This window comes from Pseudophryne corroboree, chromosome 3 (assembly GCF_028390025.1).
Source record: "Pseudophryne corroboree isolate aPseCor3 chromosome 3, aPseCor3.hap2, whole genome shotgun sequence".
Taxonomy (NCBI): Eukaryota; Metazoa; Chordata; class Amphibia; order Anura; family Myobatrachidae; genus Pseudophryne; species Pseudophryne corroboree.
In genome coordinates this window covers 753,625,666-753,769,844 of record NC_086446.1, presented here as the reverse complement: position 1 = coordinate 753,769,844, position 144,179 = coordinate 753,625,666, and the positions used below count along the sequence as shown (strand labels likewise).

Below are 144,179 nucleotides of genomic sequence, written 5' to 3'. Positions count from 1 at the left end.
CTGAAAGACCGACCCCAAATAACTCCTCCCTTAATAAAGCAATACTTCCAAATGCCGTTTGGAATACGCATCACCTGACCACTGACGTGTCCATAACCCTCTACTGGTAGAAATGGACAACGCGCTTAGACTTGATGCCAGTCGGCAAATATTCCGCTGTGCATCACGCATATATAAAAATGCATCTTTTAAATGCTCTATAGGCAAAAATATACTGTCCCTATCTAGGGTATCAATATTTTCAGTCAGGGAATCCGACCACGCCAACCCAGCACTGCACATCCAGGCTGAGGCGATTGCTGGTCGCAGTATAACACCAGTATGTGTATAAATACCTTTTAGGATACCCTCCTGCTTTCTATCAGCAGGATCCTTAAGGGCGGCCATCTCAGGCGAAGGTAGAGCCCTTACAAGCGTGTGAGCGCTTTATCCCCCCTAGGGGGTGTTTCCCAACGCACCCTAACCTCTGGCGGGAAAGGATATAATGCCAATAACATTTTAGAAATGATCCGTTGTTATCGGGGGAAACCCACGCATCATCACACACCTCATTTAATTTCTCAGATTCAGGAAAACTACAGGTAGTTTTTCCTCACCGAACATAATACCCCTTTTTTGGTGGTACTCGTATTATCAGAAATGTGTAAAACATTTTTCATTGCCTCAATCATGTAACGTGTGGCCCTACTGGAAGTCACATTCGTCTCTTCACCGTCGACACTGGAGTCAGTATCCGTGTCGGCGTCTATATCTGCCATCTGAGGTAACGGGCGCTTTAGAGCCCCTGACGGCCTATGAGACGTCTGGACAGGCACAAGCTGAGTAGCCGGCTGTCTCATGTCAACCACTGTCTTTTATACAGAGCTGACACTGTCACGTAATTCCTTCCAACAGTTCATCCACTCAGGTGTCGACCCCCTAGGGGGTGACATCACTATTACAGGCAATCTGCTCCGTCTCCACATCATTTTTCTCCTCATACATGTCGACACAAAAGTACCGACATACAGCACACACAGGGAATGCTCCGATAGAGGACAGGACCCCACTAGCCCTTTGGGGAGACAGAGGGAGAGTTTGCCAGCACACACCAGAGCGCTATATATATATATATATATACAGGGATAACCTTATATAAGTGTTTTTCCCCTTATAGCTGCTGTATAGTTAATACTGCGCCTAATTAGTGCCCCCCTCTCTTTTTTTTAACCCTTTCTGTAGTGTAGTGACTGCAGGGGAGAGACAGGGAGCTTCCCTCCAACGGAGCTGTGAGGGAAAATGGCGCCAGTGTGCTGAGGAGATAGGCTCCGCCCCTTTTTCGCTGACTTTTCTCCTGCTTTTTTATGGATTCTGGCAGGTGTTAAATGCATCCATATAGCCCAGGAGCTATATGTGATGCATTTTTTTTGCCATCCAAGGTGTTTTTATTGCGTCTCAGGGCGCCCCCCCCCCAGCGCCCTGCACCCTCAGTGACCGAAGTGTGAAGAGAGCAATGGCGCACAGCTGCAGTGCTGTGCGCTACCTTGTTGAAGACAGGACGTCTTCTGCCGCCGATTTTCCGGACCTCTTCTGCCTTCTGGCTCTGTAAGGGGGCCGGCGGCGCGGCTCTGGGACCCATCCAAGCTGGGCCTGTGATCGTCCCTCTGGAGCTAATGTCCAGTAGCCTAAGAAGCCCAATCCACTCTGCACGCAGGTGAGTTCGCTTCTTCTCCCCTTAGTCCCTCGATGCAGTGAGCCTGTTGCCAGCAGGTCTCACTGAAAATAAAAAACCTAATCTAAAACTTTCACTAAGAAGCTCAGGAGAGCCCCTAGTGTGCACCCTTCTCGTTCGGGCACAGAGATCTAACTGAGGCTTGGAGGAGGGTCATAGGGGGAGGAGCCAGTGCACACCAGATAGTCCTAAAGCTTTCTTTAGATGTGCCCAGTCTCCTGCAGAGCCGCTATTCCCCATGGTCCTTACGGAGTCCCCAGCATCCACTTAGGACGTTAGAGAAAATTACTTTACTGTAATCCAGTCTCTGTACCATTTGCAGAATATCAGCCTGTCCCTTGTGTTTTTCCTGGAAAGAAGTGGCTTCTTTGCTGCCCTTCTTGACACCAGGCCATTATCCAAAAGTCTTTGCCTCACTGTGCGTGCAGATGCATTTACACCTGCCTGCTGCCATTCATGATAAAGCTCTGCACTGGTGGTGCCCTAATCCCGCAGTTTAGTTAACTTTAGGATACGGTCCTGGCAGTTGCTGGAAATTTATGGGCGCCCTGAAGCCTTCTACATAACTATTGAACCTCTCTCCTTGTTCTTGATGATCCTATATATGGTTGATTTAGGTGCAAATTTACTAGCAGCAATATCATTGCCTATGAAGCCCTTTTTGTGCAAAGTAGTGATGACTGCATGTGCTTCATTGCAGGTAACCATGGTTAACAGTGGAAGAACAATGATTTCAAGCACCACCAACCTTTTAAAACGTCCAGTCTGTTATTCTAACTTTATCAGCATGACAGAGTGATCTCCAGCCTTGTCCTCATCAACAAACTCACCTGAGTTAACAAGAGAATCACTGATATGATGTCAGCTGGTCCTTTTGAGCAGGGTTGAAAGGGATGTAGTTATGTGACCGGCGGTTAGGAGACTACATCCCACCCACTTACAATGCTGACTAGCAGGGACTTTTCCCACTCGTGGGTGTCCATAGTGGGATTAGAACCCGCAGCGTGGTGAGCCCCCATGCCGGCATACCGCCAACGGTATGGTGACCGGTAGTCTCTCCTACCCAACCTGGTTCAAATGCAGTGAAAATGTTTTTGGGATTAGGTTCATTGTCATGGAAGAGAGGGACTTTGCACTTAATTGCAATTCATTTGATCACTCTTAATGACATTCTGGAGTACTGTATATGCAAATTCCCATCATAAAAACTGAGGCAGCAGACTTTGTGAAAATTAATAGTTACTACAGGCCAGCATTACACTGTTTCACCCATGTTTACATTTGCGGTCACCATAGGCAACATCAGTAAAAACTTCCTTTCTGTGAGTACACTTGAGCCCAGTAAGACTTCTTCCAATAAATAAGTATATATGCAATCAATATTTCAAGGCAACTGGAAGCTCTTTTGGCCTTACTGTGCAAATTGCTAAATTTAAAAGGGATCTTCCGGTGGTGCTTCCATTAGGGGTTAGCCGGCCCTCTCCTGTGGTGCTTCTATTAAGGGTTAGCCTTCTCTCTCTGGTGTTGCTTGCATTAGGGGTTAGTCGGCCCTCTCTGGTGTTGCTTCCATTAGGGGTTAGTCGGCCCTCTCTGGTGTTGTGTCACGATCCGGGTATCTGGACGCCATTACTTGCCTTTCAGATGTCTCCTGAGGCTGGCTCAGCGTTCCAAGGCCGGATCCCATCTGTCTCTACATGCTGCATATTCCTCCTGTCACGCTGAGATGCTGTCACAGCGCCGCCATGTTTGAATCCTGCATGGCGTCTCCCGTCCTCCGCCGCCGCTCCTGTGTTGTAGTTGCAGGTTGTCAGAGTGGTGCTTCATGTCTGCCGCGGCCTCCGCTGTTGTCCACGAGTCTCAGCATGCACTTGTCAATCTTGCGTCTCCTGTCATCTGCGGCCGGCGCCGCCATTACTGTTATGTTTCCACATGGTTTCCAAACTAGCTTTCCCTCCAAGTTCTAACATGGGCGCAGCCATGTTGGATCCAATCACATGTCTCAGTTCCTCCAATCCACTGCCTCTGGAAATCTGCATAATTGCCCAGCCAATGCCTGCATTGCTGCAGGTACAAGTATCCTGTGCCTGGGCCAGGAAATCGTCAGTGCTTTGTTTGTCATACCTTGTTCCAGTCTCTCTCCTGTGGTTGTGTTTCCAGGTTCCAGCTCCTGTCTCCAGCATCCACTAAAGAGACCCGCACCTGCCTACCATCCTGCGGTGCAGCCTGGCTCTGCAGTCCTCCGTGGCTGATCCAGTTTCCAGCTATTTCATCTACTTCCAGCAGTATCCACTACCACCGGTAATCATCCTTCAACTTCTCTGTTTCCACGCTCCCTAGCATCTTACTACATTCACTCCGTGTTTCATCACCTGGCTGGTTCCACCCAGCATTCATTCAGTGACTTTATCATCTGGCTGATTCCATTCCGCATCCACTCCGTGTCTTACCACCTGGCTGGTTCCATCCAGCAATTACAACAGCTGATTCAAGTTACCAGCTTCATCTGTTCCATCTACTGGCATGTTCCTTGGATATCTTCACTACTACAGCCAGGCCTGGTAAGGTTATTCCATCTAAGGACTGTAACAACTGTTCTTAACCTACCAGTGTCCTGTGTAACCATTTCATGGTCAGAGTGCTCCAGGAATCATATTATTTATCATTGCCATTATTTACCTTGAATGCTGTTTGTTTACACGGAGTCTGTTAATAAACTTTTATTTTGACTTTTACCTGGTTGTCATGGTCACACCTTCGGGTTTCCTTTTAACACTTACATGTCCAGGGGTCTGATTAAACCTCCCCGGTTTAAGTTCCTCTCAGCCCCTACAACTGAGGCTTTCTCCTGTCAGCCAAAACCCTCAGTTGTGACATGTTGCTTCCATTAGGGGTTAGTCGGCCCTCTCTGGTGTTGCTTCCATTAGGGGTTAGCCGGCCCTCTCTGGTGTTGCTTCCATTAGGGGTTAGCCGGCCGGCTCTGGTGTTGCTTCCATTAGGGGTTAGCCGGCCGGCTCTGGTGTTGCTTCCATTAGGGGTTAGCCGGCCGGCTCTGGTGAGCTGCTTTTCAAAATTAATTTCAATTAGACTGACAACGGAAGCACCTAGTATTTCTACTTTTGCTTCTAGGGACCCCAAATATACAGAGACGTCTTGATGCGGCTTTGGGGCTTATTCACACACTTGCGCAAATATGTGTAACGAAGATCTCTGAATTCTAATATTATGTGGAATTTATGTCTGGTTACTGTTCTCATTCAGGGTGCTGGGGGGAAAAATGTCTCTCTTTTTTTCTTACTTTTGCTTTGGAGGAAGAACAGCTTGGAAGTTGCCAAAAGGGGGTCGGCAGTCCCATCTGGTGACAGGATTTGCAGAGGTTAAGCAATTGTATTTATTTAAAAAAAATGTTCTAATATCTCTCTATAGATGATAAAAAAAACACTACATTTTGGCTGGCAGCTTTTCCTCAGGTAAATGCATTTTCAGAATGCTCAGCTGCTAGGAAGGAGTGGAGACCATGCTAAAATAAGAATTTACTAACCGATAATTCTATTTCTCGTAGTCCGTAGTGGATGCTGGGGACTCCGTCAGGACCATGGGGAATAGCGGCTCCGCAGGAGACAGGGCACAAAAATAAAGCTTTAGGATTAGGTGGTGTGTACTGGCTCCTCCCCCTATGACCCTCCTCCAAGCCTCAGTTAGGATACTGTGCCCGGACGAGCGTACACAATAAGGAAGGATATTGAATCCCAGGTAAGACTCATACCAGCCACACCAATCACACCGTATAACTTGTGATCTGAACCCAGTTAACAGTATGACAAACGTAGGAGCCTCTGAACAGACGGCTCACAACAATAACAACCCGAATTTGTTTGTAACCATAACTATGTACAAGTATTGCAGACAATCCGCACTTGGGATGGGCGCCCAGCATCCACTACGGACTACGAGAAATAGAATTATCGGTAAGTAAATTCTTATTTTCTCTAACGTCCTAAGTGGATGCTGGGGACTCCGTCAGGACCATGGGGATTATACCAAAGCTCCCAAACGGGCGGGAGAGTGCGGATGACTCTGCAGCACCGAATGAGAGAACTCAAGGTCCTCCTCAGCCAGGGTATCAAATTTGTAGAATTTTGCAAATGTGTTTGCCCCTGACCAAGTAGCAGCTCGGCAGAGTTGTAATGCCGAGACCCCCCGGGCAGCCGCCCAGGATGAGCCCACTTTCCTTGTGGAATGGGCCTTGACAGATTTAGGTTGTGGCAAGCCTGCCACAGAATGTGCAAGTTGAATTGTGCTACAAATCCAACGAGCAATCGTCTGCTTAGAAGCAGGAGCACCCATCTTGTTGGGTGCATACAATATAAACAGTGAGTCAGACTTTCTGACTCCCGCCGTTCTTGAAATATATATTTTCAATGCCCGGACCACGTCCAACAACTTGGAATCCTCCAAATCGTTAGTAGCCGCAGGCACCACAATAGGCTGGTTCAGGTGAAACGCTGACACCACCTTAGGCAGAAAATGAGGACGTGTCCGCAGTTCTGCCCTGTCCGTATGGAAAATCAGATATGGGCTCTTATATGATAAAGCCGCCAATTCTGATACTCTCCTGGCTGAAGCCAGGGCCAGTAGCATGGTTACTTTCCATGTAAGACACTTCAACTCCACCGATTTGAGCGGCTCAAACCAATGGGATTTGAGAAAATCCAAGACTACATTAAGATCCCACGGTGCCACTGGGGGCACAACCGGGGGCTGTATATGTAGTACTCCTTTTACAAAAGTCTGGACTTCAGGAACTGAAGCCAATTCTTTCTGGAAGAAAATCGACAGGGCCGAAATTTGAACCTTAATGGACCCCAATTTGAGGCCCATAGACAATCCTGTTTGCAGGAAATGTAGGAATCGACCCAGTTGAAATTCCTCCGTGGGGGCCTTCCTGGCCTCACACCACGCAACATATTTTCTCCAAATGCGGTGATAATGTTGTGCAGTCACCTCCTTCCTGGCTTTTACCAGTGTAGGAATGACCTCTTCCGGAATGCCTTTTTCCCTTAGAATTCGGCGTTCAACCGCCATGCCGTCAAACGCAGCCGCGGTAAGTCTTGGAATAGACACGGTCCCTGCTGAAGCAGGTCCGGTCTTAGAGGTAGAGGCCACGGATCCTCCGTGAGCATCTCTTGAAGTTCCGGGTACCAAGTTCTTCTTGGCCAATCTGGAGCCACTAGTATCGTTCTTACTCCCTTTTGCCGTATAATTCTCAGTACCTTTGGTATGAGAGGCAGAGGAGGGAACACATACACTGACTGGAACACCCACGGTGTTACCAGAGCGTCCACAGCTATTGCCTGAGGGTCTCTTGACCTGGCGCAATACCTGTCCAGTTTTTTGTTGAGGCGGGACGCCATCATATCCACCATTGGTTTTTCCCAACGGTTCACAATCATGTGGAAGACTTCTGGATGAAGTCCCCACTCTCCCGGGTGTAGATCGTGTCTGCTGAGGAAGTCTGCTTCCCAGTTGTCCACTCCCGGAATGAATACTGCTGACAGTGCTATCACATGATCTTCCGCCCAGCGAAGAATCCTTGCAGCTTCTGCCATTGCTGTCCTGCTTCTTGTGCCGCCCTGTCTGTTTACGTGGGCGACTGCCGTGATGTTGTCCGACTGGATCAACACCGGCTGACCCTGAAGCAGGGGTTTTGCCAGACTTAGAGCATTGTAAATCGCTCTTAGCTCCAGTATATTTATGTGAAGAGACATCTCCAGGCTTGACCATACTCCCTGGAAGTTTCTTCCCTGTGTGACCGCTCCCCAGCCTCTCAGACTGGCATCCGTGGTCACCAGGACCCAGTCCTGTATGCCGAATCTGCGGCCCTCTAACAGATGAGCACTCTGCAACCACCACAGAAGAGACACCCTTGTCCGTGGCGATAAGGTTATCCGCTGATGCATCTGCAGATGCGATCCGGACCATTTGTCCAGCAGATCCCACTGAAAAGTTCGTGCGTGGAATCTGCCGAATGGAATCGCTTCGTAAGAAGCCACCATCTTTCCCAGGACTCTTGTGCATTGATGCACAGACACTTTCCCTGGTTTTAGGAGGTTCCTGACAAGTTCGGATAACTCCCTGGCTTTCTCCTCCGGAAGAAACACCTTTTTCTGAACCGTGTCCAGAATCATTCCCAGGAACAGCAGACGTGTCGTCGGGGTCAACTGAGATTTTGGAAAATTCAGAATCCACCCGTGTTGTTGCAGCACTAGTTGGGTTAGTGCTACTCCGTCCTCCAGCTGTTCTCTGGACCTTGCCCTTATCAGGAGATCGTCCAAGTAAGGGATAATTAATACGCCTCTTCTTCGCAGAAGAATCATCATTTCGGCCATTACCTTGGTAAAGACCCGAGGTGCCGTGGACAATCCAAACGGCAGCGTCTGAAACGGATAATGACAGTTTTGCACCACGAACCTGAGGTACCCTTGATGTGAAGGGCAATTTGGGACATGTAGGTAAGCATCCTTTATGTCCAGGGACACCATGAAGTCCCCTTCTTCCAGATTCGCTATCACTGCTCTGAGTGACTCCATCTTGAACTTGAATTTTTGTATGTACAGGTTCAAAGATTTCAGATTTAGAATAGGTCTTACCGAGCCGTCCGGCTTCGGTACCACAAATAGCGTGGAGTAATACCCCTTTCCCTGTTGTAGGAGGGGTACCTTGACTATCACCTGCTGAGAAAACAGCTTGTGAATGGCTTCCAATACCGTCGCCCTGTCTGAGGGAGACGTTGGCAAAGCAGACTTTAGGAACCGGCGAGGGGGAGACTTCTCGAATTCCAACCTGTAACCCTGAGATACTACCTGCAGAATCCAGGGGTCCACCTGTGAGCAAGCCCACTGTGCGCTGAAATTCTTGAGTCGACCCCCCACCGCTCCTGAGTCCGCTTGTAAGGCCCCAGCGTCATGCTGAGGGCTTTGCAGAACCCTGGGAGGGCTTCTGTTCCTGGGCAGGGGCTGCTTGCTGCCCTCTCTTACCCCTTCCTCTGCCCCGAGGCAGATATGACTGTCCTTTTGTCCGCTTGTTCTTATAGGACCGAAAGGACTGCGGCTGAAAAGACGGTGTCTTTTTCTGTTGGGAGGGGGTCTGAGGTAAAAAGGTGGATTTTCCGGCAGTTGCCGTGGCCACCAGATCCGATAGACCGACGCCAAATAATTCCTCCCCTTTATACGGCAATACTTCCATATGTCGTTTGGAATCCGCATCACCCGACCACTGTCGCGTCCATAAACTCCTTCTGGCAGATATGGACATCGCATTTACTCTCGATGCCAGAGTGCAAATATCTCTCTGAGCATCTCGCATATAAAGGAAAGCATCCTTTAATTGCTCTATAGTCAATAAAATACTGTCCCTATCCAGGGTATCAATATTTTCAGTCAGGGAATCCAACCAGACGACCCCAGCACTGCACATCCAGGCTGAGGCGATGGCTGGTCGCAGTATATCACCAGTATGTGTGTATATACTTTTTAGGGTAGTTTCCATTCTCCTATCAGCTGGATCCCTGAGGGCGGCCGTATCAGGAGACGGTAACGCCACTTGTTTTGATAAGCGTGTGAGCGCCTTATCCACCCTAGGGGGTGTTTCCCAGCGCGCCCTAACCTCTGGCGGGAAAGGGTATAATGCTAATAACTTTTTTGAAATTAGCATTTTTCTATCTGGGTTAACCCACGCTTCCTCACATACATCATTTAATTCCTCTGATTCAGGAAAAACTACAGGTAGTTTTTTCACCCCCCACATAATACCCCTTTTTGTGGTACTTGCAGTATCAGAGATATGCAAAGCCTCCTTCATTGCCGTGATCATATAACGTGTGGCCCTACTTGAAAATACGTTTGTTTCATCACCGTCGACACTAGATTCAGTGTCTGGGTCTGGGTCTGTGTCGACCGACTGAGGTAAAGGGCGCTTTACAGCCCCTGACGGTGTCTGAGACGCCTGGGCAGGTACTAACTGTTTTGCCGGCCGTCTCATGTCGTCAACTGATTTTTGTAATGTGCCGACATTATCACGTAATTCCATAAACAAAGCCATCCATTCCGGTGTCGACATCACCATTATCGGCAATTGCTCTGCCTCCACACCAACATCGTCCTCATACATGTCGACACACACGTACCGACACAGCAGACACACAGGGAATGCTCTTATCGAAGACAGGACCCCACTAGCCCTTTGGGGAGACAGAGGGAGAGTTTGCCAGCACACACCCAAGCGCTATAATATATATGGGAACAACCTTATATAAGTGTTGTTCTTTATAGCAGCTTAAATATATCAAAATATCGCCAAAAAAATGCCCCCCCTCTCTGTTTTACCCTGTTTCTGTAGTGCAGTGCAGGGGAGAGTCCTGGGAGCCTTCCTCACAGCGGAGCTGAGCAGGAAAATGGCGCTGTGTGCTGAGGAGAATAAGCTCCGCCCCCTATTTCGGCGGGCTTTTCTCCCGTAGTTTTAGATAACTGGCATGGGTTAAATACATACATATAGCCTCAATGGCTATATGTGATGTATTCTTTTGCCATAAAGGTATTACATATTGCTGCCCAGGGCGCCCCCAGCAGCGCCCTGCACCCTCCGTGACCGCTTGGTGTGAAGTGTGTGACAACAATGGCGCACAGCTGCAGTGCTGTGCGCTACCTTCATGAAGACTGAAGAGCCTTCTGCCGCCTGTTTCCGGACCTTCAATCTTCAGCATCTGTAAGGGGGGTCGGCGGCGCGGCTCCGGGACGAACCCCAGGGTGAGACCTGTGTTCCGACTCCCTCTGGAGCTAATGGTGTCCAGTAGCCTAAGAATCCAATCCATCCTGCACGCAGGTGAGTTGAAATTCTCTCCCCTAAGTCCCTCGATGCAGTGAGCCTGTTGCCAGCAGGACTCACTGAAAATAAAAAACCTAAAAACTTTTTCTAAGCAGCTCTTTAGGAGAGCCACCTAGATTGCACCCTGCTCGGACGGGCACAAAAACCTAACTGAGGCTTGGAGGAGGGTCATAGGGGGAGGAGCCAGTACACCACCTAATCCTAAAGCTTTATTTTTGTGCCCTGTCTCCTGCGGAGCCGCTATTCCCCATGGTCCTGACGGAGTCCCCAGCATCCACTTAGGACGTTAGAGAAATATTATTATTATTACATTTTATTTATAAGGCGCCACATGTGTTTCGCAGCGCCGTACAAAGGACAGTACAGGGGACAAAACATTGCATTACAGTAAATAAATAACAGAAATAGAGTACAGGTAACAGAGCACCACACATTCTCAAGACATAATACAGCTAAGATGTACTGTAAGTATCGAGGGAGTGATCATCGTACTACTAGAGGCTGGTGGCCATAGATGGAGATGAGCCTTTACTAGCAGGATAAAGATGGTCGTTGAGTAGGGGAGAGCTGTGAGTGAAATGTGTTGAGACGAGGGCTTAGATAACAAGAGGAAAGAGGGCCCTGCTCTGAAGAGCTAACAATCTAATGGGGAGGGGCGACAGACAGATGACATGAGGTGCAGGCAAGTGGGAGGTAGCCTGATGGCAGTATGCAAGGCAAAGCTGAGATGTTCACGGCATGAGGCAGGGGGGTGGAGGGCGCGGCTTCAGCACTGGGTTATGCATCGGGAGGGTATGCTTTGATGAATAGGTGGGTTTTTAGTGCCCGTTTGAAGCTTTGCAAGGTTGGGGAGAGTCTAATGGAGCGGGGGAGTGCGTTCCACTGAAGGGGTGCAGCACGGGCAAAATCCTGAACTCGTGCATGGGAAGCAGTGACCAGGGCGGTGGAGAGGCGACGGTCATTAGTCGACCGTAGGGGGCGGGAGGATGAAGGGAAAGGAGGTTGGAGATGTAGGGAGCAGTGGAATTAAAGATGGCCTTGTATGTGAGGGTGAGTAGTTTGAAGAGGATTCTGTAGGGGAATGGGAACCAGTGTAGATTTTGTTGAAGGGGAGTGGCAGATGTGGTGCGGCGGGAGAGGAAGATAAGCCTAGCTGCGGAGTTCAGGACAGATTGGAGGGGAGCAAGATGGGAGCAAGCGAGGCCAGTGAGGAGGACCTTACAGTAGTCAAGTCGTGAGATGACCAGTGAGTGGATGATGAGTTTAGTTGCACTCTGGGAGAGATATGGCCTGATACAAATATGGACAGACTACCTTGTTCCTTTGGCCGGAAGCAGCTGAAAAAGCCTGTGCTATTTGTGGGACTGAAGTGGGAAGCCATGGCGTCAGAAAATCACTTGAGGAGCCGGAATCCTCACAGAGTAAGGCAGGGTGCTCTCTCTCTCACATTTGCTTATTGCTGCACACACCGTCACTTCCCTAGCCTTATGCCAAGCGAGAGACTTTCAATAGCAGTGTGGCACACAGACTCAGAGGGTTAAATGCAACAGCCTGTGGGATGCAGGAATCTGCAAGTTTGACCAGTGTTTTAAAGGGGCAATCCTTTAAAAAGCAAAACCAAGTTGAGATCTGTTCTGCAACATATTTTAGCGATTCCCCTCCCCCCATACTCACAACTGTGTGAAAATCAAAACAGTCAATATTGTTTAAATTCCCATTGCTAGTTATTACAGCCTCACAGCCACCGTGTCATAAGTTCAATTCCTTATAAAGGCAGACATGATCGGTGTAGAGTTTGTATGTTCTCCCAGTGTTTATGTGGTTTACCTATGAAGATTCCGGTTACCTCCCGCACTCTGAAAACATATCAGTAGGGTGACTGGCTTTTAACGCAAACTTATCCCAGGTGTATATTGTGTCCATGTGGTAAAGGGGACATAGGGGCCTATTTATTAACATCTTTACTACAAAAAAAAAGTGTGAAAAAGGCTGTTTTCACACCCTTTTCACATTATTTTAGTATCACTTATGTATTAAAGGGCTTTTGGAGCAGTTTTCGTGAAATGCTGGGGTCCATATTAGTACCATGGGGTATAGACGGGCCCCTTGGGAGCCATGGGCACTTTAAGAGTTTAATAGTGTGGGCTGGCACCTTCCTCTATGCCCCTCCTACCAGACTCAGTCTGTGCCCGAGGAGATGGACATACTTCGAGAGAAGGAAATACACAGATAGTGGTGAGATTCACACCAGCTTACACATACAAGGCAAACCAAGCTAACCAGCTTGAACAACGTCAGCAAGAGCTGAACAACAGTGCTTAACCAAGTAACAAGGCAGTACTGAACCAAGTAACTACTGCAGGATAACAAAGCACTGGGCTGTCGCCCAGCATCCTCTATGGACTACGAGAAAAGGATTTACCGGTAGGTAATTAAAATCCTATTTTCTCTTACGTCCTAGAGCAGGGGTGTCCAACCTTTCACCTTCCCTGGGCCACATTAGAAGATGAAAATTTGGTTTGGGCCGCACATAAAATAAAATAACAGTAACGATACCTGAATGAGAGACAGATTACTTACCTACATCCCACGCCGGTCACGTCCACTTGTCCAGTAGAATCCAAAAGGGTCGGTACCTATAAAAATGAAAATTATACTTACAAACGAATGAATGAATATTATGCCCTCACTGACGCAGGAAGACGTTCGCCCCTTGTAGTTGTGCCCCTGTAGCTGCGCCCCTTGTACTGTGCCCCTTGTACTGTGCCCCTTGTACTGTGCCCCTTGTAGCTGTGCCCCTGTAGCTGCGTCCCTTGTAGTTGTGCCCCTGTAGCTGCGCCCCTTGTAGCTGTGCCACTATAGCTGCGCCCCTGTAGCTGCGCCCCTTGTAGCTGCCCCCTTGTAGTTGTGGCCCTTGTAGTTGTGGCCCTGTAGCTGCCCCCTTGTACTGTGCCCCTTGTAGCTGCGCCCTTGTACGGTGCCCCTTGTAGCTGTAAAAAACACACACACACACACTTACCGCTCCTGCAGCGCTGCCTCCGTCTGCCGCTCCTCTCTGCTGTACTACGGGAGGGACGTCTGTACAGGACACTGTACAGCGGCGCAGGCCGCGGCCTTCAGATCTTGATTCCCCCCCCCTTCCACGGACACTGTACAGCGGCGCAGGACTTCAGATCTTGATTCCCCCCCCCCAGCGACACTGTACAGCGGCGCGGCCACGGACAGACACCCACCCCCGGCTCACTTATGTGTTCTTGTACAACCAACTTCTCCGCTGGGCTCCTCTACTCTCGCGCTGCTCAGTCACGTGTGCCGCTATGCAGCGGAGGGCGGCTACACTGTGACTGACAGCGGAGAGGGCATGAGCTGGTGCTGGTCCCAGCAGCAGCAATCCAATCAGGATGTGCTGACAGCCTGCTGGGGCCGGCTCAGCCGCACATGTGGTGTCCGTACTCGAAAAAAAAAAAAAAACCTCTGCTGCATCGCTGCTCCTGGGCTGCATTACTATCCGACTTGGGCCGCATGCGGGCCGCGGGTTGGACAAGCCTGTCCTAGAGGATGCTGGGGTCCACATTAGTACCATGGGGGGGGATGTACCAAAGCTCCCAGGACAGGAGGGAGAGCGCGGAGGCTCCTGCAGAACTGATTGGCCTCTGAGGACCTAAAGTTTGGTCAAAGTATCGAACTTGTAGAACTTAGCAAACGTGTTCGACCCTGACCAAGTAGCCGCTCGGCAAAGCTGTAAAGCCGAGACACCCCAGGCAGCCGCCCAGGAAGAACCCACCTTACAAGTAGAGTGGGCCTTAACAGATTTTGGACACGGCAATCCTGCCGTAGAATACGCATGCTGGATAGTGAACCTGATCCAACGAGAAATCATCTACTTAGAAGCAGGACATCCAACCTTGTTGGGATCATAAAGGACAGAGTGTCCGACTTTCTGTGATGAGCTGTTCTCTTTACATAGACCTACAAAACCCTCACAACATCCAAGGACTTAGACGGAATTAAAGAGTCAGTATCCACTGCCACCACAAACAGGTTGGTTGATAGGAAAAGCCGACACAACCTTTGGAAGAAACTGCTGACGCGTCCTAAGCTCAGCTCTATCTTCATGGAAAATTAAGTAGGGGCTTTTACAGGACAAAGCCCCCAATTCCAACACACGACTAGCAGATGCTAACACTAACAATGTGACAATCTTCCAAGGGAGAAACTTACCTCCTGTAAAGGCTCGAACCAGCCGATTGGAGGAACTGCAACACCACGTTAAGATCCCAGGGTGCCATAGGAGGCACAAAGGGAGGCTGGATGTGGAGAACCGCTTTCAAGAAAGTCAACCTCAGGGGAGGGCAGCCAATTGTTTCTGGAATAAAATGGATAAGGCCAAAATTTGGACCTTTATGGAGCCCAAACGCAGGCCCACATCCACACCTGCTTGCAGGGAGAGTAGAAACCGTCCAAGCTGAAACTTCACCGTAGAAAAATTCTTGGATTCACACCAAGACACATACTTTTTCCAAATGCAATGGTAATGCTTTGACGTTACTCCTTTCCTAGCCTGTATCAGGGTAGGAATAACCTGGGCCGGAATGCCTTTCCGAGCTAAGATCCGGCATTCAACCTCCATGCCCTCAAACGTAGCCGTGGTAAGTCTTGATAAGCGAATGGCCCCTGTTGCAGAAGGTCCTCTCGAAGAAGAGGCCTCTGATCTTTCAGAAGTAACGCCAGAAGATCTGCATACCAAGCCTTTCTTGGCCAGTCCGGAGCTATGAGGATCGCCTGAACTCTTGTTTTCTTTATGAGTTTTAGAATTCTTGGGATGAGTAGAAGTGGTGGGAACACGTACACTGACTTGGACACCCATGGAGTTACCAGGGCATCCGCCTCCACTGCCTGTGGGTCTCGCGACCTGGAACAGTACCTCCGAAGCTTCTTGTTGAGGCGGGAGGCTATCATGGCTATTTGAGGTACATCCCAAAGATTTGTCACCTCTGAACACCTCCGGATGGAGGCCCCACTCTCCCGGATGGAGATAGTGTCTGCTGAGGAAGTCTGCTTCCCAGTTGTCCACTCCTGGAATGAAGATTGCTGACAGTGCCACTGCGTGTCTTTCTGCCCAAAGGAGGATCCTTGTTACCGCCGACATTGCAGCCCTGCTCTTCGTTCCACCCTGCCGGTTTATGTAGGCCACCGTTGTTACATTGTCTGACTGCACCTGAATGGCCTGATCTTGCAGAAGATGTGCCGCTTGTAGAAGACCGTTGTATACGGCTCTTAGTTCCAGAATGTTTATCGGAAGAATGGATTCCAGACCTGACCACCTTCATTGGAAGGTTTCCCCTTGGGTGGCCGTGCCACAACCTCTGAGATGTGCATCCGTGGTTAGAAGGATCCAGTTCTGAATCCCAAACCTGCGGCCCTCGAGAAGGTGGGGTATTTGTAGCCACCATAGGAGTGAAATCCTGGCTTTCGGCGACAGACGTATTCTCTGGTGCATGTGCAGGTGAGATCCCGACCACTTGTCCAGGAGATCCAGTTGGAAGGACCGTGCATGAAATCTTCTGTACTGTAGAGCCTCGTAGGAGGCAACCATCTTCCCCAGAAGGCGAATGCACTGATGAACTGATACCCGGGCAGGCTTCAAGACATCCCGGACCATTGTTTGTATCACCAACGCCTTCTCCACTGGTAGAAACACCCTCTGCACTTCCATGTCGATGATCATCCCCAAGAAAGACAATATCCTTGTCAGCTCCAAATGTGACTTTGGAAGATTCAGGATCCATCCATGATCCCTGAGCAGTCGAGTCGTGAGAGCAATGGATTGTAACAACCTCTCCCTGGACGATGCCTTTATCAGCAGATCGTCCAGATGTGGAATTATGTTCATTACCCGCTTGCGTAGGAGTACTGTCACAACTGAGGGCTGAGGCTGACTTAGGGAAGCCTCAGATGTAGGGGCTGGTGCATAGGTGAACCGAGGAGGTAGGATTAGGTTCCTAGACATACAGGATGTTAGAACACCATCAACCCGAAGGCGTGACCACAACAACAAAGTAAAACATAAGTCAATTTATTGAATACACAGTATGTATCTTGGCAATGCGATATCTTCAACAATTAAGTGCAGAGAGAAATGCAGTACAGTTCCTGAGAATGCAGAAGGTATTTGTGACTGTGGCTATGCAGAACAAGATGACTAGAAGTCCTTGCCACACTCCGGAGTTGAAAAGTCCGTGGCCACAGCTAACCGATGTAATGAAGAACAAACAGGTACTGCCCAGTAGGTGGTTGACAGGAGACTGGGATAGGCACTGATACACTGAGGTTGAAGAGATGGGAGTTAGAATTGCCAGAGACTACCGGACGGAACCGGTGTGAGGAAAGATGTGCTGAACTCACCGCTGGAGCAAAAGTTCGATGGTGAGCATTGATGAATACTGTGATCCGATGTTGTGTAGAAGGATATGCAGAGCGATATAGGAATACCGATATGCTGGACTCACCGCTGCAGCAAAAGTCCAATGGTAAGCATCGATGAATACTGTGATCCATTGTTGTGTAGAAGGATGTGTGGGGCATACTGGAATATTAACAGATATTGGAAAGTTCCAAAAGTCATTTAATTCTCATCAGTGAGTGGGGGAGTTTATGGCCCCAAAACTAGTTAAACCAGTTCTCACAGACCCTGCCACATGTAGGGGGTTATGACAGGAAGTGTAGGGGGGTTTTGAGTAGAAGGAACAAAGCAAAGGCTAGAATTGAGTGTGAGATGAGGACTGAGATGGAGGGCACAGGCTAAGTGACCAGGAGAAATGCAGTCTGAGGACTGTGGAACAAGCATGGTACTCCACAGTCCCTGGCATTATGGAGAGAAGAGCAGCGTGTGGGCGTTGCTATGAAGAGAGGGAGAGCTCATATTTGCAGTTTAACAGGAGAGCCAGCAGCTTCAGTGAGGGATGGAGAGTGCAGTGTGAGAGCCACAGTATGCAGAGTACAGTGGAAGGAACCAGGAACAAAGAGGATCCCCACCTTCAGGGGTACCCAAGAAGCAGGATGGGAGGTGTAAGTCTTCGGGAGAGGACTATCTGGGTGAGTGGTAGGAAACCCCTTTTGGCGGAAGGCCCCCAGTAACGTGTCCATGAGAGATCCCGTTTAGATAGAGCCCCCAGCGAATAGGGGAGAGCACACCAAAATGAATGTTTGCGGACGCCGCACTACTGATTCCCAGAGACTGCACTGGTATGTACTGTACTGTACTGTAATGCTGTCACATCATTGTTAATGCTGTTATTGCCAGTGAAGCGAATTAAAGGAAATGTAAGCTGATGTAACCCATATGAATATTACGCTGGAGAGAGAACCAGAAATCAAATATTATTGTCGTGATAACCCTGTCTGAACTGTGAATAAACTGCTTGCTTATGTGATGAGACGGCCTGGTGTGCAATGCTTTAAAAATGACTGACGGACCTGGCCCTGCTCGGCTATCACATATGCAGAGCGATATAGGAATATCGCTGGAAATGACGTGAAGCACCGCTGTAGGCAGATGGTCAAGCACTGCTGGAAGCGATATGAATGGAACGATGGAAGCCAGTGACAACTGTACCATAGAAGCTAGGGAGCGATGCTGTAGATAATGGAAGTAGCAACGATACCAGAACACCACTGGAAGCTGGGAGCAGAGTAGGTCCATAGCTGGAAGCCGATGTCAGGATCGCAGTAGATAGCCAGGAAGCAGAGCTGGAACACTGCAGGAGTCAGGCTGCACCGCAGGGTGGTAATTGGTGCTGGTCTCTTGGAAAAGCTAAATCACAGGAGCTGGAATACCTGGAAATTCAAGCTGTAAATTCACCAAATGGGAGAGACATGAATGCAAGGATTGACAACCAAAGCACTGACGATTATCCAGCCCTGGAACAGGATATTTATACCAGTTGGTGAGCAAGGATTGGCTGGATAATTAAGGCAGAGTCCAGACTGCAGTGGATAGGCATAAAACAACATGTGATGTGAAACAAACATGGCTGCGCCCATGTTTGAAACTGGAGGGAAAGTCTGTTTGTACTTTACATGTGGGAATAGGCAGTAATGGCGGCAGAGTCTGCGGAGGGCAGGAGACGCCATACTGTAAACAAATGGATATTTTATATCATGTTGCCATGCCAGCGCTGCCGCGATCACTGAAGTGAACCATGAGACACAGACATGCAGCGTGCTGCCCGCAGACAGCGCAGGTGGAATCCAGGCCTGGAACGCCGGGCCAGTGTCAGGAGGCACTTAGCAGGTAAATAATGCGGGCTAATAACCCGGATCGTGACAGCACCATCATCTCTGCTATCACCTTGGTGAACACCCTCTGTGCCGTGGAGAGGCCGAATGGCAGTGCCTGGAACTGACAGTGACAGTACAACAGTGCAAATCTGAGATAAGCCTGGTGTGGCAGCCAAATCGGAATGTGGAGGTACGCATCCTTGATATCTAAGGATACCAGGAAATCCCCCTCCTCCAGACCTGAGATCACCGCTCTCAGAGACTCCATTTTGAACTTATATTCCCTCAAATAAGGGTTTAACGACTTCAGTTTCACAATTGGTCTGACCGAACCATCCGGTTTCGGTACCACAAATATGTTTGAATAGTAACCCTTGCTTTCCAGATGAGGCGGAACTGGAACAATGACATTTGCCTTTTCCAATTTTTGAATGGCTTCCTGTAGGATAGCCCTTTCTGTCAGCAAAGCTGGTAAGCCCGATTTGAAGAATCTGTGAGGCGGGAGCTCTTGAAAACCCCAGTCTGTACCCCTGGGACACAATATCCTGTACCCAGGGATCTAGGGCGGATGACACCCAGACGTGATTGAAAAGTCTGAGTCTCGATCCCACCTGCCCACTCTCCAGGCTGGGAAGTCCACCGACATGCTGAGGATTTTGAGGAAACAGAGCAAGGCTTCTGTTCCTGGGAACCAGCAGATGCAGGTTTTCTGGATTTTCCCCGACCACCTCTGAAAAAAGTGGTAGGGGCTTTGTACTTCTTAAACTTTGCAGTCCGAAAGGACTGCATTGTAGATGTAGAAAAGGATTTCTTCGGTGTCTGAGTGGCTGAGGGAAGAAAGGTTGACTTACCCGCGGTTGCCGTGGAGATCCACGCATCCAACGCTTCCCCAAATAGAGCCTGACCTGTGAAGGGTAGGTTCTCAACACTTCTCTTGGATTCTGCGTCTGCAGACCATTGGCGAAGCCAGAGTCCCCTGCGTGCCGAGACAGCCATGGAAGACGTCCTTGCATTCAGATGACCCAGTTCCTTCATGGCCTCCACCATGAAACCTGCAGAATCCTGTTATGTGACATAAAAACATTTCAATGTCACTTCTATCCATAGAATCCAATTCCTCTAGTAATGTGCCTGACCACTTCACTATGGCTTTAGAAATCCATGCACAGGCAATAGTGGGCCTTAGCGCCACGCCTGAAGCAGTGTATATTGATTTGAGCGTAGTCTCAATCTTGCGGTCTCCCAGTTCTTTCAAAGCAGTATACCCAGGGACCGGTGAAACCACCTTTTTAAGACAGTCTAGATACAGAGGTGTCTACTATAGGAAGGGGGGGGGGGGTCCCATTCCTATCATCCTCAGGAAAAGCCACAAGAACCCTCTTTGGGATGTGGAATGTTTTTCTCCGGGTTTTCCCAGGATTTCTCAAATAATGCATTCAATTCCTTAGATGCAGGAAAAGTCAGGGAGGCTTTCTTTTGGTCTGTAAAGTAAGCCTCCTTGACCTGCTCAGGTGCTTTGTCAGTAATGTGTAACACATCCCTAATGACATCAATCATGAGCTGCCTCACTCACCCCCACCCCCCTCCCCCACATATCCCCATCACCATCTCCCATTTCAGAGTCGGTATCCGTGTTGGCTTGCATAATTTGGGCAAGAGCATGCTTCTTTGGGTATATACCAGGGGAATTTGAGGAGGCTGTGGGAACAGAACCAGACAAAACCTCCACAGATTTTCTCAAAACCTGTGTTTCAGTCTCATTATGAATTGTCCTAGATGAAAATAAGAATTTACTCACCGGTAATTCTATTTCTCGTAGTCCGTAGTGGATGCTGGGGACTCCGTAAGGACCATGGGGAAGACGGGCTCCGCAGGAGACTGGGCACTCTATAAGAAAGATTTGGTACTATCTGGTGTGCACTGGCTCCTCCCTCTATGCCCCTCCTCCAGACCTCAGTTAGGATACTGTTCCCGGAAGAGCTGACACAATAAGGAAGGATTTTGAATCCCGGGTAAGACTCATACCAGCCACACCAATCACACCGTATAACTCGTGATATTATACCCAGTTAACAGTATGAAATATAACTGAGCCTCTCAACAGATGGCTCAACAATAACCTTTTAGTTAGGCAATAACTATATACAAGTATTGCAGACAATCCGCACTTGGGATGGGCGCCCAGCATCCACTACGGACTACGAGAAATAGAATTACCGGTGAGTAAATTCTTATTTTCTCTGACGTCCTAGTGGATGCTGGGGACTCCGTAAGGACCATGGGGATTATACCAAAGCTCCCAAACGGGCGGGAGAGTGCGGATGTCTCTGCAGCACCGAATGAGAGAACTCAAGGTCCTCCTCAGCCAGGGTATCAAATTTGTAGAATTTAGCAAACGTGTTTGCCCCTGACCAAGTTGCAGCTCGGCAAAGTTGTAAAGCCGAGACCCCTCGGGCAGCCGCCCAAGATGAGCCCACCTTCCTCGTGGAATGGGCTTTCACTGATTTAGGATGCGGCAATCCAGCCGCAGAATGCGCCAGCTGAATTGTGCTACAAATCCAGCGAGCAATAGTCTGCTTAGAAGCAGGAGCACCTATTTTGTTGGGTGCATACAGGATAAAAAGCGAGTCAGTTTTCCTGACTCCAGCCGTCCTGGAAACATAAATTTTCAAGGCCCTGACTACGTCCAGTAACTTGGAATCCTCCAAGTCCCTAGTAGCCGCAGGCACCACAATAGGTTGGTTCAAGTGAAAAGCTGATACCACCTTAGGGAGAAACTGGGGACGAGTCCTCAATTCTGTCCTATCCATATGGAAAAATCAGATAAGGGCTTTTACATGACAAAGCCGCCAATTCTGACACACGCCTGGCCGAAGCCAAGGCCAATAACATGACCACTTTCCACGTGAGATATTTCAGATCCACAGTTTTAAGTGGTTCAAACCAATGTGATTTTAGGAAACTCAACACCACATTGAGATCCCAAGGTGCCACCGGAGGCACAAAAGGGGGCTGAATATGAAGCACTCCCTTTACAAAAGTCTGAACTTCAGGCAGTGAAGCCAGTTCTTTCTGGAAGAAAATCGACAGAGCCGAAATCTGGACCTTAATGGAACCCAATTTTAGGCCCATAGTCACTCCCGACTGTAGGAAGTGCAGAAAACGACCCAGCTGAAATTCCTCTGTAGGGGCCTTCCTGGCCTCACACCACGCAACATATTTTCGCCAAATACGGTGATAATGGTTTGCGGTTACTTCTTTCCTGGCTTTTATCAGCGTAGGAATGACTTCTTCCGGAATGCCCTTTTCCTTTAGGATCCGGAATTCAACCGCCATGCCGTCAAACGCAGCAGCGGTAAGTCTTGGAACAGACAGGGCCCCTGCTGTAGCAGATCCTGTCTGAGCGGTAGAGGCCATGGGTCCTCTGATATCATTTCTTGAAGTTCTGGGTACCAAGCTCTTCTTGGCCAATCCGGAACCACGAGTATCGTTCTTACTCCTCGCCTTCTTATTATTCTCAGTACCTTTGGTATGAGAGGCAGAGGAGGGAACACATAAACCGATTGGTACACCCACGGTGTCACTAGAGCGTCCACAGCTATCGCCTGAGGGTCCCTTGACCTGGCGCAATATCTCTTTAGCTTTTTGTTGAGGCGGGACGCCATCATGTCCACCTGTGGCCTTTCCCAACGGTTTACCAACAGTAGGAAGACTTCTGGATGAAGTCCCCACTCTCCCGGGTGTAGGTCGTGTCTGCTGAGGAAGTCTGCTTCCCAGTTGTCCACTCCCGGAATGAACACTGCTGACAGTGCTAGTACGTGATTTTCCACCCATCGGAGAATCCTTGTAGGTTCTGCCATCGCCATCCTGCTTCTTGTGCCGCCCTGTCGGTTTACATGGGCGACTGCCGTGATGTTGTCTGATTGGATCAGAACCGGCTGGTTTTGAAGCAGGGGCCTTGCCTGACTTAGGGCATTGTAAATGGCCCTCAGTTCCAGAATATTTATGTGTAGGGACGACTCCTGACTTGACCAAAGTCCCTGGAAATTTCTTCCCTGTGTGACTGCGCCCCAGCCTCGAAGGCTGGCATCCGTGGTCACCAGGACCCAGTCCTGTATGCCGAATCTGCGGCCCTCTAGAAGATGAGCACTCTGCAGCCACCACAGTAGAGACACCCTGGTCCTCGGAGACAGGGTTATCAGTTGATGCATCTGAAGATGCGATCCCGACCACTTGTCCAAGAGGTCCCACTGGAAGGTCCTTGCATGGAACCTGCCGAATGGAATTGCTTCGTATGAAGCCACCATTTTTCCCAGGACTCGTGTGCAGTGATGCACCGATACCCGTTTTGGTTTTAGGAGGTCTCTGACTAGAGATGACAGCTCCTTGGCTTTCTCCTGCGGGAGAAACACTTTTTTCTGTTGTGTGTCCAGAATCATCCCCAGGAACAGTAAGCGTGTGGAAGGAACCAGTTGTGACTTTGGAATGTTTAGAATCCAGCCATGCTGTTGTAGCACTTCCCGAGATAGTGCTACTCCGACCAGTAACTGCTCCCTGGACCTCGCCTTTATAAGGAGATCGTCCAAGTACGGGATAATTAAAACTCCCTTTTTTCGAAGGAGTATCATCATTTCTGCCATTACCTTGGTAAACACCCTCGGTGCCGTGGACAGTCCAAACGGTAGTGTCTGGAATTGGTAATGGCAATCCTGTACCACAAATCTGAGGTACTCCTGGTGAGGAAGGTAAATGGGGACATGCAGGTAAGCATCCTTGATGTCCAGGGATACCATGTAATCCCCCTCGTCCAAGCTTGCAATAACCGCCCTGAGCGATTCCATCTTGAACTTGAATCTTTTTATGTATGTGTTCAAGGATTTCAAATTTAAAATGGGTCTCACCGAACCGTCCGGTTTCGGTACCACAAACAGTGTGGAATAGTAACCCCGTCCTTGTTGAAGTAGGGGTACCTTGACTATCACCTGCTGGGAATACAGCTTGTGAATTGCTTCTAGCACAGCCTCCCTGCCCGAGGGAGTTGTCGGTAAGGCCGATTTGAGGAAACGGCGGGGGGGAGGCGCCTCGAATTCCAGCTTGTACCCCTGAGATACTACTTGAAGGATCCAGGGATCCACCCGTGAGCGAACCCACTGATCGCTGAAATTTTTGAGGCGGCCCCCCACCGTACCTGGCTCCGCCTGTGGAGCCCCACCGTCATGCGGCGGATTTGGAAGAAGCGGGGGAGGACTTTTGTTCCTGGGAACCTGCTGTGTGTTGCAGCTTTTTTCCCCTTCCTCTAGACAGAAAAGACCCGCCTTTTCCCCGCCTGTTTTTCTGGGGTCGAAAGGACTGTACCTGATAATACGGCGCTTTCTTAGGCTGTGAGGGGACATGGGGCAAAAATGCTGACTTCCCAGCTGTTGCTGTGGAAACAAGGTCTGAGAGACCATCCCCGAATAACTCCTCACCCTTATAAGGCAAAACTTCCATGTGCCTTTTAGAATCTGCATCCCCTGTCCACTGCCGAGTCCATAAGCCTCTCCTAGCAGAAATGGACAATGCACTTATTCTAGATGCCAGCCGGCAGATCTCCCTCTGTGCATTTCTCATGTACAAGACTGAGTCTTTTATATGCTCTACGGTTAGCAATATAGTGTCCCTGTCTAGGGTGTCAATATTTTGACCAAGCAGCACTGCACATCCACGCTGAAGCAATAGCTGGTCTCAGTATAACACCAGTGTGTGTATATATAGACTTTAGGATAGCCTCCTGCTTTCTATCAGCAGGTTCCTTTAGGGCGGCCGTATCCGGAGACGGTAGTGCCACCTTTTTAGACAAACGTGTGAGCGCTTTATCCACCCTAGGGGGAGTTTCCCAACGTGACCTATCCTCTGGCGAGAAAGGGAACGCCATTAGTAATTTTTTTGAAATCACCAATTTTTTATCGGGGGAAGCCCACGCTTCTTCACACACTTCATTTAATTCTTCAGATGGGGGAAAAACTATTGGTAGTTTTTTCTCCCCAAGCATAATACCCTTTTTTGAGGTACCTGGGTTTATATCAGAAATGTGTAATACCTCTTTCATTGCCTCAATCATGCAACGAATGGCCCTAGTGGACATTAAATTTGACTCATCGTCGTCGACACTGGTATCAGTTTCCGTGTCGACATCTGTGTCTGCCATTTGAGGTAGTGGGCGTTTCAGAGCCCCTGATGGCCTTTGAATTGTCTGGGCAGGCACGAGCTGAGAAGCCGGCTGTCCCGCATTTGGCATGTCGTCAAATTTTTTATGTAAGGAGTCGACACTTGCACGTAATTCCTTCCATAAGTCCATCCACTCAGGTGTCTGCCCCGCAGGGGGTGACATCACATTTATAGGCATCTGCTCCGCCTCCACATAAGCCTCCTCATCAAACATGTCGACACAGCCGTACCGACACACCGCACACACACAGGGAATGCTCTTAAAGGAGACAGGACCCCACAAAAGCCCTTTGGGGAGACAGAGAGAGAGTATGCCAGCACACACCAGAGCGCTATATAATGCAGGGACTAACTGAATTATGTCCCCTTATAGCTGCTATAAATTATACTGCGCCTAAATTTAGTGCCCCCCCTCTCTTTTTTACCCTTTCTGTAGTGTAGACTGCAGGGGAGAGTCAGGGAGCTTCCTTCCAGCGGAACTGTGAGGGAGAAATGGCGCCAGTGTGCTGAGGGAGATGGCTCCGCCCATTTTTCGGCGGACTTTTCTCCCGCTTTTTTCTGGATTCTGGCAGGGGTAATTACCACATATATAGCCTCTGGGGCTATATATTGTGGTTATTTTGCCAGCCAAGGTGTTTTTATTGCTGCTCAGGGCGCCCCCCCCCAGCGCCCTGCACCCTCAGTGACCGGAGTGTGAAGTGTGTATAAGGAGCAATGGCGCACAGCTGCAGTGCTGTGCGCTACCTTGGTGAAGACTGAAGTCTTCTGCCGCCGATTTTCCGGACCATCTTCTTGCTTCTGGCTCTGTAAGGGGGACGGCGGCGCGGCTCCGGGAACGAACACCAAGGACGGGTCCTGCGGTCGATCCCTCTGGAGCTAATGGTGTCCAGTAGCCTAAGAAGCCCAAGCTAGCTGCAAGCAGGTAGGTTCGCTTCTTCTCCCCTTAGTCCCTCGTTGCAGTGAGCCTGTTGCCAGCAGGTCTCACTGTAAAATAAAAAACCTAACATATACTTTCTTTCTAGGAGCTCAGGAGAGCCCCTAGAGTGCATCCAGCTCGGCCGGGCACAAAAATCTAACTGAGGTCTGGAGGAGGGGCATAGAGGGAGGAGCCAGTGCACACCAGATAGTACCAAATCTTTCTTATAGAGTGCCCAGTCTCCTGCGGAGCCCGTCTATTCCCCATGGTCCTTACGGAGTCCCCAGCATCCACTAGGACGTCAGAGAAATCTGGGATATCATCCCCTTAATTGAAGCCACCCACAATGGTTCGGATTCAGAAGGCTGAGACATGACATTACATTCCTGATTACATGGAATGGATTCCTCTGGGGAAGATACACACTCTGCAGCACAAGATACAGAGTCCCTGGATATGGTAATGTGAGAAATATGTACACACACAAACACACAGGAAAATGTCGGACACAGTTTCCCCCAAGTACCTTCAGAGAGACACAGAGTTAATGGAGCCAGCACCCACACAGCGCGCTAGTAGGCAGTTATATCATAAAAGCCTGGTGCTGACTGTGCAACCTTAATAGGCTACACAGTGCAAAATAGTGACTAACACTCCCCCTCCCCCCCCCCCCCCCCCACCTCATATAACCACCTGGTACCGCACAGGATAGCTGGAGTTATGTGGAGGGTCAGCACTCCCTGTCAGCGTCTTCTGTGTAAGATCTGCAGGGAGAAAATGGTGCTGGTGAGCTGTTGGATCCGCTCTGAGGAGAAGCTCCGCCCCCTGACATGGCGCTTCTTCCCGCACTTTAGGATTATACAGGCCCGAGGTAAAAACAGCGCTAGCAGCAGAAACACATCGCAGATAGCCTAGATGACCAGTTATAAGGGTAATGCGCTGGCCCAGGGCACCCCTCACCTCAGAAACTCTGAGCCCTCCGGAGCGCTGCGTCAGCGCTGCTCTCCAACCCTGATGCTGCCATACTCACCGGATCCACGGTTGCCGGAAACCTACTCACCACCGACGTCTTCTGGCTCTGTTAGGGGGTGGCGGCGTGCTGCGGGAGTGAGCGGTCGCCTCGGAGGCTTGCAATCATCACCCTCAGGAGCTCAGTGTCCTGTCAGCGGAGATAGTGGCCATTAACCTCATTGGATACTACACCCCCCCTAAGTCCCACGAAGCAGGGAGCCTGTTGCCAGCAGCCTCCCTGTGCCTAACTCTATTTAAAAAAAATAAAACTTGAAAAACTCCTATGGAGCTCCCCTAGCTGTGACTGGCTCCACCGGGCACATTTTCTAGACTGAGTCTGGTAGGAGTGGCCAGCCCACAAAATTAAACTCTTAAAGTGCCTATGGCTCCCAAGGGACCCATCTATACCCCATGGTACTAATGTGGACCCCAGCATCCTCTAGGACGTAAGAGAAATTCACTTTTTTTTTTTTTTTTTTTTTTAGCAACCCACAACGCATTTCCCATGCTTATAATGAGAAGTGCAATCTGGGCCGAATTTACTAAAAAAAAATAAAAAAAAAAAATAAGAATTTACTTACCGATAATTCTATTTCTCGTAGTCCGTAGTGGATGCTGGGAACTCCGTAAGGACCATGGGGAATAGCGGCTCCGCAGGAGTCTGGGCACAAAAGTAAAGCTTTAGGACTACCTGGTGTGCACTGGCTCCTCCCCCTATGACCCTCCTCCAAGCCTCAGTTAGGATACTGTGCCCGGACGAGCGTACACAATAAGGAAGGATTTTGAATCCCGGGTAAGACTCATACCAGCCACACCAATCACACCGTACAACTTGTGATCTGAACCCAGTTAACAGCATGATAACAGAGGAGCCTCTGGAAAGATGGCTCACAACAACAATAACCCGATTTAGTTAACAATAACTATGTACAAGTATTGCAGACAATCCGCACTTGGGATGGGCGCCCAGCATCCACTACGGACTACGAGAAATAGAATTATCGGTAAGTAAATTCTTATTTTCTCTGACGTCCTAGTGGATGCTGGGAACTCCGTAAGGACCATGGGGATTATACCAAAGCTCCCAAACGGGCGGGAGAGTGCGGATGACTCTGCAGCACCGAATGAGAGAACTCCAGGTCCTCCTCAGCCAGGGTATCAAATTTGTAGAATTTAGCAAACGTGTTTGCCCCTGACCAAGTAGCTGCTCGGCAAAGTTGTAAAGCAGAGACCCCTCGGGCAGCCGCCCAAGATGAGCCCACCTTCCTTGTGGAGTGGGCTTTTACAGATTTTGGCTGTGGCAGGCCTGCCACAGAATGTGCAAGCTGAATTGTACTACAAATCCAACGAGCAATAGTCTGCTTAGAAGCAGGAGCACCCAGCTTGTTGGGTGCATACAGGATAAACAGCGAGTCAGATTTTCTGACTCCAGCCGTCCTGGAAACATATTTTCAGGGCCCTGACAACGTCCAGCAACTTGGAGTCCTCCAAGTCCCTAGTAGCCGCAGGCACCACAATAGGCTGGTTCAGGTGAAACGCTGACACCACCTTAGGGAGAAACTGAGGACGAGTCCTCAATTCCACCCTGTCCGAATGGAAAATCAGATAAGGGCTTTTACAGGATAAAGCCGCCAATTCAGACACGCGCCTGACCGAAGCCAGGGCCAACAGCATGACCACTTTCCATATGAGATGTTTTAAATCCACAGATTTAAGTGGTTCAAACCAATGTGATTTGAGGAACCCCAAAACTACATTGAGATCCCAAGGTGCCACTGGAGGCACAAAAGGAGGCTGTATATGCAGCACCCCTTTGACAAACGTCTGAACTTCAGGAACTGAAGCCAGTTCTTTCTGGAAGAAAATCGACAGGGCCGAAATTTGAACCTTAATGGACCCCAATTTTAGGCCCATAGACACTCCTGTTTGCAGGAAATGCAGGAATCGCCCCAGTTGAAATTCCTCCGTTGGGGCCTTCCTGGCCTCGCACCACGCAACATATTTCCGCCAAATGCGGTGATAATGCTTTGCGGTCACATCCTTCCTGGCCTTGATCAGGGTAGGGATGACTTCCTCCGGAATGCCTTTTTCCTTCAGGATCCGGCGTTCAACCGCCATGCCGTCAAACGCAGCCGCGGTAAGTCTTGGAACAGACAGGGTCCTTGCTGGAGCAGGTCCCTTCTTAGAGGTAGAGGCCACGGGTCCTCTGTGAGCATCTCTTGAAGTTCCGGGTACCAAGTCCTTCTTGGCCAATCCGGAGCCACGAGTATAGTTCTTACTCCTCTCAGTTTTTATAATTCTCAGTACCTTGGGTATGAGAGGCAGAGGAGGGAACACATACACTGACTGGTACACCCACGGTGTTACCAGAGCGTCCACAGCTATTGCCTGAGGGTCCCTTGACCTGGCGCAATACCTGTCCAATTTTTTGTTGAGGCGGGACGCCATCATGTCCACCTTTGGTTTTTCCCAACGGATTACAATCATGTGGAAGACTTCTGGGTGAAGTCCCCACTCTCCCGGGTGGAGGTCGTGCCTGCTGAGGAAGTCTGCTTCCCATTTGTCCCCTCCCGGAATGAACACTGCTGACAGTGCTATCACATGATTTTCCGCCCAGCGAAGAATCCTTGCAGCTTCTGCCATTGCCCTCCTGCTTCTTGTGCCGCCCTGTCTGTTTACGTGGGCGACTGCCGTGATGTTGTCTGACTGGATCAGCACCGGCTGACCTTGAAGCAGAGGTCTTGCTAGGCTTAGAGCATTGTAAATGGCCCTTAGCTCCAGGATATTTATGTGAAGTGATGTCTCCAGGCTTGACCACAAGCCCTGGAAATTTCTTCCCTGTGTGACTGCTCCCCAGCCTCGCAGGCTGGCATCCGTGGTCACCAGGACCCAGTCCTGAATGCCGAATCTGCGGCCCTCTAGAAGATGAGCACTCTGCAACCACCACAGGAGAGACACCCTTGTCTTTGGTGACAGGGTTATCCGCTGATGCATCTGAAGATGCGATCCGGACCATTTGTCCAGCAGGTCCCATTGGAAAGTTCTTGCGTGGAATCTGCCGAATGGGATTGCTTCGTAGGAAGCCACCATTTTTCCCAGGACCCTTGTGCATTGATGCACTGACACTTGGCCTGGTTTTAGGAGGTTTCTGACTAGCTCGGATAACTCCCTGGCTTTCTCCTCCGGGAGAAACACCTTTTTCTGGACTGTGTCCAGGATCATCCCTAGGAATAGAAGACGTGTCGTCGGGATCAGCTGCGATTTTGGAATATTGAGAATCCAACCGTGCTGCCGCAACACTACTTGAGAGAGTGCTACCCCGACTACCAACTGTTCCCTGGATCTTGCCCTTATCAGGAGATCGTCCAAGTAAGGGATAATTAAAATTCCCTTCCTTCGAAGGAGTATCATCATTTCGGCCATTACTTTGGTAAAGACCCGGGGTGCCGTGGACAATCCAAACGGCAGCGTCTGAAACCGATAGTGACAGTTCTGTACCACAAACCTGAGGTACCCTTGGTGAGAAGGGTAAATTGGGACATGGAGGTAAGCATCCTCTTCTTCCAGGTTCGCAATCACCGCTCTGAGTGACTCCATCTTGAATCTGAACCTCTGTATGTAAGTGTTCAAGGATTTCAGATTTAAAATAGGTCTCACCGAGCCGTCCGGCTTCGGTACCACAAACAGCGTGGAATAATACCCCTTTCCCTGTTGCAGGAGGGGTACCTTGATTATCACCTGCTGGGAATACAGCTTGTGAATGGCTTCCAATACCGCCTCCCTGTCGGAGGGAGACGTCGGTAAAGCAGACTTTAGGAAACGGCGATGGGGAAACGTCTCGAATTCCAATTTGTACCCCTGAGATACCACCTGAAGGATCCAGGGGTCCACTTGTGAGTGAGCCCACTGCGCGCTGAAATTCTTGAGACGGGCCCCCACCGTACCTGAGTCCGCTTGTAAAGCCCCAGCGTCATGCTGAGGACTTGGCAGAAGCGGGAGAGGGCTTCTGTTCCTGGGAACTGGCTGTTTGCTGCAGCCTTTTTCCTCTCTCTCTGCCACGGGGCAGAAATGAGGAGCCTTTTGCCCGCTTGCCCTTCTGGGGCCGAAAGGACTGCGCCTGATAATACGGCGTCTTCTTATGTTGAGAGGCTACCTGGGGTAAAAACGTGGATTTCCCAGCAGTTGCCGTGGCCACCAGGTCTGTTAGACCTACCCCAAATAACTCCTCCCCTTTATAAGGCAATACTTCCATATGCCTTTTGGAATCCGCATCACCTGACCACTGCCGCGTCCATAACCCTCTTCTGGCAGAGATGGACAGCGCACTTACTCTTGATGCCAGTCGGCAAATATCCCTCTGTGCATCACGCATATATAAAAATGCATCTTTTAAATGCTCTATAGTCAGTAATATACGGTCCCTATCTAGGGTATCAATAATCTCAGTCAGGGAATCCGACCAAGCCACCCCAGCACTGCACATCCAGGCTGAGGCGATTGCTGGTCGCAGTATAACACCCGTGTGAGTGTATATACATTTTAGGATATTCTCCTGCTTTCTGTCAGCAGGTTCCTTAAGGGCGGCCGTATCAGGAGACGGTAGTGCCACCTGTTAAGACAAGCGTGTGAGCGCTTTATCCACCTTAGGGGGTGTTTCCCAACGTGCCCTATCCTCTGGCGGGAAGGGGTATGATGCCAATAACCTTTTAGGAATTATCAGTTTTTTATCGGGGGAAACCCACGCTTCATCACACACTTCATTTAATTCCTCAGATGTAGGAAAAACTACAGGCAGTTTTTTCTCACCAAACATAATACCCTTTTTAGTGGTACTTGTATTATCAGAAATATGTAAAACATTTTTCATTGCCTCAATCATGTAACGTGTGGCCCTACTGGAAGTCACATTCGTCTCTTCATCGTCGACACTGGAGTCAGTATCCGTGTCGGCGTCTGTATCTGCCATCTGAGGTAACGGGCGTTTTAGAGCCCCTGATGGCCTTTGAGAAGCCTGGACAGGCACAAGCTGAGTAGCCGGCTGTCTCATGTCATCAACCGTCTTTTGTAAAGAGCTGACACTGTCACGTAATTCCTTCCATAAGCCCATCCACTCAGGTGTCGACTCCCTAGGGGGTGACATCTCTATTACAGGCAATTGCTCTGCCTCCACATCATTTTCCTCCTCATACATGTCGACACAATCGTACCGACACACTGCACACACACAGGGAATGCTCTGATAGAGGACAGGACCCCACTAGCCCTTTGGGGAGACAGAGGGAGAGTATGCCAGCACACACCAGAGCGCTATATATATACTGGGATAACCTTATAAAGAGTGTTTTTCCCTTATAGCTGCTGTTTTTATTATTACTGCGCCAAATTAGTGCCCCCCCCTCTTGTTTTACCCTTTTCTGTAGTGCAGGACTGCAGGGGAGAGTCAGGGAGACGTCCTTCCAGCGGAGCTGTGAGGGAAAATGGCGCCCGTGTGCTGAGGAGATAGGCTCCGCCCCCTTATCGGCGGACTTTTCTCCCGCGTTTTGCTGTATTCTGGCAGGGGTTAAAATACATCCATATAGCCCTGGGGGTTATATGTGGTGTATTTTCACCAGCCAAGGTGTTTTTATTGCCGCTCAGGGCGCCCCCCCCTAGCGCCCTGCACCCTCAGTGACCGGAGTGTGAAGTGTGCCTGAGGAGCAATGGCGCACAGCTGCAGTGCTGTGCGCTACCTTGTTGAAGACTGATGTCTTCTGCCGCCGATTTTCCGGACCTCTTCTTGCTTCTGGCTCTGTAAGGGGGCCGGCGGCGCGGCTCTGGGACCGGACTCCGAGGCTGGGCCTGTGTTCGGTCCCTCTGGAGCTAATGGTGTCCAGTAGCCTAAGAAGCCCAAGCTGGCTGCAAGCAGGCAGGTTCGCTTCTTCTCCCCTTAGTCCCTCGATGCAGTGAGCCTGTTGTCAGCAGGTCTCACTGAAAATAAGAAACCTAAAACTAACTTTTTCTAAGAAGCTCAGGAGAGCCCCCTAGATTGCACCCTGCTCGGTCGGGCACAAAAATCTAACTGAGGCTTGGAGGAGGGTCATAGGGGGAGGAGCCAGTGCACACCAGGTAGTCCTAAAGCTTTACTTTTGTGCCCAGACTCCTGCGGAGCCGCTATTCCCCATAGTCCTTACGGAGTTCCCAGCATCCACTAGGACGTCAGAGAAATAAAAAAAAAAAAAAATTAAAAAAAAAAAATCACAGCGAGCCCTGTGATAATTTCGCCTGGCAGAGAAAGCTGTGCAGGGACCCAGCAGTGTGATCACCTCTGTAAAAACAAAAAGTAAAACAAAAAAACAAAACCCCACAACCCCTCAAAAAGATTTATGGTTGACTTACCATGGTTAAATCTTTCTGCGAGGTACACTGGGTTCCACAGGGAATACATTGGGGTGTAGAATTGGATCTCGATCTGAGGCACTAACAGGCTAAAGCTTTGACTGTTCCCAGGATGCATTGCACTGCCTCCTCTATAACCCTGCCTCCAGGAACTGGAGCTCAGTTTTGTTAACCAGTCCAATGCAGTAGCAGGTAAAAGAGACGGCAGATGTTAGTCACATAGAACCACATTCGCACGACAGGAGAAGGGACCAGCGGCTTATGCCATACAAACCCAAAGAAGCTAAGTGCGTCAGGGTGGGCGTCCTGTGGAACCCAGTGTACCTTGCTCAAAGATTTAACAATGGTAAGTCTACCCATAAATCTCCTTTTCTGCAGCGGGGTACACTGGGATTCCACAGGGAATAACATCGGGGATGTCCTAAAGCAGTTCCTCATGGGAGGGGACGCACTGAGGCGGGCACAAGAACCTGGCGTCCAAAGGAAGCATCCTGGGAGGCAAAAGTATCAAAGGCATAGAACCTGATGAACATGTTCACAGAAGACCACGTAGGCACCTTGCACAATTGTTCTAGGGACGCGCCACGGCGGGCCGCCCAAGAATGTCCAACAGACTGAGTAGAATGGGCTGTGATAGCAGCAGGAGCTGGGAGTCCAGCCTGCGCATAGGATTGTGCAATCACCATTCTAATCCATCTGGCCCACTAGATGTTCATCGTCTGCAGACCCACTATGTCAGTTGGCTACCTGTATTCTACCGTATTTAATATAAAATACTGTTACTTACACAAGGCTATTAACCATACTACACCAACATACAGCTCTTCGCTTATCTCAAAATATCTCCCAACCCGACCCCTTCACTCTTCACAAGATCTACGTTTCTCATCCACACTCATTACTTGCTCCCATGCACGATTACAGATCTTTCTTCGGGCTGCACCCACTCTGTGTAATGCCCTACCACGTACAATAAGACTTCTCTAGTCTTCAAACCTTCAAGCGTTCGCTGAAAACCCACCTATTCAGACAGGCTTATCAAATTCCAGAACCACTCACATTACCTTCATAGTTTTCCTATCCAATTATATCCCCACAGTACAGTCCACGCATCCCCCACATTTTCTTTCTTCACTCTCCCTCCCTCCTGAGCCTGGTTCATCACTGCTGTGATGTGATATCACGCAGCCCACCAAGAACCTTTACAATCTGGTGGACAACTATGCAATAAATAGCACCTATCCATGTGTATCAATGCCTATTTTGCCATAGATTGTAAGCTTGTTAGCAGGGCCCTCCTACCTCTATGAATGTTTGTTTTTACCCAGTTTTGTCATCTAATTGTATCCAGTTGTAAAACGCAACAGAATTTGCTGCGCTATATAAGAAACTGTTAAATAAAATAAATAAAATCTGGCCAAGGTTTGCTTATTCGCAGGCCAGCCATGTTTGTGAAAACCAAAAAAGTACAAAAAGGGCATCTGACCTCCTGATAGAGGCAGTCCTTTCCACATAAATCCAGAGACCCGTTACCACATCCAAAGACCGCTCTTTGGAAGACCAACCAGAAGAGATAAAAGCCGGAACCACAATCTCTTGGTTAAGATGGAAAGATGACACCACCTTAGGGAGATAACTGGGGCAAGTTCTAAGAACTGCCCAGTCACGGTGAAAAATCAGAAAGGGTGGACGTCAGGACAAAGCGCCTAAGTCCGACACCCTCCTAGCAGAGGCAATAGCCAACAGAAAAACGACCTTAAGCGTAAGACATTTAAGGTCCACAGACACAAGAGTTTCAAATGGAGACTCTTGCAGGGCATTCAAAACAACCGACAGATCCCACGGAGCCACAGGATGGACATAGGGAGGTTGAATCCGTAAAACACCCTGAGTGAAAGGATGAACGTCAGGAAGAGACTCCATTTACCTCTGAAACCACACCGACAAGGCAGAAATGTGAACCTTGAGGGAGGCCAGACGAAGGCCTAAGTCCAGGCCTTGTTGCAGAAAAGCCAAAAGTCTGGGACGTTTTGATAGTATATACACATCATACTTCTTACCAGCACACCAGGCGAAGTTAGAATTCCAGACCCTATGATAAATGCGTGCAGAAGCCGGTTTACAGGCTTTCAACATAGTTTGAATAACAGTCTCAGAGAATCCCTTGGCCCTCAGGAGTGAAGCTTCAAGAGCCACGCCATCAAAGCCAGTCTGGCCAGGTCCGGATAGACACAAGGGCCCCGAATGAGGAGGTCTGGACGTCGAAGAAGTAGAAGAGGACTCTATGGAGAGACCCTGCAGATCTGAGAACCAATGCCGTCTGGGCCACGCTGGAGCAACTAGAAGTAGTATTCCTCTTTTTTGCTTGAACTTCCGCAGTACCCTGGGCAGGAATGATACTGGAGGGAACACGTATGGCTACCGAAAGTTCCATGGAATTGCTAGTGCGTCCATGAATGCTGCTTGAGGATCCCTTGTCCTTGATCCGAAGACCGGAATCCTGTGACTGTGTCGAGACGCCATCAGGTCTATGTCTGGTGGGCCCCACTTGTCTACTAGGAGTTCAAAGACTACCGGATGAAGAGTCCATTCTCCGGCATGAATGTCCTGATGACTGAGGAAGTCCACTTCCCAGTTGAGGACTCTGGGAATGAACACTGCCGATATCATTGGCAGATGGCGTTCCTACCAACAGAGAATTTTTTATACTTCAGTCATTGCCATGCGGCTTCGAGTGCCGCCTTGATGATTCATGTATGCCACCGTGGTGGCGTTGTCTAATTGTATCTGAACAGGCCTGTTCTGTACTAGAGACCGGGCCAGTGTCAACGCATTGAACACTGCCCGCAACTCCAGAATGTTTATCGGAAGGAGAGATTCCTCCCTGGTGCACCGACCCTGGAGAGTGTTGCTCCAACACTGTGCCCTAACCTCGCAGACTGGCATCCGTCGTTAGGAGGACCCAGTTGGAAATCCAGAAGGGACGGCCCCTGCTGAACTGTTGTTCCTGTAGCCACCAGCTCAGTGACAGACGAACCTCCAGGGTCAAGGAGATCATTTGAGACGTGATCCGATGAGGCAGGCCGTCCCACTTGGAAAGGATTAACCTCTGCAGAGGGCGGGAATGAAATTGAGCGTACTCTACCATGTCGAAAGCCGAAAACATGAGGCCTAGTACTTGCATCGCCGAGTGTATCGACACTCTTGGGCGAGAAAGGAAGTTTCTAATCCTGTCCTGAAGCTTCAGGACTTTCTCTGGAGACAAAAACAATCTTTGGTTGTGTGTGTCCAGCAGTGCCCCTAGGTGCACCATGCTCTGAGCAGGGACCAGTGAGGACTTCTTCCAGTTGATGAGCAACCCGTGGGCTTGTAGTAACTGGACCGTCAGTTCCAGAAGACTGAGAACCACTTGGGAGTTCGCCAGGATCAGCAAGTCGTCCAGATACGGCAGGATCCTGATTCCCTAAAGGCGGAGAAGGGCCGTTATTACGGCCATGACCTTGGTGAAGATCCGAGGGTCCGTGGTCAATCCAAAAGGCAAGGCCTGGAATTGATAATGTAGGTTGCCAATAGCAAACTAGATATTGCCGATGTGAGATGGCAATAGGTATGTGCAAGTGAGCATCCTGTATGTCCAGGGATACCATGTAGTCTTTGGGCTCCATGGTCAGCATAATAGAGCGCAGAGTTTCCATACGGAATTTGGATACTCTCACAAATTTGTTCAAACATTTGAGGTTGAGTATAGGCTGGATGGACCCATTTAGCTTCGGAACTAGAAACAGGGTCGAATAGTAACCCTTGCTTCTCTGAGACAGAGGTACTGGCACTACCACTCCTGTGTCCAGGAGGAATCGTACAACCTAGTGTAGAGCTTGCGCTTTTAACGGATCCAAAGGGTTAACCGTTGTGCAAAACTGGTGAGTGGGACGTCTCTTGAAAGAGATTGTGTATCCGTGGGAGACAACTTCCCGCACCCAGGCATCTGCAGAAGTCGGCCTCCCACCCTGGGGTCCCCCGGGGGAGGCACGCCCCATCATGCAGCAGGCTTGTCTTGTTTGGAAACAGGCCGACAGGCGGCCCAAGATTGTTTAGACTTGGGCTTAGTGGTCTTGGAAGCACGAGCCTGTCTCGGGTACGCCTGACCTTTTGCTTTCCCTGGAGGTTGAAAGGAACGAAAAGTGGAACTCTTAGCCTTCGGAGCAAAAGGCTTCGTACTTTGGAGAAACACAGTCTTGTCAGTCGCCAAGTCAGTCACAATCTTGTTCAGCTCCTCCCCAAATAATATGTCTCCCTTAAAAGGGAGCACCTCCAAGGTCTTTCTGGAGTGCAGGTCCACCTTCCAGGACCTCAACCACAGAATCCAGTGAGCCACGATAGAAGTAGTAGACACCTTGGCCGCCATTACGCCTGCATCAGAGGCCGCCTCCTGAACATACTGGGAGGCTGTGGTAATATAGGACAGATATTGTCTGTCAGTGTCAGAAAAATCCTGAGGCAGCTCATCATCAATTGCCTGAACCCATGCTTCAATTCCTTTTGCAGCCCAAGAGGCTGCCATAGTGGGTCTACGTACAGCACCTGTAATGGAGTAAATAGACTTCAGGCAACCATCCACAAGCTTATCCGTCGGTTCCTTCAATGAGATGACGGTGGCGACAGGCAGAGTAGAAGACACCACGAGACGTGCGACATGTTACTCAACTCAACAGGGATAGGATAATGAGCTAGCATCTTTTTAGACAGGGAAAACTTCTTTCCTGGAGATGACCAGGATTCCTTACGTATGTCAATTAAAAGGTCAGAATGTGGTAAAACTACTTTAGTAACCTTCTGACGTTTGAACTTATCAGGCTTCTTAGATGTAGCAGTAGGCTCAATCTCATCATCAATCTGGAGAATCAGCTTGATAGCCTCCAATAGGTCATGAACATCAACCTGTGTTGGAGAATCCTCGTCAGAAGCAACTGTATCAGTGTCCGACGGATCAGTATATTCCCCATCGGAAGAATTATCCGAAATATTACTGGATTGTGAGGAAGAAATGGCCCGCTTAGATGACCCCTTGGCCCCAGATGGGCGTAGGGTAGACTTGCCTAACCAAAGATTGATTTAATTGTTGTAATTGGGTAGACAGCGTATCCACCCCGGGCGGATTAACTACAGGGACAATATGTGGCTGTAATGGCACAGGAGGTCCCACAGGGGGTGTAAGATGTGTTACAAGTGTAGTCAGCATACTTTAAAACGCTGTCCAAGGTGGGTCCTTATTTGCCACAGGTGCTGCAGGTGTACAAGGAGATAACTACATATAAATAATAAGAATTTACTTACCGATAATTCTATTTCTCGGAGTCCGTAGTGGATGCTGGGGTTCCTGAAAGGACCATGGGGGATAGCGGCTCCGCAGGAGACAGGGCACAAAAAGTAAAGCTTTAGGATCAGGTGGTGTGCACTGGCTCCTCCCCCTATGACCCTCCTCCAAGCCTCAGTTAGGATACTGTGCCCGGACGAGCGTACACAATAAGGAAGGATTTTGAATCCCGGGTAAGACTCATACCAGCCACACCAATCACACTGTACAACCTGTGATCTGAACCCAGTTAACAGTATGATAACAGCGGAGCCTCTGAAAAGATGGCTCACAACAATAATAACCCGATTTTTGTAACTATGTACAAGTATTGCAGATAATCCGCACTTGGGATGGGCGCCCAGCATCCACTACGGACTCCGAGAAATAGAATTATCGGTAAGTAAATTCTTATTTTCTCTATCGTCCTAGTGGATGCTGGGGTTCCTGAAAGGACCATATGGATTATACCAAAGCTCCCAAACGGGCGGGAGAGTGCGGATGACTCTGCAGCACCGAATGAGAGAACTCCAGGTCCTCCTTAGCCAGGGTATCAAATTTGTAGGATTTTACAAACGTGTTTGCCCCTGACTAAGTAGCCGCTCGGCAAAGTTGTAAAGCCGAGACCCCTCGGGCAGCCGCCCAAGATGAGCCCACCTTCCTTGTGGAATGGGCATTTACATATTTTGGCTGTGGCAGGCCTGCCACAGAATGTGCAAGCTGAATTGTATTACACATCCAACTAGCAATAGTCTGCTTAGAAGCAAGAGCACCCAGTTTGTTGGGTGCATACAGGATAACAGCAAGTCAGTTTTCCTGACTCCAGCCGTTCTGGAACCTATATTTTCAGGGCCCTGACAACATCTAGCAACTTTGAGTCCTCCAAGTCCCTAGTAGGCGCAAGGCACCACAATAAGCTGGTTCAGGTGAAACACTGACACCACCTTAGGGAGAGAACTGGGGACGAGTCCGCAGCTCTGCCCTGTCCGAATGGACAAACAGATATGGGCTTCTTTGAGAAAAAAAAAAAAAAAAAAAAACACACCAATTTGACACTCGCCTGGCCCAGGCCAGGGCCAAGAGCATGGTCACTTTTCATGTGAGATGCTTCAAATCCACAGATTTGACTGGTTTTAAACCAATGTGATTTGAGGAATCCCAGAACTACGTTGAGATCCCACAGTGCCACTGGAGGCACAAAAGGGGGTTGTATATGCAATACTCCCTTGACAAACTTCTGGACTTCAGGAACTGAAGCCAATTCTTTCTGGAAGAAAATCGACAGGGCCGAAATTTGAACCTTAATGGACCCCAATTTGAGGCCCATAGACACTCCTGTTTGCAGGAAATGCAGGAATCGACCGAGTTGAAATTTCTTCGTGGGGCCTTCCGGGCCTCACACCACGCAACATATTTTCGCCACATGTGGTGATAATGTTGTGCGGTCACCTCCTTCCTGGCTTTGACCAGGGTAGGAATGACCTCTTCCGGAATGCCTTTTTCCCTTAGGATCCGGCGTTCCACCGCCATGCCGTCAAACGCAGCTGCGGTAAGTCTTGGAACAGACATGGTACTTGCTGAAGCAAGTCCCTTCTTAGCGGCAGAGGCCATAAGTCCTCTGTGAGCATCTCTTGAAGTTCCGGGTACCAAGTCCTTCTTGGCCAATCCGGAGCCATGAGTATAGTTCTTACTCCTCTACGTCTTATAATTCTCAGTACCTTAGGTATGAGAAGCAGAGGAGGGAACACATACACCGACTGGTACACCCACGGTGTTACCAGAACGTCCACAGCTATTGCCTGAGGGTCTCTTGACCTGGCGCAATACCTGTCCCGTTTTTTGTTCAGACGGGACGCCATCATGTCCACCTTTGGTATTTCCCAACGGTTCACAATCATGTGGAAAAACTTCCCGATGAAGTTTCCACTCTCCCGGGTGGAGGTCGTGCCTGCTGAGGAAGTCTGCTTCCCAGTTTCCATTCCCGGAATGAAACACTGCTGACAGTGCTATCACATGATTTTCCGCCCAGCGAAAAGTCCTTGCAGTTTTTGCCATTGCCCTCCTGCTTCTTGTGCCGCCCTGTCTGTTTACGTGGGCGACTGCCGTGATGTTTTTCCCACTGGATCAATACCGGCTGACCTTGAAGCAGAGGTCTTGCTAAGCTTAGAGCATTATAAAATTACCCTTAGCTCCAGTATATTTATGTGGAGAAAAGTCTCCAGACTTGATCACACTCCCTGGAAATTTTTTCCTTGTGTGACTGCTCCCCAGCCTCTCGGGCTGGCCTCCGTGGTCACCAGCATCCAATCCTGAATGCCGAATCTGCGGCCCTCTAGAAGATGAGCACTCTGTAACCACCACAGGAGAGACACCCTTGTCCTTGGATATAGGGTTATCCGCTGATGCATCTGAAGATGCGATCCGGACCATTTGTCCAGCAGATCCCACTGAAAAGTTCTTGCGTGAAATCTGCCGAATGGAATTGCTTCGTAGGAAGCCACCATTTTTACCAGGACCCTTGTGCAATGATGCACTGACACTTTTCCTGGTTTTAGGAGGTTCCTGACTAGCTCGGATAACTCCCTGGCTTTCTCTTCCGGGAGAAACACCTTTTTCTGGACTGTGTCCAGAATCATCCCTAGGCACAGCAGACGTGTCGTCGGGATCAGCTGCGATTTTGGAATATTTAGAATCCACCCGTGCTGTTGTAGCAGTATCCGAGATAGTGCTACTCCGACCTCCAACTGTTCCCTGGACTTTGCCCTTATCAGGAGATCGTCCAAGTAAGGGATAATTAAGACGCCTTTTCTTCGAAGAAGAATCATCATTTCGGCCATTACCTTGGTAAAGACCCGGGGTGCCGTGGACAATCCAAACGGCAGCGTCTGAAACGGATAGTGACAGTTCTGTACCACGAACCTGAAGTACCCTTAGTGAGAAGGGCAAATTTGGGACATGGAGGTAAGCATCCCTGATGTCCCGGGTCACTATATAGTCCCCTTCTTCCTGGTTTGTTATCACTGCTCTGAGTGACTCCATCTTGATTTGAACCTTTGTAAGTGTTCAAATTTTTTAGATTTAGAATAGGTCTCACCTAGCCTTCTGGCTTCAGTACCACAATATAGTGTGGAATAATACCCCTTTCCTTGTTGTAGGAGGGGTAATTTGATTATCACCTGCTGGGAATACAGCTTGTGAATTGTTTCCCATACTGCCTCCTTGTCGGAGGGAGACCTTGGTAAAGCAGACTTCAGGAGCCTGCGAGGGGGAAACGTCTCGACATTCCAATCTGTACCCCTGGGATACTACTTGTAGGATCCAGGGGTCCTGTACGGTCCCAGCGTCATGCTGAGAGCTAGGCTTCTGTTCCTGGGAATGGGCTGCCTGCTGCAGTCTTCTTCCCTTTCCTCTATCCCTGGGCAGATAAGACTCTTATAGGGACGAAAGGACTGAGGCTGAAAAGACGGTGTCTTTTTCTGCAGAGATGTGACTTAGGGTAAAAACGGTGGATTTTCCAGCAGTTGCCGTGGCCACCAGGTCCGATGGACCGACCCCAAATAACTCCTCTTCCTTTATACGGCAATACACCTTTGTGCCGTTTGGAATCTGCATCACCTGACCACTGTCGTGTCCATAAACATCTTCTGGCAGATATGGACATCGCACTTACTCTTGATGCCAGAGTGCAAATATCCCTCTGTGCATCTCGTATATATAGAAATGCATCCTTTAAATGCTCTATAGTCAATAAAATACTGTCCCTGTCAAGGGTATCAATATTTTTAGTCAGGGAATCCGACCAAGCCACCCCAGCTCTGCACATCCAGGCTGAGGCGATCGCTGGTCGCAGTATAACACCAGTATGTGTGTATATACTTTTTATGATATTTTCCAGCCTCCTGTCAGCTGGCTCCTTGAGGACGGCCCTATCTATAGACGGTACCGCCACTTGTTTTGATAAGCGTGAGCGCCTTATCCACCCTAAGGGGTGTTTCCCACCGCGCCCTAACTTCTGGCGGGAAAGGGTATACCGCCAATAATTTTCTATCGGGGGGAACCCACGCATCATCACACACTTCATTTAATTTATCTGATTCAGGAAAAACTACAGGTAGTTTTTTCACATCCCACATAATACCCTCTTTTGTGGTACTTGTAGTATCAGAAATATGTAACACCTCCTTCATTGCCCTTAACAAGTAACGTGTGGCCCTAAAGGGAAATACGTTTGTTTCTTCACCGTCGACACTGAAATCAGTGTCCGTGTCTGTCGACCGACTGAGGTAAAAGGACTTTTTAACGCCCCTGACGGTGTTTGAGACGCCTGGACAGGTACTAATTTGTTTGCCAGCCGTCTCATGTCGCCAACCGACCTTGCAGCGTGTTGACATTATCACGTAATTCCATAAATAAGCCATCCATTCTGGTGTCGACTCCCTAGAGAGCGACATCACCATTACAGGCAATTTGCTCCGCCTCCTCACCAACATCGTCCTCATACATGTCGACACACACGTACCGACATATAGCACACACACACAGGGAATGCTCTGATAGAGGACAGGACCCCACTAGCCCCTTGGGGAGACAGAGGGAGAGTTTGCCAGCACACACCAAAGCGCTATATTTTACAGGGATAGCCTTATAATAAGTGCTCCCTTATAGCTGCTTTTATAAAATCACAATTTCGCCAAATTTTGCCCCCCCTCTCTTGATTTAACCCTGTTTCTGTAGTGCAGTGCAGGGGAGAGCCTGGGAGCCTTCCTGACCAGCGGAACTGTGTGAGGAAATGGCGCTGTGTGCTGAGGAGATAGGCCCCGTCCCCTTTTCGGCGGGCTCGTCTCCCGCTTAAAAATGGATTCTGGCAGGGGTTAAATATCTCCATATAGCCCCGGAGGCTATATGTGAGGTATTTTTTGCCAAAAAAAGGATTTTCATTGCTGCCCAGGGCGCCCCCCCCCAGCGCCCTGCACCCTCAGTGACTGCCGTGTGAAGTGTGCTGAGAGCAATGGCGCACAGCTGCAGTGCTGTGCGCTACCTTAAGAAGACTGAGGAGTCTTCTGCCGCCGATTCTGGACCTTCTTCTCTTTTCAGCATCTGCAAGGGGGCCGGCGGCGAGGCTCCGGTGACCATCCAGGCTGTACCTGTGATCGTCCCTCTGGAGCTAATGTCCAGTAGCCAAAGAAGCCAATCCATCCTGCACGCAGGTGAGTTCACTTCTTCTCCCCTAAGTCCCTCGATGCAGTGATCCTGTTGCCAGCAGGACTCACTGTAAAATAAAAAACCTAAGCTAAACTTTTCTAAGCAGCTCTTTAGGAGAGCCACCTAGATTGCACCCTTCTCGGCCGGGCACAAAAACCTAACTGAGGCTTGGAGGAGGGTCATAGGGGGAGGAGCCAGTGCACACCACCTGATCCTAAAGCTTTACTTTTTGTGCCCTGTCTCCTGCGGAGCCGCTATCCCCCATGGTCCTTTCAGGAACCCCAGCATCCACTAGGACGATAGAGAAAATATAAATATGTTTGAATACAGCTATAACAATGCACAGTAAATACCGGATGTATATCACAGAATACTTGTGCTAAATATTCAGGTAGCAGTGCACTTGTTCTTAACTAACACTGTCTAAAATGACATGTAGAATTACTCAAGTGCCTGTAAGAGCACGGTGCTGATAAGACAAGCAGCTTTACAGAGGAGAGAGTCCTGCAGTCCCAGAGATCAGCCCAGGTAATAGTGAAGATGGCGCCAAAATCTGTCAGTGAGAGAGAGAAATGCAGCTTCAGGGCGGGAACACCAGCAGTAGATGGCGCCTGGAGCTGGGGGTGGAGCTACAGGTCAGAGCCTTATCCCCTATGCTGGACTTCACCACTGGGTACTGCGGAGCCTTTTGTAAATGGAATTTAGTAAATATGACCTGTGCTCCCTGCCCTGGTAGATATAGTGGGGTCCCTGTGCAGTAGTGTCCACGCCAGCGACACGGTCCATCTCCTGGGACCGCGACCGGACTGCAATTTACCTGCGGGTCCCACCTGGGGGACCCTCTAACCTCCTCCCTGATGTGCAGCCACGCGATCCAGGAGAGTGTGAGCAGTGTGTGCCTGAAGTCCGGTGCGCCTCCACTGTAAGTACCTTGGAATAAGGCCGCGGGAGTATGCAGCGCTGTTGAGGGAGGTGATGTAGCCACAGCACAGCATATCAGAATGACATTCAGTGCTGCAGCCTTGAAGTCTTCTTTAAAAGCTCTTTCCAGGGATGCCTAGCGCAGCCTCACCTGTTAGTGACCTGCACTGCAGGCACCAACTTACAAACTGATCTCCAATGCCTGGAGGCGGGGTTATAGAGGAGGTGGTGCAGCGCATCCTGGGAACAGTCAAAGCTTTAGCCCGTTGGTGCCTCGGATCAAGTTCCAACTCTACACCCCGATGTATTCCCTGCAGAATCCCAGTGTACCCCGCTGCAGAAACCTACTAACCTGTCCATGAGCCGGTGATCAGTGCTCCTGTGTAGGCTGCCGGGTCCAACATATGCTTCGCTGTGAACCCCGGTGCAGTAAAGTGACGCTGCAGAACGGCACCTCACTTTACGGAACCAGGGGTCACAGTAGCGCACAGGATTCAGCGCCCGGCAGGAGCAGCAATGACCGGCTCCCTGGATTGGTGAGTATATTTACGGTGCAGGGAAAGGAGAATGCGGCGCAGTGGGGTGGTTGACCCACCAGCGCATGCGCAGCAGGACATCAGGGTATTTTTCCCTGATGATGCTGCGGAGCGTCATCGCAGGGATAGCACTTGCTTGCAAGTGATAACTGATACATCCCTGCTATGTAATCAATTATCACAGTGCGGATTCGGACGATTTCATCACCTTGCATCCTTGGATGCAGATGGTGATAAATAGGCCGCATAGAGTGTAAGCTCCCCTGCACCAGCTGTGACATGCATTGCTGAAATATTCTGTGGAAAGTTCTGCAGAACGTGAGCCATCAGCCCTATATAAACAGTATATGATAAATACTGTCAGTGCTGGCAGCAGGATAACCCTCACACCTTCCTGCTGTATGTTTAAAGTTTCCAGTCCCACACAAGCATGCGGAGCGCCTGCAATGTGCTATCTGCACTCTGCCGCCTCCTCCACGTCCCGGCCGCTCACTTCCTCCTCCGCTGCCCTGATGATGACACACAATCACACACACACTCCTCCCAGGAAATCGCGGGAAAAGCCGCGTCGGGGCGTGGCCACAGAGGAGAGCAGCCAATCAGCGCTCGCTGATGTTCATTCCGGGAAAGCCTGTGAGTCAGGTTTCGCGCCATCTGAGCCGGGCAGCAGCAGCTGCAGTGAGTCAGTGGCAGGGCGTGCAGCTGGTGGATGGGTACAGCCCGGACAGTGTGCACACCACTGCCTGCAGCACAGTGTCCAGGTCACCAGATAGCAGGGACAGCTCTGTGCTGTGTAACAGCTGCACAGTTATCTCACACATGCTGCCATGTCCGCCCCTGATCACTGTGACTTGCTGTGCACTTTATCCATGATGCACCTAGCTGCCTGTATGGGGGCTCAGCAACATTCAGTGTGAAAGACATAACTCCCTGCATTATTCTGTGTTACACTCGTGTATGTTACTGGGGAGGGGGCCACAGTGCTCCTGCAATGAGAACTGCTGAATGCAGGTGCCTGTTCCATGCTGGAGACGCTGCTTACACCCACGTTTAATATATATGTATCTGCCTTTCACATCCCTTAGTACTTGGGTTGTTTGGGGCTACTTCCACCACCAAGATGGCTGCCCGGCCCGGCCTCGCTCTATTCCTGGCACTGATAGCCCCGCCCCCTCCCATGCGGCGAGCACCACGTGTGCCGGCAAAAAAAGTATCAGAGGCGAGGGCCAAGATGGCGGCGCGGTGGGGAACCGGAGAGGAGACGCTAACCATCGGGGGGATGGAGTTCTTCGCCGCCGGAGGCCGCCACCAGGTACCGCAGCAGCTGCCCCAGGCTGGCAGAGGCGGGCGAGGTCCGGGGTGGGCACCGGGGGCCCCCAGAGGCGCTGTCTGCACTAGCTGCCGGTGACACGTGGATAGCAGAGACACGCGTGTGTGCAGGAGCCGCCCGTGGGAGCGCCCGGTCACCGGCCCCGGGTCCACCCGGCTATAGTGCCTGGTGTCCTCTTTGTGCATCTGCAGTAACAGGGTGGGGGCCCCTATACAGGGAACCCCAAAATTATCTGTAACATGTGGCCCCTGAGTACCTGCCAGCTGCTGGCACACTGCCCCCACATCTCAGCTTTATATTACACTCAGCCTCTAACTTTTATATTACACTCACACTCTGTGATCTGTATTACCTCTATTATAACACCCCAGCCCCTGACTGCAATCTGTATAACATGTATTAAATCATCCACCCGGCCTCTCGCTCTAATCTGTATTCCTTCTATTATGTTACACCAAGCCCCTGACTGTACTCTGCATTACTTCTAATATATCATCCCTATTCTGCTATATCATCCCAGCCTCTGACTCTAATTACTACTATATCATTATCTGTATTACATCTACTATAACTTCCTAGCATCTGACTTCAATCTGTGTTACTTCTAATATATCATTCCAGCCTCTGGGTTTCTAATCTGCATTATAAACACTATATCGTTCCATCATTCTGACTCTCATCTGCATTCATTCTACTATATCATTCCAGCCTCTGTGCTCTCTAATCTGCATTACTTCTACTATATCATTCCAGCCTCTGTGCTCTATAATCTGCATTACTTCTACTATATCATTCCAGTCTCTGTGCTCTCTAATCTGCATTACTTCTACTAGATCATCAGTCTCTGTGCTCTCTAATCTGCATTACTTCTACTAGATCATCAGTCTCTGGCTCTCTAATCTGCATTACTTCTGCTAAATCATCTCGGCCTCTGTGCTCTCTAATCTGCATTACTTCTACTATATCATTCCAGCCTCTGGCTCTCTAATCTGCATTACTTCTACTATATCATTCCAGCCTCTGGCTCTCTAATCTGCATTACCTCTACTATATCATTCCAGCCTCTGGCTCTCTAATCTGCATTACCTCTACTATATCATTCCAGCCTCTGGCTCTCTAATCTGCATTACTTTTATATCACCCATACCAGCCTCTATTACCTGTTTTACTTCATCCCATCTTCCTTTCCTTATCTGTTTTACTTCTATAGCATTCCATCTCTAACTCTTATCTATATTACTCTCCATTCTGCTCTATGTTTTCCTGATGTGACGTCTAGCATTGTGTATCAGGTAGCAGTCAGGAGATGATGCTGTTATGGTGCAGGGTGAGATCACTGTGCTTGTATTATTGATCCCAGGACATGCCTGCTATAGATACTGTGTCCGGCTATATGTATTGCAGGACTTGTTGTTATGGCATAACTAACTCTTGTGGAATTGTGATGGAGGGAGATGAGTGCATCTGGTCACACAACTCTCTCTGTCTGGTACATTGAGGAAGCTCAGCCTATTGGCATCCAGGGAGCTCCACGTGTTTAATGCAATCTACTCTGAAAGCCCCAGACTGCTGATGTGCATGTCTTCTGTCTGTATGCAGTGCTAACGTGTATTGTGAGTGCACAGGATCCCCTATAAATGTATTGCTGGGCAGCTGCGTAATGGTGTTATTGGGGGGGGGGGTCTCTCTCTTCCTATTTACATTAGGGATATAGAGCTTTGTAGAACACATCTGAATGTGCTGCTTTGTTATGGAATTTGCTTTAATTAATGAACAGCCCATGTGATCCCTTTTTTTGTTTAAATGAACCTTAACATAGTTTCTACAAAATGCAGCCTGGCAGATGGGGGCATCCGCCTGGACCCCTAAGAAGCAACAACTGATACCCCGTTCACACTGCACAAAAAATCCAGTATCAACCCAGTATTTTGCCCGGGTCGACACGGGTCGTTGTGCAGTGTGAACGGGTCACTGCTGAATTCCCGGGTCGCATGACCCAGTTATTCAACCCGTGAATAAAGAAGGGTTATTACTGGGTCAGATGCAGTGTGAACGGGTTTCCCCGGATCGATTCGACCCGGGACCCATTCACAGTGTATAAAGAGAGGTCATCTCCAGTTTCGCCTCCACAACCGCCCCAGATGCCAGCTCTGTCCCCGCCCCCGGAAGCCACCCTGTTCACGCTGCACGGGTCCAATGCCGGATCACACCCGGGAATGACCCGTATCCAGTTCCTGGGTGCGCCCCGGATATTGCAGTATGAACAAGGTATGAGTTAGCAGGACTGTATAGCAGGCTGTTAGTGGCCATAAGGAAAGCACTGGAGGGTTGCCTGAACCAGGAGGTGGAGATATAGGGGGCTGGACCAGTGCATCCTGGGAGTCTGAAAAGCTTATCTGTTTGGTGCCCAATCTGCTGTCGCTTCATCATATCCCAAGGTAGATCCTGTGGAACACTGTGGACCCTGATAGAGAAGTGGTTCTTTTTTGCTCTTTTTACTAATGGTTGAAAATCGATAGCTAGCGAGTGTTTTTCATCATCCCCATCAATACAACACCTCCAGGTACCTGTCCCACATCATTTACCCCATTATTGAGCTTTTTAGAGAAATTTGCCTGATAACAGACATGTCTTTATCGGCCAAATTGGGCTATTTACGTCCATGGTTATTCATTGGGGGGCGGGGTGCAGCATAGGTTCTGTACAGTGGGCCTAATTCAGATGTGGTTGGACTTTCTATCGCTGCTGCTTAAATGGGGTCATGCAAGCCGGTCACTGCCGTTCCTACAAAGAGAACGGGAAGTCCCTGCCTGCCGATGGTGACCCTGGCCTCATCACTGACCCAAAACGGGGGCAACACACCTCTGTTTTTGGAAATTGCAAAATGGCAGCGGACCGTTAATCACTGACAGTCGCGTCTGAACCAGGCCCTGTGTTCCGTACCTTTTTAAAATACAGATTATCCTACCTTTTCTCCTGCTCGGTGGGTGCACATAGCAAATTGAAGATTTCCTCAGAAAAATCAATGCCAGTTTGGATTGAATTCCAAATGCAATTTGCAATGTGAGTTTGGCGCGAGAACGGATCGTAGGACCTAACTCGCACCTGATTGGATCTACCCCTTCTGTTATGCTGGGTGCACACTGACAGATATATCTGCAGATCAATTGATCTGCAGGTATATATATATATGGACGGATTGGGCAGTGTGCTCTGCATACACACTGCCTGATCCATCGGGGACTTGCGTCATGAACTGGGCGGGCGTGTACACACACCAGCCCAGTTCAGCTGTCAATCACCACCGGCTGCCGCAGCATGTGTACGGGCGGTCGGCTGATCGCCCGTACACACACAGCGATGCGCCAATATATCGGTAGATATATTGGCCGTCGGCTGTGCTGCAGGGCCGACGTGTACACACTGGCCGACGGACCCGCGATATATCGGCCAGTGTGTACGGGCCGTTACGCTGATCTTTTGTGAATAAAAGGTTTCTGTTCACTCATGTAGTGCACTGTTGAAGAGGTTACTCATCATTTTGTTACAGTGTATCTTCTGTGCAGCTATTCAAACAGATACATTTTTTTTCCAGTGTGTGATTATGGACACACATTACAATTGGTGAATCTGTTACTCTCTCTGGTGCCTAACGTGAAATGCGTCCTAGTTTGCTTCCCACCCTTACCTTCAGCAACCTGTACCACCATCCTCTGTCACCTCCTAGCTTGGTGTGCACGTAAACACCAGTGGTACGATGGCTGGTGATAGGGTGACCTTCACATATATATGTATCAGAATTAAATAAAAAGCAATCTGCTAATTCAGAGGTACACGTTTCATGGGCAGCACGGATGGTGTAATGGTTAGCATTACTGCTTCACAGCACTGAGGTCATGGTTTCAATTCCCACCATGGCCCTAACTGTGTGGAGTTTTTATATACTCCCCGTGCTTGCGTGGGTTTCCTCTGGGTACTCCGATTTCCTCCCACAATCCAAAAATATACAGGTAGGTTAATTGACTCCCAACAAAATTATCCTTAATTAGTGTTCACTCCAGCGGACGGGCGGGGCGCGCGTCCGTTAGGGGCACAAGCGCGCGCCGAAATGGGGTGTGGCTATGGAAATAGGGGGCGTGCCCACTTGCACGTAATGCAAGTAGGCGGGTCAGTACACAGACGGGGGCGTGGGCAGACGGCGCCGTCACTGTTGGGGGGCGTGCCCAGCACCTACGGAGGTGCTGGGCTTCCACCAAGCTCTCTGAGAGCGTGCGCGCGGCATCTTTACACGCTGAGAGGGGCAGAAAGCGGGCGGCTGTTTTAGCAGGGCGCCGCAGAAAGGGCAGGGCGGGTTTTGCCCTTAAAAAATCGGGCAGGGCGCGGCGCCCTGCTAAAACAGCCTAGAGTGAACACTACTTAATGTGAATGTGTGTAGGCGTACATGTGATAGGGAATGTGGATTGTAAACTCCACATGGGCAGGGAATAATGTGAATGGGCAAATATTCTCTATAAAGCGCTACGGAATATGTGTGCGTTATATAAATAACTGGTAATAAATAATGCTGACACTTTAGAATGTAAGCTCTCACGAGCAGGGACTTCAACCTTCATGTGCTTATCATTCTCTTACTTAAACATCCTCGCCGGCACCTAATCCCACCGTTTTCTGCCACTCTTGATACTTATATCAGTGTTATTAACCCTGTACTTGTCCTAGACTGTCATCAACTGTAAGTCACTATTGTCCTGTTTTGATTTTTATTTTATGTACTTTGTAATTGGGCGCTGCGGATCCCTTGTGGCTCCATATAAATAAAGAATAATAATAATTGTTCTTCAACTGGAGAGCTTTCTCTGCTCTTAGGGGGACATTTACTAATCAGTGATAAGAGCGGAGAAGTGAGCCAGTGGAGAAATTTCCCCATCAACCAATCAGCAGCTCTGTATCATTTTATAATATGCAAATTCTAGATGTTACTTCAGTGCTGATTGGTTGATGGGGCAACTTCTCCTCTGGCTCACTTCTCCACTCTTATCACTGCTTAGTAAATGTCCCCCATAGTCTGTTAATTCCTCATCTCACTTTCCTATCTTAATATCTTCATAATAAAATGTAGATACGTATACTTTAAAATATTTACTTACTTGAGTCATTTCCCTGAGATAGTATAGTGCCCAGCGAGAAACAATGAATCACCTAAAATGTGTAATGAATGAATCACTTTAATAGTGAAATCCCTTGGGTTTTATTTGTTAAGGATGGATAGGCTGTCATGCGAGAGGGGGCATATACTGGTTATTGTTTGTATAGCACCACCATATGCAGCAGAGTTGTACACGTAAATGGATGCTACACCTCAGTCCCCGTGTTGCGCTTCCAGTCCGAATTCCCTAAAACATAGACGCACCCCTACACTTCCTATGGGTCCATTTTAGTCAGCTGCCAAGTAACCTACCAGTATGCTTTAGGTGAGCAGAGGGGAACCGGAATACCTGGCAGAAACCCTTGGAGAGAACACGTAAAGTCCACATAGATTCCTGGGGGTCAATTCAGTTCGGCAACTTATGAATAGCGCCGGGAATTAGCTCCCGACGCTATTCAATTCAGCTGCTAGTGACCCGCAATTGTCGGGAATTCTTCTCTCATCCCCGGGGGATGAGAGAAGAAACCCGACAAAAGTGCTGCCTCGCGGCCGGCGCGAGGCTGATTCTGTCGGGAATCAGCCTCGCGCCGGGGAGTTAAGTCGGAGAATGCCCGTTCTCCCGACAATTCAACCTGTTTAGTCGGCGAGAACGGGCCATCGCCGACTTAACTGGAGCTGAATTGAATAGCGTCGGGAGCTAATTCCCGGCGCTATTCATAAGTTGCCGAATTGAATCGACCCCCTGGTTAGAATTGCTTTAATACCCATAGAGGCAATGCTAACCACTGCCCCAGGCTGAGAGTGTGTTGTAGCCTGGTACAGTATATGTTGTGACACAGCTCAGCTTGTGTCACTGTAAAACAGGGGCGGCCAATAGGTTTTGCTATCAGAGCATGCTGAGATGTGTAGTCCAACAGCAGCTGGAGCGCTGCTTATTGCCCACCCCCGTTATAAAAGGGATTGTATGTACACAGAATATATCTTGGACGGCAATAGACATGGTTACACCCCATAAAAAATGTTTGACTGAAGTTTTTTGCGGGCTCGGAACGTTTACTGAAGTTAGTTTAGGATTGCAAGAATTATTAATTAGTAACCAAAAAAGATTTCACTACAAGTAACATCCTGTTGTAAAGCACAATGGTATATGCTGGTGCCATATAAGTGTTTTTCAGAAATAATTATATATACCTGAACTTTTCACACTCTTATACAGAAAAGCTATATTTGTCTGTGTTACACTGGCCTTATGTCATACTGTGATCCGGAGCTGTGCTTCTGATTGGTGATCTGTGATTTGTAACCATCAACCGATTGCCATTCACACTTAATGGACGGGACTGTTGCACTTCAGTGGGCACTTTTGTGGTGTAACTGGTCCATCCATGGCATGTGATTGGGACCGTTGGTTTGGTTAGATGTGGGTTTGCTGGTCTAGGAACTTAGTATAAATGTATAAAACACGGCGAACTGGTTTGCTCCAAATCCGTGGCTTTTTATGTGAAATACTCCTTGCCCTAGCCTCTGGGCCACGTTCCATAGCACAAACCATGATGGATCTTTTCTCATAATATTTACACTGGGAAATACATTTCAGCCTTGTGTTTGTATATAGAAGTTTCCTTTTCTTTTTCTCCCAAGCATTCTAGAATGTTTTTTTTTTTTTTTACCGAAAGGCAGATTTAAAATTTCTTATCTCTATAGATGATTTGGAATATTAGTAATCGATGAATATGTGCGTTAATATTTGCGGCTCAGTTTTGATGAAAATTATACAGTCTGCTCCCATTTTTAATCGGTACCTACTTTGGTTGTACTTTACTTTCTATGTCACTGGGGAGGGTGTCGTACGGTATGCCGGCGCTCGGGCTCCCGGCGACCAGCATACCGGCGCCGGGAGCCCGACCGCCGGCATACCGACAGCGTGGCGAGCGCAAAGGAGCCCCTTGCGGGCTCGCTGCGCTCGCCACGCTGCGGGCACGGTGGCGCGCTACACTATTTTATTCTCCCTCCAGGGGGGTCGTGGACCCCCACGAGGGAGAATAGTTGTCGGTATGCCGGGTGTCGGGACTCCGGCGCCGGAATCCCGACATTCGGCATACGGAAGACCACCCACTGGGGATGCTTTTGTAGCTGTAGGTATTACTGGGAGATTGTTGACCCTTTCCAAGATGCGTTTGAGAAGCGTGCATCCGTACAGCCATCAATCCTGTTGTTCACCATCCACTGTGTTTGTCTGCCCTGTGTAAGACGTTTAGCTGATGGGGCGGTTTCTTTGTGTCATTTACTTGATGCATGATTTCTGGTCTTTCCTGAGTGACCTGTATTTCCTGTTTCAGCTGTTGGATGTACACACCTGGATTAATGTCAGATGATTTCTTGGGCTAAGGGAGGATAACCTGTACACTGTAGCATGTCTTTTTGGTGTCCATAGCCCAGTGATGGGTATCAGGCTATAAATCTTCACTTGCATCCTCCGGCTTTTTCCTGCTTTGTCGGATTGTTTGTAGCTTGTAATTCTTGTTTAAAAGTCTACTGATTTTGTTATTACAGACCACTGTCTATCATTGATTAAATGTATTTAATTAACTTATTACTGAGAGTAGGATGTAGCATCTATCCTTGTGTATCAATGCCTATTTCCCTATAGAGTGTAAGCTTGCGAGCAGGGTCTTCCTACCTCTGTCTGTCTGTGTCTTTGCCCAGTTATGTTCTACAACTGTTGTTCTAATTGTAAAGCGCAACGGAATATGCTGCGCTATATAAGAAACTGCTAATAAATAATAACTCCAGGCCCTTTAAAAGTTAGAGGGCTTCCCAATGCGTACCCCAAAGTGTATCAGGCGGCCTACTACCTTCGATATGGCCGCATCTTTGTTTACCTGGTATAATGGAATTCTTTAAGTAGTGATCCTTTTCTAAATGGCCGTTTATGACTCAAGGTAACCTAAACTGCATTTCCCGTATATGTATATACGTGGAAAAAAATAAATAAATATATATATATATATATATATATATATATATATATATATATATATATATATATATGCAAGATGTCTGGCACTCACGCTTACAAGCATGCAACGGGTCCGGTGCACAACCTCTCCTTGACGAGCATATGGATCCACACGTTGGAGGCACTCGGCGAAATAAACTGACAACACCACAGCCGGTAAAGTCAACGTTTCAGGGACTTCTCCCTTTTATCAAGACACAACCAGCACTATCACAAATAGACATATATATACATAAAAATATCTTACCAAACACCAATCAATGAGCTGCATCCGCTTTCCCACCTACACCGGCGCCGGAATCTGCAGCTGTCTCACATCACGCGGTGAACAGCGTCTTTGCAGGGTGGGCGCGGCTTGCTCCTACTGTGGACGGGTTGCCTAGCAACAAAACCCCCTCGCGTCCTCCAGCCAACCGCCGCAGCCCAATACCGCTGACATCACAGGCGCGTCACTTCCCCCGTGGGCGCGGCCTGACCGGCGGCTGCTGACTGGCTCTCTCACCCGAGGGGTTGCCTAGCAACCGCCCCAAGCAGGAACTGGCCACGAATGCCAAATAACACCACATGTGTAAGTGAACATAAATATGATACAAATATTACACCCATGTCTATGGGGACGTAGAGGTATACTGATCGTCCTCCAAAATAAATATCATGGAGAGCGGCCTAAAAGAACATATAACAATAGATACATATCGGGCATCTGAATAAGAAAAAACCACATAATAGAGGACAGGCAATCCTATAACAGCTAGGGATAACAATACTGACATTGATAATGTATTCTACAATAATAGCATGTCAAAGCAATATGGGATCCTTACAATAGGTATTCCGACTATAACCCATCTAGCTACGGATAAGACCAGACCCACTATATGATATGATGATTCACAAGAAGCAACTAAAGCTCAATGCTTCATTGAGGCCATGGGGATGCACGGTCTGCAACTTGTGTATCCACCATGCCTCTTTCTGTAGTAGGGTTTTACCCCTATTGCCCCCTCTGATACTATCCGGGATGTGATCGATTATTTTATAACGAATGGTAGCAAGAGAGTGGTGACAATTCTTAAAATGTCTTGCTACTGGCTGGTCACTACCTTTCCCCTCTAGTGCGGCCCTAATGCTGGATCTGTGTAAGGCAATTCTCTCCTTAAACTGCCTCACACTTTTGCCAACATAAAGTAAGCCGCAAGGACACTTTATGTAATACACAATGAATTTGCTGCTGCATGTAAGGGCATAATTAATCTTGAAAACTTTCCCTGATCTGGGGTGCAGAAACGTATCACCTGTTTCCAGGCAACTACAGGTAGTGCATCCTATACATCTGTAGTTCCCCGGTTGTCGTGTAAGGAAATGGGACGGCTTTTCTGGACCATGCTTAGAGATATCATTATGAACTACAAAGTCCTTCACGTTACGACCTCGCCTATAAGAAGCCATCAAAGAGGTATTTTTCAATGAGGGCAATTCTTTATCCCTGGAGATCACAGGCCAAATCCTCTTGGCCCTACTATATAGAAATTTGCTGGCAGTAGTATAGTCCTGAGTCCACACCATCCGTGACTGGTCATCCGACCGTATTTTGGTCCTGAGCGCTTCCGATCGTGAAATGGCTAATGCTTTTTGTTGGGCTTTTTGTAATGAATCTGTAGTATATCCTCTGGATTTGAATTTCTCAGTCATGCAGGAGATCTGTATTTGGGCATCTTCCTCGTTGCTACAGATTCGTCTTATACGTAAAAATTGGGAAAACGGAAGGCTCCACTTCATGGAATCTGGATGAAAGCTGTTTGCTCTTAAGACCGTATTTCGGTCAGTGGGTTTATAATACATACTTGTATTAATGCTGAGATCAGCACCTATTGAGACTGCTACATCCAGATAGTGGATTTTATCAAAACTGCATTCAAATGTAAACTTAATGTCAGAGTCCTTAGTATTGATAGTTGTCATCATCTCTTTGAACTCTGTTTCCGTTCCTGTCCAGACGATAAAGATGTCGTCTATGTAGCGACGAAATAGCAAGATGTTCTCAGCATATTCCTGATTATTGAAGAACAGCTGTTTCTCCACTATACTCATGAATGCATTAGCGAAACTGGGTGCCACACATGATCCCATGGCACACCCAGTTCGTTGACGGTAGATCTTATTATCAAACAGAAAGTAATTTCTTTCAAGAGTGAGACCCAGAAGAATGATAAAAAAGTCAATTTCAGGACCACAATATTCAGGTTGGTTCCTCAGGAATGTTTCCATTGCCTGTAGACCCCTCTCGTGGGGAATACTGGTATAAAGATTGATAACATCGACTGTACACAGCAGATGGCGAGTCGGTAACGGTGAAATGGACTGTAGTATTTGGATGAAGGCAGTGGTATCTTTCAAACACAGTGGTAATTTTTGAATTAACGGCTGTAAATAAAAATCCAGAAATTTAGAGAGATTGTAATACAGGGAGTCCCTAGCCGCAATGATGGGGCGTCCCGGCGGGTTGGCCACATCTTTATGAAGTTTGGGAATGGTGTAAAACACCGGAAGTATGGGCCATTCTTCACTCAGTGCCTCCCTAATTTTCTCTGTGATGAATCCATCATCCACTGCCTTCTGTAGGATTTTATTTAATTCGGTTTGGTACTGTTCCGTTGGATCCTTGTCAAGTAATTCATAGGTGACTGGATTATCCAGTTGTCTGTATGCTTCTGTTTTATAGGCGGTGAGGTCTTGCACCACTATGCCCCCCCCTTTGTCTTATTCAGATGCCCGATATGTATCTATTGTTATATGTTCTTTTAGGCCGCTCTCCATGATATTTATTTTGGAGGACGATCAGTATACCTCTACGTCCCCATAGACATGGGTGTAATATTTGTATCATATTTATGTTCACTTACACATGTGGTGTTATTTGGCATTCGTGGCCAGTTCCTGCTTGGGGCGGTTGCTAGGCAACCCCTCGGGTGAATGAGCCAGTCAGCAGCCGTCGGTCAGGCCGCGCCCACGGGGGAAGTGACGCGCCTGTGATGTCAGCGGTATTGGGCTGCGGCGGTTGGCTGGAGGACGCGAGGGGGTTTTGTTGCTAGGCAACATTAAATAAAATCCTACAGAAGGCAGTGGATGATGGATTCATCACAGAGAAAATTAGGGAGGCACTGAGTGAAGAATGGCCCATACTTCCGGTGTTTTACACCATTCCCAAACTTCATAAAGATGTGGCCAACCCGCCGGGACGCCCCATCATTGCGGCTAGGGACTCCCTGTATTACAATCTCTCTAAATTTCTGGATTTTTATTTACAGCCGTTAATTCAAAAATTACCACTGTGTTTGAAAGATACCACTGCCTTCATCCAAATACTACAGTCCATTTCACCGTTACCGACTCGCCATCTGCTGTGTACAGTCGATGTTATCAATCTTTATACCAGTATTCCCCACGAGAGGGGTCTACAGGCAATGGAAACATTCCTGAGGAACCAACCTGAATATTGTGGTCCTGAAATTGACTTTTTTATCATTCTTCTGGGTCTCACTCTTGAAAGAAATTACTTTCTGTTTGATAATAAGATCTACCGTCAACGAACTGGGTGTGCCATGGGATCATGTGTGGCACCCAGTTTCGCTAATGCATTCATGAGTATAGTGGAGAAACAGCTGTTCTTCAATAATCAGGAATATGCTGAGAACATCTTGCTATTTCGTCGCTACATAGACGACATCTTTATCGTCTGGACAGGAACGGAAACAGAGTTCAAAGAGATGATGACAACTATCAATACTAAGGACTCTGACATTAAGTTTACATTTGAATGCAGTTTTGATAAAATCCACTATCTGGATGTAGCAGTCTCAATAGGTGCTGATCTCAGCATTAATACAAGTATGTATTATAAACCCACTGACCGAAATACGGTCTTAAGAGCAAACAGCTTTCATCCAGATTCCATGAAGTGGAGCCTTCCGTTTTCCCAATTTTTACGTATAAGACGAATCTGTAGCAACGAGGAAGATGCCCAAATACAGATCTCCTGCATGACTGAGAAATTCAAATCCAGAGGATATACTACAGATTCATTACAAAAAGCCCAACAAAAAGCATTAGCCATTTCACGATCGGAAGCGCTCAGGACCAAAATACGGTCGGATGACCAGTCACGGATGGTGTGGACTCAGGACTATACTACTGCCAGCAAATTTCTATATAGTAGGGCCAAGAGGATTTGGCCTGTGATCTCCAGGGATAAAGAATTGCCCTCATTGAAAAATACCTCTTTGATGGCTTCTTATAGGCGAGGTCGTAACGTGAAGGACTTTGTAGTTCATAATGATATCTCTAAGCATGGTCCAGAAAAGCCGTCCCATTTCCTTACACGACAACCGGGGAACTACAGATGTATAGGATGCACTACCTGTAGTTGCCTGGAAACAGGTGATACGTTTCTGCACCCCAGATCAGGGAAAGTTTTCAAGATTAATTATGCCCTTACATGCAGCAGCAAATTCATTGTGTATTACATAAAGTGTCCTTGCGGCTTACTTTATGTTGGCAAAAGTGTGAGGCAGTTTAAGGAGAGAATTGCCTTACACAGATCCAGCATTAGGGCCGCACTAGAGGGGAAAGGTAGTGACCAGCCAGTAGCAAGACATTTTAAGAATTGTCACCACTCTCTTGCTACCATTCGTTATAAAATAATCGATCACATCCCGGATAGTATCAGAGGGGGCAATAGGGGTAAAACCCTACTACAGAAAGAGGCATGGTGGATACACAAGTTGCAGACCGTGCATCCCCATGGCCTCAATGAAGCATTGAGCTTTAGTTGCTTCTTGTGAATCATCATATCATATAGTGGGTCTGGTCTTATCCGTAGCTAGATGGGTTATAGTCGGAATACCTATTGTAAGGATCCCATATTGCTTTGACATGCTATTATTGTAGAATACATTATCAATGTCAGTATGTTATCCCTAGCTGTTATAGGATTGCCTGTCCTCTATTATGTGGTTTTTTCTTATTCAGATGCCCGATATGTATCTATTGTTATATGTTCTTTTAGGCCGCTCTCCATGATATTTATTTTGGAGGACGATCAGTATACCTCTACGTCCCCATAGACATGGGTGTAATATTTGTATCATATTTATGTTCACTTACACATGTGGTGTTATTTGGCATTCGTGGCCAGTTCCTGCTTGGGGCGGTTGCTAGGCAACCCCTCGGGTGAGAGAGCCAGTCAGCAGCCGCCGGTCAGGCCGCGCCCACGGGGGAAGTGACGCGCCTGTGATGTCAGCGGTATTGGGCTGCGGCGGTTGGCTGGAGGACGCGAGGGGGTTTTGTTGCTAGGCAACCCGTCCACAGTAGGAGCAAGCCGCGCCCACCCTGCAAAGACGCTGTTCACGGCGTGATGTGAGACAGCTGCAGATTCCGGCGCCGGTGTAGGTGGGAAAGCGGATGCAGCTCATTGATTGGTGTTTGGTAAGATATTTTTATGTATATATATGTCTATTTGTGATAGTGCTGGTTGTGTCTTGATAAAAGGGAGAAGTCCCTGAAACGTTGACTTTACCGGCTGTGGTGTTGTCAGTTTATTTCGCCGAGTGCCTCCAACGTGTGGATCTATATATATATATATATATATATATATATGTGTGTGTGTGTATATATATATATATATATATATATATATATATATATATATCTATATATATATATATATCTATATATATATATATATATATATATATATATATATATATATATTTATTGAGTATCCCATATCCAAATATTCCGAAATACGGACTTTTTTGAGTGAGATAGTGAAACCTTTGTTTTCTAATGGCTCAATGTACACAAACTTTGTTTAATACACAGTTATAAAAAATATTGTATTACCTGACCTTCAGGCTGTGTGTATAAGGTGTATATGAAACATAAATGAATTGTGTGAATGTAGACACACTTTGTTTAATGCACAAAGTTATTAAAAATATTGGCTAAAATTACCTTCAGGCTGTGTGTATAAGGTGTATATGTAACATAAATGCATTCTGTGCTTAGATTTAGGTCCCATCACCATGATATCTCATTATGGTATGCAATTATTCCAAAATACGGAAAAATCCGATATCCAAAATACTTCTGGTCCCAAGCATTTTGGATAAGGGATACTCAACCTGTATCTCCATCTAAACTCCTGCTTTGGGCATCCAAAGTCCCATTTGGACACCCAAAATGCAAAGACTGCAAACATTTTTTCTCTGTTCCGGTATGAATGGTTGACACATGAAAAGGTCGACATGGATTTTTGAACTGTTTTTGATGTCATTTTTTCCATAACATGACCAGGAACCCCAATTAGTGTACCGCATCCCCTTGCATGGCGAGCGAAGGCAAGGTGCCTCGCTCCGCTACAGCTACGCTCGGCACAGGTTAACGTTCCTAATCGTAGTCCACGTGGATGGTAAAATATGAAAAATTGGATCTAATGTTTCTTTAAAAAAAAAAAAAAAAAAAACCATGTCGACATGTCGTGTGTCGACCATTTCCGTGTTATCCATGTCGACCAATGGTGGTCGACCTAATGACTGTCAACCATAACATGGTAGACCATCCAAACGGATACCTTTTTTCTCACACTTCAGGAGGCTACGAGAAACAATGGGTCCTCCGTGGCTGCTGGGTGGCCAAACGGCAGGACAATTGAATTGCTGCTGTTGGGCACCATCTATTGGCAGCCACACAAAAAAAAAAAATCAATTGCACCAGTAAGCTAAAAAGTTTATTGCATTTTATAAAACTTAGCTAGGAGTTCTTGGCGCTAGGGCATCTGTGTTACTACGTTCTGATTGGCTGCTTGCAGTCATTCCAAATATTGCACATTAATTCCTGCTGCCTCCTGGTCACAAGATGTATTTTATTGCAGTGTCACGACCTGGAGGATGACGAGGCCTCCGATAGCCTCTCTGGCCTTGCCCTGGACGCGGGAGGAATACTGGGAACCTTCCAAGGATACATTGACAACTCACTAATTTCCATCATTGATGATTCCAGTGCCCTGGCCCAGGTATGACTATACAGTCCACGTTCAGTGGTACCACCTGATATGATGGTTTCATTTATGCTTCAAACACATAGCGAGTCAGCTCTGTCTGTATCTCTGGTCTTAGCGCAAGATAGTTCATAACTTCATAACTAGAGATGAGCGGGTTAGGGTTTTACTTGGATTTACTCGGTTCTCAAAATGGCATTTTATTGGCTATCCAAAACAAGAGACATCTATGAGCCAATAAGATGCAGTTTTGGGAACCGAGTAAAACCGAACCCGCTCATCTCTATTCATAGCATATTCTTGAATACAGATGAGTTATAGTGACCATGAAGGGAAGTGATTTAGTAGTCTTTAACCAAACATAGAAGGGTCCGCTATCGCCTCATGTTCGTAAAAGTGATTTTCCTGTTTTAAAGAACATAGGCCACCTTGACGAAGAAAATGAATTGACTCTTCTAACTGCTCTGACGGAGATTCTGGACAACACAGACAATGAGAATATGTCCCCGTTTGACACAATTCCAGATACGGAACTACTGGTGTCATCAAAGGGTCGTGATATCAGCTCCGTAAGTCTGTCTTCATTTCTTTTCATGTTTCTGCTCATAGTAATTTTAAATTTGTCTAATTTGCTACTATTGTTTTTGTCCAAATATAATTGAACTTTTTAGATTCTATCATGAGAATAAAATGTCCCCTTTAGAAGCAGTTTAAGGGAGTATGGAGTAGAAAATAGTCTTAAGAGGGAAAAGCACATGAGGGGAGAGGGCCCTGCTCGTGAGATCTTATATTCTGAAAGGGAGGGTTAGACGGGTGACGCAGAATGGGGTAGGCAGTGAGCATATAACAGAGGGTTAGGATATGAGATGGCTGGTTTTGATGAAGAAGTTGGTCTTAAGAGCCCGTTTGAAGTTTTGTAGAGAGGTGGAGAATTTCAGAGGTAGGGAGCACCATGGCAGGAATGAGAGGAAGTAATCAGTTTGCAGGAGAGGCAGCATGTATTTTTGGAGGGAAGTGGGTGGATCGGAGTGTAAAGGAAGATAAGGTCAAAGATGTAAATGGGAGATGAATGGGTGAGGGCTCTTTAAGTGAGTGTGAGAAGCTTGAATTGGATACGGAAGGGGATCCAGTGAAGGGCTAGTAAGAGAGGGGAGGTGAGCTTATTACATGTGGAGAGGAAGATGAGCCGGGTAGTAGCATTGAGGATTGATCGGAGTGGAAAGAGGCGTTTGTCAGACAAGCCAGATAGGAGGAGATTACAGCAGTCCATTCTGGAGATGACCAGTGAGTGACTAAGGGTCTCAGTAGTATCCAAGGTGAGAGAGGGTCTGATCCTGGTAATATTTTTGATATGGGGAGAGGTCAGGGGAGGAAATTTGAGTATCAGTATTAAGATGATATTGCAAGTTTAAAGAGAGAATGAGCTCACCTAAAGAGTACATATAGATAGAGAAAAGGAGAGGTCCAAGAATAGAACCTTGGTGGTCACCTACTATTGGAAGTGCAAAAGAGGTTGAGTCATGAGAGGAGACAGATGTGGAGTAGTCAGAGGTAGAAGGACAACAAAGCAGTATCATGCAGATCAGTGATCCTATTTATTATGGTATATAAGTTTAGGCATCATTACAGTGGTTTTGGTTGGTCGGTATTGCCTGATACTGCACTACGTATGTCATGTTATAAAGCAGGGCTGGCCAAACCGGTCCTCGAGATCTACCAACAGTTCATGTTTTCCAGGCCTCCTGGAGATCTGTAGAATGGTCAGTTAGGAATGAATGCAGCACATCTTAATTAGTAATGACTACACCTGTGCACCAGCTAGGTAGTCTGGAAAATGTGAACTGTTAGTAGATCTCGAGGACTGGTTTGGCCAGCCCTGTTATAAAGGCTTCTGGAAAACTAGAACAACCATGCAGTATTGCTTGCCCAATCTGCCAAATTTCTCCCAATGCTTCAGTTGTTCAGAATAAGTTATTTTGTATGATAAACTGGTACCATAAATACTTTGCTTTATTTCTGAATGGGTCATTTCCATATGTAACCTGTAAGGTTTTAGAGCAGAGCTGATGCCTATTTTGTGGCTTTCCTTCACAGATGGACAGCCGCTGCTCTGGGCCAAACTGGGACCTTTTTCCGGATAGTGTCAGCTCTACACCAAAAAGGCACAACAGACACAAAAGTTTAAAAGGATGTTTATCTCTCAATCAAAGAAGTGATGGAGAGGATGAAGAGGTTCAAAGTCCAGAGAAAAGCCCCGGCTTACTGGCTTTTGACAAAGATTTTTCCATTGAGACCGGAGTGGAGATCAGAGAACTGGAACGTGAGCGGTATCTGAAGCAGGGCACTCCATGTATCATTAATACAGAGAATGTTACCCTTCACGACCTGGTGAAATACATGCACCCTTACTGCCTACCTGCTATAACCGTGTGCCTAGAGCCAGAAGATGGTGAAAGCCTCCTGAATGAGTCTGTGTTTCTTGAGATAGTGTCTGATCAGGGGGAATGTATAAAAGTACCTGTAGTTGTGGAACACCCAGGGGATGACCTGAGCCCAATGTCTTCAGGGGACAATCCTCCTACACCAGACTCCTCCGGGGAATTGCATATGGAGACCCAACTGTCACCTGAATCCGCGTTAGAGCAGTGTGATCATGGACATGAAACGAATCATGGAAAACATCTGCCTAGTATAGAGAATACAATGGGTTCCATGAAAGGAAATGAGTGTTTGAACAAGGAGTTAACAGTTGTGCCTGGAATAGAGGACATAGCCACTAAACCTTTGACTACTGATGAAACTGTTGCGATAAATTTGAATAATAAAAGAAACACTATTTGCTGTAACCCAGACTTGGAGGGAATGGTTCAGGATTCTAAGAAGAATGGTGACCCGGTGGTCTGTGAACCAGTTACCGGCAAGGAAAGGCTGCGATTGAAGGGAAAGAAATCCAGCAAAGATGATAAACTACTCAATACCACTAAATCAAAAGTTAAAAGTAAAAATAAAAGAGACAGTGAAGATGTGCCACATACAGTAACACCGCAAAGCAACATTCAACCGACTCCAAGCCGCTTAAATAACCCTGCGTTGCAGGAGTCTGATGTTTTAATGAGAACATTGGAACAGATGAAAAAGGATTCCCAGATGGAACTTCGTTTATTGAGGGTGGGTCGCACCAAAGTAAGAACCCGAGCAAACTTGGACAGTACCAACCCTGTGCGAAAAATGACAGTTGAGGCCTTTAAAGACGTTTTTACTTCTCCCCGTCCATTAGAAGAAAGCAACCTAAAACGTGATGGAGATCAGCGCTCAGGACCTGACGTGGCTCCAGAATCTGCTGTAAGTGAGGATACGCAGTTTGAAGAGACGAGTGGCCAAGACAGTTTGGTTTCTGCAGCTCCTGATATCCATTTAAGTCAGACTTCAAGTCTGGAGGACTTGAGTCTCTCAAAGAGTGAAGATGGGAACGATTGTGATTCTACACAGTGTACCAAAGAGACCAAGCCCAAGTCACTCAGCCTAAGTGAATATAGGAAGAGGCTTCAGCACCGCAAACCAAACCCTGAGCAAGAGAATGACCATGTGTCTTGTAGTAAATGGCCATCCATTCCCGAGCCCCCGACAGAGTTGGCAGAACTCCCCTGTTTGATTGTACCAACAAAATTAAATAAACCTTTAGCAGAGGAAAAACGATCTGTCCCAAGTAAGGCTGAGGAGTCTTCCTCTGAGCTTAATGTTCCTGTAAGTTTAGGATCTGTCCCATCAAATGTGGCTCTAACGTCTGTATACAGCCAGGAGGTTCCACAGCTGAAACCAACTGAATCAGCCTGTACAAATATTGTAGACCTTATTCCACCTCCTGTGCTAGCTTCCCAACCAAATGTACCACCACCTATCTATCCACCTAACTGGCCTACTGTCCCTTTATATCCTGCATTTTATCCTGGCATGCCACCTTTGCCAGTAGCTCCACAATTTCCAAACTGCATGCCACCTTTAATACCCATGCGACCACCTCCACCAGTGTTGGGTTGGCCTTCATTTCCCCCACCACCAATTGCACTGGGGCCAGTGCATCCTGCTGGTTGGGTTTCTGGGCCGCCACCACCACCTTACTGGTCAAACTCTTCAGTTCCCCCAATGGTGTCTGATAACAGATGCATGCAGAGCTCTGCTGAAAACTCTGCTCCCGTAAATGTACTGCCTCCTGAGATGCCCAAAGTTACCCCTTTTCCATCTGTAGAATGCAGTAATCAGGCTGTTGTGCTTGCTAAAGGTCAAGCAAACCAAATACCAACGCGGAAACCTGAGCATAACCGGATTGATACAAGAGAATCCAAAATCGTACATACGCTAAAAAGTGTTGAGCATACCAATTCCACATTTAAGGCATCCAAAGTATGTCCACCAATATGTCCCAGCCTTAAAAAGTCTGATTTGCAGTCATCACCTATCAAAGCCGTCGTCGAGAAAGTACAGTCTAAACCTCCACAAGAGTGCATGAAGGAAAATGTTACGGATCCAGACCAACAGTCTACTACAAACCAGACCATCTTCAAAATAATGGAAATCTTAAAAAAGGCTCAAAAGCTTGGCTATCGGATAAAGCCACCTCTTGTGTCTTCTGAATCAATGCCCAGTACCCCTCCAGGAGGAGAGAAATCTCCTGTGTCTGCATTAAAACCTGCTGAGCCTGAGCAGACTGTACTTGCTGGTGTCTGCGCACAAGAAGTTCCTACACCTGTAGCCGCTAATCCTTCCATTGTTCCCATGATTAAACCGAAGGTTGATGTCATCATTCCAACCACTCAGTGTGACACTTCAAAAGTGGCAGTGGAAGGTAACCCTGTAACGGCATGTATCCTCCCTAACCAAAGTGCCCAAGAGCCCTGCCTACCTTCACCTGCAGATGAGGTCTGTGCATCAGGGGAAAGCATCCCACCCAATCACCGGGAACCAGAGGAAACTTGCACTTATGAGTCAGGTAACCTATAAGGATGTGTAGTGTTATGGGAGCGTGCAACTTGTAGAGGATGTGTGTAGTTTATGCCCCTACATTGGCTCATTTTCTTTCTCCCTTTATTAAGGTATTGTGGCATCAGACCTAAGCAGCTTGCTGGAACAGTTTGAAAAATATGAGGGTAAGTGTATGGCGCAACTCAAGCGTGTTCTGCTCTTTCTGTGTACAGAGGTCACGTTTATTATAGAGAGCAATGACGTCTAGTGGCAGCTGCTCTGGTCTGGTCCACCTTGCGCTCTTTATTTTGTCCATTGTGACCATATCCTTGGGGTTTAAAATCTATTACGTTCTTCCACTTTCATGCCTTAAGAAGGGACTTCAGTGTATGAGGGTGGAAAAAGAAGAGTGAGCAGGACATCTAGTTGTTCAAAAGCACAAGTGGATTTTAAATTATCACACCAAAGGGGGCAGTATTATCAAAAGGATCCTATCTATGATCCACCCCTCGTGAGCCCCCCCCTTTTTATTGAGTATTGATAATGTGACAGCTTCCCGCGCATCTACAGCCAAGACTGAACTAATATAACATAGGCTAGTCTCAGTGTTCTATAGATACCGTTACATTAAACAGTGCCTCCATTTTCATGTGTATAATACCACCTTTACACAGAAAATGAAATTACCGGGTGAAGCAGTTCTACCCGGTAATTTCACGAAAGGCACGGGTCCTTTTTCTGTGTGAATGGGTCAACCCAGGTTGAAATTCCTGGAACTTAGACCCAGGAATTTCTCAGGATTGGAGAAATGGGAATTTCAACCCGGGGTTGACCCTTTCACGCAGCCAAAATACCCGTGTTGATCCACAAATGACAAGAATTTCGACCCGGTTATTTGCTTCTCTGTGTGAAAGTTGGGGGGTCAAACTGAGCCCGGCTAAAGAACACGGCACTAAAATGCCGGGTATTTCTTTTTCATCCACTAGGGGTCACTGGAGTACTCTTGGGATATGGACGGGCGGAGCCGAACAAAGGCACTGAATATTCAAATTTAGGACCCTCCCACCCCTCCATATCCCCGAGTACCTCAGTGTACTGTCTCAGTGTTTTTTCGGTGCTCACAGCACGAACATCGGCTTGTGGTATAGCCACACTTGGATTTTTATTTTTAAATTTTATTTTTAATTTTTATTTTTACAACTTAGCACATCCCTTCCCAGTTTCTGAAAAAACATGGGTCCGGGATAGTGCCGCTGCACGGGCAGCGCATGGCGTGTCGGTCCTCACAAAGAGCACCCTCACAGCCACAGACAGCATGGCGTGTCGGTCCTCACAAAGAGCACCCTCACGGCCACAGACAGCACTGCTTCTACAAACAGCAGCCAGGACTAGAGAGCTGGACGGGCTTGCAAAAAGCCGTCGCAGCCAATAGATCACTGGAAGCTGACTGCGTCACAAGGACTACAGAGCTGACGGAGCTTACACAACGAAGCCCCGTTGCAGCCATGAGTCACACCACTGAAGCTGGACGGAGCTTATACAGAAAGTCCCGCCACAGCCAGAAGTTACAGAAAGGTAGGCTGGGGAGCGGGGCGGTCAGCGCAGGCTGCCGCCCCGCTATGTGTGGGTTAATGTGAATACAATACAGCTCCGTCCCGCCGCACAGCAGGGGGAGCTCATACCCGCCAAGACAGCCACTACCTTCTGAGGAGACAAGCCGGCAGCCGCCAACTCCGTCCTGCCGCATAGCAGGGGGAGATCAGACGACGCTAAACAGCCGCTATGTATCACACAGACGGGGACATCAAGCCGCCCGTCCCAGCGCTCCGGTCGCCGCCAAGCTCCCTCCTGCCGCAGCAGGGGGAGTTCATACGAAGCAGCTGCTCCGTCTGACATCAGGCCGCCCGTCCCAGCGCTCCGGTAGCCGCCAGTCCGTCCTGCCGCACACTGGGCTCCGTACGGCTGCACAGCAGGTAAGCCATACTTAGTACCAGTATGACCGCCGCTCCGTCACGGCCTGCAAATGCCAGGGCAGGCTTCCAACACGGCCGCCCAGCTACGTCCGGCCGCCCATCAGTCTCACTACAGAGACGATCACAAGTGCAGGCTTCCCGCAGATGATCATAGGGGGGGAAGAGGCACGGTGGAAGCTGGCGGATATATGACCAGCTGGGTATATATATATTTATATATATATCTATCACAGATATAAGCTTGTTACCGATACTGACAGTAATAATTGAACTATATTACTGGCTGTGATTTTCAGAGTTTAACCTATATTAATGGCTGCTATTAACAAAGCTAGGGAGCCTATATTAATATATTAATATTAATGTCTGATGTGATCATGGCCTATCAGCTTATATATATATTTATTCATAGAACAGTTGTAACCGTCCTGTGGTTATACTGTATAATAACCTATACGGAAAGGTCAGCATGGCAAACGGGCCATTTTAACCATGCTGCCTGTTGTTTTCCAGTTTGTGATTCTGGAACATTCCTGCCCTACATCTCTAAGCCACTGGAGGCGCAGGGGTGTTAGTGGGAAATTTTAATCGGCATGTAAACTGTTTTTCTACATGATTCTAGAACATTCCTGCCCTACATCTCTAAGCCACCAGAGGCGTAGGGGGGTTAGTAGGAATTTGGTTCGGGTTTCATAGGCCATGTGAACTGCTTTTCACATAAAGATTACTCTGTTTTTTCTTCACAGCGAATAAATCTTTCGTTTTACTAAAGATTTCCGTAGAGAGAATCAACCTTGAGTTTAATATTATTATGCTGTTCACCAATACAATATATATATATATATGACATGATAACGTCATAAGGCGTGCAATGGCTGTCCGTGGCCTATTGGGGTGTCTGTCTGCATAGCGAGTAAGGCTCTAGTACAGACCAAAAAAAAAAAATAACATTGGCATCGGAGTCTCGGAAGTTATTCCGCCAGCTCTAACAAAAGACAGTTTTCCAGAGGAATTCCCTTTGGGTACCACAGTGCTTATTTAACTGGTCTTATAATGTAATGCACGATTCTATGTCAAATCTCACATCGATAACCACGAGTGAGAAGGGTTCATTAGACCAGCACTCAGATAGTGCAGGGTTGTTGCGAACATACATTGCTAAATTACAGGGAGTCAATGTCTCCATTGTTCCACTTAGTAGACTTTGACCACTATTTAATCGTTTACAATATGACGCCATCCGACATTGGTAAATGCGTCTGTGTCAAACATAAAGACCCATGAAACATTTGGGTCACTAGACATTACGGTTAAAAGAAGCTACAGAGTATATCTGTAAAGCTTCTAACGACGTTTCATCGTCGCCAGTTCAGCACGACAAGGCCACAGCTTGTTGGTCCTACATTTGATATTCAGCCGTTAATCGAAACGGAATTCTTGTGCCGGCATTTAATCCCTTTAGACTTCAGTTTCAAGGCGGTGATACAAACACTCACGCCTTGTAACGACAGGTCGCTACGGTCTGCAAGCCAGTAGTTGATGACCTCTTTTCTCTGTCCTCCATCTGGGGGACGCTGCGCCGTTACTTGTGGGTTAGAGGTGTGTGGTAGTGGAGATTGGCACAGAACTATCAAAAGCTGACTCCTCCCCCCTCTAACCCCTCCCATCTCCTTCCTGCTCAGCCCTGATCAGTTTTAGTTTTGTGCCTGTGGAGTACAGACACAGTTTTGATTTCTCTTTAGGAATTTTTTTTTTTTTTATTATTTCTTCTTTCACAAATACCTAGTCCCTGTTTACAGGTGACAGGTATAACAGTGGAAGGGGTTAGTATCCCATTCCAGACTGCTGCAGGGAGGCCACTATACCTTCGGTCACTGGGGCCTTCAGAGAGAGAAAGAGAGAAGACAGCAGCATCAGGTACTGGACAGCCACAATCTGTCATTGACAGTATTGGGCTGTCCCTATTTCCTATTATTAATGTCCCTATTTCCTGTTATTAATGGTGAATTTATTGGGACTACCAAACTCCTCCTCCCCTCCCTCCCCCCCCCCCCCCCCCCCCCCCCCCCGAGCGCGCGATCACCCACAGACAGCACGGAGGCTGATCTGGGGTGAAATGTGAGGTGGAGGACTGTGTTAGGTCCGGGAGGGTGTTATTCACTCCCTGGACCGTTACTTGGCTGCCGTGACAACCGCTCTGTGTAGCGGCGCACGGGAGCCGAACTTCCGGTTTTTGACGAGATGAGAATGACGTCAGGCGGGCAGAGCCGTCTTCCCGCTCAGCTCTGCCCGCGCGCGCGCACGGCTGGTCACGGCGCCATCTTCTCTGCCTGCACACAGGGGACGCTGTGCTACGGAGGAGGATTACATACACAGGGGGATAAAAACCGCAAGTATAAAAGGGGGGGAGGGGGATCACAGTGTCTCCTCTAGTCTGGTGGCTAGAGCAGCATATTAACAAAGAGCAAGTCTAGTGGGTTGAATCTCAGATATTTTTTAACACAACTTGGGGGACATAGTTCACCAGAGTAAAGATGACCAGCAAGCCAGAGAAACCTACTAAGGGAAAAACAACCTCAGTGGTTTATTTCTCATGTTCACAATGTGGCACAAAGCTGGCTAAGGGGAGTGCTGACGCAGGGACCCTCTGTACATCATGCTCTGGTGCACCAGCGGCAGATCAGCAGGGCAGATCCACAGATCAGTCAATGCCCCCTTGGGTCAAGGCCATGGTGGACGCAATTTCAGATTTGCGTCAGTCAAGGTCGGAAGCAGCTTTGGCCCAGACTCAGGTGGAACCGCTGTGGGCCCAGAATATGGGAAAATGTCTCACTGATTTGACTCAGTCTGTAAATAAATTTGTAAGTTCGGCCAGTAGTTCGGCGGCTTCTAAGCGAACGCAGCCGTTACCCGCTATTGCATTTCCAGGAGAGGAGTTGGATACTCTGACATCTCCATTGGAAGAAGGGGAGGTAGATCCTGAAGGGGACGAAAATTCGGCTTGGGAAGATGAGGATTTATCTACTAATTCAGGTGTTAGGCTACTAATAGAAGCCATTCGTCAGACCCTTAATATTCAGGATGAGGCAGTAGCCGAGACTTCTTCCTCTTTCTTTAAACGACAGAAGAGACAGGTTACTGCGTTCCCTTCTTACTCGCACTTTGCGGATATTTTAAAAGAACCCTGGCTAAAACCGGATTCCCGTTTCCAGGCGCCTAAAAAGTTAAAGTTTCTATATCCTTTTACAGAAGAGGATACAACAATTTGGGAAACCGCCCCAAAGGTAGACGCCCCTATTTCGCATTTAGCAAAAGCTACGGTTATTCCGTCAGTACAGTCTGCGACTTTAAAAGACTCTACCGATAGGAAGATAGAAGCATTACTAAAATCTATGTTTTCCTTATCAGGTGTTTCTCTCCGTCCAGTTCTGGCGAGTGCCTGGGTGCTTAAAGCCGTTGATGAGTGGCTTGCACAGGTTGTATCTGGGATGCAGTCAGACGATCCGTCGGAGGCCATTCAATTAGCAGAACAGATTTCTGAGGCCCTTACTTACGTGGGTGAAGCATTATTGGATTCGGTGGCGCTACAGTCCCGTGTTTCTGCCTTAACAGTATCCGCAAGACGATCTCTTTGGCTTAGGGTTTGGAATGCTGATTCGGACTCAAAGCAGACCTTGACGGCAGTCCCTTTTGAAGGCGAATTTCTTTTTGGATCAGAGTTAAAGAAAATTATTTCAGATACTACGGGGGGAAAGAGCCCTTTCCTTCCGTCTGCTCCAAACAAACCAAAGCCTACAAGATTTCGGTCCTTTCGTACGCAGGGCAGAGGTAATTTCCAGTCCTTTCGACCCTTCTCCAGATTTCCACGAAGGGGATCATTCAGAGGTAGAGGAGCTCAGGCTACTCGCAGACCGTCCAGTAAGCCTGCCGACAAGCCTGAGGCATGACGCTTCGGGCCCTCTGGAGGGATCAATACAGGTTGGGGCTCGTTTACTTCACTTCAGGGAAGTGTGGCTCCTATCGAAACCGGATCGGTGGGTAATAGGGGTCATTTCCAGAGGATATATGTTGGATTTCGAAGAAGCAGTCCCAGCCCGACTAATTGTGACGCCTCTCCCAGACGACCCCTCCAGACGTCAGGCTCTCCTTCAGGCAACAGCAAAACTATTACAAAATGGAGTAATCCTTCCGGTCCCAGCTCCTCAGAGAGGTCGGGGCTTTTACTCGGGTCTTTTTCTCGTAGACAAGCCGGACGGTTCGTTTCGACCCATTCTAAATCTAAAAGCCCTCAATCCGTACCTTTCATCCCAGAAATTCAGGATGGAATCCATTCGCTCCATTATCGCAGCCATGGAGCCAGGGGAATATTTGGCTTCAATAGATATAAAGGACGCATACCTACATGTTCCAATTTGGACAGGACATCAATCACTTCTGAGATTTGCAGTAGGTCCGTGGCATTTTCAGTTTCGGGCCCTTCCCTTTGGTCTTTCTACGGCTCCCCGGGTGTTTACGAAGGTCCTGGGTCATGTCGTCGCAGTTCTCCGTTGCAAAGGGGTCAACATCACTCCATACTTGGACGACCTGTTGATCAAGGCCCCGTCACCGGAGATTCTCACTCAGAACCTGCGTCTAACGATAGAGACTCTACAGTCTTTCGGGTGGATAATCAATTTTCCAAAGTCATCTCTACTCCCGTCACAGAAAATGGTTTTTCTGGGTCTTCTATTCGACACCAACAGCCAGAAGGTGTTTCTTCCTACAGACAAGATTCAGGACTTACAAGCCAGAATCAGAACCTTGTTAAAATTGCCGGCAGTATCAGTCCTCAGATGCATGCAGGTACTGGGCAAGATGGTAGCCTCATTCGAGGCAGTTCCATACGCCAGATTCCACGCCCGACCTCTTCAAGCTCAGATTCTCCACTGTTGGACTCGGACGGATTCGCGCCTCGAACTGCAGTTGATACGCTTGTCGATAAGAACTCGTCAGTCGCTCTACTGGTGGCTTCACAGTCACAATCTGAGGAAGGGTGCGCCGTTCACGGTCTGGTCTTGGATGATGGTAACCACGGACGCAAGCCTCAGCGGTTGGGGAGCAGTGTTCCAGACTCATCATTTACAGGGGCGCTGGAGCAATCAAGAGTCAAAACTACAAATCAACATTCTGGAATTGAGAGCGATCCGGTATGCTCTCATTCGGATTCAGACCATGGTGCAGGGCCATCCAGTTCGGGTGCAATCCGACAATGCCACGGCAGTGGCTTACATCAACAAACAGGGAGGAACTCGCAGCTGGTCCGCAATGAGAGAGGTTGCTCAGATTCTCACGTGGGCGGAGCGTTGGATTCCCGTGATTTCAGCCATTCACATTCCGGGAGTCGAAAACTGGGAAGCAGACTTTTTGAGTCGTCACACGATTCATCCGGGAGAGTGGGAACTTCACCAGGAAGTGTTTCTTTCTCTAGTGGATCGCTGGGGAGTGCCAGAATTAGACCTGATGGCGTCACGGCTCAACAAAAAACTTCCGGTTTACGGATCAAGAACTCAGGATCCTCAAGCATTTCTGATCGATGCACTAACAGCTCCGTGGCAATTTCAGCTGGGTTACGTGTTCCCACCAATTCCACTGCTCCCACGTCTACTCCAACGCATTCGTCGAGAAGGCCTTGCAATAATTCTGGTGGCTCCGGATTGGCCACGCCGACAGTGGTACACTCTTCTAAACAGCATGGTCGTCGGAGACCCCTTTCGCCTCCCTCTGCGACCAGATCTTCTGCTTCAGGGACCTTGTCGCCACCCAGATTTAAATCGGCTGGCTTTGACGGCTTGGTTCTTGAATCCAACATTCTGAAGGCAAAGGGCCTTTCTCGTGCGGTTGTTCAGACAATGATTCGGGCTAGAAAGCCGGTGACTTCTGGCATTTACCATAGAGTATGGCGTATTTACATTGCTTGGTGCGAGAAAAGGAACTTGACTCCGCATTTGTTTAGACTTCCTCGCCTGCTCTCCTTTCTCCAGGAGGGTCTTGACAAGGGTTTAAAACTTTCTTCCCTGAAGGGTCAGGTTTCGGCCTTGTCGGTCCTTTTTCAAAAGAAATTAGCAATCATTCCAGAGGTTCAAACATTCCTGCAGGGAGTACTTCGAATTCAACCACCTTTTGTTCCTCCGATTCCTCCCTGGGATTTAAACTTGGTACTTAAGGCTCTTCAAAAGTCTCCATTTGAACCTCTAGAATCTGTGGAACTACGTTATCTAACACAAAAAGTTGTTTTTCTGTTGGCAATTGCCTCAGCTAGACGAGTGTCTGAGTTGGCGGCTCTTTCTTGCAGGCCACCCTTGTTAGTGTTTCATGAAAATCGGGTGGTGCTGCGGACAAAGCCTTCATTTCTTCCAAAGGTTGTTTCAGCATTCCATTTAAATCAGGACATCGTTCTTCCAGCTTTTAATCCGTCATCTTCTCAGGGGGAGGATTCCCATTTGGCTCTCTTGGATGTTGTTCGGGCCTTACGTATTTATTTGTCTCGCACGGAGGCTTTCCGTCGTACGGATTCCTTGCTGGTATTGATTGATGCTCCCAAACGAGGTTGGCCTGCCTCTAAGAACACTGTGGCCCGTTGGATAACTTCGGCCATCAGACAGGCTTACGTGTCCTCAAGCGTTTCGGTTCCTGACTCAATTAAGGCTCATTCGACTAGAGCAGTTGGAGCGTCTTGGGCTGTTCGCGGTGGTGCATCTGTTGAGCAACTATGCAGGGCGGCGACCTGGTCGTCAGTCCATACGTTCACAAAGTTTTACCGGTTTCATACTTTTAGTTTGGAGACTGCCTCTGTTGGGCGTCGTATTTTACAGACGGCTATGCCGTCAACGTCTCCCTCCTCTCATTAGCTTGCTTTGGGAAATCCCACAAGTAACGGCGCAGCGTCCCCCAGATGGAGGACAGAGAAATGGGGATTTTTGTTTACTTACCGTAAAATCTCTTTCTCTGAGTCCATCTGGGGGACGCTGCGATCCCTCCCATAGTTTGTCTGGTTTAATTGGTTAATTTTTTATTCTGGTCTATCTCCTTTGGCTTGGCTAAACGTTAACTGATCAGGGCTGAGCAGGAAGGAGATGGGAGGGGTTAGAGGGGGGAGGAGTCAGCTTTTGATAGTTCTGTGCCAATCTCCACTACCACACACCTCTAACCCACAAGTAACGGCGCAGCGTCCCCCAGATGGACTCAGAGAAAGAGATTTTACGGTAAGTAAACAAAAATCCCCATTTCCAATTGTGGGAGCGCGTCTTTACATGTTACCTTTGCGGGGTTTCCAGACTTCAACAGGGTCATGACTGCCTCTGTCGAACGGATTGGCAGGTAGCCATTTGGTCTCTACTGGGTTTCAGCTGTCTTTATAATACAGGCAGAGTCAGGGTGGCTTATTCCCCTCTGGTTGGGGTAACCAATCCATACAGCTCCGTCGCAGTTGCAATCAACAAATCACTTACTGCAGTTTGAAAATGGATTTGCTGCGGGTAGTATTGGCATATTGGAGCCACAAAATACTGGCATTTGCAATGCGTATATACCCATTCCGGTTTGTTCATCACAGGTTTTAGCGTTTGCAATTCGCCACAACCATTAACCATTTCATGTCTACCGTTGCTTATCGCTTTGGGTATTTACCAAAAGTGATGTTGGGATGATAGCTCATCTCACATACGAACTCTGTCTCAACAAAGTTCCTCTAAACTTGCGCTACTAAGGTATACTGCGGTAGCAGATCAAGTTCGAAAACAATCGCATCTAATTCCGTCTAAACGATGTCAATGCCTAGGTAAGATGATAAATACGGTAAATCAAAGACTTTTACCTACTACACCAGCAATAACAAATGTACGTCTAGTAATTAGTGCAAAACACGCACACTAGCGGTACATTGGTGTATTCACCTATTACGAATAACGATGTGTTTTCAATTTAGTTCGCCACCCTTCACTCGCGTTTCCCACAGAGGGAAAAGGGTGCATATACTCTGGACGACAGTCGCAGAGGGTCAGGATTTGTAGTTAAAATTAGCAACAAAGGTTCTAAAACACGACAGATTGCTGTCGATAAATGTCCTAGAACTCTGGGCATTTTACAATGCAATACATAATTCGCTTTCAGTCTGACCAGGTATATACTCTGGTTTCTCTTCAGAACGAATAAATCTTTCGCCTTTTACTAAAGATTTCGGTGGAGAGGAACAACCATGAGTTTCATGTAAATTTTTGATGCATGTCCCACGCTGGCCTTAAGCAGTCAAACAAGGCAACGGCAGTTGCATACACAACAACCAGTGAGAACCAAGTAGCCGCATGGCAATGCGGCAGGTAACTCAGATCCTCAATGACTCAGAACACCATTATGTGAAAATGTCAAGAGATCATTATGTGAGTGGACATCTGTTAGACAGAGGATCTCACCCGTCAGGATTTGGATCCTGAAAACTGGACATTAAATCTAGAGGTGTTTCATATGTGAGTCCACAGAAGGGGGTTACCCTCAAGTATACATGATGGCATCTCGCCACAATTACGAAAGTTCAGTATGTGTACAAAACAGATCACAAGGGCAGTGGCGGTGGAGTCTCTCACATTCATGTGGTCATTCAGCATCGTGTATCTGGCTCCACCATTTTCCGCTGCTCTCTCCGTTGTCAAAACGGATCATAAGACAGTTTGTCACAGTCATACTGGTGGTATCTCATGGGTTTCGGAGAAGTTTGCTTCTCGAATTTTCAAGGAATACTTGCACACGATCTTGGCCCGCTCATAATACGTCCAACCTGTTACATCAGGGAACGTTAGTTTACCCATAGTTCCCTAGGTACCTATTATCTAGGTACCGCAGCTGCGGTTGACGGGGTGAGGGTTCAGACCGCCCTCTTAAGAAATTGAGCATTACAGTATCGGTTATACTAACCATGTTACGAAATAGTAAGCCGTTTAAGGCAGCTCATTTTTACAAAATTTCGTGTGCTTACATAGGTTGTAAACCTCGGAAGTTCCAACATCATCCTTCAAGTAACCCGTATTCTGTTAAACGGGGTGGGATGGAAAACTGCGTTGATCTGCACGAAGAGTGCAGGTATCTGTGTGGTAAACTTATTTTCAAAGACGTTTGCTTCTATTTGCGTCTGTACACATCTTTCTACAAGGTGTCATCAAAGTTCACACTCTATTTATCCCACCTACAGCGCCAGGCGACTTGAAGTTGGGTTCAGATTTCTTACAGTTTCATATTGTGAACCCTTTCAACAAATGGGAATTAAGTTTCTCACTTTGGAAAACAATTTTTTCTTCTAGCCTTGGCTTCGGCAAGGGTTTGTTTTCATATTTGGGTGCCTTGTATTCCAAGCCACCGTATTTCAGTTTTCTCATGACAAAGCAGATCTTCGGACGAATCACGCTTTCGTATTCTTCACATCAATGTACCAATAGGGGTTCCTGTGTGGACAGCACATTCTAGAACTGAATGTGGTACACGCATTACGCGTTTATATATGTGCCGAACGTCAACAGTACGTGATATGAATACGTTGTTTGTTCTCTATGATACTGCCAACTGGGGTTAGCCAGTTTCTCAGCAGACATTATCGAGTTGGGTAATAATAATGACTACAAGTCAGGCTTACCTTAAGGCTAGGTTACAATCGCCTACATCAGTAATAACTCATCCCACAGGTTCTGTGGGAATGTCAGACCCAGTGGGTCGTGGAGTGTCTAAAACGCGGCTATATAGCCTTCATGTGCACCATGTTTGTGCACGTTTACACGTTATAAATGGTGGCGCCATCAGCATCTAGCCTTGGGCTGCCTACTGTTACAAGTATCAAACAGCTCTCCCGCCCACGAGGGAAGCTTTGGTACGTCCCAAGAGTACTCCAGTGACCCCTAGTGGATGAAAAAGAAAATAGGATTTTGGTACTTACCAGGTAAATCCTTTTCTTTGAATCCATAGGGGGCACTGGACGCCCACCCAGAGCAGTTTACCTGGGTTGTTTTAAGCTCAAGAGAGCTTAGGGTAACAAGTTTTACTTGATTGATATTAAGCTCAGAGGAGCTTATGGTAACACATTTTCACCGATTGGTTCAAATTATAAAGTTCTATCGGTTATGGTGTCAACTGTTTAGTTGACAGTAAGGTTATGGGTCAACATTGTTGTTGTCCGTTATGTTATAGGTATTCTCCATTGTCAACCTCTCTATATCGTTCCTGTTCGCTCAGTAAAAAACACTGAGACAGTACACTGAGGTACTCGGGGATATGGAGGGGTGGGAGGGTCCTAAATTTGAATATTCAGTGCCTTTGTTCGGCTCCGCCCGTCCATATCCCAAGAGTACTCCAGTGCCCCCTATGGATTCAAAGAAAAGGATTTACCTGGTAAGTACCAAAATCCTATTTTTGTCTGAAAAGGGTATGAGAGTACTTTAGTATTTGGTATTGTATTAATATGAATGCAATTCCACGTAAGAAACAGAACAGCCCTGATTTGCTGCCATATTTTCCCGACGGTCTGACCACGTGGTAGGAAAATGACCTCGTTCTCGGAACAATTATAGGTCATCTACTTACCACATTTTCCAACATTCCCAAAAATCTTATAATTTTAGATGGGAACATTATCTTGCATTGCAGTATTTTGGCAGCCCCAGCTATTACTGTCTGGCTAGAATCGGTTTCCCCACAGCTAGCGCTCTTATTTTCAGAGTGATGGCATCCGTGGAACCCCTGTAAGTTCTGCTTGTATCCGGTTTCTTAACCGTTCCATATAAACAAGTGAATTTTCCAAATTCCAGATCATCTGATTATTATTGTAGATGGTATTATATATATTACGAAAATGTCAGTCGGTCTTCAGTGATGGTGGTAGTCACTGGTTTTGATTGCAGTGGAAAGTGATCTATTCATGTGCTGTGTGGTACAATATCTTAACTACAGTATTTCAACAAATGTGGTTCTTTGCAGCTAAAGATGAGGAACGCAGATCTCCCAGTCCTGATAAACTGGTTGTAGAAGTCTCTGGGTAAGTGAGGAACTCTACAGCTGCAGCCCACTGTATATGGCAAAAAGCAGGTTTTTTTAGTGTGTCATCCAGAGCTTCCCAAACTCCGCCATTACAAAAACAGTTGTGCTGGGGTAAAAAATGTATTAACGGCGCTTATAATAGTATCCAAGAGTTAGAGCAGAGTTCAGTGAAGGTTCAGATGTCCCTTTAATGGCTGGTTATAGTTTTACATCTGTGTAGGTGAAGCATTGGAGTGCAGACCATGAATACGTGATCTCCTAGTGACGTCACTAAACTTCCGCATCACTTGCCTGGTTCCAAGTGAATCGATAGGCTGGCTGTTTGTTCTGCACGTAAAGTTGTGGCCTCCACATTGTAGGGATATGGTGAGCTGAGATTCCCAGAATCTGTAGGGCTTGCATTTAGATGTACTGTTACTAATAGCTGTTACAGACTATTAGATTATTTGGGGGATATTCAATTGTTTGAAAAGTCAGTTGGGTGTCTGTTTCTTCCTGACTATTAGATAGGAAAAAAACAGACACCCAACTGACTTTTCAAACAATTGAATTCCCCGCTTTGTCTGTTCTAAGAAAGTTTGCACTTGTACCACAGTTCCTTTTTCTTTTTTTTTTTTCTTTTTTTTAAAGTGGTACTTTACTTATTTTTTAAGCATGCCATTTTTATAGCCGTCTTCCTACAAATAATTTTCTCCTTTCAATAATTCTCTGGAAGAGAGAGCTATATGGTTGCAAAGTGGCCAGTATCGTACAAATGAGCCACCTTTACGTTATATGCTGGTCTGTGTGTTACATGAAGGTAGATCATTTGTACAGTATTGGCCCCTCTTTGCTGACTACATCATGAGTCTGAATGCCATAGTAATCCATTAAAAAATGTTAAATACCAGTGATTGTGCCAAGTTTACAGTTGTGTGGGGTCCAATGGACCATCCCTTAAATATTACTCAGACCACCCCATTTGTCCCTTTTGGATCCCTCTGCTCATGGCTGCAATAGATGAGTCGCCAAACTTCATGTGCAAATAACTCCAGACACCCCTCTGCTCATGCTGCCATGGTTGTGCCACACTGACGCCTTCAGCACGTGCCAACCTCTGATGTGCCACCGTGATCCCCTTATCACTGGGCATCCACTGATGTTCCTCCTTGACCCCTTCTGCATGTGTCATCTGGATGGTGCAATGAGAAGTGACTGAGATTCCTTCCACTGTTAACACCTATCGAGAGCCAATGACAACCCAACTGTGAATACAACATTCAGCCGATGGGCAGCAGGATATTGCAGACCAGTGACTTCTAAGACTCCCAGTCAGTCTGTGATACTGGTCTGAATGTACATTTAGTGCATTATTGGTGGCATAAAGATGCCTAAAAGCAAGAGGCAAGAATATACAGCTAAACCCCCAGCCCCCCGGTGTATGCATGCGACAGCAAGTCAGACATGGCGGGAAGCACACAATGGGGTCAATTCAATTCGGCAACTTATGAATAGCGCCGGGAATTAGCTCCCGACGCTATTCAATTCAGCTGCTAGTTACCCGCAATTGTCGGGAATTCTTCTCTGATCCCCAGGGGACGAGAGAAGAAACCCGACAAAAGTGCTGCCTCGCGGCCGGCGCGAGGCTGATTCTGTCGGGAATCCGCCTCGCGCCGGGGAGTTAAGTCGGAGAATGCCCGTTCTCCCGACAATTCAACCTGTTTAGTCGGCGAGAACGGGACATCGCCGACTTAACTGGAGCTGAATTGAATAGCATCGGGAGCTAATTCCCGGCGCTATTCATAAGTTGCCGAATTGAATTGACCCCAATGAGAGAGACATGTTGGGGTATGAGTGTGGAAGCTTACTAGCAGCCAGCCATTTAACCCCTTCCCTATTAAACATTTATCTCACATCCCCACCATCCAGCCTCTGAGACATCATTTTTACACCTCTCCTCCCTGTATTGTGCATAAGAGGAGGTCACGTGACATGTCAGCAGGTCCTCCCCCGAACACCGGCTCAACTGCACTGCCGGGCACACTGCCGACTTCTACTCTTAGCCGGCATGTAGTAGGAGCTATTACGCATACTGTGATGCATACTGACGCGTGTGTTTTGTGGAACCTGGTCTTTTTTTTTTTTTCTAGATTATATAGGCGGAGGGGCTCTAGACGGCACACCCTAGCTGCTTGTAAGGAGAGGTGCTACATTGCTGAGATTTATAGTACTATACACAAAAAAAAGGATGCAGGTGCACTATGCAAACATTACTACTCAAAATGTAAATATATATTACAATTAAATATCGTGTAAGAGGTTGTTAGCATACATATGGCCAAAGATATGGGCCTGCCCACCAGCATCCAGGTCACCTCTGTCGGGCAAGTCCCTAACATTCTGGGGTTCATATCTGGGGCGCAGTCACCCCCAAACCAGCCCAGCTAAACAACCCCCTTCCCCTGCATCACACAAATGAAGATAGCAGTGTAATGTTAGAGTATCAGGTGTGTGAAAGCAGCCACTCAGTGTTAGGAGTGTTACAAGAGTGAAAAATGTGTGAACAAATACATGGATAGAAAAACAGACATTGATATAAAATGTGAATGTAAGACTCATATCTTTGGCCAAATCTATGCTAATAACCTCTTGTATGGTATTTCATTGTAATATATGAATTTTGAGTAGTAATGATTGCATAGTGCATACTTTTTATTTATTTTTTTCTCTTGTTTCTTGACATATCCCTTGCTACATATGGGTGTATATCAAGATTCTCCTACCTTGTCGGGGAATTATGTCTAAAAGTAAAGACTCCACTTCTCACGAGATTGCTGCTCAAAAAAGATTGCTGCTCCTTTTTTTTTTTTTTTTTTTTTAAGAACGTTTGCCAAGGACTCTTCGGGGTAAATTTACTAAGGTGGGAGATTTTTAGAACTGGTGATGTTGCCCATGGCAACCAATCAGATTCTACTTACCATTTATTTAGCTGCTTCTAGCAGATAATAGATATAATCTGATTGGTTGCTATGAGCAACATCACCAGTTCTAAAAATCTCCCACCTTAGTAAATTTACCCCTTCATGTTGCTTTAAAGTGTAGTTTTGCTACGTGTGTGATAGCTGTTAGTACTTTACATAAATGGAGTTTTTAATTTTTTGCAGCTAAACGCATGTGACTATATAGAAGGATCTAATAAGACTATATGAGAAAAGTCCATACTGCGCTCACTAGGGGGGATTTGTATGGGTGACAGCTGTGGATACCGTTTTGAGGAGATCCTTATCTAAAAAAGAAAAAAGATAACGATACGAACACGATTGGTACTGTGCTCGGCTATGTAAAATGATTCTACACTGAAGTGCTGGTAATTACATTCGTTATGTACATATGTATTTCAAGTAAAAGTATCATTACCAGCACCTCAGTTTAGAATCATTTCACGTAGCCGTGCGCAGTACCAACCGTGTTCGCAAGGGTCTAGAAAGGTCTTTGCTTCCTAATCCTGTCTATTTATTCTGCTTTTTGCTTTTTGAAAATGCACCAGTCCTTGATTTGTTGAACTAAGTATTTTACTCCATTGGAGGAATGCAATGTGAAAGGCGTGATACAGTCTATACCCTGTATCGCTAGGGGTTAGGGCGAACGCTAAACCCCTGGCCTTTGTATAACACTGCGGGTTATGTATTTTCTTGTCTATTTTCTTTTAGCCTGAAACGCTTTGTGCCGGCTTTCGCCGGTTCTTGTTCTGTGAATAGGATTTGATCTAGGAATATTTGTTTCCTTTGCAGGTCTGGAAAACCTGTTGAGGAGGAGATGCGTGATAAACATCCGGCACCTGAGCTGGTTACTATAACTGGTATGTATACACTGACCTATAATGCGTCCCAGATTATTATTTACGTTTAATATGTCCCCACAAGGGCTCCGCAGCGCCTAACAAAGTACATAAACTAATGAGCAAAACAAGCAACTTACAGTACAAGACAATGCCGGACAAGTACATGGTATATAAACATAGCTGCGTCAGGGGACAGGACACTGAAATAATCCTCGTAGTGGCAGAAACCAAGGGTTAGGAGCCGTTGTAGGAAGTATGGAGTAGAAAATAGTCTGAAAGGGAAAAGCACACTCGAGAGAGAGGGCCCTGCTAGTGAGAGCTTACATTCTGATAGGGAGAGGCAGGCAAACGGGTGACACAGATGGGGTAGACCAGGCATGTACAAACTGCGGCCCTCCAGCTGTTGTGAAACTAAATATCCCAGCATGCCTTGACACAGTTTTGCTGTCAGAGAATGCTAAAGCTGTGTCAAGGCATGCTGGGATGTGTAGTTTCTCAACAGCTGGAGGGCCGCAGTTTGGACATTCCTGGGGTAGACAGTGAGCATGTAACAGGGTTAGGATGAGAAATGGCTGGGTTTGATGAAGAAGTGGTCTACAGATGTGACCTCATACATCTTTGCCAAGGTCACGTCAAACAGACCTTCTTGGCATGCCAGGTCACCCAGAGAATCTTCTTGCGTTGGGCGTCTTTTTAGAGGGTTTTTTTTCCAAATAATCTCTTGGTCACAACGCAATGCGACTAGGATGCACAAGGTGACTGAATATTGTGATATGACACTTTTATATCTGTGTGCGACTGAGTCTCTGAATCTGTATACGAAGTGCTACAATGTAGCAGCCGCAGCTTTTTTCCAATACAAGTTCTATTCTGCTCCGTATGCAGACTCCGTCACGTACATCATATATAAACTTAACCAGCACAGTCTCCAGGTGCACCCTAGCTGCATTGAAACTAAGACACGTTTTCAGCAAATAAAAGACTCCTATCGTTGGCAAAGTTGCACAGAACCTCACGGCTCGCTCACGCCAGGCATCTTGTGCTGAGGCTAAATGTGTGAGAATGTATCTGTATGTATATATATATATATATATATATATGTGTATATATATATATATATATATATATATATATATATATATATATATATATAAAATCGTACTCCGATTAATGCATTCATTTCTCTAAACGTCCTAGTGGATGCTGGGGACTCCGTCAGGACCATGGGGATTAGCGGCTCCGCAGGAGACAGGGCACAAAAATAAAGCTTTAGGATCAGGTGGTGTGCACTGGCTCCTCCCCCTATGACCCTCCTCCAAGCCTCAGTTAGGTTTTTGTGCCCGTCCGAGCAGGGTGCAATCTAGGTGGCTCTCTTAAGGAGCTGCTTAGAAAAAGTTTTAGGTTTTTTATTTTCAGTGAGTCCTGCTGGCAACAGGCTCACTGCATCGAGGGACTTAGGGGAGAGAAGTTCAACTCACCTGCGTGCAGGATGGATTGGCTTCTTAGGCTACTGGACACCATTAGCTCCAGAGGGAGTCGGAACACAGGTCTCACCCTGGGGTTCGTCCCGGAGCCGCGCCGCCGACCCCCCTTGCAGATGCTGAAGATTGAAGGTCCAGAAACCGGCGGCAGAAGGCTTTTCAGTCTTCATGAAGGTAGCGCACAGCACTGCAGCTGTGCGCCATTGTTGTCACACACTTCACACCATTAGGTCACGGAGGGTGCAGGGCGCTGCTGGGGGCGCCCTGGGCAGCAATGTATAATACTTTTTATGGCTAAAAAATATATCACATATAGCCCTTGAGGCTATATGGATGTATTTAACCCCTGCCAGATATCTCAAACTCCGGGAGAAAAGCCCGCCGGAATAGGGGGCGGGGCTTATTCTCCTCAGCACACAGCGCCATTTTCCTGCTCAGCTCCGCTGTGAGGAAGGCTCCCAGGACTCTCCCCTGCACTACAGAAACAGGGTAAAACAGAGAGGGGGGGCACTTTTTTTGGCGATATTTTATATATTTAAGCTGCTATAAGGATACAACACTTATATAAGGTTGTTCCCATATATATTATAGCGCTTGGGTGTGTGCTGGCAAACTCTCCCTCTGTCTCCCCAAAGGGCTAGTGGGGTCCTGTCTTCAATAGAGCATTCCCTGTGTGTCTGCTGTGTGTCGGTACGGGTGTGTCGACATGTATGAGGACGATGTTGGTGTGGAGGCAGAGCAATTGCCGATAATGGTGATGTCAACCCCCAGGGAGTCGACACCGGAATGGATGGCTTTGTTTATGGAATTACGTGATAATGTCAGCACATTACAAAAATCAGTTGACGACATGAGACGGCCGGAAAACCAGTTGGTACCTGCCCAGGCGTCTCAGACACCGTCAGGGGCTGTAAAACGCCCTTTACCTCAGTCGGTCGACACAGACCCAGACACGGACACTGAATCTAGTGTCGACGGTGAAGAAACAAACGTATTTTCAAGTAGGGCCACACGTTATATGATCACGGCAATGAAGGAGGCTTTGCATATCTCTGATACTGCAAGTACCACAAAAAGGGGTATTATGTGGGGGGTGAAAAAACTACCTGTAGTTTTTCCTGAATCAGAGGAATTGAATGATGTATGTGATGAAGCGTGGGTTAACCCAGATAGAAAAGTGCTAATTTCAAAAAAGTTATTGGCATTATACCCTTTCCCGCCAGAGGTTAGGGCGCGCTGGGAAACACCCCCTAAGGTGGATAAGGCGCTCACACGCTTATCAAAACAAGTGGCGTTACCGTCTCCTGATACGGCCGCCCTCAAGGATCCAGCTGATAGGAGGCTGGAAACTACCCTAAAAAGTATATACACACATACTGGTGTTATACTGCGACCAGCCATCGCCTCAGCCTGGATGTGCAGTGCTGGGGTGATCTGGTCGGATTCCCTGACTGAAAATATTGATACCCTGGATAGGGACAGTATTTTACAGACTTTAGAGCAATTAAAGGATGCTTTTCTTTATATGCGAGATGCTCGGAGGGATATTTGCACTCTGGCATCGAGAGTAAGTGCGATGTCCATATCTGCCAGAAGAAGTTTATGGACACGACAGTGGTCAGGTGATGCGGATTCCAAACGGCATATGGAAGTATTGCCGTATAAAGGGGAGGAATTATTTGGCGTCGGTCTATCGGATCTGGTGGCCACGGCAACGGCCGGGAAATCCACCTTTTTACCTCAGACCCCCTCCCAACAGAAAAAGACACCGTCTTTTCAGCCGCAGTCCTTTCGGTCCTATAAGAACAAGCGGGCAAAAGGACAGTCATATCTGCCCCGAGGCAGAGGAAAGGGTAAGAGAGGGCAGCAAGCAGCTCCTTCCCAGGAACAGAAGCCCTCCGCGGGTTCTGCAAAGCCCTCAGCATGACGCTGGGGCTTTACAAGCGGACTCAGAAACGGTGGGGGGTCGACTCAAGAATTTCAGCGCGCAGTGGGCTTGCTCACAGATGGACCCCTGGATCCTGCAGATAATATCTCAGGGTTACAGGTTGGAATTCGAGAAGTCTCCCCCTCGCCGGTTCCTAAAGTCTGCTCTGCCAACGTCTCCCTCAGACAAGGCGACGGTATTGGAAGCCATTCACAAGCTGTATTCTCAGCAGGTGATAGTCAAGGTACCCCTCCTACAACAGGGAAAGGGGTATTATTCCACACTATTTGTGGTACCGAAGCCGGACGGCTCGGTAAGACCTATTCTAAATCTGAAATCTTTGAACCTGTACATACAAAAATTCAAGTTCAAGATGGAGTCACTCAGAGCAGTGATAGCGAATCTGGAAGAAGGGGACTTTATGGTGTCCCTGGACATCAAGGATGCTTACCTGCATGTCCCAATTTGCCCTTCACATCAAGGGTACCTCAGGTTCGTGGTGCAAAACTGTCATTATCAGTTTCAGACGCTGCCGTTTGGATTGTCCACGGCACCTCGGGTCTTTACCAAGGTAATGGCCGAAATGATGTTTCTTCTACGAAGAAAAGGCGTATTAATTATCCCTTACTTGGACGATCTCCTGATAAGGGCAAGGTCCAGAGAACAGCTGGAGGACGGAGTAGCACTAACCCAAGTAGTGCTGCAACAACACGGGTGGATTCTGAATTTCCCAAAATCTCAGTTGACCCCGACAACACGTCTGCTGTTCCTGGGAATGATTCTGGACACGGTTCAGAAAAAGGTGTTTCTTCCGGAGGAGAAAGCCAGGGAGTTATCCGAACTTGTCAGGAACCTCCTAAAACCAGGAAAAGTGTCTGTGCATCAATGCACAAGAGTCCTGGGAAAGATGGTGGCTTCTTACGAAGCAATCCCATTCGGCAGATTCCACGCACGAACTTTTCAGTGGGATCTGCTGGACAAATGGTCCGGATCGCATCTGCAGATGCATCAGCGGATAACCTTATCGCCACGGACAAGGGTGTCTCTTCTGTGGTGGTTACAGAGTGCTCATCTGTTACAAGGCCGCAGATTCGGCATACAGGACTGGGTCCTGGTGACCACGGATGCCAGTCTGAGAGGCTGGGGAGCGGTCACACAGGGAAGAAACTTCCAGGGAGTATGGTCAAGCCTGGAGATGTCTCTTCACATAAATATACTGGAGCTAAGAGCGATTTACAATGCTCTAAGCCTGGCAAAACCCCTGCTTCAGGGTCGGCCGGTGTTGATCCAGTCGGACAACATCACGGCAGTCGCCCACGTAAACAGACAGGGCGGCACAAGAAGCAGGAGAGCAATGGCAGAAGCTGCAAGGATTCTTCGCTGGGCGGAAGATCATGTGATAGCACTGTCAGCAGTGTTCATTCCGGGAGTGGACAACTGGGAAGCAGACTTCCTCAGCAGACACGATCTACACCCGGGAGAGTGGGGACTTCATCCAGAAGTCTTCCACATGACTGTGAACCGTTGGGAAAAACCAAAGGTGGATATGATGGCGTCTCGCCTCAACAAAAAACTGGACAGGTATTGCGCCAGGTCAAGAGACCCTCAGGCAATAGGTGTGGACGCTCTGGTAACACCGTGGGTGTTCCAGTCAGTGTACGTGTTTCCTCCTCTGCCTCTCATACCCAAAGTACTGAGAATTATACGGCAAAGGGGAGTAAGAACGATACTCGTGGCTCCGGATTGGCCAAGAAGAACTTGGTACCCGGAACTTCAGGAGATGCTCACGGAAAATCCGTGGCCTCTACCTCTAAGACGGGACCTGATTCAGCAGGGACCGTGTCTATTCCAAGACTTACCGCGGCTGCGTTTGACGGCGTGGCGGTTGAACGCCGAATTCTAAGGGAAAAAGGCATTCCGGAAGAGGTCATCCCTACACTGGTTAAAGCCAGGAAGGAGGTGACTGCACAACATTATCACCGCATTTGGAGAAAATATGTTGCGTGGTGCGAGGCCAGGAAGGCCCCCACGGAGGAATTTCAATTGGGTCGATTCCTACATTTCCTGCAAACAGGATTGTCTATGGGCCTCAAGTTGGGGTCCATTAAGGTTCAAATTTCGGCCCTGTCGATTTTCTTCCAGAAAGAATTGGCTTCAGTTCCTGAAGTCCAGACTTTTGTAAAAGGAGTACTACATATACAGCCCCCGATTGTGCCCCCAGTGGCTCCGTGGGACCTTAATGTAGTTTTGGATTTTCTCAAATCCCATTGGTTTGAGCCACTCAAATCGGCGGATTTGAAATATCTTACATGGAAAGTAACCATGCTACTGGCCCTGGCTTCAGCCAGGAGAGTGTCAGAATTGGCGGCTTTATCGTATAAAAGCCCATATCTGATTTTCCATTCGGACAGGGCAGAACTGCGGACGCGTCCTCATTTTCTGCCTAAGGTGGTGTCAGCGTTTCACCTGAACCAGCCTATTGTGGTGCCTGCGGCTACTAGCGATTTGGAGGATTCCAAGTTGCTGGACGTTGTCAGGGCATTGAAAATATATATTTCAAGGACGGCTGGAGTCAGAAAATCTGACTCGCTGTTTATACTGTATGCACCCAACAAGCTGGGTGCTCCTGCTTCTAAGCAGACGATTGCTCGTTGGATTTGTAGCACAATTCAACTTGCACATTCTGTGGCAGGCCTGCCACAGCCTAAATCTGTCAAGGCCCATTCCACAAGGAAGGTGGGCTCATCCTGGGCGGCTGCCCGAGGGGTCTCGGCATTACAACTCTGCCGAGCAGCTACGTGGTCGGGGGAGAACACGTTTGTAAAATTCTACAAATTTGATACCCTGGCTAAAGAGGACCTGGAGTTCTCTCATTCGGTGCTGCAGAGTCATCCGCACTCTCCCGCCCGTTTGGGAGCTTTGGTATAATCCCCATGGTCCTGACGGAGTCCCCAGCATCCACTAGGACGTTTAGAGAAAATAAGATTTTACTTACCGATAAATCTATTTCTCGTAGTCCGTAGTGGATGCTGGGCGCCCATCCCAAGTGCGGATTGTCTGCAATACTTGTACATAGTTATTGTTACAAAAAAAAAAAAATCGGGTTGTTCTTGTTGTGAGCCGTCTGTTCAGAGGCTCCTACGTTGTCATACTGTTAACTGGGTTCAGATCACAAGTTGTACGGTGTGATTGGTGTGGCTGGTATGAGTCTTACCCGGGATTCAAAATCCTTCCTTATTGTGTACGCTCGTCCGGGCACAGTATCCTAACTGAGGCTTGGAGGAGGGTCATAGGGGGAGGAGCCAGTGCACACCACCTGATCCTAAAGCTTTATTTTTGTGCCCTGTCTCCTGCGGAGCCGCTAATCCCCATGGTCCTGACGGAGTCCCCAGCATCCACTACGGACTACGAGAAATAGATTTATCGGTAAGTAAAATCTTATTTAAAGACTACCATATGGTAAATTATAGTTAAGGTAATCCTTTCTGGGGACTTTGACCAATGAATACTAGTTACTAGCCCATCAAAATGACGGAACAACGTAACCGTTATGTCAGCGCTTGCAGCTGTGCGCGCCCAAAAGGAGCAACACTTGAATTACTCAGACAGGTGCCATCTAGTGGCCGCCGGTGCGCACAACACTTGAATGTAAGGATCTGCATTAGCCGTTTATTTTATAGGATTATAATAATAATTTTATTTATATAGCGCTCTTTCTCCAATAGGACTCAAGGCGCTTAACAGATACATAGCATAATTATGTCATAAGCGGTTCCTTCCTGGTGGATTGTGATGCAAACTTTTTTTATCTTAAAGGTGTCGCCCCTCCCGCCGCTCCATCAAGCCCCGATTGCAAGCCTGTTATTTCAGGGCCCTTGCTAGGGAAATCCAAGTCTTTGCATGGTCTGGCGAGAAGCCGCTCTTCACCTTTGAAGACCACAAAGCTCATTGAGGCGATACCGTTACCACGGAGCAGACTGAGAAACCAGAATGGGTCTGTCACACACGTGGCATTGCCTCCTGTCCATGTGGCATCGGGTGAACACGATTACTGCTTCCTTTCTGCCTCCTGCCGTGAGCAGAGTCCAATCACTGATGGTAACCGTGTGACCACCGTAACACTGACCCCGCCAGCTCAGTGCGAGGAAGGGTCTCGCTGGAATGTCAAGCACCATCAACATATTACAATAAAGCCCATAGTGCAGTTCAACACACAACAGAAGAAATCCCCTCTAAAGCTGCCTGCATCTAGTGCACCTTCAGTTGTCCCCAACCAAAGTACGGACTGTGGCTTGGTGAAGCCAGAAGCACCTTATAAAAGTATCCAAAAAGATAGTAATGCTCCTCTGGACCATAGGATACCTGCTACAGCAGAATCGGCAGGAAACGGTCCACCGGGCTCAGTATTAAGGTCCTCCGACCCCTTGCCTTATCACAGTGACTGTGGAGAGAGTAGAACTGATGTAAAAAGGGAGAACTCTGTGTCTCGGAGGTCTCTGCGCTGCTACAGGAAGTACACCAGATCCCCCAGTCCCCAGCAATCTACAGGGAGCGAGCGGTCAAGTCGTAGTTGTTCCGGTTCATCCTCCTCTTCTTCTTCAACGTCTCGTTCAAGATCCCCTCCATCAAAGAGGAGAAGAACGTAAGTCTATAGTTTGGCTTTTCACACTCTCTAATCTGTTAAATGCAACATAAAGGAGGGAATTCTATGCAGTCTGGTACCACAGATCCGCTCCATTCACATTGCAAGTTTTGCCTCGTCCCCCCCCCGCATAGATGCGCAGGAAAACTTGCAATGGCTGTGGTGCAGTAGCCTGCTGCTATGTGCATGTTCAGCCATGATTGTATTCTCCCTTCCCAAAATGTTTTTCTCGCTTGGTTCTATTCTGTAGTTTAGAAGAGAGATTGTCCAGGGAGTTCTTGTGAAGCAAACCACCTTAATGGTCCCCTTTTGGAAATGATCACTGGATATTTAAGTGTACAACTTGTTTTTTCTTGGTTAGTGCATAATTATTAGGGACTTGTCTTTCTACACTTGACGGAACCTGTACCTGAACCCGTAAGGACTGGCCAGGGAAACGGCAAAGGGGATCCAGTTAGTGGCCTTGTGATGTTTGTGTAATGCTTTATGTTGTACCAGTGTTCTATGGTGTTCTTATGTCTTCTAAATTGTACACTCTTAATTTAGTCCACAAATTGGGATTTTTGAATAGTTTTCAGGTCTACAGGAATAATTCCCCAAAATATCTTTCGAGAACTCTGGATGTAGCCCACTAAAACCATGCTGCTTGCTTTTTAGCAATGACTGCCCAAACAGAATTAGTCAGGTGTGTAAGAAGTATGGTACATATATTCCGTTCTTTAAATGATTTGCTCGTACGCGAGTCCACATACACCTATCCTAAAATTGCACCACAGATTTTGCTACTTAGCTGCACCATGCATCCCGTCACACACTTAAGTCCCCTACACACTGGCCGATTGCCGGCCGAGGTGCCCGACCGTTTTTTCACTCCCCACACACCCCCGTCACCCGGCCCCATAGCCCTCCATGCTAATATAGACGATATTGTCCATATTCGCTTGCAGGCATAAACGCGCCGACACCAACGAATGAATGAGCGTGGGGCCGCGTATCGTTCATCGTTGGTGCCTACACACTGATAGATATGAACGATATCTCGTTCATTAATGAATGAGATCGTTCATATCTTTCAGTGTAATTGGCCAGTGTGTAGGGCCCGTAACTGTAGGTAGCAAATCTGCATTTTATTTGCATCACTAATGAGACAAAAGTACGGGTGTCCTGGATACTGCAATGCATTCTGCCACTACGTGCTGTGCTTAACCTGCGACTTTAGAATTTTGTCGCAAAAGAATTGGTGTAAACTTAGGACACTCTTAGCGACTTTGGATCTAGATATGATGTAATTATGGAGACATTAAAAGTATGAAAGTCTGGGAATCGCTGCCTGTGGCGGAGCACTTACAGATGTGTCCTGCTACAGTGTTGCTGGGTATAGCAGCTTACTGTAGCGGGACTGCGATATGTACGCACTGCGCCATACCGCTGCATACGCATTGCTGGCCAGCTCCCATTCACTTCAATGGGGTGGCGGGTGCAAGTCACTCTATGCATCTAGCCCCATATGTCACAAAAAGCTAGGTGTATGAGAGGACATCTGTAAGCATGACATATCCTCAGAACAGCCACTAATAGCTTTGGCTTTGAACTGGCCGTTGCATTGATATTGAAAATATATCGGATGGCTTTTACCTATTGAAAACTTTCTAGCGCAGAGTGGAAACCATCTTTTCAGCAAACACCTTTCGTGTTAATAGCCCTGATATTTCCACCACCTAGAATTGCTGGACTCTGAATTTGTGGCTTAAACTCTGTTGAAGTCAATTCAGGCTCCAGGTCGGATCAGTCACAGTCTGGATTCTTACTATGAAGAGGCACGGCAAGAGCGTTTTGTATGTAAATAAACCTCACCTTGCCCCCTTGTGGTGGTTTAGTGGCATTTCATTGTTCTTCCCTGCTGTTGCTAGAGGTGATATGCAGCTGTCGTGATGCCAAGGGGAGATCATTTGCTGTGAACGGAATAAGCTGTTGGCAGTGAGCGCAAGTTGCCGTAAGATAGATAACGATAAGAGAAGCACCGCAAGTTGCGTCCTCAATCAGTCTAATATCCCACCAGCTGAAAGAGCAAGCAAGAGCTGGGATTACACAGTCATTAGCCGGCTGTTGGGCTACAGTAAAACCGGTCCCTTAGTTTTGTTATACTCTGTGTGGATAAAGTGCAGGCTTGGAGTTGTGCCTCTTGCTACCCCTTTGCCCGCTGTGTCGACCTGTGTGACCTTTCTGGTCCTGAGCGAGCCTGTAATGTAAAACATCTGCCGTATAAAACCGGATTCATGGTTGTTTATGTCACACATGGTGCATGGGAATTTAGATGCACGCTCTATGTCTCACTGAGTGACCCTGATTCAGACAGTCTGTAAGGGACTGTTGTAAGCTTGCCGCATGTACTTGGCTTCTATCGTAATCTCAGATCCTTTCCCCAGATATCGATCAAGAAGTCATCATAGACGGTCATCCTCCAGGTCCAGCTGTGGTACAGACAGCTCATCTAGATCTTCCTCACGCTCATGTTCTTCATCGTCCAGCCTCTCTAGATCACGGTCCAGATCGCCCTACCGGCAGAGCTACCGGAGCAGAAGTAGGAGGTAAGTGAGCTGTGTAGGGTACATGGGCTTGGTATATGCTGACCTGATGTGCATGCTCACATCCTGGGTAAATGGCGTTACTAAGTTCCACATTGTAACTGCCGGCTTCCTGCGTGGCTGCTCCTCACTTTCTTCATAGACTGCACTACATTAGCTGGGACTTGTAGTTCCAAAACAGCTGGTGAAGAGCATACTGTGCAGTGCATTACAGTGGGATTGCATGTTCTTTCAATTAAAATAACTAAAAGCTGGAATGTTTATCTTACTGTGCTCATGTCACAATGACTAGCCCAGTTCCAGAAATGATAAGCCAAATTCTTTTATTGCAGCGTTCCTCTCTTGTCTGATTAACCTTATCGGACTGTTTCTGCAGGCCAGCGTTTCATAACTCGTTGACACATTTTACTTTAAAATAGTTAATTGCATTTCTCATACGTCCTAGAGGATGCTGGGGATGCTTCAAGAACCATGGGGTATAGACGGGATCCGCAGGAGACATGGGCACACTATAAGACTTTGAATGGGTGTGAACTGGCTCTTCCCTCTATGCCCCTCCTCCAGACTCCAGTCAGATTCTGTGCCCAGTGAGACTGGATGCACACTGAGGAGCTCTCCAGAGTTTCTCAGAAAAATACTTTGTTAGGTTTATTATTTTCAGGGAGATCTGCTGGCAACAGGCTCCCGGCATCGTGGGACTGAGGGGAGAGAAGCAGACCTACTTCTTAAGAGTTCAAGGGCTCTGCTTCTTAGGCTACTGGACACCATTAGCTCCAGAGGGTTCGATCACTACGGTACGCCTAGCTGCTTGTTCCCGGAACCGCGCCGCCACCCCCCTCACAAAGCCAGAAGATAGAAGCCGGGTGAGTATGAGAAGATCAGAAGACTTCAATGACTGCAGAAGAGGTACTGCGCATCGGCCGCGCTGCGCGCCATGCTCCCACACATAGCACGGCAGGGCGCAGGGGGGGCGCCCTGGGCAGCATGAACACCTCAAATCAGACTGGCATGAGTTATAACAGTGCCCCGGGCACTAGTTAAGGGACCCCCGCCAGTATAAACATATTTTTAAGCGGGACTGAAGAGCGCCATGTAGAGGCCGGGGCTTAGCCCACACAGCTCTGACCAGCGCCATTTTCTCTCCTCAGAAGCTGCAGAGACGCTGGCCCTGTCCTCCACACTGCTGTACAAGTAACGGGGTGCAAAACGGGGGGGGGGGGGGGGGGGGGCATAAATAATTTGGTGCTGATTTGTATATGTATATATGTGTATATATAGCGCTAACAGGTCTGGGCAGTTATTTTACTGGCATCAGTACCAGGATAGGTGCTGGGTGTGAGCTGGCAGAACTCTCTCTGTGTCTCTCTTGCAGGCTTTATTGTGGGTCTGTCTCCTATAGCCCCAGTGTGGTTGTGGGTGTCGGTACATGTGTGTCGACATGTCTGAGGCTGGAGTGGGGACAGAAAATACTGCAAGAGTGACCGTGTCAGCACCGCCGACGGATGATTGGGTGAATATGTTGAGTGTTTTAAACGCAAACGTGACTAAGTTGACTAAGAGATTTGATAGATCTGAGTCGAAGAACCAGACATGGAGGAAATCCATGGAGGATGCTCTGTCACAGACCCAGACCCCTTCGGGGTCACAGAAACGTGCATTTACCCAGATTACAGATACCGACACGGACTCTGATTCCAGTGTCGACTATAGTGATGCCAGATTACATCCAAAACTGGCTAAGAGTATTCAGTACATGATTGTGGCGATAAAAGACGTATTATATATCACTGAGGACCCTGCTGTTCCTGATACAAGGGTTTGTATGTGTAAAGTAAAGAAACCTGAGGTAACGTTTCCTCCCTCTCATGAACTGAACGCACTTTTTGAAAAGGCTTGGGAAAAGCCTGACAAAAAGATACATGTGCCCAAAAGAATTCCAGTGGCATATACGTTCCCCTCTGGGGACAGGGAAAGGTGGGAGTCAATCCCCACGATAGACAAAGCTTTATCGCGTCTATCCAAAAAGATGGCGCTTCAGTCTCCTGACACGGCAGCCCTAAAGGATCCTGCGGAACGTAAGCAGGAAAATACCCTAAAATCCATTTCTGTCACTACAAGGTCGCTACTCAGGCCTGCCATTGCTTCGGCATGGGTGAGTAGCGCTATTGAAAAGTGGGCAGATAACTTGTCATCTGAGGTAGATACCCTAGACAAGGGATAGTGTGCTTTTGACTTTGGGTTACATCAGGGACGCTGCAGCATATTTAAAAGAAGCTGTAAGGGATATTTGCCTTTTGGGATCAAGGGCCAATGCCATGGCAGTCTCGGCAAGGAGAGCATTGTGGATTCATCAATGGAATGCTGATACTGACTCAAGAAGGCGATGGAGTCTCTACCGTTTAACGGTAAGGTCTTGTTTGGTGACTGCCTCACTGACCTGGTGTCTACGGCCACCGCGGGTAAGTCTTAATTTTTACCTTATGTTCCTGCACAGCAGAAGAAATCGCCTCACTATCAGATGCAGTCCTTTCGGGCCAATAAGTTCAAAAAAGGACGTGGGTCCTCCTTCCTTGCTGCGAGGGGGAGAGGAAGGGGAAAAAGGTCACAGGCTGTGGCAAGTTCCCAGGAGCAGAAGTCCTCTCTGGCTTCTACCAAATCCACTGCATGACGCTGGGGCTCCTCTGCGGGAGTCCGCACCAGTGGGGGCACGTCTCAAACTCTTCAGTCAGTTCTGGGTGCTCTCGGACCTGGATCCTTGGATAGTAGACATAGTAACCCAGGGGTACAAATTAGAGTTTCAAATCGGCCTTGCCAGCTTCTCTTCCAGAAAGGGAGATAGAAAGCGATGCGATACTAAAGTTGTGTCAAAATCAAGTGATTGTCACGGTACCCCCGTCTCAACAGGGGGAAGGTTTTTATTCGAGCTTGTTCGTGGTCCCGAAGCCGGATGGCTCAGTCAGACCGATTCTAAACCTAAAATCCCCTCAATTTCTTTCTGAAGAAAATTCAAGTTCAAGATGGAGTCTCTATGAGCAGTGATCTCCAGTCTGGAGGAGGGGGAGTTTATGGTGTCGGTCGACATAAAAGATGCCTACTTACATGTCCCCATATATCCTCCACATCAGGCTTACCTGAGATTTGCTGTGCAGGATTGTCATTACCAATTTCAGGCGTTGCCGTTTGGTCTGTCCACGGCTCCAAGGATTTTCACCAAAGTAATGGCGGAAATGATTGTTCTCCTGCGCAAGCAGGGAATCACAATTATCCCGTACTTGGACGATCTCCTCATAAAGGCGAGGTCCAAGGAGCAATTGTTGAAGAATGTTGGCCTTTCACTGACGATTCTGCAACAACACGGTTGGCTCCTAAACTTGCAAATAAATTGCAGTGTTTTTCTTCCAGTGGAAAAAGCTCTAGCAATACAGAACATGGTAAAACAGATTCTGAAACCGGCAAAGGTGTCAGTTCTTCACTGCACTCGGTTGCTGGGGCAGATGGTGGCGGCCTACGAGGCCATTCCGTATGGCAGGTTCCATGCCAGGGTTTTTCATGTCTCACCTGGACATGCACCGGAAAATAATTCTACTTCCCAGGACCAGAATTTCCTTTCTGTGGTGGCTGCACAGTTCTCGCCTTCTGGAGGGAAGCAGGTTCGGGATTCAGGATTGGGTCCTGGTGACCACAGATGCAAGCCTCCGAGGCTGGGGAGCAGTCACACAGGGAAGAAACTTTCAGGGAAAGTGGTCAAGCCAGGAAGCTTGTCTACACATAAACATTCTGGAATTAAGAGCCATCTACAACGGCATACTGCAAGCAGAACATCTTCTTCGAGATCTGTCGGTCTTGATTCAGTCAGACAACGTGACAGCAGTGGCGTACATAAACCGCCAAGTTGGAACAAAGAGCAGAGCGGCGATGGCCGAGGCCACGAAGATTCTTTGCTGGGCGGAAAGACATGTCAGCGGTCTTCATTCCAGGAGTGGACAACTGGGAAGCAAGACTTCCTCAGCAGACACTATCTCCATCCAGGAGAGTGAGGTCTTTGCAGAAGTGACAAGTCGTTGGGGAGTTCCTCAAGTGGACATGATGGCGTCTCGCCTCAACAAGAAACTTCAGAGATATTGTTCCAGGTCAAGGGACCCTCAAGCGATAGCGGTGGATGCCCTAGTGACACCGTGGGTGTTTCAGTCGGTCTATGTGTTCCCTCCACTTCCACTCATTCCAAAGGTGATAAAAATTATAAGAAGAACAAGGATTCAGGCAATCCTTATTGTTCCGGATTGGCCAAAAAGGGCCTGGTATCCAGATCTTCAGAAGTTGCTCATAGAAGATACCTGGCCTCTTCCTCTTCGGGAGGACCTGTTACAACAGGGGTTGTGCGTGTATCAGGACTTACCGCGGCTGCGTTTGACGGCGTGGCGGTTGAACGCCAAATCCTAGCCCGAAAGGGTATTCCCAGTGAAGTCATTCCTACACTTCTTCAGGCTAGAAAAGTAGTAACGGCAAAGCATTACCACCGTATTTGGAGAAAATGTGTATCTTGGTGTGAATCCAAGAAGGCTCCTACGGAAGAATTTCACCTGGGGCGTTTGCTCCATTTCCTACAAGCAGGTGTGGATGCGGGCCTAAAGTTAGGCTCTATTAAAGTACAGATTTCGGCCTTGTCGATCTTTTTTCAAAAAGAATTGGCCTCCCTTCCAGAAGTTCAGACCGTCGCAAAAGGGGGGGTTCACATCCAACCTCCCTTTGTGCCCCCGGTGGCAGCATGGGACCTTAATGTGGTGTTGCAATTCTTGCAATCACATTGGTTTGAACCTTTGCGCAAGGTTGAGTTAAAATTCCTTACTTGGAAAGTGGTCATGTTGTTGGCCTTGGCGTCTGCAAGACGAGTGTCTGAGTTGGCGGCTTTGTCTCACAAAAGCACATATTTGATTTTCCATGCTGATAGAGCGGAGTTGAGAACTCGTCAGCAATTTCTGCCAAAAGTGGTTTCACCATTTCATGTGAACCAGCCAATTGTGGTGCCAGTGGCTACTGACGCCTTGGCGGAGTCAAAGTCTCTCGATGTGGTCAGAGCTTTGAAGATCTATGTTGCCAGAACGGCGCAGATTAGGAAAACAGAGGCTCTTTGTCCTGTGGGCTCCCAACAAGATTGGGGCTCCTTCTTCTAAGCAGACTATTGCACGCTGGATTTGTAATACGATTCAGCAGGCTCATTCTACGGCAGGATTGCCGTTACCGAAATCGGTGAAAGCCCATTCTGCCCGGGGAGTCTCGGCGTTACAACTTTGCCGAGCTGCTACTTGGTCGGGTTCAAACACCTTTGCAAAGTTTTACAAATTTGATACCCTGGCTGAGGAGGACCTTGTGTTTGCTCATTCGGTGCTGCAGAGTCATCCGCACTCTCCCGCCCGTTCTAGAGCTTTGGTATAAACCCCATGGTTCTTGAAGCATCCTCTAGGACGTATGAGAAAATAGGATTTCTTTATCATCCACTAGGGGTCACTGGAGTACTCTTGGGATATGGACGGGCGTAGCCGAACAAGGGCACTGAATATTTAAATTTAGGACCCTCCCCCCCCTCCATATCCCCGAGTACCTCAGTGTACGACCTCAGTGTTTTTTCGGTGCTCACAGCACGAACAAGGCTTGTGGTATATCCACACTTGGATTTTTATTTTTAAATTTTTATTTTTAATTTTTATTTTTACACTTAGCACATCCCTTCCCAGTTTCTGGAAAAACATGGGTCCGGGATAGTGCCGCTGCACGGGCAGCGAATGGCGTGTCGGTCCTCACAAAGAGCACCCTCACAGCCACAGGCGCTACAAGACAGCGCATGGCGTGTCGGTCCTCACAAAGAGCACCCTCACAGCCACAGGCAGACTGTCTCCTACTGCAACTGGACGGAGATTACAAGCCCCGTCACAGCCAGGAGGAGAGCTGAAAACTGGACGGTGCTTACAGTAAGAAGCCCCGTCACAGCCAGGATGGAAGCCCCGTCACAATCTGGACGGAGCTTACAGAAGTGCGACACTAAGGTATGGTGGGGGGGGGTCAGGGCGGTCAGCTCACGCTGCCGCCCTGCTGTGTGGGAAAGCATTTATTTTTACCGCTGCTTTGCCCGCCGCTTACAGAGACCCCGCTGAACGAGAGAGCGGCCGCACGTCACTCACAGACGCCGGCCGCTCGCCCAGCCAATGTACCAGTACTCTGCACTGTAACGAGCGGCCGCACGTCACTCAGACGCCGGCCGCTCTTCCAGCAGGGGTGATAACCGAGCGGCCGCACGTCACTCAGACGCCGGCCGCTCTCCCAGCAGGGGGGTGATAACCGAGCGGCCGCACGTCACTCAGACGCCGGCCGCTCTCCCAGCACGGTAACCGAGCGGCCGCACGTCACTCAGACGCCGGCCGCTCTCCCAGCACGGTAACCGAGCGGCCGCACGTCACTCAGACGCCGGCCGCTCTCCCAGCCACTGTACGCGAGCGCCGCTCAAGCAGCCACTCTGCGTACCCGGGTCTAAAGCTCCGAGCGGCCGTACGTCACTAAAGACGCCGGCCGCTCTTCCAGCGCTGCACCCGGCCACTGCTGTATGAGGCGCCGCCCGTTCCTAGGGCTCCCCGGCGCAATATAGCAGCGCTCCCCGGGTTTCCCCAAGCTCCCTGCACTCGCTTCCGGCGCTGCACAGGGAGAAGCTACATCACAAGCAGCGCGGCTGCGGGGGGGGGTGACGGTGAGTAAAGCCCATAGCAGCAGCAAAGGCTGCATGGGTTAATACACTGCTCAGTTCTAAATAAGACACTGCTCAGTTCTAAATAAGACAGTTTTTAAACAAGTTATTTACCCATAGCAGCAGCAAAGGCTGCTTGGGAATAAGATATGTTGGATAATTCACTGCAGGCAGTGTTGAGAAAAGCCATAGCAGCAGAAGGCTGCATGGGGTAAGACTGCTTAGTGTTTAAACAGTTAATGAAAATAACTGGAAGGCTAACTAAAGTATAAGGCTGCATAATGTATTGTAAACTGCACGGAGTTTACTGGATAATAGACCTGTAACTGTAGAATAGGCTATTGAGCCTATATTTAAGGTATAATAGGCTATTAAGCCTATATATTAACGCTGCAGCAGGTAACCTGTCCTGTGATTTTCAGTGGAAGCATGGCATGAGGTCATTTTAATCATTGCTGTTCTTCCAGGTTATAATTCCAGACCCATACACCTATACTCCACAAGGAGGCGCAGGGGTGTTAGTAGGAATTTTTGGTTCAGGTTTTCACATAAGTTAGCCATGTAATCTGTATTTCTAATTAATTCTAGAACATTCCTGCCCTACATCTCTCAGCCACCAGAGGCGCAGGGAAGTTAGTAGGAATTTGGTTCGGGTTTCATATGCCCATGTGAACTGCTTTTCACATAAAAGAAAATGTTTTGATTTCTCTTCATATCTAATAAATCTTTCGTTTGTTGCTAAAGATTTCCGTAGAGAGAAACAAGCTTGATAACATATATATATATATGACACATAATAACTTCATTAAGTCGTGCAAGTGTCTGTCTATTGCCTATTATTTTATGGTGTCTGTCTACATAGCGAGTAAGGCTATAGTGCAGACTAGAAATAATTTTAAAAATCCTATGTTAACATTGGCAATTCAAATTAAAAGAGCGGTAACATCGGAGTCTCGGAATGACTCCGCCAGCCCTAACAAAAGACAGTCTTCCAAAGGGCCAATTTTCCTTTGGGTACCAGAGTGTTTATTTAACTCGATTCTATGTCAAATTATAACTACGAGTGAAAAGGTACATTAGACCAGCACTCAGATAGTGCGGGGGGGTTGTTAACAACCATACATAATCGTTTCCAAAAGGACGCGACCCGCCATTGCTAGATGATTTTCTGTCAAAAACCCAGGATACATTTGGGTCACTAGAATCTATGTATCAAACAATGACGATCACTGGTAAAAGAAGCCGCAGAGTATATCTGTAAAGCTTCTGCTAACGCCGGTTATTTTCATTGTCGCTAGTTAAGCGCGACAAGGCCAGAGCCTGGTTGCTCATAAATTTGAGTATATTTGTAACGGCGTTTTATCCCTTTATAAGGAACAGTCACGCCTTGTAACGACAGGACGTTACAGTCAGCAAGCCAGTGGTTTGATGACTTCTTTTACAATTGTGGAAGCGCGTCTTTACATGTTACATTTGCGAGGTTTCAGGACTTCAACTCATACAGGTCTCAGCTATTTACAGCTTAAAGGACAAAACTGCCTCTGTCAAACGGTTGGCAGGTTGTCATTTAGTCTTTGCTGGTTTATAAACCAGGCAGTAGTACGCCAACAGAGTCAGAGTTACTTATTCCCCTCTGTTTGAGCAAAACCAAACAGCTCCGTTGCAATATCAATCAGCAAGTCATTTACTACAGTTAGAAAATGGATTTTCTGCGGTTAGTATTGGCTTATTGGAGCCACACAATTGCAGAATTGCATTTGAATGCGTATTTACCCAGTCCGGTTTGTTCTTCACAGGTTCTAGCGGTTGCAGATCGCCACAACCATTAACCATTTCATGTCTACCGTTGTTTATCGCTTTGGGTATTTACCAAAGGGAGGTTGGGATGATAACTCATCTCACATAAGAACTCTGTCTCAACAAAGTTCCTTTAACTTGCGCTACTAAGGTATACTGCGGTAGCAGATCAAGTTCGAAAACAATCACATCTAATTCCGTCTAAACGATGTCAATGCTTAGGTAAGATGATAAATACGGCAAGACTTTTACCTACTACACCAGCAATAACAAATGTACGTCTAGTAATTAGTGCAAAACACGCACACTAGCGGTACATTGGTGTATTCACCTATTAAGAATAAAGATGTGTTTTCAATTTAGTTCGCCACCCTTCACTCGCGTTTCCCACAGAGGGAAAAGGGTGCATATACTCTGGACGACAGTCGCAGAGGGTCAGGATTTGTAGTTAAAATCAGCAACAAAGGTTCTAAAACACGACAGATTGCTGTCGATAAAGGTCCTAGAACTCTGTGCATTTTACAATGCAATACATGATTCGCTTCAGTCTGACCAGGTATATACTCTGGTTTCTCTTAAGAACGAATAAATCTTTCGCCTTTTACTAAATATTTCTGTAGAGAGGAATAACCGTGAGTTTCATGTAATTTTTTGATGCCTGCCTCACGCTGGGCTTAAGCAGTCAAACAAGGCAACGGCAGTTGCATACACAACAACCAGTAAGAACCAAGAAGCCGCATGGTAATGCAGCATGTGACTCAAATCCTCAATGGCTTAGAACACCATTATGTGAAAATGTCAAGAGATCATTACGTGAGTGGACATCTGTTAGACAGAGGATCTCACCCGTCAGGATTTGGATCCTGAAAACTGGACATTAAATCCAGAGGTGTTTCATATGGGAGTCCACAGAAGGGGGTTACCCTCAAGTATACATGATGGCATCTCGCCACAATTACAAAAGCTCAGTATGTGTACAAAACAGATCACAAGGGCAGTGGCGGTGGAGTCTCTCACATTCATGTGGTCATTCAGCATCGTGTATCTGGCTCCACCAGTTTCAGCTGCTCTCTCCGTTGTCAAAACGGCTCATAAGACAGTTTGTCACAGTCATACTGGTGGTAGCTCATGGGTTTCGGAGAAGTTGCTTCTCGAATGTTCAAGGAATACTTGCACACGATCTTGACCCGCTCATAATACGTCCAACCTGTTACATCAGGGAACGTTAGTTTACCCATAGTTACCTATGTACCTATTATCTATGTACCGCAGCTGCGGTTGACGGGAGGAGGGTGCAGACCGCCCTCTTAAGAAATTGAGCATTACAGTATCGGTTATACTAACCAGGTTACGAAATAGTAAGCCGTTTAAGGCAGCTAATTTTTACAAAATTTCGTGTGCTTACATAGGGTGTAAACCTCGGAAGTTTCCAACATCATCCTTCAAGTAACCCGTATTCTGTTAAACAGGGTGGGATGGAAAACTGCGTTGATCTGCACGAAGAGTGCAGGTATCTGTGTGGTAAACTTAATTTCAAAGACGTTTGCCTCTATTGGCGTCTGTACACATCTTTATACAAGGTGTCATCAAAGTTCACACTCTATTTATCCCACCTACAGCGCCAGGCGACTTGAAGTTGGGTTCAGATTTCTTACAGTTTTCATATTTTGAACCCTTTCAACAAATGGGAATTAAGTTTCTCACTTTGGAAAACAATTTTCTTATAGCCTTGGCTTCAGCAAGGGTTTTGTTTTCATATTTGGGTGCCTTGTATTCCAAGCCACCGTATTTGAGTTTTCTCATGACAAAGCAGATCTTCGGACGAATCACGCTTTCGTATTCTTCACATCAATATACCAATAGGGGTTCCTGTGTGGACAGCACATTCTAGAATTCTGAATGTGGTACACGCATTACGCGTTTATATATGTCCCGAACGTCAACAGTACGTGATATGCATACGTTGTTTGTTCTCTATGATACTGCCAACTGGGGTTAGCCAGTTTCTTAGCAGACATTATCCAGTTGGGTAATAATAATGACTACAAGTCAGGTTTACTTTAAGGCTAAGTTACAATCGCCTACGTCAGTAATAGCTCATCCCACAGGTTCTGTGGGAATGTCAGACCCAGTGGGTCGTGGAGTGTCTAAAACGCGGCTATATAGCCTTCATGTGCACCATGTTGGTGCACGTTTACACGTTATAAATGGTGGCGCCATCAGCATCTAGCTTTCGGCTGCCTACTGTTACAAGTATCAAACAGCTCTCCCGCCCACGAGGGAAGCTTTGGTACGTCCCAAGAGTACTCCAGTGACCCCTAGTGGATGATAAAGAAAATAGGATTTTGGTACTTACCAGGTAAATCCTTTTCTTTGAATCCATAGGGGGCACTGGACGCCCACCCAGAGCAGTTTTACCTGGGTTGTTTTAAGCTCAAGGGAGCTTAGGGTAACAAGTTTTACTTCATTGATATTAAGCTCAGAGGAGCTTATGGTAACACATTTTCACCGATTGGTTCAAATTTATAAAGTTCTATCGGTTATGGTGTCAACTGTTTAGTTGACAGTAAGGTTATGGGTCAACATTGTTGTTGTCCGTTATGTTATAGGTATTCTCCATTGTCAACCTCTCTATATCGTTCCTGTTCGCTCAGTAAAAAACACTGAGGTCGTACACTGAGGTACTCGGGGATATGGAGGGGGGGGAGGGTCCTAAATTTAAATATTCAGTGCCCTTGTTCGGCTACGCCCGTCCATATCCCAAGAGTACTCCAGTGCCCCCTATGGATTCAAAGAAAAGGATTTACCTGGTAAGTACCAAAATCCTATTTTTAATACCTACCGGTAAATCCTTTTCTCTTAGTCCGTAGAGGATGCTGGGCGCCCGTCCCAGTGCGGGCTGTATCTGCAGTTTGGTTATTGTTACGCTCATGTTGCATTGAGTTCAGTCAATCTGTAACTGTTGTTGGTCATGCAGTTGCATGCGTTGTTGTTGAATGCCATGTTGTACGGCGTGTTACTGGTGTGAGCTGGTATGTATCTCACCTTAGTTTAAAATAATTAAATCCTTTTCATCGAAATGTCCGTCTCCCTGGGCACAGTTCCTGTAACTGGAGTCTGGAGGAGGGGCATAGAGGGAGGAGCCAGTTCCCACCCATTCAAAGTCTTATAGTGTGCCCATGTCTCCTGCGGATCCCGTCTATACCCCATGGTTTTTGAAGCATCCCCAGCATCCTCTACGGACTAAGAGAAAAGGATTTACCGGTAGGTATTAAAATCCTATTTTTTCAAAAGATCTGTAATGTCTGGTAAACCCTGTGGGTGTTCTGTATTCTGGGGTTGTTGCAGTGATGTGGTTCTGTTTGGTGGAAGTAATACCCAGTGCCTGTATACTTGTATTTATGAGGACATAAGCTAATCGCTGCTTTGGTTTGGCAGGTGCCAGTCTCGGGACAGTTATCGGAGGCAGAAGAATTACCGTAAAGATCTAGCTATAGTAAGTTTCTCCAGCACTGTAATTTTCTCCCGTGTTGTGTGTAGGGGTAGAGAGCTTCACGTGAGCTGTAGACCTTAATGTTACATGATCAGGTTGCTGTTTAGATTGTAAACAGCAGGGGTAGACCAGATGCGGCACTCCAGCTGCTGTGGAACTACACATTCCAGCATGCCCTGCAGCAGGTTATTTATTTGGGGCATGCTAACTCCGTGTAGTTTTGCAGAACTGGGAGTGATGGACATTGCAGACCCTTAATCTACACCACAGATCTGCATTTTGTGCTGCCTTGACTCTGTGGCTCCTCCAGTCTGCCCCTTACATACGTGGAGATGCACGACACATCTGAGCAGTGTCACCTGTAACGTAGCGCTAGAACAGTGGGCAGCGCCAGTAAGGTATAGGGTGCTGGTGTGATGACACATTGGCAAGAAGGGAGCAGTGTCTGATTTGGAAATGCTGTGTGCAAGTTGTCGGCCCTCGGTTACTTCCATGTGATGCAGAGGAGCGTTCCTCACCTGCAGTCCGTTATACCAGGAGCTGCAGGGCTGTAATCCTGTATGGCTGCTCGTACACATCATTCTCTAAAATAAATACAGTATGATTTGGTCCTGAATTAAATATTTCAACGGGTTTGGTACAATATCCCAGCAGTGAATGCTAGTACCAGCAGTGGAATCCTGACTGATTATGGTGGGTGTTCTAACCCTGGCAACCTAACCCGAACGGTCATGATTTGTCCGTATTTTGACGTTTGGGATTCCGCCGCCGGTTTTGTGAGCACTGGCATCCTGACTACATCCTATTTTAACAGCAACCAACTCAACCCTGTTTATATAATTTGTTGTAGATATATATATGTAGATATATACAATATCCAGATGATCCGGCACTCCCAGTAATGTCCAACCGCCTGTGTGCCCCTGTCCAAAACTCGGATATGCAGAGGAGTTAGAACAAGCAAATGTTCAAGACAGGACCTGGCACTCCAGGACTTAGTATAGATGATTTTTTAATATATCAACTTGGTCAATGACCTGCCTCACTCCAAAAGCCAGTGGTGCAGTATAAAATGTAACATCATAGCACAAGCAAGTTACATACGATGCAGCATTTCGGGTCACGCAGGACCCTTCCTCAGGTCGTGCTAGTGCTTCTAACAAACAGATGAACAAACACACATATAACATAAATATTACCTATATAGCGTCCCCATGCCGGCGTCCTCGGTCTCAGGGCAGCGTGGAGCTTCCGGTCCGGACGAAACGCCTGTAAGATGACGTCATCGGGCAGCGGCGGTAACCACAGCAACCCGATGCACGGAGCTGCTGACGCTTCCGGACAGGACTGGACGCCTGGGTGATGACATCATCGGGAGGCGGCGGTAACCACAGCAACCCGATGCACGGAGCTAGTGACGCTGTCCCTGGCCGTGCTGCCTGGCAGGGGAGGCTATAAAAATATAAACATATAAAGCAATTGGTAAAAGAACAACAGCAGATAAGGTGGAAAAACAAAACACAATACATTTAAGAAATGAGTGTGCAGTGCTGGTACGCAGGTTGAGACACACTAAGATGTGACCTGCGCATCAAACGCCACAGAACAAAACCTCATATTATAATGGATTAACAGTAATGCATGGAGCTAACTGGCATACACTGGTGAAGGATAGTATATCATGGTATCTGTCGAAGTAATATACATACATTACCAATAACGTACATGACTGTCATACCAAATGGTCCCGACAGACTCACCATCAATTATTGGATAATTTGGCCACCTAGCCGGAATTACCTATATTGTAGATAATTCCAATTAATTTTCTCATTGAGTCCTGAAGGGTGCAACATGTTCAACTTAATGATCCACTTAGCCTCTAGTCTATGTAATGCCAGGACCTTATCACCACCTCTAGGTAACTCTGGGATATGATCAATTATTTGATAACGGAGTTCAGACAGTGTATGGGCTTTGGCGCAACAATGTCTGGATACCGGTTGTTCATTGGCATTACCTGCTAATGCCTGACTAATGTTGGAGCGGTGCAAAGTCATGCGTTCACGTAAAGTGCGGGTAGTAAGACCCACATATAGTAATTTGCATGGACAAATAATGTAATAGATGATGAATCTGGTCGTGCAGTTTAACACATGCCTGATGTTGAATTTCTGCTTAGTTACTGGATGTATAAAAATTGATCCTGTAATCAAAGAAGAACATGTGATGCAAGAAGGACATTTATAACAACCAGCTTTTTTAACTGATCCAAAAATGCCTGGTTTAGGGGAGTAATCTGTGATATCGGTTTTAACTAACACGTCACGCAAATTGCAACCTCTTTTGTAACTAGTCATGATTTGAGTGTTATGGAAACCCGGTAAGGATTTGTCGGTCTCAATTATGGGCCATAGTGCTTTACTAGCACGGGTATGATGGGACTAGCAGTAGAATATCTAGTGGACCAAATAAATTTATTGTGATCTTGCTTCTTATCAGGTGTGTCTTGGAGTATAATTTCTCGATCTTGACTCATCACCCGATTTTTAGCAAATTGCAGATCCCTACTGTTATAAACACTGATCGCAATTCATTGCTTGACGCTAGCAGCCACCATCCAGTAGCGTTGAAGAAGGGTCTTCCCTATTCGCAAATGCTACGGGTGGCTCGCATTACCAGCAATCCTGAACAGTTGGGTGATGCATTGGAAACTGTGGTCAATAAGTTTAGAAGCCGTGGTTATAACAGTAGGGATCTGCAATTAGCTAAAAATCGGGTGATGAGTCAAGATCGAGAAATTATACTCCAAGACACACCTGATGGTGCAGTAATTTTTACACTTGGTTTAGTGACGCGACAACACTCATAAAGGTAATCTGCGTACCAGATGAGGGATTTTGTATCATGCACATCAAACACTATTGCTCTGGTCTTCAGTCTGTTGCTCACAACAAAGGGGGGCTATAAACAAAAAACATAAAAAACACCTCTCATGGGGTAAATTTACTAAGGTGGGAGATTTTTAGAACTGGTGATGTTGCCCATGGCCACCAATCAGATTCTACTTACCATTTATCTAGCTGCTTCTAGCAGATAATAGATATAATCTGATTGGTTGCTATGGGCAACATCACTAGTTCTAAAAATCTCCCACCTTAGTAAATTTCCCCCATGGTGCAGTATTGTTGTATCGAATTGAAGGATATTCAGCACCTCTGTGGGTAATATGCGTACCAAAAGGTTGGAATAGATCAGCAAATCACAAGGAGTCTTTATCCTCCAATTTGTAATTGACACTGCAGCGGAATCCCCACATCAATGACTCTCAGCTGCGTGGACCACGGAGCTCCCTAGCTTCCCCTGTCCCGCACTTCCGCGCTGAGAGCTTGTGATTTGGAGAAGAAACACCAGTTAACCCTGGGAATGCTGGAGTCAAAGCAACAATTCCTCTTCTTACATTCCGCTGCACTTATTGTGGAGTAGCCGCAATCCCTTCTGCTGTATGGTTCCACATTACATTGTTTCTTGTCACTTGCCTTTCGATACAACAATACTGCACCATGAGGTGTTTTTTATGTTTTTTGTTTATTGCCCCCCCTTTGTTGTGAGCAACAGACTGAAGACCAGAGCAATAGTGTTTGATGTGCATGATACAAAATCCCTCATCTGGTACGCAGATTACCTTTATGAGTGTTGTCGCGTCACTAAACCAAGTGTGAAAATTACTGCACCATCAGGCGCTTGTCCTCTTCCCCTCTCTTTCCATATATATCTGTTCTATAGGAGGAGGTAGATTTTTACTGTGCTCCTCAGTCACTGCAGACCATTAAGTTGGAGGGTATTACTTTTATAATACCTTCAAAACGGCATCAATTCTTCTAGGTACACTTGCACACAATTTTTGAAGGAACTCGGTAGGGAGGTTGTTCTAAACATCTTGGAGAACTAACTACAGATATTCTGTGAATGTAGGCTTACTCAAATCCTTCTTTCTTCATGTAATCCCAGACAGACTCAACGATGTTGAGATCAGGTCCCCGTGTGGGCCATATCATCACTTCCTGGACTCCTTGTTTTTCTTTACGCTGAAGATAGTTCTTAATGACATTGGCTGTACGTTTGGAGGAGTTGTCCTGCTGTAAAATAAATTTTGGAGCCAATCAGACGCCTCCCTGATGCTATTGCATGATGGATAAGTACCTGCCTGTATTTCCAGCATTGAAGCACAAAGAAACATTCAACACTGGGGACCGTAGACAGAGGGGTCGGCCAAGGAAACTTAGTGCATCAGGTGAAAGACACATCATGCTTCCCTTCGAAATTGGATGATGTCCAGCAGTGACATCAGCTCAGAATTAGCAGAACCCAATGGGACCCAGTTACACCCATTTACTGTTTGGCCAGAAGTGATCTTCATAGAAGATTTGCGGACAAAAATCTATACCTTTGACATAGAAACAAGGCCAAGCAACTGAACTATGCACAAACACATAGGAACTGGGGTGCAGAAATATGGCAGCAGGTGCTCTGGACTGAAGAGTCAAAATGTAAAATATTTGAATATAACAGAAAGCAGTGTGTTCACTGACGGGCTGGAGAGCGGTACAACATTGAGTGTCTACAGTGAAGCATAGTGGAGGTTCCTTGCAAGTTTGGGGCTGCTTTTCAGCAAACTGAGTTGGGGATTTGGTCAGGATTAATGGTGTCCTCAATGCTGAGAGATACAGGCAGGTACTTATCCATCATACAGTAGCACCAGGGAGGCGTCTCACTGGTTCCAAATGTATTCTACTGCAGCACAACGACCCCAAACATACTGTCAATTTCATTAAGAACGATCTTCAGTGTAAAGAGGAGTCCTGGAAGTGATGATATGACCCCCACAAAGCACTGATCTCAACATCGAGTCTGTCTGGGATTACATGAAGAGACAGGATTTGAGCAAGACTATATCCACAGAAGATCTGTGGTTAGTTCTCCAAGATGCTTGGTACAACCTCTCCTTCAAAAACTGTGTGCAAGTGTACCTATAACAATTGAGTTTATATATATATATATATATATATATATATATATATATATATATATATATATATATATATATGTATGTATGTGTGTGACTGACTATATAACGCCTGTGTCTTCTTTCATTCCCTGACTGGGAGCCATGAGTGCTGCTGACTACTACATTTGTTTATGGATATCCACCACATGGATATTACTGGGAAGGCACCGTTATATAGAGAGAGAGAGAGATTTATATTTTGTAACATTTTCCCCGAAAACTGGGTTTGGGTTAATGTTGGTGGTGGTCGTTTACTATTTGATTAGACGGGTACATAGTTCCCACCTACTTTTTAGCCTTCAGATTGTAATGAATGTCTTTGCCCTTTGCAGAAGGAGAGGAGAGTTGTGTACATCGGTAAGATCAGCAGCCGGATGACCAGGTCAGAGCTGAGCGAGCGATTTTCTGTTTTCGGGAATATAGAAGACTGCACCATTCACTTCAGAGAGAAGGGGTAAGTGTTTTGTTTTCAGTGCCGGCAGTAATGCAACCTACAAAGCAGTGCAATTTGCATGGTTGCCCTTGGGGGAGTTACAGATGGTAAATATTGTTATGGAACAGGTTATCATCTGGCCAGCCAGTTCATTACATGGTCTCAAAAGGTGTCAGCCAGTACACTTCACCGGTTTGTGATTGGGCAGTTGTGACAGTGGGCGTCAGCCCTAGGGCTGGGTGCCATCACTCTTCATTGCTGCTTTCAGGGTCTTCGGACTCTAGTGGAACCCAAACTCCCGCTGAATGTGAACTCAGAGCAGTCTGTAACCACCAGAGGATGCCAGTCTTTGTGAGGAAGGGTCATATAGACCCAGTCCGTAAACTGCCGTGGTCTAAGGCATAGGTTCTCAAACTCGGTCCTTAGGACCCCACACAGTGCATGTTTACGGGTGAAGCTAATTATTTCACTTGTGATTCTGTGAGGAGACATGCAAAACATGCACTGTGTGGGGTCCTGAGGACCGAGTTTGAGATCCTGTGATCTAAGGCCCTACCTCAGTCATCAGGAAGACCGAGTGCTACTTCACCATGACAGTAGACAGCAGGATCCTGCTTTTACTCTATTTCTTGATGTCCTTATATAAAGTTAATATTGCAGGCTATTTGGTCATATAGGGTGTGTCGTTTAGTCTTAGAAAGTTTTGAACGGAGTCTCTATGCTTCGTGTTCCAGTGCTCGCCAGTGGACTGACAAAGGGACTGGATCGCAGTACAAAAATCTGTCTTTTTTTCTTAAATTAGTTGTCCTTCTGTTTTCTGTATTGGCAGCTCGCTGTATAAGCTCCTATACAACCCAAATAGTCTGGGACTGTCTAGATGCCGGCGATTGGCTGACGTAGTGCAAGCATTGTGCAGCCTCTTGTATGTTGCCGAACCAGTTTTCTCAGTTTATAGAAAGTTGCTGGAGGGATTTATTACTGTTTAAATATTATGCCGATTTAAGTGATTTGTTATCGTGTTGCAAGTACATGCAGAAACAGACGGAAATGTATTGTGAGTTTATTAGGCTTCGCCTCCCTGGATCAATTTAACTTTCGGATTAAGTATTTGGGGTTTTATTTGTGCAGAATGTCTTCAGCTTATCCCATTTTGCACACAAAAAACATACAAATTCTTTTCAAGATTCCCAGTTTTCTTGCAGTTGTACAGTGGGAATCTAGCATTCTGGTTGTTTTTATTTGTTTTTTTTTGTTTTTTTTAAATGTATTAAGTTCTATATCGCACATGTATTGCGCAGGGCTGTACAGAGAGTATTTAGTCATTCACGTCAGTCCCGGTAGATACTGCTGTCTATATTCCATATCGCGCGGAAACATACACTGGGATTCTTTCTGTGGGGTGTAGTAGGGTATGCCAGACCACCCCTTTCTGTGTGATTGGAAACTAAAAAGCAGAGCAAATATAGCACCAATCCTCAAGTACTGTACTGGCAGTATATGGGCTCATTTACCGGGTTGTCCATGTTCAGATTGCCTGACTCGTACTAGATCAGCCTGTGCCTCACGTTGGGTCACTTGCCTGTACAGTGATGAGCTGTCCTGTGCTCAGGGAATGTAAATCCCCCATGTGTAATATTGTGCTTCTGTCTGCAGGGATAACTACGGCTTTGTGACGTACAGCTGCACCGAGGAAGCCTTTGCTGCTATAGAGAGTGGCCACAAGCTGCGCCTTCCGGATGAGCTGGCCTTTGACCTCTGCTTTGGGGGCAGGAGACAGTTCTGTAAAAGTAATTATGCGGATCTGGGTAAGTCTCATAGCGTGTTACATATTAATCGGTGTGTTTCTTACAATGTGTTGAACACAGGATGCATTCAAGGTACTGGCTAAATGTGCATCATTACAGGCCCCTGCCCAGCCAGTGTGTGTTACCTGGATGATAGGCCCCACCCACTGGGGGTCAGAAGACTCTCTTTATAACGTTCTGAGATAGAGCATCATCTCCCACACACACGATTACTACACATCACTTGTCGGAGAATATTGATTCCTATCTGTCCCTACCCCACTGGAGTTTAGTTTGGATTCCCTACTAGATAGACCGGATCGTTTAGCCAAAGACAGCCTGCCAGCCCAGCTCTCACAAATTCTTCACTGTCTTGTGCTGGGATCCTCTGAAGCAGATGTATTAAGCCTGGAGACTGCATAAGGAAGTGATAAACCAGTGATAAGTGCAAGGTGATAAACGCACCAGCCAATCAGCTCTTAACTATTAATTTACATATTAGAGCTGATTGGCTGGTGTGTGTTTATCACCTTGCACATATCACTTGTTTATCACTGCCTTATGCCTTGTCCAGGTTAGTACATCTGCCCCACTGTTTGGAACTTTGGTGGTTACCCTTAAAACTGCACATGCCACAAGACTGCAACCTGTATACTCCCTGTCTTGCTGTGTTCTATGGTTGATGACCACTCCTGTAACATGTAAATGGCTTGTAATCAATGGTGAAACATAGAATTTGATGGTGAGAACTGCTTGGCCCATCTACTGTAGTCTGTCCATGTACATACACACATGTATACACTGGGGTTATTTTTGTTGTTTTTGGCGCCAATAAACCTACTAGTATATTTTTGGATTGTGCAAGCACGGGGAGAATATACAAACTCCACACAGTTCTGTGAGGCAGTAATGCTAACCATTACACTATCCATACTACCCAGGCTCCAGCCGGGGAGAATATACAAACTCTACACAGTTAGGGTTATGGTGGGAATCGAACCCATGACCTCAGTGCTGTGAGGCAGTAATGGTAACCATTACACTATCCGTACTGCCCAGGCTCCAGACGGGAAGGCAGTAGCACAATTCAAAATTCCAAATAGTGGAGCCACACCTGCCTGCCTGTGAGTCCCGGGCGGTGGTGTTTGGGAAGGAGGGGTAGGTGATGTGGCTCAGCTATTTGAGTTTCACTTCTGGAACCGCCACTGCTCACAATAAATAATTGTTGAAGGTGACTAATCTCTTAGTAAGTGTTTTATGGTCTCCGTTTCTTTCCTCCAGATTCGAACCGCGATGACTTTGACCCAGTGCTTGTCAGGAGTAAGCTTGAAACGCTAGACTTTGAAACATTACTAAGAGAGGCGCAGAAAAGCCACCGGAGGTAACGCTACGTCCACGCATCAGATCCAAATTAGAATCAAATTATGTATATCCAAATGAATTTACCTCAAAACACTGGAGGAGGCCTTTCAGTGAATAGGAGCAGGAGCCTCTCCGCGATGGGGGGGGGGAAAGAATGATGGAATTTCTATTTAATTTTTTTTTTTTTTTTTTAAATAAAGGAAGAAAAAAAATCATAAAAAGGTTAAAAGACATTCAGAATTTTTTTTTAATGACTTTTGTTTTTCTAACCTATTTAACAGCTCATAATGTGCATTCTAGAATCGACTGCACAGATCTGATGAGAAAATCACTGCAGGCCCAAATAAAGTATATTATATATATATATTAAAAATAAAAAATGGTGTTTTGTTTTTTTTTACTTTTGAGTTACTCTTGGTACCATCAATTATGATCAACTGTGGCTGAGTTGGGCTGGCGATCGTTAAGCTTTGATCTGCGCACGGCTGCACTGACCTGTTTACATTAAAGAGACCTGTCAGACTGTGTGTGTGTATATGTGTGTGTATATGTGTGTGTATATATATATATATATATATATATATATATATATATATATATAGTATGTTCAGGGGGGACCTAGGAGAGAGCGCACTACTACTGGATAAACAAAATAATTATAATGAGCACACGTAAAGGATCATGCTCTGTCCAGTGAACAGTCTATGGAAAGTTACAGTACTTCCTGCAAACAGACCAAATAAAAAATGCACTTCTTTGAGAAGGTTATGATCAAATATTATTAGTAATGTTAATATTAACCAATCTTACATAGTGACAGCCTGTTCCATGGTGCTCCACAACTGGGAACAAAAATAGTAATAAAACTAGACTGAGTAATAACACACACACAGGTAAGAGGGATGTTAAGCTTACACTTTATAGAGAAAAAGTCACTGATGCACAAGGGTAGGGTCTACCTATTGCATATAGGTCCAGCCAGATTGCAGAGGTTCTTGGTCGGTTGTAAGATACGGTCACACAGGAAGATTGGTCTGGGGTCAACGGGATGTGAAAGAGAAGATATGTGAAGTTTATTTTATAGAGGGGATGTAATTGTGTATTATGGAGGTTCTGGAATTTTATAAGCTGCCTTGAGTTTTCAGAGAACGCTTGAATGTTTGGAGACTAGAGCAAGTTTTGACAAACTTTGTACTCGAGGCGACCTAGCGGTCCAGGTTTAAGGACATCCATGCTTGTGCACAGATTGTATAATCAAACCGAGATACAAATTAAGTCACCTGTGCTTAAGCATGAATGTTGTTAAAACCAGGACTGTAAGGGTGCCTTGAGGACTGAGTTTGGGAACAACGACACTAGAGGAACGTCTTATTGTGCGTGGGAGGTCATTCCACAGAGTGGGTCAGCCTGAAAAAAGTCCTCTGAATGGGAGTAATGAGTATGTATGAGAGACGAAGATTTTGTGCGGAGCCGTCTGGTTGGGAGATTGTGGCCGGAGATCCAACCCACGTGGAGAAAATGGCTGCCCCCGTAAGTCCCTCTGCTACATTTCTCTGACGTCCTAGTGGATGTTGGGAACTCCGTAAGGACCATGGGGAATAGACGGGCTCCGCAGGAGACTGGGCACTCTAAAGAAAAGATTAGGTACTATCTGGTGTGCACTGGCTCCTCCCTCTATGCCCCTCCTCCAGTTAGAATCTGTGCCCGGCCAGAGCTGGGTGCTCCTAGTGGGCTCTCCTGAGCTTACTAGTAAAAGTATTTATTAGGTTTTTTATTTTCAGTGAGCTTCTGCTGGCAACAGACTCACTGCCTCGTGGGACTAAGGGGAGAGAAGCAAACCTACCTGCTTGCAGCTAGCTTGTGCTTCTTAGGCTACTGGACACCATTAGCTCCAGAGGGTTCGAACACAGGCACCTGTCCTCGATCGTCCGTTCCCGGAGCCGCGCCGCCATCCACCTCGCAGAGCAAGAGGAACAGAAGCTTGAAGACGACGAAATCGGCGGCAGAAGACTCCTGTCTTCATTTAAGGTAGCGCATAGCACCGCAGCTGTGCGCCATTGCTCCCAGCACACTTACACACTCCGGTCACTGTATGGTGCAGGGCGCTGGGGTGGGGCGCCCTGGGCAGCAATTGAAGTACCTTTTGGCAATAAAAATACATATATACAGTCTGGCACTGTATATATGTAAAAACCCCCGCCATTTTTTTTTTTTTACACAGAAAGCGGGACAGAAGCCCGCCACTGAGGGGGCGGGGCCTTCTTCCTCAGCACACCAGCGCCATTTTCTCTTCACAGCTCCGCTAGAAGCAGCTCCCCAGGCTCTCCCCTGCAGTATCCAGGTACAAGAAGGGTAAAAAAGAGAGGGGGGGGCACATAAATTTAGGCGCAAATAAAACATATAAGGCAGCTATTGGGTAATCACTTATTATAAGTGAAAATCCCTGTGTTATATAGCGCTGTGGTGTGTGCTGGCATACTCTCTCTCTGTCTCCCCAAAGGACTTTGTGGGGTCCTGTCCTCAGTCTGAGCATTCCCTGTGTGTGTGCGGTGTGTCGGTACGGCTGTGTCGACATGTTTGAGGAGGGTTACGTGGAGGCGGAGCAAGGGCAGATAAGTGTGGTGTCGCCCCCGTCGGGGCCGACACCTGATTGGATGGATATGTGGAAGGTCTTAAACGACAATGTAAGCTCCTTACATAAAAGGTTTGATGACGCTGCAGCCTTGGAACAGCCGGGGTCTCAGCCCGCTCCTGCCCAGGCGACTCAGAAACCGTCAAGGGCTCATAAACGCCATCTATCTCAGATGGTTGACACAGATGTCGACACGGAGTCCGACTCAAGTGTCGACGATGATGAGGCACATTTACAGTCTAAAATGACCAAGACCATCCGATACATGATTATTGCAATGAAAGATGTATTACACATTTCTGAGATTAACCCTGTTAATAACAAGAGGGTTTATATGTTTGGGGAGAAAAAGCAGCCAGTAAATTTTCCCCCATCTGATGAATTAAATGAGTTATGTGAAGAAGCGTGGAGTTCCCCTGATAAGAAACTAGTGATTTCTAAGAGGTTACTGATGGCGTACCCTTTCCCGCCAACGGACAGGTTACGTTGGGAAACATCCCCTAGGGTGGACAAGGCGCTGACACGCTTATCTAAAAAGGTGGCCCTGCCGTCTCATGATACGGCCGCCCTAAAGGAGCCTGCGGATAGAAAGCAGGAAGCTATCCTGAAGTCAGTGTATACACACTCTGGTACTCTACTGAGACCTGCTATTGCTTCAGCCTGGATGTGTAGTGCTGTAGCAGCATGGACAGATACTCTGTCAGATGACATAGATTCCCTCGACAGGGATACTGTTTCTTTTTCATCCACTAGGGGTCACTGGAGTACTCTTGGGATATGGACGGCTTTAGCAGAACAAAGGCACTGAATATTTAAATTTAGAACTCTCCACCCCTCCATATCCAGTACCTCAGTGTTTTTTCTGTGCTCACAGCACTAACAAGGCTTGTGTGGAGTTCCCACACTTAGTTGAAGATTTTATTAATTTTTCATTTTAACTTTTACTTTTTTCACTTAGCACATCCCTTCCCAGTTTCTGTAAAAACATGGGTCCGGGATAGTGCCGCTGCACGGACAGCGCATGGCGTGTCGGTCCTCACAAAGAGCACCCTCACAGCCACAGGCAGCCCACTGCCTACTGCAAGAGCTGGACGGAGCTTACAGATGGAAGCCCCGTCGCAGCCATAAACTGAAGAGCTCGGAGCTTACAGATAGAAGCCCGTCGCAGGCCTCCCTACAACAAGAAAAATACAATAGTGTAATTTCCTGGCGCAAAGTTATCAGCCCAATCTAAATCCTCAACAGATCCGTCCAAATAACAGATCAAAGGGATACTCAAATAAAAATAAATGAAAGGATAGATCAAAGGCGAGATACTATCCCTATCTACTATCAAATTGGGTTCTGGCACTTTAGGCCTCCTTTTCTGGACACTCATAGGCTGTTTGTTTCCAGTGTTTTAAGCAATATTACCCATAGATTGCATTATCTCTTTTTTTCATGTTTGACGTCTGAAAGAGACTTCTGATACAGCGACTACCCCAAGGGACAACAGAACATGTGATGTATATCCAATTGTAAAGATTGTGTTATCGCCTTTGATCTATCCTTTCACTCCCTACAACAAGGTATGCTGGGGAAACGGGGCGGTCAGCGCAGGCTGCCGCCCCGCTGTGTGGGGTCAGTGTTGTAATGCCGCCCGCTCATACAGCCGCCCCAGCCGCTCCGTCCGGCCGCCCCAGCCGCTCCGTCCGGCCGCTCTGTCCGCCCGCCCCAGACGCTCCGTCAGCGCTGTATTGCATGCCAGCGCTGAGAGGGGGAGAACCGCCGCAGCTCGGCTAGCGACGCCGGAAGCCGCTACGCGCCGCTCCAGCCAGCCGACCTCCGCTGCTCTGCAAGAAATGTCCCTCGCCTCCCTGCAATGAGCTTCCCGGCGCTCCCCGCTGAGACACAGCGCTACAGGGAGTACAGGGGGAAGGGGGGGGGGGGACCTGACTGATTACAGCGCGGCTGCAAGGGAATGTAAAGGGAAAGAATAGCACTGCCATATCTATATTAATAGAGACCTATATTAAACGGCAGTCAGCAGGCAGAGCCTATATGCCTGTGATTATCACTGTATAATAGGCTATTGAGCCTATATTAACACTGGAGGCATGTATTGATTATCACTGTATAATAGGCTATTGAGCCTATATTAACACTGGAGGCATGTATAGTAGACTGCCTGTGATTATCACTGTATAATAGACTATTGAGCCTATATTAACACTGCAGCAGGTATTGTAACCTGTCCTGTGATTATCAGTGTCAGCATGGCATGGGGGCCATTTTAACCATGCTTCCTGTTTCTTCCAGTTTGTAATTCCAGAACATTCCTGCCCTACATCTCTACTCCACCGGAGGCGCAGGGGTGTTAGTGGGAATTTTGGTTCAGGTTTCACATAGGCTGGCCATGTGAACTGCATTTCGGCCATAAATATATATATATATATATATATATATATATATTACACACCTTAAGTAATAATTTTACTGAGTCGTGCAAGTGTCGGTCCTTTGGCTATTGTGTTGTCTGTCTGCATAAGGAGTAAGGCTCCAGCACAGACTAAAAATAAGTTTTACTACAATGTCTGTACATAAATCTACCACATGTTCAGTATGTTTTGTAGGTTTCCACTCCGGAAGCCGGTTCATTCCCAGATCCTATGTTAAGCATTGGCAATTCAAATAGACTCCGCTCGACAGGAGCGGTAAGATCGGAGTCTCGGAAGTTACTCCGCCAGCTCTAACGGAGGAGTCTCAGCCTTTCCAAAGGTCCAACTTCACTTTGGGTACCAGGGTGTTAATTTAAGTGGTCTTATAATTTTTCTGCTATGTTGCAGTCTGACAATTCTATGTCAAACCTCACAGCGCTAAATACGAGTGAGGAGGCCACATTAGACCAGTAGTCAGATAGTGCGGGTTTTTGACAACCATACATTGCTAATGACCAGTGAGTCAGTCTCTGAAATTTACAGAGACTAAGGAGCCTCTAACATCTAATCCGTCGTATTTACTAAACGACAGATCTTTAATGGGCTTCTTATTTAGGATATCTTACTAAGATTTAAGTCTATTTACCCGTTTCCACACAGTGACATCTAAATTGGAGAATCCGCCATTGGTGAATTCGTCTGTGTCAAACTTTATAAAGACCCAAGATACATTTGGGTCACTAGGGCGCTCTATGTATGGAAACAATGACGATCACGTTATATTTATCGTTAATCACATCTGAGAAGCTGCTGAGTATCTCTGTACAGCTTCTGCTGCCGCCTGTTAGCTCGCTTCTCGCTTTTCATCGTCGCTAGTTACAGCATGACAAGGCCAGAAGTTGTTTAGGGGAAAGTCTAATTTCCCGCCATTGCCTCCTCCGGTATCAAGACGGAAATACTCTGGTCCGGTGTTTAAAGCCTTTAGACTTCAGTCTTTTCAAGGATGTGGTAAGTCACGCCTTGTAACGCCAGGGCGCTAAAGTCACCAACAAGCCAGTGGCTTGACGGGCTCCCAGCCCATCTCGGATTTCCAATTGTGGGAGCGCGCCTTTACACGTTACATTTACCGGGTTTCCAGGCATCCACTCATGGATGTATCCGCTATTTAGGGTTAAAAGAAAGCTGTCTCCCGCCACTGCGGTTTTTCAAGGCAGGACTGCCTCTGTCGGACGACAAGAAGGCGTTTTGGCAGGTTGCCATTCAGTCTCTGCTGGATTCAGCAGTTTTTAATTCCAGGCCTGGTACACCAACAAGGTAAGGGTTATTATTCACGTCCGTTTGTGGTACCGAAGTCAGAGGGCTCCGTCACAGTCTCAATCAGTATGTCACTTACTACAGATTGAAGATGGAATTTCTGCGGTCAGTATTTGCATATTTGGAGCCACAAGATTGCATGATTGCGCTTGATCTCCAGGATGCGTAATTACACATTCCGGTTTGGTCACCTCATCACAGGTTCTTGCGTTTTGCAATACGCCACAACCATTAACAGTTTCAGGCTCTACCGTTTGGCCTCTTGTCAGCGCCTCGGGTATTCACCAAAGTGATGTTTGTGATGATAGCTCATCTCAGATCCCTGGCAGTGACAATCGTTCCATACTTAGACGATCTGCTCATAAGAGCTCCGTCTCAACAGATGGTCCTCCTACTTGCGCTGCTAACGTACACCACGGTTGCAGTGTCAACTTCAAAAAAATCGCATCTAATTCCGTCTCAACGACTTCAATTCCTAGGTATGATTCCAAATACGGTAAATCAAAGAATTTACCTACTACACCAGAAAGTACAGATTATACGCCATCTGGTACAATTAGTGCTCAAGCCACGCACACTGGCCCTCATTCCGAGTTGTTCGCTCGGTATTTTTCATCGCATCGCAGTGAAAATCCGCTTAGTACGCATGCGCAATGTTCGCACTGCGACTGCGCCAAGTAACTTTACTATGATGAAAGTATTTTTACTCACGGCTTTTTCTTCGCTCCGGCGATCGTAATGTGATTGACAGGAAATGGGTGTTACTGGGCGGAAACACGGCGTTTCAGGGGCGTGTGGCTGAAAACGCTACCGTTTCCGGAAAAAACGCAGGAGTGGCCGGGGAAACGGTGGGAGTGCCTGGGCGAACGCTGGGTGTGTTTGTGACGTCAACCAGGAACGACAAGCACTGAAATGATCGCACAGGCAGAGTAAGTCTGGAGCTACTCTGAAACTGCTAAGTAGTTAGTAATCGCAATATTGCGAATACATCGGTCGCAATTTTAAGAAGCTAAGATTCACTCCCAGTAGGCGGCGGCTTAGCGTGTGTAACTCTGCTAAATTCGCCTTGCGACCGATCAACTCGGAATGAGGGCCACTATCGGTACATTTGTGTATTCCCCTATTAGGAACAATGATGGGCTTTCGAAGCGCTTCAGTTCGAAGGTTTTCACTCGCGTCCATTTCAACAGCAGTGGTCGCCCTCACATAGGCAGATTCCCCACAGGGTGTGGTTGTCGCCAGGGGCGAGGTTGTCTCTACTCTGGGCGAGAGTCTCAGAGGTTGGGGAGTTGTAGTTTAAAATGGTCATCGACAGGGTCTCTAGACGGACACACGACAGATTACTGTCTATAAATGTCCTGGAACTCCGTGCAATGTACAATGCACTACATGCTTCGCTCTCAGACTGTCCAAGTGCAGTCACACAACGCGACGGCAGTCGCATACACAACAACCATGGAGGAACGAGAAGCCGCATGGCAAGGCGGGCAGTAGCTCGAATCCTCAATTGCCCAGAATACCACAAGGTGATATTGTCGACTGGGTTCATTCCGGGAGTGGACAACTGCTAGGCGGATGATCTCAGCCGTCGGGATTCTCATCCAGGAGACTGGGCATTAAATCCAGAGGTGTTTCACATGTTGGTCCACAGGTGGGGTTACCCTCAGGTGGACCTGAGGGCATTTCGCCACAATTACAAACGCCCCAGTATGTGTCCAGAACGACAGATCCAAGGGCAGTGGCGGTGGACGCTCTCACATTCGCGTGGCCGTACAGCCTCGTGTATCTATTTCCACCGTTTTCCGCTGCTCTCTCAGTTGCTAAAACGGATCAAAAGAGAGTCCGTCACAGTCATACTAGTGATGCCTCATTGGTCTCGCAGAGCTTGGTTCTCGAATCTCCGCGGACTACTCGCAGACGATCTTTGCCCGCTCCTACTATGTCCAGACCTGTTACAACAGGGTCCGTTCTTTTACCCCTATTTAGTGCGGCTGCGTTTGACGGGGTGGTTGTTGAGACCGCCCTCTTAAGAAGAGGGCATTACAGTATCGGTATACCAACCATGTTACGAGCTAGGAAGCCGGTTACGGCAGCTCATTATTACAGAATTTGGCGTGCCTATGTAGGTTGGTGTGAAGCTCAGAAGTTTCCGACATCATCTTTCAAGTTATCCCGTCTTCTGTTATTTTTACAGACGGGGTTGGATGGAGGACTGCGTTTATCTACACTAAAGGTGCAGGTATCTGCGTTGTCAATTTATTTTCAAAGACGATTGGCGCTATGGCCGTCGGTACACACTTTTCGGCAGGGTGTCCTCAGAGTACAGCCTCCATTTATTCCACCTACAGCGCCATGGGACTTGAATCTGGTTTTAGATTTCTTACAGTCTTCATATTTTGAACCCTTACAGCAAGTGGATATTAAGTTTCTCACTTAGAAAACGATTTTTCTTCTAGCCTTAGCTTCGGCAAGGCGTTTTTCAAATTTGGGTGCCTTGTCATCCAAGCCACCGTATTTGGTGTTTCCTGATGACAGAGCGGAACTTCGGACGAATCCCGATTTCTTACCAAAGCTAGTGTCATCTTTTCACATCAATCAACCAATAGTAGTTCCTGTGTTGACAGCACATTCTGGAACTCTGAATGTGGTACGCGCATTACGCGTTTATGTGTCCCGAACGTCTACAGTTCGTAATACGGATAGGTTGTTTGTTTCTTTATAATGCTGCCAAGTGGGGTTGGCCAGCTTCTCATCAGACCTTATCCAGATGGATACAACTGACTATACGTCAGGCTTACCTTAAGGCTAGGTTACAGTCGCCTACATCAGTAATAGCTCATCCCACAGGTTCTGTGGGAACGTCATGGGCAGCGGGTCGTGGAGCTTCTACGACGCAGCTTGACCGTGCGGCTACATGGTCTTCAGTGCACACGTTTGTGCGCTTTTACAAGTTTGATACGTTTGCGGCATCAGCATTTAGCTTTGGCCGCCTAGTGTTACAGGTGTCAAACAGCTCTCCCGCCCACGGGGGAAGCTTTGGTACGTCCCAAGAGTACTCCAGTGACCCCTAGTGGATGAAAAAGAAAATTGGATTTTGGTACTTACCAGGTAAATCCTTTTCTTTGAATCCATAAGGGGCACTGGACGCCCACTCAGAGCAGTTTTACCTGGGTTGTATTAAGCTCAGGGGATCTTATGGTAACACATTTTCACCGACTGGTTCAAATTAAAAGGTTCTATCGGTTATGGTGTCAACTGTTTAGTTGTCAGTAACGTTATGTGTCAACTTTGTTGTTGTCCGTTATGTTATAGGAATTCTCCATTGTTAACCTCTCTATAGTTCCTGTTCGGCTCAGTAAAAAACACTGAGGTACTCGGGGATATGGAGGGGTGGAGAGTTCTAAATTTAAATATTCAGTGCCTTTGTTCTGCTAAAACCGTCCATATCCCAAGAGTACTCCAGTGCCCTCTATGGATTCAAAGAAAAGGATTTACCTGGTAAGTACCAAAATCCTATTTTTGCTAACCCTGGGCCATATAAAAGACGTCGTCTTATATATGCGGGATGCTCAGAGGGACATTTGCCTGCTGGGCTCTAGAATTAATGCTATGTCCATTTCTGCCAGTAGGGTCTTATGGACTCGGCAATGGACAGGAGATGCTGATTCTAAAAAACACATGGAGGTTTTGCCTTATAAGGGTGAGGAATTGTTTGGGGACGGTCTATCGGACCTCGTGTCCACAGCGACAGCTGGAAAGTCGACTTTCTTGCCTCAGGTTTCCTCACAGCCTAAGAAAGCACCGTATTATCAAATGCAGTCCTTTCGTTCTCAGAAAGGCAAGAGGGTCAGGGACGCATCCTTTCTTGCCAGAGGCAGGGGTAGAGGTAAGAAGCTGCACCATGCAGCCAGTTCCCAGGAACAAAAGTCCTCCCCTGCTTCCACTAAGTCCACCGCATGACGTTGGGGCTCCACAGGCGGAGCCAGGTGCGGTGGGGGCGCGTCTCCGAAACTTCAGCAACCAGTGGGTTCGCTCACAGGTGGATCTCTGGGCTGTACAAATTGTATCTCAGGGATACAAGCTGGAATTCGAAGCGACTCCCCCCCGCCGTTACCTCAAATCAGCCTTGCCAGCTTCCCTCATGGAAAGGGAGGTAGTACTGGCGGCAATTCACAAGCTGTACCTCCAGCAAGTGATTATTCCACAATGTTTGTGGTACCGAAACCGGACGGTTCGGTGAGACCCATTCTGAATTTAAAATCCTTGAACACTTATATAAAGAAATTCAGGTTCAAAATGGAATCGCTCAGAGCGGTTATTGCAAGCCTGGAAGAGGGGGATTTTATGGTGTCGCTGGACATCAAGGATGCTTACTTGCATGTCCCCATTTACCCACTTCACCAGGAGTACCTCAGGTTTGTGGTACAGGACTGTCATTACTAGTTCCAGACGTTGCCGTTTGGCCTGTCCACGGCACCGAGGATATTTACCAAGGTAATGGCCGAAATGATGATACTCCTTCGGAAGAAGGGAGTTATAGTTATCCCGTACTTGGACGATCTCCTCATAAAGGCGAGGTCCATAGAGCAGTTGTTGATCAGCGTAGCACTCTCTCAGGAAGTGTTGCAACAGCACGGCTGGATTCTGAATGTTCCAAAGTCGCAGCTGATTCCTACGACGCGTCTGCTTTTCCTGGGCATGATTCTGGACACAGAACAGAAGAAGGTGTTTCTCCCGGTGGAGAAGGCCCAGGAATTAGCATCTCTGGTCAGGGACCTCCTGAAACCAAAACAGGTATCCTGGGAAAGATGGTGGCGTCATACGAAGCCATTCCCTTTGGCAGGTTCCATGCAAGGATCTTTCAGTGGGATCTGTTGGAAAAGTGGTCCAGATCGCATCTTCAGATGCATCGGCTGATCACTCTGTCCCCAAGGGCCAGGGTGTCTCTTCTGTGGTGGCTGCAGAGTGCTCACCTGCTCGAGGGCCGCAGGTTTGGCATACAGGACTGGGTCCTGGTGACCATGGATGCAAGCCTCCGAGGATGGGGGGGCAGTCACTCAGGGAAGAAACTTCCAAGGGCTGTGGTCAAGTCTGGAGACTTCTCTACACATAAATATACTGGAACGAAGGGCCATTTACAACGCCCTGAGTCAAGCAGAGCCCCTGCTTCGAAACCGGCCAGTGCTGATTCAGTCAGACAACATCACGGCGGTCGCCCATGTAAACCGCCAGGGCGGCACAAGAAGCAGGATGGCAATGGCGGAAGCCACAAAGATTCTTCGGTGGGCGGAGAATCACGTGCAAGCACTGTCAGCAGTGTTCATTCCGGGAGTGGACAACTGGGAAGCAGACTTCCTCAGCAGACACGACCTCCACCCGGGAGAGTGGGGACTTCATCAAGAAGTCTTCACACAGATTGCAAAGCGATGGGAACTGCCACAGGTGGACATGATGGCGTCCCGCCTCAACAAAAAGCTAAAAAGATATTGCGCCAGGTCAAGGGACCCTCAGGCGATAGCTGTGGACGCCCTAGTGACACCGTGTGTGTACCATTCGGTATATGTGTTTCCTCCTCTTCCTCTCATACCCAAGTGTGGCCGGAGAGCCCCAGCCACGAGGCAAATGGCCGCCGCAGCACTGAAGGGGTTAACCCCCTAGTGCCCGGCGCCATTTTAAAAGGACAAAGGGCGCTTGGCGCCAGATTTGAACTGTGTTGGGCGCTAGGCGCCGTGTTGTATAAAATGTTTAAAAACTGTATTTTATATGTGCCGTGGTCCCGGACCGCTCCGGAGACCACGGCAGTGAGGACAGCCCCCGGCCCGCTCAGCAGAGTGTGCGCGCGGGGGGAGAGGGCAGCCGCTGACCGCCGGAGTCCGGGAGCTCCGCTCCCGGCAGCGGTCGGTGCAGCCCCGGGCGCACTGGAGTGTGCGCGCCGGGGAGAAGGGAGAGCCGCCGCTGGGGGCCGGGAGCTCTGCTCCCGGCGCCTCAGCCCAGCACGGATGGCCAGCCGCAGCAGCCGGGACGGACGTCCCGGGCTGCTAGCCGGCGAGGGGGGGGGGGGGGGGGGGCGCCGCTGCGGCGAGGACACTTACAATCAGCGCCGCATACAGGGGACCGGGCTAGCCGGCTCCCTGCGCGGCGAGGCCACCACAGGCGCCGCTCATGGGGGACCGGGCTAGCCGGCTCCCTAGCGGCGTGGGTGTAATTAGGATGGTGAGCGCTGGGGTCCGGGAGCTACGCTCCCGGCGCCTCAGCGCTGAAACAAGCCAGAGTCACGGCGGCCGGGACAAGTGTCCCGGGCCGCCGGGCTTCGGTACAGGGGGGTGCGCCGCTGCGTGCGGCGAGGCCACGGAGTTAGTGCCACACTTGGGGGACAGGGAGAGCCAGCTCCCTGGACCCCAGTGGCAGGCAGGCTGGAGGGTGGGGGAAGCCAGCCCCATACCTCCAGCACTGAGAGAGCCCTAGCAGCCAGGCTGCAGGGCTAGGGGAGCCAGAACAGACAGGGTCTTAGCAGCCAGGCTGCAGGACTAGGACAGTATTCCACAAACCAGACATTGTGTAAAATAATAGAAAGTACAGTGTGTTGTAAGGCACTGCAGTGCCTAGGTATGTGGAGCCTGTGCAGGCTCAGAGTGTATTTAAATGTATAAACATGTACAGTGTGATTTAAATGTAATGTATTTAAAGGTAAATTGCACTTACTTGATTGTGTGTCCCAGGAGGGGGGAATCCATGGCTGTGCAGGCTGATGGATTCTCCCAGACCTTTTCCCCAAAAACGGAATGCTTTCCCATCCAGCCTCACATTTCTAAGGGGCACAGGGAGAAAGAGAAGCAGCTCAGCTATGAAACAAGCTGAGTGGTTTCTTGGAGCTCCATGGAGATCACCCGTAGTGGCCTCGAGACCTGGACCGGGGAGCCAGGCTGCCCAGCTCTGGAGCCCAAATCCAGGCTGCAGCCAGTGGGCTAGGTCCCGGGCAGGTTTCTGGAAGTCAGTTTAGGAAGGAAAACTTTCCCCCAGCCAGACTGAACGGCACCGGGGAGTATCCTGATTCTCCAAGGTGGGAGAGTCAAAGGAGACCGACCACTCCCCACTGTCCATAAGGGACAATGTTAGATGTGCATGTGACCAAGGCATGCACAGCTCATGGGTAAACATTGATTGGTTGTGCACCACAGGGCGGGCTTACCCCCTGTGGTAAGGGGTCTTGGAGAGGGATAAAAGGAGGGCAGTTGGCCCATAGGAGTGTGTATTATTCCATCTTATTCTGCTGAAAACATCTGATTGTATGCTGTTACCCCTAGCAATAGGGAGGAGCCTTTTTAAAGGTTATTGAGCAATAAACATCTTTGCCTCAAGAAGACTGCTTCATCTTGTGACCAACAGGGTTAGGCCAAACCTAGCCCCGTCCTCCGGCTGTCCAGGGAAGCACCTAGCATCTCCAAGCTCCGCCTTCCGCCAGCTACCGGTAGAGGCCTAGCAAGTGGCTAGTGGGGATTCGTCAGCACCACACAGCTGTGGTAAGGCAGTGCGTCGGCACATACAGAGCAGAACCGTGGTTCCAAACGCCACGGCAGGTTAGGAGTTTGGTGGTGGCAGCGAGAACCCGCCCACAACGCAGTGGGTGGAGTCAGTACCAGGCGGTTACTGACGGTAAGCGGGAATCCCCTATGTGGTCAGGCCTCGTGCGGCTTGACCTTCCAATCTGTGCGCAGTCAACGGGACGCGAAAGCGGCGAGTGCTTTCGTACGGTACCGTCCTGTCACAGAAATTGGTGGCATAGTGGTGGGATATTCCCAGGCGGCTTTTCATCACCCGATTGGATAAGCCGAGTTACTCAGGAGAGGAGTAACTGCAGCGCAGGAGAACGCACAAGATGGCGGAATTCAGCGGAATGTCCAAGGAGGATCTGGAGATCGTATGCCAGGGGAAGGGTGTGGATATCCCTTCCAACGCGTCCAGAAGCGTCATGAAGGCGGCGCTCAGGAGCGTGGAGGAGTCTCATCGGGCGGAGGTGGAAAGCACTGACGGCGTCAGCATCGCAGAGGACGGCCCAACAGTGGACCTTCGTAAGGAACCGGTGAGATCCCGCCCTCTCTCACAGCAGCAATGTTTCCCAGCAATCCCTAGCAGGGCCAGGATCCCAACGTCCCAGGGGGGGGCGGCCCGGATACCCTAGCAGATCGGCTAGCGGAATTGGGGGAAAGGGCAACGGAGCAAGAGCGCTTGATCATCATCCAGATGTGGCGTGATGAGCGGGCACCACAGGCCGTGGTACCCCGGGAGCCGTTGTCAGCTGTTGTACACAGATCAGGACGTATACAGTTTGCCAAGTTTGCAGACAGTGATGGGAACATTGATGGACATTTGCAAGTTTTTGAAAGGACTTGTAAACTACACGATCTACCCAAGTCAGAGTGGGTGAGACACCTTGTGCCCACTCTGCATGGAGAGGCCTTGGAGGCCTATCGAGGAGTGGCCACGGAGGACTGTGGGAACTACGACAAAGTCGCAAAGGCCCTCCTCCAGCGATTCTTCATCACTCCAGAGTCTTACAGGAAGAAGTTCAGAGACTTGCCCAAGAATCCTAGCAGCACCCATGAGCAGTTCGCCACCCAGCTGCGGCAGTACGTGGTGAAGTGGGTGAAGGATTCGGAAGCCACTATATGGGACGCACTGATCGACCTGATCTGCAGGGAGCAGTTCTACCGCAGGTGCGCCCAAGAAGTGAAGGAGTGGGTGCTAGATCGGGAGCCACCCAGCTTAAAAATGGCTGCCCAATTAGCCGACAAATATATGGCAATTCGGCCACGGGGGCAGAAGCGCCCCGCCAGCAGCCAGCTCCAACAGACTGTACCACCAAGGGGACCACCCTCTTCAGCTCATCACCCCCAAAGACAAGCATCTTCCAACCCGGGTGCTCTTGGCCAGCAACCGCACCGCAGCGTCCCTGCAACTGATCAGAGATCATCGGTGCCACGACTGGAGAAGAAGTGCTACGGCTGTGGGAAAATCGGACATCTGAGGATGAACTGTCCTGCATCCCAAGCACCCCAGACTCGTGCCCCAAATCCGAGTGCTGGAGCCCGGATCGCTTGTTTGTCGAGAGGAGATGAGCCTACAGAGACTGTTCCCCCTCCAGTCAGTCCGATGGAGTGTGGCGAGAGACAGGTGCACTCTGCGGAGAGAGTCACCTGCATGGCCAAACAGCCCCTACACAACATGTGGAGGCACCTGCAGCCAGTCCACGTGGGACCCCTGCAGGGAGAAGGCCTAAGAGACTCTGGGGCCTCAATCACTGTGGTGAGCCCCCACCTTATAGATCCTGCTGCAGTATTGCAGGGTCGCACTGCCACGGTCACCCTGGCAGAAGGAACAGAGAAAGCGGTTCCCATGGCAAGAGTCTACCTGGACTGGGGAGCTGGACCAGAGTTGCGAGAAGTTGCCGTCATGGATGGTCTCCCAACTGATGTGGTCCTAGGAAATGATCTGGGTGGTGGGATCGTCACTATGTTTGTTGGCGCCATTCCCCGGAGTCAAGTTCCAAAACCACCGTTGACATCAGCTACTCCAGCACAGCCCAGCCCAGAGGAAAAGACTACAGCTGCTAGACAACTGTCAGCACAGCCAACCACCGCATCAACCAGCCCAGAGGAAAAGATTACAGCGGCTAGATCAGAACATCGACCCCGCATGCCTTTTGCCTCTGGTATGCCCACGTCTACTAGCAACGCAGAGGATGTCGGTTCCAGCTCGTTTGATCCTGTGGGGGTGCCCAATGATGCTCCTGACCCAAGTGGTTTGCCAACTCCGGCGGTGAGTATGAGAAACCACACTGATTTATCCATGACTGACCCCTACCAGACTGACCCTAGTAGTCCCCACCTAGATCCCCCTGTAGAGTGTCCCAATTTAGGAGAGATTGAGGGCCACAGGCAGGAGTTTAGGGAGGCTCAACTCTCTGACCCATCCCCGAAAGGCATGAGGCGCCACTCTGGCAGCGGCCTTGACAGGGTTGGGGCAGGAAGTTTGTCCTGGCGGGAAGGGTTAAGGTACAGGGTAGCCAGGAAAGTGGGAGGGGATAGACCAGATAGGGAATGTGTCCAACTGGTCCCCCCAGGGAACTTTCCTGCGCAACCGGTGTCGGTTGCCAGTGAAACCCCTTTGGACAGTAACCCGGAGACAGACCGTACCCTGAAGTGCCTGACACAGAGCTTACCCTTGTCTGGAATGTCGGATGACGCCCAGACCAACTGTAAGGCTGGTGCCATGCGTTGGCAGCCGGGGCACTCCAGCGGTTGTGTTGTCTCTGGGCCTCTGCCCATAGGAGAACCCTTGCAGCAAGTTGCTGTGGACATAGCAGGTCCCCTGCCTGTGCGCAGTAGATCGGGGAAGACACGCAGCCTCCCTGTAGTGGATGCCACACAGGATCCAGAGGCTGGTGGTCTGGCCGCCATCACTGTGGCACAGGTAGCGGACGAGGAGGAAGGAGTAGGCCTAGGTGACAGGGTAGGTTTCCCGAGTCATAGGTCGACGGAGGAGGATTGGAGGGCAGGTCTGACAGTTAGGGCAGACAGTTGCCAGATAGGTATGACGGAGGTGCAGTGCCTGGGGCACCATGTGGGAGGAGACAGGGGTAGGCCCAAACCAGAGGGGGTGGAGGCAACCAGAGGCCGTCCCCGACCCACATCACCCAGACCGGTACTGACCTTAGAACCTGTAAGGCCCTACGGACACGTTGTCATTGACTTTAGTCCTGTAGTGAACCCCTTGACAGAGATGGCTAGGAAGGGCATTCCCAAGTCAGTGGACTTTGCACCCGCTTGCGAGTTGGCATTCCAGTCATTGAAGGAGGCTCGGGTACCCGCTCCAGTGCTGATGGCGCACATTCTTGACCAGGACTGTGTGTTACGAACTATTGCACCACTGCACGGACTGGGAGCAGTACCGAGCCAGAAAGAGCCATATGGGCAGGAGCACCCTGTGGCCTGGTTGAGCAGTATACTGCTATTGTGGGAGGTGGGGTATGCCACAATTGGGACACCGTGGGTGGCACTTGTTTGTAACCGGCCCCCCACCGTGGTGACTTACCACCTACCGGTTAGGTGGCTGCAACCTACCTTGGGGGAATTGGACAGACTTTTGTGGTGGAGCCTTGAACTTGGACTTCAGGTGGACTATTTGAACATTGTGCACCCACGAAGAGAGGCCCACTACACTATGGATGAACTGTCTAGGCCAGAGCCTACACCCCCCAGGTAGCGTCCCCTTCACCCCAACGGACTGCGGGACCAGGACCCAAATCGTTGGGACATGGGTCCCTGGTTGACCCGCTTGAATGGGGGGGGAGGAGTGTGGCCGGAGAGCCCCAGCCACGAGGCAAATGGCTGCCGCAGCACTGAAGGGGTTAACCCCTAGTGCCCGGCGCCATTTTAAAAGGACAAAGGGCGCTTGGCGCCAGATTTGAACTGTGTTGGGCGCTAGGCGCCGTGTTGTATAAAATGTTTAAAAACTGTATTTTATATGTGCCGTGGTCCCGGACCGCTCCGGAGACCACGGCAGTGAGGACAGCCCCCGGCGCGCTCAGCAGAGTGTGCGCGCCGGGGGAGAGGGCAGCCGCTGACCGCCGGAGTCCGGGAGCTCCGCTCCCGGCAGCGGTCGGTGCAGCCCCGGGCGCACTGGAGTGTGCGCGCCGGGGAGAAGGGAGAGCCACCGCTGGGGGCCGGGAGCTCTGCTCCCGGCGCCTCAGCCCAGCACGGGTGGCCAGCCGCAGCAGCCGGGACGGACGTCCCGGGCTGCTAGCCGGCGAGGGGGGGGGGTGCGCCACAGCCCGGCTCCCCGCCGGACGCTGCGGCGAGGGCACTTACAATCAGCGCCGCATACAGGGGACCGGGCTAGCTGGCTCCCTGCGCGGCGAGGCCACCACAGGCGCCGCTCATGGGGGACCGGGCTAGCCGGCTCCCTAGCGGCGTGGGTGTAATTAGGATGGTGAGCGCTGGGGTCCGGGAGCTACGCTCCCGGCGCCTCAGCGCTGAAACAAGCCAGAGTCACGGCGGCCGGGACAAGTGTCCCGGGCTGCCGGGCTTCGGTACAGGGGGGTGCGCCGCTGCGTGCGGCGAGGCCACGGAGTTAGTGCCACACTGGGGGGACAGGGAGAGCCAGCCCCATACCTCCAGCACTGAGAGCCCTAGCAGCCAGGCTGCAGGGCTAGGGGAGCCAGAACAGACAGGGTCCTAGCAGCCAGGCTGCAGGACTAGGACAGTATTCCACAAACCAGACATTGTGTAAAATAATAGAAAGTACAGTGTGTTGTAAGGCACTGCAGTGCCTAGGTATGTGGAGCCTGTGCAGGCTCAGAGTGTATTTAAATGTATAAACATGTACAGTGTGATTTAAATGTAATGTATTTAAAGGTAAATTGCACTTACTTGATTGTGTGTCCCAGGAGGGGGGAATCCATGGCTGTGCAGGCTGATGGATTCTCCCAGACCTTTTCCCCAAAAACGGAATGCTTTCCCATCCAGCCTCACATTTCTAAGGGGCACAGGGAGAAAGAGAAGCAGCTCAGCTATGAAACAAGCTGAGTGGTTTCTTGGAGCTCCATGGAGATCACCCGTAGTGGCCTCGAGACCTGGACCGGGGAGCCAGGCTGCCCAGCTCTGGAGCCCAAATCCAGGCTGCAGCCAGTGGGCTAGGTCCCGGGCAGGTTTCTGGAAGTCAGTTTAGGAGGGAAAACTTTCCCCCAGCCAGACTGAACGGCACCGGGGAGTATCCTGATTCTCCAAGGTGGGAGAGTCAAAGGAGACCGACCACTCCCCACTGTCCATAAGGGACAATGTTAGATGTGCATGTGACCAAGGCATGCACAGCTCATGGGTAAACATTGATTGGTTGTGCACCACAGGGCGGGCTTACCCCCTGTGGTAAGGGGTCTTAGAGAGGGATAAAAGGAGGGCAGTTGGCCCATAGGAGTGTGTATTATTCCATCTTATTCTGCTGAAAACATCTGATTGTATGCTGTTACCCCTAGCAATAGGGAGGAGCCTTTTTAAAGGTTATTGAGCAATAAAGATCTTTGCCTCAAGAAGACTGCTTCATCTTGTGACCAACAGGGTTAGGCCAAACCTAGCCCCGTCCTCCGGCTGTCCAGGGAAGCACCTAGCGTCTCCAAGCTCCGCCTTCCGCCAGCTACCGGTAGAGGCCTAGCAAGTGGCTAGTGGGGATTCGTCAGCACCACACAGCTGTGGTAAGGCAGTGCGTCGGCACATACAGAGCAGAACCGTGGTTCCAAACGCCACGGCAGGTTAGGAGTTTGGTGGTGGCAGCGAGAACCCGCCCACAACGCAGTGGGTGGAGTCAGTAACAGGCGGTTACTGACGGTAAGCGGGAATCCCCTATGTGGTCAGGCCTCGTGCGGCTTGACCTTCCAATCTGTGCGCAGTCAACGGGACGCGAAAGCGGCGAGTGCTTTCGTACGGTACCGTCCTGTCACACCAAGGTACTGAGAATAGTAAGAAAGAGAGGAATAAGAACAATACTCATTGTTCCGGATTGGCCAAGAAGGACTTGGTACCCGGAACTGCAAGAAATGCGCACAGAGGACCCATGGCCTCTGCCTCTCAGACAGGACCTGCTGCAACAAGGGCCCTGTCTGTTCCAAGACTTACCGCGGCTGCGTTTGACGGCTTGGCGGTTGAACGCCAGATCCTAGCGGAAAAAGGCATTCCGGATGAAGTTATTCCTACGCTGATAAAGGCTAGGAAGGACGTGACAGCAAGGCATTATCACCGTATATGGCGAAAATATGTTGCTTTGTGTGCGGTCAGTACGACCCCCACAGAGGAATTCCAGCTGGGTCGATTTCTGCACTTCCTACAGTCAGGGGTGACTATGGGCCTAAAATTGGGGTCCATAAAGGTCCAGATTTCGGACCTATCCATTTTCTTTCAAAAAGAACTGGCTTCACTGCCTGAGGTTCAGACGTTTGTTAAGGGAGTGCTGCATATTCAGCCCCTTTTGTGCCACCAGTGGCACCCTGGGATCTTAACGTTGTGTTGGATTTCCTGAAATCCCACTGGTTTGAGCCACTTAAGACCGTGGAACTAAAGTTTCTCACGTGGAAAGTGGTCATGCTGTTGGCCTTAGCATCGGCTAGGCGTGTGTCGGAATTGGCGGCTTTGTCATGTAAAAGCCCATATCTGATCTTCCATATGGACAGGGCAGAACTGAGGACTCGTCCCCAATTTCTCCCAAAGGTGGTATCGTTTCATTTGAACCAACCTATTGTGGTGCCTGCGGCTACTCGGGACTTGGAGGACTCCAAGTTGCTGGACATAGTCAGGGCTTTGAAAATATATGTTTCCAGAACGGCTGGAGTCAGGATGACTGACTCGCTATTCATCCTGCATGCACCCAACAAGCTGGGTGCTCCTGCTTCAAAGCAAACTATTGCTCGCTGGATCTGTAGCACGATTCAGCTGGCTCATTCTGCGGCTGGATTGCCGCATCCAAAATCAGTAAAATCAGGATTTTGGTACTTACCGATAAATCCCTTTCTCCGATTCCACAGGGGCCACTGAAGCGTAGTTACAATGGGGAAATTGTAGGCAGTAATTGGGAGCTGGCACTTTAAAATTCTCACACTGTGGCTAGCTCCTCCCCTACTATCTCCCCTCCAAGCCAGTCTACGTAAAACTGTGCCCGAGGAGAGCTGGAATAAACAAACCGTAAGGTAGAGGAGGTTAATGAAGCCCTGTAAACCAGGATAACACAAACCAAACCTGGAACAGAACCTAACAAACAACCGGCTAGCCCGAACTCAACAAGCAGTCATATGGTGATCTGCAAACCGTTAAGCAAAAAACAAGGAGGAACAGCGCTGGGCGGGCGTCCAGTGGCCCCTGTGGAATCGGAGAAAGGGATTTATCGGTAAGTACCAAAATCCTGATTTCTCCTTCATCCACTAGGGGCCACTGGAGAGTAGTTACAATGGGGACGTCCCAGAGCTCCCAAAACGGGTGGGAGAGCGCTGAAAGTCCTGTAAAACCGCTCGGCCAAACTGTGATGCAGAGGCCGCAAAAGTGTCAAACCTGTAGAATTTGACAAAACGAATGTCGGTCCAACCAAGTAGCCGCCCGACATAAAGTATTCATGGGGACCCCACGGGCAGCTGCCCACGAAGGTCCCACAACGCGTGTAAAGTGCGCTGAAATGGAAAACGGAGGCTCCCGAGCAACCGCCAAGAAGACTGTCTGATGGTCAGATGTATCCAGCAGCTCAGCATATGCTGGGATCCCGGCTATTTAGTACGGGAGCATCGTACAGAACAAAGAAGAAAAACCCTTCGTCGAATAGCCTAAGACCTCTGTAGAGAGAGTTGGCGAGCCCTGACAACAGTCAAAGAGGACTGAAAAACACTAGTGGCAGATTTATATGAAAAACGGACATCCCCTTTGGAAGAAACGACCGCTGAGGCCGAAGCTCAGCCGGGGGAGTTGCCAATAGAGTACTCCCTGAAAGAGAGCCCGTACTTACGGACGCCAGGCTAATCTCTTCTGGAAGAAAACTGAAAAAGGCAGAGACCTAAAATTCAGGTCAATGTGGTTTGAAGCGCAGCGGAGCAAAACCTCCCAGAGAAACCAAAGATGACGGCTGAATGGTAACTGAAAGAAGGGGAAAACCCCTTTTATCCTTATTATGTCCCATACAATTTTCCAAAAGTGGCAAAAGCGAGAAGAGGTAACAGACTTCTGAAATCGGGGCCCAGTAGGCCTAACCGAACTAAGGAACTCCTCCCTTCTGAGGTCTCGTGAACAGTCACACGGTTAAATGAAACCAGTGTAAGATTGAACAAAGAAAAAGGACCCTGTTGAAGTAGACAGTCCAGTCGAGGTAGGAGCCAAGGCTCCTCTACTGACAACAGGTGTAGCCGTATCTTCAAGTCATGGGTGGCCCAACCAGAGCCACCGAGAGGACTAGCACGCATATTCCCCTCCTGTGTTACCGAAAGTGAGGTAGAAATAGAAAAGGAGGCAGGATAGAATAACCAGAAACTCCCAGGAGCCCTGAGGGCATCCTCGGCTACTGCCGCCATAGCTCACGTCCGAGAGTAGTAAAGGGTTAAAGATTCAGTCAGAACGCCCTGAGGTCGATTCGAAATCTCCGCCCACAGCAGACCAGCTGACAAAACTCTGGGGAATGTTCCCTCACCCGGGAGTCTGACCTGGTGGCTTGACCTGGAAAGAAGATTGTTGTCCCCCGCTCAGAGGGGAATGTAGGCGACCACTCATTGCGTCGCAACTTGACTGAAGAAATAGAGTACCTGGTGCCGAGGAAGGAAAAATCCTCTGACAGACCGTGTTGAGAAAACGTCTACGAGGAGCATAAATTGTATCTGTGTCGAACCAGAAGCTCCTGGATCCTCCGGATATTCAGAAACCACCTAATATACAGAGTGGGATAGTAGCAATAGATTGTTCCATTAGGGAACCAACGTCACCTCCTGCCCTTGAAAAAGAGTTATTCTGTGATCTTCCTGAACCCTGTGGGAGCGGAAGAGAGACCGAAAGGAAAGGACTGCAGTGAAAATGAGAATCCTGTAATGCGACTCTGAGAAAAGCCCGATGAGGAAACCCAACGGAAATCAGTAAACAGGCATCTCTGAAGACAAGGGACACGTAAAACTCCCTTTCTTGTTCAAACTAGCAATCACAGACTGAAAGGATTCTAAGGCCAGAATAGACCTGGCCGAGCCAACTGGCTTCGGAACGTGAAAAGAAAACAAAGCCCCGAGAACTGTCCCGATTCAAATGATATGTGAAAAACAGGGATCAACACCCTTTGCGGTTAGAAGCATATGGAGCGCCGCCTGCAGTATGACTCTCATCATCGTAAATCGGCCGACCCCTGCCGAGGGACTCCTGAGACGGTTGTACTCCAAAATCTAGTCTGTAACCGCCCAAGCCTTCTCCCACCGACATGCGCCTACCCTGGGACCCTCCAGGTGGTAGGAAAGTCTGACCTGTAGTCTGTGTATAGGATGATGTAAAATCAGACTGGACCGAGGATGTTGAACCTCTGCTTTAGCTTTTTGCCCTGAGATCCCCTGGCGACGGAGATATCGCCCGTGTGGAGTCAAGCTTGAAAGGGCACGGAAAAATCTAAAGGAAAGACCGGCAAAGGTCTGTCTTGGAGCTGGGGCAGTAGTAGGAGAAAGCAAAGTGGACTTACGTCCAATGGTTTAAGAAATCCTGCAGAAAGTTCCTTCCCTTGAACCATCTGCCCCGTAGGATTTCATGTTCACCTGTCACTGTCGCAGCCCCAGAGGTCATCGGGTTAAGACAGCCCAAGCGAAAATGCAGGTTCCGAGTCTGCAGACGTGGAGACCTCCAAAGAACATAAAGCAGAATCATGATTCTGACCCGTACCAAAGTATCAATTGATCCTGATGCGAAACATCCTGTAACCTAGAGGACAATTGTTCCACAACCTACCTGCTCCGGACAAGGTAGAACCCCGCTGCCGTATATGTGTCTTCGATGGATCCCTGAGCAAGGTTGCCTCAGGAAAACGGCAGCTTGTTGGACCGGCGATACATCGAGGGGTATACCCTGGAGAGGTACTGATACCATTTCCTGCCGTCTGCGGGGAAAGGATAGGAAAACAAACATTGGCCCTCATTCCGAGTTGTTCGCTTGCAAGGCGATTTTAGCAGAGTTACACACGCTAAGCCGCCGCCTACTGGGAGTGAATCTTAGCTTCTTAAAATTGCGAACGATGTATTCGCAATATTGCGATTACAAACTACTTAGCAGTTTCTGAGTAGCTTCAACCTTACTCGGCATCTGCGATCAGTTCAGTGCTTGTCGTTCCTGGTTTGACGTCACAAACACACCCAGCGTTCGGCCAGACACTCCTCCGTTTCTCCAGCCACTCCCGCGTTTTTTCCGGAAACGGTAGCGTTTTTATCCACACGCCCATAAAACGCCGTGTTTCCGCCCAGTAACACCCATTTCCTGTCAATCACACTACGATCGCCGGAGCGAAGAAAAAGCCGTGAGTAAAAATACTTCATAGCAAAATTACTTGGCGCAGTCGCAGTGCGAACATTGCGCATGTGTACTAAGCAGAAAAACGCTGCGATGCGAAGAAAAATACAGAGCGAACGACTCGGAATGAGGGCCATTGTTTGATTCCTGAAATTGTGTATTCGGGTGTCTGCCGGCCGTCTACCGGAGCCTGCCCAGCTCATCCGAAACTGGACCAGTCGCTGTCATTTCGTCATCGGCGTCGAACCCTGATGGACTTGACGTGTCCGCCTCCTTTACCTGCAGTATCAGACGAACTGCTGTATAATGCACCTGGATATTGAGACACTGGTTCAGACTCCACAGAAAACAGACGACATCAGTATTGTAACATGGAAGGTTAGCAAGGTTTGTGACATTACCTGCATAATCTGAGCTGTTCAAACAGGAGTGTCCTGCAGGTGCGTGGAGGGCTAAGCAGATGGCTCCACCGCATACTTCACACCTAAGAGGGAATTCTTTGACTATCCCAGGTGAGAGAAACGAAAGGAGAAAAGGTGGGTTAAATAAACACAGCCCTATGCAAGGTCTGCACTATAATGTGTAGTGACCGACACGATTCAAATAAACTTTCTGGAGCAGCGGAGACCTGAACCAGTAGCGCTGCGATGTGGGACAGGAGTCTTAGCCCTAGGCTATAGGAGCTCCCCTTAAAGTTTTTTTTTTTTTTTTACATTTGGATTCAAACCCCTGTTCAGATACCCGCTACTAGCGTACTGAGCCACAGCGCTATTTGTCTGATGCCTTACACACATTCCCCAAATTACAAATAGTATTAGTAACTAGTGACACCAAGGAATAATAAAGGGAAGGCAACACCCCGCCCTGTATGTAGTCTACCGCTAATTTAGGTGCACCAGATGTTTCTCGGAGGTTCCGCTGGCTTTTCAAAATGGTGACCAGCCTGTGAGAAAAGATGGGGGAAAAATAAGATTTTACTCACCGGTAAATCTATTTCTCGTAGTCCGTAGTGGATGCTGGGACTCCGTAAGGACCATGGGGAATAGCGGCTCCGCAGGAGACTGGGCACAACTAAAGAAAGCTTTAGGACTACCTGGTGTGCACTGGCTCCTCCCACTATGACCCTCCTCCAGACCTCAGTTAGGATACTGTGCCCGGAAGAGCTGACACAATAAGGAAGGATTTTGAATCCCGGGTAAGACTCATACCAGCCACACCAATCACACCGTATAACTCGTGATACTATACCCAGTTAACAGTATGAAATATAACTGAGCCTCTCAACAGATGGCTCAACAATAACCCTTTAGTTAGGCAATAACTATATACAAGTATTGCAGACAATCCGCACTTGGGATGGGCGCCCAGCATCCACTACGGACTACGAGAAATAGATTTACCGGTGAGTAAAATCTTATTTTCTCTGACGTCCTAAGTGGATGCTGGGACTCCGTAAGGACCATGGGGATTATACCAAAGCTCCCAAACGGGCGGGAGAGTGCGGATGACTCTGCAGCACCGAATGAGCAAACTCTAGGTCCTCCTCAGCCAGGGTATCAAACTTGTAGACTCTTGCAAAAGTGTTTGAACCCGACCAAGTAACAGCTCGGCAAATTTATAAAGCCGAGACCCCTCGGGCAGCCGCCCAAGAAGAGCCCACTTTCCTCGTGGAATGGGCTTTTACAGATTTAGGGTGCGGCAGTCCAGCCGCAGAATGTGCAAGTTGAATCGTGCTACAGATCCAGCGAGCAATAGTCTGCTTAGAAGCAGGAGCACCCAGCTTGTTGGGTGCATACAGGATAAATAGCGAGTCAGTTTTCCTGACTCCAGCCGTCCTGGAAACATATACTTTCCAGGGCCCTGAGTACGTCCAGTAACTTGGAATCCTCCAAGTCCCAAGTAGCCGCAGGCACCACAATAGGTTGGTTCACATGAAAAACTGATACCACCTTAGGAAGGAATTGGGAACGAGTCCTCAATTCCGCCTTATCCATATAAAATACAGATAAGGGCTTTTGCATGACAAAGCTGCCAATTCTGATACACGCCTGGCCGACGCCAAGGCCCACAGCATGACCACTTTCCACGTGAGGTATTGTAGCTCCACGGATTTAAGTGGCTCAACTCAATGCGACTTCAGGAAATCCAACACCACGTTGAGATCCCACGGTGCCACTGGAGGCACAAACGGGGGCTGACTATGCAGCACTCCCTTAACAAACGTCTGAACTTCAGGCAGTGAAGCCAGTTCTATTTTGGAAGAAAATCGATAGAGCCGAAATCTGGACCTTAATGGAACCCAATTTTAGGCCCATAGTCACCTCTGACAGTAGGAAGTGCAGAAATCGACCTAGCTGAAATTCCTCCTTTGGGGCCTTCCTGGCCTCACAGCACGCAACATATTTCCGCCATTTGCGGTGATAATGGTTTGCGTTCACTTATTTCCTAGATTTAATTAGCGTAGGGATAACTTCCTCCGGAATGCCCTTTTCCTTCAGGATCCGGCGTTCAACCGCCATGCCGTCAAACGCAGCCGCGGTACGTCTTGGAACAGACAGGCCCCCTGCTGCAGCAGGTCCTGTCTGAGCGGCAGAGGCCATGGGTCCTCTGAGATCATTTCTTGGAGTTCTGGGTACCAAGCTCATCTTGGCCAATCCGGAACAATGAGTATAGTTCTTACTCCTCTCCTTCTTATTATTCTCATTACCCTGGGTAAGAGAGGAAGAGAAGGGAACACATACACCGACTGGTACACCCACGGTGTTACCAGAGCGTCCACAGCTATCGCCTGAGGGTCCCTTGACCTGGCGCTATATCTTTGTAGCTTTTAGTTTAGGCGGGACGCCATCATGTCCACCTGTGGCCTTTCCCAACGGTGTACAATCATTTGGAAGACTTCTGGATGAAGTCCCCACTCTCCCGGGTGGAGGTCGTGTCTGCTGAGAAAGTCTGCTTCTCAGTTGTCCACTCCGGGAATGAACACTGCTGACAGTGCTAACACATGATTTTCCGCCCATCGGAGAATCCTTGTGGCTTCTGCCATCGCCATCCTGCTTCTTGTGCCGCCCTGTCGGTTTACATGAGCGACCGCCGTGATGTTGTCTGACTGGATCAGCACCGGCCAGTGTTGAAGCAGGGGTCTAGCCTGACTTAGGGCATTGTAAATGGCCCTTAGTTCCAGAACATTTATGTGTAGGGAAGTCTCCTGACTTTTCCATAGGCCTTGGAAGTTTCTTCCCTGTGTGACTGCCCCCCCAGCCTCGAAGGCTGGCATCCGTGGTCACCAGGACCCAGTCCTGTATGCCGAATCTGCGGCCCCCTAGAAGATGAGCACTCTGCAGCCACCACAACAGCGACACCCTGGCCCTTGGAGACAGGGTTATCCGCCGATGCATCTGAAGATGAGACCCGGACCACTTGTCCCACAGATCCCACTGGAAGATCCTTGCATGGGACCTGGCGAATGGAATTTCTTCGTAAGAAGCTACCATCTTTCCCAGGGCTCGCGTGCATTGATGCACCGACACCTGTATTTGTATTAGGAGGTCTCTGTCTAGAGACGACAACTCCTTGGACTTCTCCTCCGGGAGAAACCCTTTTTATCCTGTTCTGTGTCCAGAACCATACCCAGGAACAGTAGACGCGTCGTAGGAACCAGCTGCGACTTTGGAATATTCAGAATCCAGCCGTGCTGTTGTAGCACTTCCCGAGATAGTGCTAGTCCGACGAACAACTGCTCCCTGGACCTCGCCTTTATAAGGAGATCGTCCAAGTACGGGATAATTATTTTGGCCATTACCTTGGTAAATACCCTCGGTGCCGGGGACAGACCAACGGCAACGTCTGGAACTGGTAATGACAATCCTGTACCACAATTTCGAGGTACTCCTGGTGAAGAGGGTAAATAGGGACATGCAGGTACGCATCCTTGATGTCCAGTGATACCCTGAATTTCTCCAGGCTTGCAATAATCGCCCTGAGCGATTCCATTTTGAACTTGAACCTTCGTATATAAGTGTTCAAGGATTTCAATTTTAGAATGGGTCTCACCGAACCGTCTGGTTTCGGTACCACAACATTTTGGAATAGTAACCCCGGCCTTGTTGAAGGAGGGGTACCATGATTTCACCTGCTGGAAGTACAGCTTGTGAATTGCCGCCAGTACTACCTTTCTCCGAGGGCAGCCGGCAAGGCTGATGTGAGGTAACGGCGAGGGGGAGTCGCCTCGAACTCCAGCCTGTATCCCTGTGATACTACTTGCAGAACCTAGGGATCCACCTGTGGGCAAGCCCATTGGTCCCTGAAGTTCCCGAGACGCGCCCCCACCGCACCTGTCTCCACCTGTGGAGCCCCAGCGTCATGCGGTGGACTCAGAGGAAGCGGGGGAAGATTTTTGATCCTGGGAACTGGCTGTCTGGTGCAGCTTTTTCCTTCTTCCCTTGTCTCTGTGCAGAAAGGAAGCGCCTTTGACCCGCTTGCTTTTCTGAAGCCGAAAGGACTGTACCTGAAAATACGGTGCTTTCTTAGGCTGTGAGGAAACCTGAGGTAAAAAATTTTCTTCCCAGCTGTTGCTGTGGATACGAGGTCCCAGAGACCATCCCCAAACAATTCCTCACCCTTATAAGGCAGAATCTCCATGTGCCTTTTAAAGGCAGCATCACCTGTCCACTGCCGGGTCTCTAATACCCTCCTGGCAGAATGGACATTGCATTAATT

At 48.2% G+C, this 144,179-nt stretch overlaps 1 protein-coding gene, 3 non-coding genes and 1 pseudogene across 4 annotated transcripts; all 5 read left to right on the top strand.

Annotated features, from left to right (window-relative positions):
- The first annotated feature begins 46,127 nt into the window (after positions 1-46,127).
- On the top strand, positions 46,128-115,243 carry LOC135056783 (peroxisome proliferator-activated receptor gamma coactivator-related protein 1-like). The gene is made up of 13 exons (XM_063962361.1): positions 46,128-46,704; positions 61,819-61,959; positions 62,361-62,513; positions 64,039-66,931; positions 67,035-67,088; positions 79,869-79,926; positions 83,699-83,766; positions 90,973-91,798; positions 94,225-94,386; positions 106,352-106,409; positions 111,807-111,928; positions 113,561-113,712; positions 114,973-115,243. Exons 1-13 carry the CDS (start codon positions 46,513-46,515, stop codon positions 115,074-115,076), a joined length of 4,983 nt encoding a protein of 1,660 aa, XP_063818431.1. The 5' UTR covers positions 46,128-46,512; the 3' UTR covers positions 115,077-115,243.
- On the top strand, positions 69,601-69,708 carry LOC134899939 (U5 spliceosomal RNA; annotated as a pseudogene).
- On the top strand, positions 77,038-77,154 carry LOC134899863 (U5 spliceosomal RNA). Its single transcript, XR_010173412.1, has one exon. It is a non-coding gene; the product is annotated as a U5 spliceosomal RNA (small nuclear RNA).
- Positions 101,811-101,927, top strand: LOC134899955 (U5 spliceosomal RNA). The gene has a single exon (XR_010173481.1). It is a non-coding gene; the product is annotated as a U5 spliceosomal RNA (small nuclear RNA).
- LOC134899881 (U5 spliceosomal RNA) lies at positions 103,474-103,588 on the top strand. Its single transcript, XR_010173430.1, has one exon. It is a non-coding gene; the product is annotated as a U5 spliceosomal RNA (small nuclear RNA).
- Positions 115,244-144,179: the final 28,936 nt, after the last annotated feature.

What these genes read in the sequence shown, in the direction of transcription:
- LOC135056783 (XM_063962361.1), top strand. Translation starts at nt 46,513, where the DNA reads ATGGCTGCCCGGCCCGGCCTCGCTCTATTCCTGGCACTGATAGCCCCG. An exon ending in AGGGTCGTGATATCAGCTCC is followed by an intron (nt 62,514 to 64,038) that starts GTAAGTCTGTCT and finishes TTTCCTTCACAG; the next exon opens with ATGGACAGCCGCTGCTCTGG. An exon ending in TACCGGAGCAGAAGTAGGAG is followed by an intron (nt 94,387 to 106,351) that starts GTAAGTGAGCTG and finishes TTGGTTTGGCAG; the next exon opens with GTGCCAGTCTCGGGACAGTT.